We start from the raw sequence: 121,774 nt of genomic DNA on the forward strand, positions 1-121,774 counted from the left end.
TCCTGGCCACAGCTTAAGCTCCGCTTCAAACACAGACACCACCACCATCACCACCACCACCACCACCTGCAAGGGAGTCTCCCTGCAAGGCAGCGGTAGTTGAGGCTCTGCACCCGAAGCTGGGCACACAAGCAGCTGGTGGGAGTCTGGGCTGATGTCAGGAGTCTCCTCCAGCCGTTGTGACCCGCCAACCCAGACAGTTGAGCTCTGCCGCCGCCAGACTTTGTGCTTCGCAATCACTTTTCCGGGCCGCATTCACCAGAGCCTGTCCTCAGGTGGTGCACAGCGACTCAGCCCGGCTGCTGGAACTCCTAACAGGCCTGGGCTGAGTCTGGACAGATGAATGGGAGCTGATGGGTAGGAGTTGCTCAGCTGAAGGAAGTGGAGAAGGGTATCCCAGACTGCGGGAACGACATGTGCAAAGTCACAGAGGCGGAAAGCATCCTGGTGTACTTAGTACAGAGGGACCCGTGGAGTTGGGTAGCACTAGAGCAGAAAGAAATGCTGTACAAAATCGCCTCGCTCTTGTCATCCGAGGACAGGAAAGTAGCCCAGGATAGGACCAGAAGGGTAGATAAGCGCTGAGACCCAGGCCACCTGTTATGTCACAATTTAGAGAGACTGTGGGGTGTCTCACCTCTAAGCCTCCCGACCTGTACCTTTTTGAGTGGCAGGCGCATTTCTTCCTACCCATCCTTCAGATCTTCTTTGCAGACCCAATGAAACCTTATGCTGCCTCTGTCTACTAACCTAATCCCCTTCCCCGAAGAGGGACCATAAGAACTCAGGGTTCCCTAACCGAGGCTAGGCACCGAGGTGGGTCCAGCTCCAGTAGCACACACCCCACCCCCGCCCCTACCATCCCCCACCCCACCATCTCCCGATCCCACCTCCGCCAAGCTCGCTTCTGTTGAAGAGACGGCTGCCCCTGCGCCCTCTAGCGGATCAAATGCGCGACTGCAGAAAACTCCCTGTGGCTCGCGTGTGCTGAGGTGGGCGCTGGCAGAGGCCTACTAAATCCAGCCCTGGTCCAAGACATTGAGCACTGACTCTGGGAAGCACCAGGCATAGAATTGCAAAGTAACATCTCTGATTCATCTGTATGAGTGTCCCGGTCATCAGCCAGAGTGAGAGTCACACCTTGCCCCACCCCCACCCCCAGCCTCAGTTTCCCGCCTGTAAGAAATGGTTAAGGTCGCACTTCCTTACTGGTGCCTTCTCTTTTCTCCTGGGGCCTGCAAAGCTGGCTAGACTCACTCAGCGGTAGTTTTGAGCTTCCATGGTTCCCACATTCCAGCTTTGAAGGCTGGCCCTTGCAGGGTAGAGATAAGCTGTTGCCAGTTTCCCTCTCTGAGCTCCGTTGTTGCACCACACAGATGATGACATTGGCCGGGGCTGAGGTGGTGTCATTGTTGACTACACCATCTGGTTCCTTGATTGGGCCTTCTCTACACAAGCACTGTCCAATGTAACTTTCCACCACAGCGGAAATGATTTAAGGAGTCACTAACCTCTTGTGGCTATTGTGTGGTTAAAACCGTGGCTTCTACAACTGCCGGGTGCACTTATCTTTTTTATTTTGATTGATTTAGACTTAAGTGGCCACGTATGGCTTGTGGCTACCGTGTTAGCAAAAAACTTGGGTACATAGCAGCCTCCTGGTCAAAAAGACCCAGAGAAAGAGCTTGGTATGAGTGTGAACACCGGGACTTGACAGATTCAATGCAATTTCCATAACAATTCCAACACATTTCTTAACAGACCTTGTCAGAGCAAATTCTCAACTTCATGTGGAAAAACTAAAAACCCAGGATAGCTAAAAACAACCGAGAACAATAAAAGAACTCCTGGAGGTAGCACCATCCCTGACCTCCAGCTGGACTACAGAGCAGTAGTCATAAAAACTGCATGGTGTCAGTATGGGAACACAGGCTAATTAGAAATCCACACACCTCTGGATACTTGATTTTTTTCCACAAAGATAGCAAGACTATACAACAGAAAAAAAAAAAAGAAAAGAAAGAAAGTGTCTTCAACAAATGGTGCTGGTCTACCTGATGTCTGCATGCAGAATACTGCAAATAGATCCTTATCTATCACCCTGAACAAAACACAGGTCCCAGTGGATCAAGAACCTCAACATAAAACCAGACACAGTAAATCTAATAGAGAAGAAAGTGGGGAAGAGCCTTGAACTCACTGGTACAGGAGACAACTTCCTGAACAGAACACTAGTGGCTCGGGCTCTCAGATCAACAATTGATACATGGGACCTCATGAAACTGAAAAGCTTCTGTAAGGCAAAGGACAAAACGGCAGCCTGCAGACTGGGAAAGGATCTTCACCAACCCTACATCTAGCCCTACAAAGAGCTAATATCCAAAATTTATAAAGAACTCAAGAAGGTAGACACCAACAACACAAATAACCCTATTTAAAAATGGGGTACAGTGCTAAACAGAGAATTCGCAGCAGAGGAATCTCAAATGCCAGAGAAGCAAAAAGGAAATGTTCAAACTCCTTAGTCATCAGGGAAATTCAAATAAAAACGACTCCGAGATTCCATCTTACACCCGTCAGAACCGCTAAGATCAAAAACTCAAGGGATAGCACATGTTGTCGATAATGTGGAACAGGGGGGGGACCCTCCTCCATTGCTGGCTGGAGAGTAAACTTGTACAACCACTTTGGAAATTTCTCAGAAAACTGGGAATAGTTCAACCTCAAGACCCAGGCCAGGGGTGTGGGGTGAGGCAGAAGTGGGCATGAGCACATCCCAGGTACAGGCCAGGCCTTTCCATTTGTCACCTGGTCCCCTGTAACAGACTCCTCTTTCTCTCTCATCTGTTTAAGCCCTCCAGAGGTGGCCTGCAGCCCGGGCAAGGATGCAGATGTGGTCTTAGAAAGATGCCAAGTGACTGGCATCAGCTGCCTGAAGCACTCACAGGATCATCTGGGGACGTTTGTCTCTCTCTCCCTCTTTCCATAACACCCAATTTCTTCTCTCCGCACTGAATCAAAGTGCCCCTCCCTGAAGCTGAGCTAACAGCTCACAGGTGGACTGATGTGTGGGCCAAAGGAACAGCTGTATAGGAACCGTCCCAGAATCCCAATGTCCAAGGTAACATGGCGGGCACTTCCAACTGCCTGGAGCCCTGTATTACACTCCAGACCTTCACCCACCTTGGGGTCTTCTCACAGCACTGATGAGTGGTCCCCACAGCCCACCAACAAAGTGACCTCTGTTCCTGAGTTGAACAAATGTGACTCACACGCCAATGACCCCATATCATCAGGATGTTTCTCCCCAGAAGGTCTTCTGTCTGGAGCTTGGAGAGCAGCGTAGAGAGATGTATGGGGGTGCCGGGCACACACTCAGCTGAGTAGCCACCAGATGCATCCTTCACATACATGTTGATTTTCTTTCATTCGATCTGTGTGACATTTTGGGTTGGCGCTAGGAAATTAGGCTAAGCAATTCTCAAATCACAGATACATGCACAGAGCTATAAGGAGCCACACTCCTGTTGGGCCTCTGGGGCTGGGACAGACTGCTTGACCCACTGCAGGGGAGAGACAAAATGAGAGGCAGTCCAGAGGGCACACGTGAGTTTAGGAGAATACCCTGTCCTGTGCCCAAAATGGATATCCCAAGAGGCATGGAACAGGAGGAGGTAAGGACAGGGGACAGAAATGCCTTCTCAGCAAGGGGTCCTCAGGTGGCAGCCTTCTTGTTTTCCTGGACACTACAGTAGGTCCAGGAAGCAAGGCTGAAAGCCAGGTTCCTCTGCCTTCTCTGGGCCTTCTGCCTTGATCTGAGGTCAAATACTTCTGGGTCCTAAGAAGGATGAGAGACCTTGAAGGTGGGCTGAAGAGAGTCACTAGGAGGACAAGTGAGGAACTGTCAGGAGGAAGAGGATGGAGATGGAAGCCTCCCACTGGAGGCTAAGACCACCTCCCCTACTTTCTATGCCCTCCCTTCCTTCAGGAAACCCTGCCTCTGTTGCCACATCTGTCACCTGTTGTGTGATGGATTACCCCTCAACTCGGTAGCTAAAATCAGCAAAACCGAAAACAAGCTTGCTGCTCAGGTTCTGGGGTCCAGAATGGGAGGGAGGGGTGTGTTCTTATAAGACCGTCCCTGGCCTCACCTGCTTCATGATGAATGACAAGCGGGTGTAGGCTGAGGAGCTGGGGGTTCAGCCCTTGTCCCTACAGGACCATCTATACACCCTCATGATACCCTGTCCCTATAGGGCCACCTATATACCCTCATGACACAATGACAATTTCCCCTGCATCTGGCCAAAGGCAGAAGCCAGAAACCAGAATGGCTCTCATTATCTGTCCTCATTCATATGACACCAAGGTCAGGGCCACACTGGGTCTACGCGAGGTCTAGGAAGAAGGTCCCATCGGGCTGTCCCAAGATCTGTGGGATCCGATAGCAGATCCCAGAGGAACCTGGGGAAGTTCTAAGTTCTGTGTCCAGGCAGACAAGATGAAGACAGCGGGGGAGGGTGGGGGAGGGTAATGATGCCAAATCACCATTTACTTTCCATCATAGAAGAGGTAGATTCTGGGAATCTGTGGTCTCCATGGCTCAAGAGCAGCTGTGGTGCTGATGGGGAAGTAGGAATGATCACGAAGTTCCTTCTAAAGCTATATGGCCCCAGCGAGAAGTGCCTACAAAGGCAGGCGCCAATGCCACATTTGTATATGTCCTGGAGTGGGCCATCTGACCCCAAAAGCCTGTTACAGAGAGAGCCCCAACAGTACAGATGGACCCTGCTTGCCCGGATTAGGGACAATGTTACTCTATGTCCCCAGGACAGGGAGAGCACAGGCAGCAATATGAATGAACCTGACAGTAATATGGAGTGCAAGAGAGCCCATGTGACTGAGGGCAGTACCCTAGGCAGGCACAGAGGAGGCGCTGAGGGAAAGAGGGCCCTCACGAGCGGCCACCTGAGGGTGCACATGTCAGACTGTATGACATGGTGGTTGTATCCACCAGCCCTCCTCTGAACACTCCCACAGAAGGGCATCTTCAGGGTACTGAGAGCCCCCAAAGAGCTGTCTGAGGGGAACTGGAAGCTTGGTCCTGAAGTGCTCTGAGGTGTGCTACCTGAGAGCCAAAGCTGCCCAGCTCTGATGTCAGAGATTTCTCCCATGCCTGAGACCTGTGCACAGAGCTCTACAACACTGCTGCCCTGGGTCCCACAGGAACTCCATCCATTGAAGGAGGCACAGTGAGCCAGGTCACAGGTCCAGCCAGCCTGCATTATTAGGGCCATCTATCTAACTGCCTGGAGGGAAGCTGGAGGGTGGAGTGGCTCTCCCCCTTTTCTCTCTGGTCCAGAACTGGGGCAGCCGTGGTCTCCTGGGAACTGGAGGTCACTGGCTTTGCAGCCAGGCTTGTGACCACTGACCTGCTGCCTCCGGCTCCAGGTGCTACAGGGATCAGAAAGCTGCTGAGTGGCTGAGTTCTTCATGTTCTTTCTCAGCTGAAAAGTACCCAGCCCAGGGGCTGACAAGATGGCTCAGCAGGTAAGAGCGCTTGCAGCCAAGCCTGATGACCAGAGTTCAAGGCTCAGGACCCAGGTGGTAGACAGAGGGAACAAAGGACTCCCATGTTTGACCTCTGATCTCCACATTGCACACACTGGGACACACACATACACACACACACACACACACACACACACAAACTAAATAAAATGTAAACATTTAAATAAATAATTTTTAAACACCCTTCCAGGCCCTTAGTGAATCTTTACAATAAAGCACCCAGTCCTTACTTTGATCCCAGGAGCCTCCGAGAGCCTGGGCCGCACTCCACTGCAGCCAGGGGCACTAGCTGGTGATTGAGGCATTTTCTATTTTTTAAACTCTGGGCCAAGCGCTCAACAAGAATTAAAGTCTCTGAGGCAGAGATGCTAAGCAATCCCACCAGGGCCGCACAGGGAAGGATCAGCGTGATCCACAGTTTTCGTGTTTTGGTTTGATTTGGTTTGGGTTGGGTTTGCTGGCAGTCAGAGTAGAGCTCTGGCCCATGTTTCACCAGCGTGTCATTGCTAGCCCTACTCACACTAAGTCGTTTCCCAGGGCCTCGCCTGTCCAACATTGTCACCATCTCAAATGAGTGTCCCTGCGGGTGGGAGAGTAGCTAAGCTTCCTCCCACCAAGTTAAGATGAGCCTTTTGTGGCTGTCCCCAAGTTACTCCAGCTCCAAACCCAGTGTCCAGATGGATGTCCCCTGGGCTCCTGTCCCTGCCATCATTTAAAATTTCTACTCATACACCACCATTAGCCACACTCCCCAGTCGTTCTGGTCTACCTGCTACTCTTCCCGGCACACGTCACCGTTAGCCACACTCCCCACTTGTTCTGTTCCACCTGTTTCTCTCCCAGCGCTTGTTTTCTGATCCAGGTCTGACCCAGGACACCACACTGTGTTTTGTCACCCTGTTTCCTGGGGCCTGTGACAGTTTCTTGTCCTAGCCTTATTTTGTATGGCCTTGAAGTTGTGAGGGAGTGGCCAGGTCCTGTGTGGAATGTCCTTCCATCTGAGTTTGTCCATCCTCCATGTCATTGGCCTGGACTGCAGGGGAGAGTCGAGCTGGAGGGTCATGGTGGCCCCACAGTGCAGGTCTGGGGGTGAAGAGTGTTCCTCACTGGCGTCAACCTTGACAGCCTGGTCAGTTCTGTGGGAGCTTTTTTAACGGGGAAATTGGGGTGTAGAGAGGGGTAAGTTATTGGCTCTAGGGGAAGGGGAGGGGCCATTCTGGCCCCATCATGTCACAGTCCATTAAGTTTTAGATGGAGAAAATCTAGGAACAGGAGGTGACACGAGCTGTGCCACAGAGTGTCCATGAAGACCGAGCCCAAACTCAGAGGGCAAGACCCAGTGAGATTTGACCCCGGGGACTAGGAAGCCATAGAGGACATTGCCAAGCTTCACTAGGAGAGGAGGGCTCAGGATGAAGACTGGAGTAGAGTGAGGGCCTGAGCTGGACACAGAGCAGGGGCCATGAGGTCCCACAAGGACACAAAAGAGTCCAGTGTGGAAGAGCTCATGCTGCTGGGTGCCACAGCCTGGGGTCAAATCCCCAGGCTCCTGTTTCCTAACACAGTGGTCTTCATTATTCTAGTCCCCAAAACTCGTTGCAGGTTCTCCAGGTTCGGATTTGGACACTGTACACCCACCTGAAATACTCCATTCTGAGCCAGTGCCACCTCACACCCCTATAGTACCCCCTACAGCCAGTATCATCTGTACCCCTATAGACTCTGAGGCCAAGTGAGACCAAAGCCAGATCCTGTGTCCACAGCATTAAGAACTTAGGACAGCAGCAGCCAAGTACTCACCCAAGTGTGGAGTCTTCAGGCTGGGGTCTGCACGACTCTGCGCAGGGCACAGGGCTTCTCTATACCTCCTCACCCAGCCTTAGGGCACACCCACTCCTATGATCTGATGCTCTCCTCAGCCTCATTCCCACCCCACTGGCCTCCACCACCACATCCAGGCCTGCCAGGCTGCTCCAGCCACCCCCAGTGGCTGCCACTTTCATGTGGCTGCTCTCCATCCTGCCCCGGGTGGCAGGCGGCAAGAGAGCATCTCCAGGTGCCGCCTGCAGTTAAGCCGCAAGTCCTTTAAGTTTATGGCTCTAATATCTTTGCCCAGAAGCTCTGAGTACAGAGGCTCAAGATGTCAGGGGTCAGGCTCCCCCGAGGGCTCTCAAGCCTGCTGTCCGCCCACAGTTTGGAGGTTTTAGATGAAAGAAACCTCCTTAGAATTTCATTCACTGGTATTTTCTTTTTTTCAAACATAAAATGCAAAATTAGAGCCAGTGGGGGGAAGGGTTCTATTTTTTTCTTTTTTCTTTTTTTTTTCTTTTTTTTTTCTGTGTGCGTGCATGTGTGTGCGTGTGTGCATGTGTTAGGAAACGGAACCTCCAGGGCTCAGGTCTGGTGGGCAGGAGGCCTTCTGTGGAGCCACACATAATCTGGAACCCTTCAAATTTACATCTATTTACTTAGCCATTTATTTGTAATATTCTTTATCTTTTGGCTTTTTTGAAACAGGTCTTCATGTAACCCAGGTTGGCCTCAAAATCACCTTGTAAACAGGGATGAGCTTAAATTCCAAATCCTCCTGCCTCCACCTCCAGAGTTCTGAACTGCAGGCATGTGCTACCTCACCAGCATGTTGAACTATAAGAGTTGAGGTTTTCCACACTGGTTCCCTAAAAGTGGATTGTGGGCTGCAGAGGGAGCCGGCTTCCCTTTGCAGGGTGCAGTGGGTAAATGTCTTGTGCATTAGCCTTCCTCCCCCTTATCATTCCCAGAGGTGGAATGTAGGTGCCCGTCATCCCTCCTGGACTCTGTGTAAGCGTGTGCAGGTAGCCTCATCTCTCTAATAAACGGAAACTCAGAGAGTTCTCACCTTCCATATTCGCCATGAGACTCTAGTGCTTAGAAATGGATAGACGGACAATAGATGGATCGATAAATGATAAATGGATGATAGATGATTGATAGGTAGCTAGGTAAGTAGGTAGATTAGATAGATAGATAGATAGATAGATAGATAGATAGATAGATAGATAGATAGATAGATAATGAATGGATGGGTAGATGACTGACAAATAGATAGATAGATAGATAGATAGATAGATAGATAGATAGATAGATAGATAATAAATGGATGGGTAGATGACTGACAGACAGATAGATAGATAGACAAGACAGACAGACAGACAGACAGACAGATAGATAGATAGATAATAAATGGATGGGTAGATGACTGACAGATAGATAGATAGATAGATAGATAGATAGATAGATAGATAGACAGACAGACAGACAGACAGACAGATAGATAGATAGATAGATAGATAGATAGATAGATAATAGCTAATTGATGGTAGATAAGGAGGTAGATAGATAACAGTGATGATTAATAGTAGGTAGGTATATAGTTAGATGATAAGCAGAGCCAACCACTTGATAAGTACCACCCCCATTGGGCCTCCAGACTTCTGGAAAGCTTAGCTTGGTGATGCTCTTGTGTGTCATGTGGCCCCACACTGTCTTCTGGACTTGCCACCATCTGATAGGTCAGCTGGGTTGGGCATCCAAGAAGGCTGAGCCACACAGTAGCACTAGGTGCCCACTGCTGCTGACCAGTGGGTTTGCCAAAGCTGGCAACTTTTTCTACCCACAGGATGGCAGAGAGAGAAATGGGGTTTGCACAAGGCAGGGAGGGGCTTCCCTGGGCAAGCACCCCCCAGAGAGCTGGCCAAGAAGCATGGCTTTAGAGATCAGAAGACACTTCTGCTACACTCGTGGTTGTTTTGTTGGGACAAGTACTCAGCCTAGCCTCTAACTTAGGGCGATTCTCCTGCCTCAGACCCCTGCATCTTGCCTGACAGGTGTAAACAAACCACCATGCCTGAAACTTCCTCTGCTTCTTCCTGGCTATCTAGACAGAAGCCAAGGGACGGGACAGAGTCCTCATTCCCAGATTGGAACTTTATCTTTAAAATTGGGGGATTGGGACTAGGCATGCGGCCCAGGGGTAGAGCACAAGACTCTCAGGCATGTCCCAAGCATGGCTTTTTCCATACAAGTCTAATTTTACATGGGCAAAGAGAAAACACAAAGTAGAATGCAGTTATAAGCCACTGAGAAAAGAGCCAAGATGTATGTGGCTGGTTCAAGCCCCCATGCCCTGTGTCTGGAAGACTAGATTTAAAAACAACAATAACAACAATAACAAAAAATTGGTTCTTTGTGAATTTCCCATCATGCACTCCAATCCTATTCATCTCCCCATCCTCTCGTACCTGCCCTCCACCCTTGTAACCTCCCCCATCAGAGAAAAAAAATATGGTTGTGGAAGCTGTTGTGTTTCACAGAGTGTCTCGCAGTATACCCTTTTGTCCACTCTTAATGACTGGTTGGTCTGGTATGAGGCCTCTGGCTTCTGCTATGCCATCAATACTGGAATCTCATGGGGACTCCTCTCGGACATCCTGCTGCTGCCCTGTGTCATGGAGGTCCTGCAGCTTTGGATCCGCAGAACGGGCACCATTGTGTGCTCAGCAGTTCATCAATGGGGTAGATGTTGGATCAATTCAAAGTTCTGGATCTGGGCCTCCTCACTACCCATAAGTCTGCAGTTCTGCCTCTCTTCATTGTGCCCACATCCTTCTGTTTCTCATTCTCTTCCATTCCTTCACCACTTACTCACTCCTCTTAGTGGTACCCGGGGTCTCGGAGTGTCTGGGGTCATCTCAGGAGTAGCCTTGTGAGTGCTCTGTGCCACTCATGCATTATGGTGCCAGGCAGGGGTCATCTTGGGCATGGTCCGCCACACCCCCCAGGCCAGTGTGGCACCAGACACTTCCCTGTCCGGACCCAATGGCATGGTCTGGTGGTCCTCTGGGACTAGCTCCCGGTCCAGGCCCCATAGTGCTGGTCTAGTTGTCATCTTGGGCTAGCTCCTTGCCCAGCCTACTCACCCAAGTGGCCCTTTTCAATGCTCATCTGTCTTGGGGTTACTCCTGCCTGGGTCTCCAGCTTCCTCCCTGTCCTGCGAGCCTGTCTGGGTTTGCCTGGCACTGGACTAGTGGTCACTTCAAGCCTGTCAATTTTTGTCTTTTTTCCTATAGGGAGGGAAAAAAAATATGTCCCTTGGGGGAGGGGAGCACAGGAGACTTCTACAACGAGTATAGAATGAAGGCATCAGGTGTAAAACTGGTGACCCCTATGACTGATGGCAGAAAAGAAACCATAACTAGAGGTGTGCGTCCAAAGTGGCCGGCAGAGTAGAAAAGCCAGACACAGAAATCTACTGCAAGGACACTTAGGAAGCCAGTTAAACAGTAAGTGGCAAAATTATCTGTGTGTGAGTGAGTGTGTGTGTGTCCCTACATGCATGTGTGCTTGTGTGACAAAAGGACATCAGTGTCCTGCTCACAGGTGCACATGTGTGACAAAGGAATCAGCTGTCCAGCTCTTCCACTCTTTCCTTATCCCCTTGAGACAGTCTTTCATTGAATGTGGAGCTACACTGACAGCCAACCCAGCAATCCTCCTGTCTCCACCCCCACTCCCCACCACAGTGACAGGTGTTCACCACCATAATAGCTTTTTACCCGGGTGCTGGGCAGTGGAACTTAGGTCCTCTAGCTTGCACAACACAGTACTCTTACCACAGAGGCATCTCCCCAGCCCCAGCCTTTCCTTTTTTCTAAGTCAGAAGTCCTCATGGGTGAAACCACATTTCCCCCACATCATGTCATGGTGGTCCCCTCTGGCCAAGTGCTGAAGCCAGCGGCACAGCCACCTTGCCCCACTCTGCTTCTAGTTCCACTGACCCTGCATCCTGGGCAACAGACGAGCATGTAGAGGAGAAGCCACCTTGCCTTGTGGTAGCCAAAGAGCAGAAGGAAAAAAAAAGAGAGAGCGCGAGGAAGGGGCGGAGCCAAGATGCATCGTTCAAAGACACGCCCCAGTGACCTACTTCCTCCAACTAGGCCCCGCCTCCTATGCCCAATAATGCTGTCAAATCACGAAGACATTAGTGAACACCCGGAGATAAGGTCAGACCCTTTAGGACAGGCAGTTCTCCCCAAAGGTCCACCTTAGAACAGTGCTGCGCCCAGAACTGAGCCTTTGGGGGTGCTTCCTAATAAACTGAGCCGCCACAGAACCGCTGGATGATGGCGCCTTTGGAGATGAGGGAGAAACAGCTTTAAAAGCCCTTCTCTGTGACACAGTAATGCTATGGAAAGCCACTTTGATTTGGAACAGTGTGCCTCAGCACACCGATCTCTCAGCACCTTGAACAATCTGTTTGTCTCCTTGGATCCAGGATATAATCCTCACATTCCATAAAAAGATACCAAGATGTGGCGAAATCAGACCACGGGGCGAACTTCTTGATCCCCACGAGGCCCACTCTGAACCAGTCCTTGATGTTTCTCTCTGCTGCTTAGAGGGAGAAATCGATGACACGGTGACAAGCATATTAAAAACCACAGCTGAGTGCCAGCCACAGCCAACAGGCAGGCATCCTCTCCACTGTGAAATGCATCCGAAGTGAGGCGTCCCAGTGGCCTGCCACGTGCCAGCTCCTCAGGGCACGGCACACGATGAAGGAGGACACCCTGAGAAATCCCTTCTGTGTCATCCCAGGAGCTGTGTCCAGTCCCCAAAGCCCAGGATGCCAATCTCTACCAAGCACTTGCAGGCGCCCAGCCTTGTTAGCCCAGTCTGCAGTCCCTTGTCTTGGTAGAGGTGAAGGAAGGGGACTGGAGAGATGCTTCAGCCATGGCTGCTCTTCCAAAGGACCTGAGTTTGATTGCCAGAGCCTACATCCCCACAACCACCCAAAATTCCACTTCCCAGGGATTCAGTTCCTCCTCTGACCTCCACAGCCCCCAGGCACATGGATGCTACAGATACACACATGCAGGCAAACACTCAAATACCCAAAATTAAGTTAAATTAATACGAGTTTTGTTTCAGTCTTTTAAGAGGTAAAAGAAGAAAGCTGCCATGCTCAGATCTCAGTACTGATAATCCTGTAGAGCGTCCTGCAGAGGAAAGAGGGCCTCCCACTGGCTCCAGGAGGAACCATGGGCAACAGACAAAAAACAGGAAGATTAGAAGTGGATCCGCCCCTTTCAGGGCTGGGCACATGGTGCAGGTGGTGAGGGGCAAGCCTGAGAACCTGAGCGCAATCCTCAACACTCTGACAAAGAAAGCTAGGTGTGGTGCAACTCACTTATAGTCCCAGCCCTGGGAAGATGCAGACAGAAAGATCTGGGGCTCCATGACCAGCCAGCCTGGCCTATTTGGTGAGTTCCAGGCCAATGAGAGACCCTGCTTTAAAAACAACAAAAAGGAACAGCAGCTAAGGACATCCTCTGGCCTGCACACACATGTGCATCCATGAACAAGTGTATCAATATGAATGCAGGCACCACACATACACACATACACAAACACACACATGCACATACATACATACATACATACATACATACATATACATACACATACATACATGCATACATATGCACACACACATACACACATGCACACATGTACACATACACACATGCACACACATAAAACGAATCATCCCTATGAGTCCTACAAAACTATGTTGTATGTGGTTGTGTGTATGTGCACATCTGTGTGCACGTGTGTGCGTAGGACAACATAAAGAATCTTCTATGATCTCTCTCCATCTTAGTTTTCCAGGTAAGATCTCTTGCTGAAGGCGGAGCTCCCTACCTCAGCTAAACTGTCAGGACAGGGAGGCCACCTCTGTCTCCACCTCTCAGGGCTGGGTGACAGACATGCCAAGCAACATCAGTGCCAAGGATCTGAGCTTGGGTCTTCCTGCTTGTGTGTCTAGGCCCTTACTGTAGCACCGTTCCCTAGCCCCTGTAGAGCTATATGTGAAAATGTGGTTCAGTGTAAACAAGAGGAATCCACTGCTATCATCATCTCTAAGTGATCAGCTCGGCGTCAGGAAGCTGGCTCGCATCTCCACTGCTTTGCCTCAGCCCCAATGTAAACCCTGGGCCTATAATTTGAGAACTCCCAGGCTCTGCCTTGCAGGCCCCAGCCACAACCCTCTCCATCTGTGAATTTGACCTTCCCGGGGACCTTCTGTGAGTAGAAATACACATTTGTCCCTCCTGTGGCTCCTCTCATTCATTTGGTGTGTTTAAGGTTCGCTAGGGCTGCACATGTCGAGGCCGATGGCCACCCAGCTACCCTCCTGGGTTTGGCGGTTGTCATGAATGAGACAGGAATAGGTAGACCTCTGAGTCCTCTCAGCTCCCCAAGTACGGCCCAAGGACTGGAAGAGCTGGTTGCAGCCGCTGACTCTCCCTTCAACTTCTAAGGTTTGATTTATTTGGTTACATTTATTTAGTGTGTGTGTGTGTGTGTGTGTGTGTGTGTGTGTGCGTGCATGCATATGTGCACATGTGTGAATATATATGCCATAGTGTATATATTCTGACTGTATGTAGCAATCAGAAGATAATTTGTAGGAGTCAGTTCTCTTCTTCCACCATGTAAGTCCTGGGGAACAAACCCGGGTCTTCAGGCTTGGCAGCAAGCGCCTTTACCCACTGAGCCATCTCCACAGCCCTCTACATTCAGCTTCTTTTTATTTCCTAATTTCTCTTTTTCTTTCTGTGTGTATGTGTATTGCTTGCATCTATATATATATGTGTGTGTGCACCATGTGCTCACATAGTGCCTGCAGAGGTCAGAGAGGGCATCAGATCACCCTCTGAATCTGGAGTTACAGATGGCTGTGAGTCACCAGTGGCTCTGGGAACTGAACCAGAGTCCTCTCTCTGCAAGAGCAGCCAGTGCTCCTAACTGCTTAGTGGTCTCTGCAGGCCCAGCACTCATTGTCTTAAGGAACACCCAGCTGTCTCCTCTGCATCCATACATCTTATAGTCTATGACTCATTTTAAGCATTCAATTTTATGGGGTTTGTTTGTTTGTTTGGAACAAACAGGGCTTCTTGTGCCAAGCTGGTCTTGAACTCTCTGTGTTGCTTAGACAGGCTTTAAACATCTGATCCTCTGGCCTCCATCTCCCAGCTAGGACTGCAAGTGTGGCCCTGGATGATGTCAATTTATTTTACTTTATTTTTTTGCTATGCGAATCTCTTCCTACTCAATCCAAGGTTGGATGCTTATGAGGGTTCCCTGCATCTCCAGGCAACTGGAGCTGTCACAGGCTGCAGACACACTAACATGGATCCTGGTTCTAGGACACTTGAGTGAGCACTGAAGGGTCAGGGCAACTTTTACACCAAGACAGACTAACGGTGCTGTTTGTTGAAGTCCCCTCCATGTGAGTTCACATTGAAGCCTTTGGGGTAAGCTAGCTATGAACCACGGAAAACTAGGGAGGGTGTAGCAGGTGGGAGGGGCAGGGGTATGGTTAGGGCAGTAGAAATAGAGAGGAAGAAGATGTCAGGGGGTCAAAGGGAGGGGCCAAAAGGGAGGAGTCAAAGGGAGGGGTAAAGAGCAATGGCGGGGACCCATCAGCAGAAGATCATGAGTTCTAGGCCCCTACTTGAGTGTCTGGCTCTGAAAGAAAAAAAGAAACATCATTCATTCATTCATTCATTCAACAAACATCTCATGCAGTACACCAAGTCAGGGGCAGCCCCCAAGGCAGCAGGAAGTCCAGCTTTTTTGTGTTTGAGTCTCTGTGTGTCTGAGCAGAAGTGTGGGAGTACTGGGGCCAGCTCCCACCTTCCTTGCTTCTCCTAGCACTTGTCAAGTCACCTGGCTCTGGACAATACCTCAGACATGTGGGTCACCGGTGGAACAGCGCCGAGGTTGCTTCAGGCCTGGGAGGGAGGAAACCAACTAAAAGCCACTGAGCCTTCCCCTAGCCAAGTGTCCCCCAGGTGACCCTTCAATGCCAGAAGACCCAAGACTCCACCCTCAGAGCAAGACACCTCCACCGTTTTCTGAACACTTGTCTTCGGAAGAGAGACAGAAAGTTTAACAACGCAGGCACAGACCAGCCGTGGTGTCATTTTCCCCCACTCCACTTGCTTCCCCCATACTTCCCACCATAAAAAAACTATAAGCACCCCAACACTTGACCCTCAGGAAGATGATTTGTGCCTCTCACCTCCTTCAGCATGGTCAGCTCATGAGTAAACCCTCTCCTGCAAAAACTGTCCTTTTGATGATTGGCTTACTGCACAGTGGAAAAACGGGGTCCCCCCTAAAAGTCTTAACTGCCATGTACTAGCAGCCACTATTCACTAGGGAGACTCAAGGAACTCCTGCACACAGAGCTCTTTCCAAGGTTAGCAATAAATCATTACAGCACCTGCTCCTTTAAAGGTGAGATAAGTGTAGCCCAGAGAGGGTGAGCAGCTTCCTCGGGGACACACAGCTGGGAAGCAAAAGAAACTACACTCATGACCCCTAGCTGTGTCTTTAAATCCCAGACCCTTCCCTGAGGTCACTGAAGGAGACCTGGGAGAGGAGCTGACATCACACAGACGCAGGATCCGAGGTCCCTCCAAATCTCACAGTTATCTCTGGGGAGTTCCACAGTCAGTCTGCTCCCTGCCCTGCAAGAGACAAATCTCCCCTGTGTGGCAGTGGCTGGCGTCCCCAGTAGCTACAGAGAGCTGTGCCCAAGGATCGCAGCCCCGCCTTGTCGGAGCCCAGCGGCAGCTGAGAGCAAACATGTCTCCTCTCTGTCACAGAGTAATAGACTCTTGAAAAATCACATCCAGAGAGGAGGAGGATCACTGCTGAATCTGATACTCTGGGTCTCTCTGTCAGAGAACCTTGGAATCACAGACTAACGATCTCCATGCAGGGAGACTAGAGGAGCCCGGAGTGCCAGCTCTGTCCATCAGGGAGGCTGAGGGCTTGGTGTGACCAGGAAGCCTAGGGGGTGCAGAGAGAGGGGTGCGGGAGTGGGGGCTCAGCCTGTCATTGTGCTAGAGCGCTCGGTTGGTGGGTGAAGCCTGGCTCTGTTACTGATGGTTTTTAATTATGTAAATCAGCCCAGGGCCTGCGCCTGGCACAGGCTCGGCATCCATCAGCTGGCAGCAGAATTAATCAATAAATAACCAGCTGGATGGGGCCTGGGCATGAGAACCAGCCACGCCCCACCCCCACCCAGCTGGAGGGAGAGGAGGGAGCACAAAGGGCTCTCAACACAAGTCAACCCGCCCGCCCATATGCTGAGGAGCTCACGGTGCTTGCAATGGTGGTGGCTACTACAGACTTGGACAGTAGCACAGGCTAGATGCACTTGCTCATCACAGAGGCATGATACGCAACACACAATACACACACAGGCCTGCAGCCTCCTAGTGCCCTGGTGCATCCAGGATCACAATAGTAAGGAACAGGGGACCCCATTCCAACTTCACACTCCTCTCTTAACTCACAGCCAACCGTGTTCACAACACCCTGGGAAGCTGGCCCAGCCAGGGCCGAGGTGTGTATCTATCACTCAGAAAAGCCAAGAGAGGGAATTGGCTCAAGATCTAATCCAGGGATCCTCCCTTCTCCCTCCTCCCTCCTCTCTTCTCTCTTCTCTCTCTTCCCTTCTCCCTCCTCCCTCCTCTCTTCTCCCTCTTCCCTTCTCCCTCCTCCCTCCTCTCTTCTCCTTCTTCCCTCCTCTCTCCTCCTGCTCAGTAGTACCAAGAGGCTACAAGCCCAGGACACTGAAGAAGAGAAGGCAATTTCAGGTAGTCTGAAGAAAGCCCTCTCCCTGAGAGCAGGGAGCTGGCAGGGTGGTACCCTGGCAGGGGCACAGGCAGGGCAAGCAGAGAAACTGGCGCCACCTCCCTGCTCTCTCCAGTGAGTCCTGATGGATGACTTCTCCCACTGCTGTGCTGGCTCCTGGGCTCGGCCCATAAATCAGATACTCATCCCAGCCCTGGCCGCTCCTTTGATCACTCTCCAGTGTTTAGGGGATGGGGTTTGGCATCCCTGGTGGCAGGAGGGGTTGGCAGAGAGGACAGTTAAGTTGATGGACAGGTTTCCTCTCCCTCCATTCCTCCCCTCTGCGCCCAGCTGTCTGCCAGGCTCTGCTCCCGGCTGAAATCATTAAATATCGAGGGAGAAATGAGCTGAGATGTGGGTGTGTCCCCTACACTCCTCCACGGCTCCCCTGTCCCTGAGCCACTCAGCAGCAAGCCAGCTCCCAGGCCAGGCTCCCTGCATCAGCTCAGGGAGTTCCCAGCCATGCTCTGAAACAGCAGAGGGGAAGGTGCCCTTCACGGCCACTGAAAGTTTCACGGGGTCCTGGGCTTGTGACAAGGGAAAGTCTGAGATCCCTGGGCTTTAGGCAGCTGCCCACACCTTGGGAGCAGCTGACAGCCTTTGACGAGGACCAGAACATTCTGCCTGGGGACTTGGAAGCCATCCGGAGTAGCAATGGACAGTGACTCAGTCTCAAGTCCCAGCTGTGTCACCCTGAGCAAGCAGGTATATAGAGTAGGGTAACCAAGCCAATGTAGCAAAGCAGTGCGGGCATCAGGCTGAGTGGAAGAAGACTCTAGAACATATGTATCCACCATCGCCACCACAAAAGGCACAGGTCCTTGCAAGTCAGCCTCTATGAGAATCTCCAGAAGGCCTTTAAAACCCAAGTTGCTGCCCCTTCCCCAGCAAACCTCAGAGTCCCTGGTAGATACTGGTAATGGGGCCACAGTCTCGGGGCCTCCAGAGCCCACTCGGTGCCCACAGAGCCAGCTTAGCTCCCCACCCACTCTCAACCCAGAATAGGAAGCTGTGCCCAAGGCCATGTAGGGTGAGGGTGGTGCAGGCTGCAGCATCCCAGGGCAGGGTTTCTCGGAGGAAACCTGAGAGAGAGAGGAGATGGGGAGATTCGGGAGAGGGGATGAGGCTAGGGAGAGGAGGCCCTGAAGGGGGTGGGGCTCCATGCCCACCCCCCACCTCACCTCCACTGCCCCAGGAGCAAAAGGGCAGACTCTGCCTTCCCAGCCTGAGGTAATCTTTTAATCTCTTTGGCTTTAATCTTACAGCCCAGCATAAACCCAAATCCTCCAGGGGAAAGAAGGGTTTGGGGGGACAGTCCCCTGTCCTGGCTGGCTGCTAATCTAAGCCTTAGGCTCTCACTGCTATCCTGCCCCCTTCTCAGGACACACAGGATCAGGTGGATCCAGGAGAGAAGGCAGGGAATGCAGCCAGTGGGGTGATGGGGTGTCAGGATCATGGGGTCATGGGATCATGGATAATGGGGTGGTAGGGTAATTGGGTGGGGTGATAAGGTGAGGTCAGGTGGATTTACTCAGACCAGTATGGCAAGCAAAACCTTTTTAACCAGGACACCAAAAGCATTAGCAGTGAAAGAAAAAAGTATACATTAGGTTTAATTCAAACAAAGAATATAGGATTAGCCAAAAAGAAAGAAAGGCCAATTAATGGATGCCAAGACTATCTCAGTAAATATATGTACCTGGCAAGGGCTGGTATCACTACACATAGAGAACACCTAGGGCTAGGAAGATGGTTAGACAGCAAACTGTTTGCTATACAAGCTTAAGGACCTGAGTTCAAATCCCCAGCACCCACATGCGAAACAAATAGGATATGATTGATGCACCTGTAACCCATGACCGGGAAGGCAGAGAGACACAAGGATTCCTAGGGCCTTTGGCCAGTGTCTAGCCAAGTTGGTGAGTTTCAGGTTCAGTGAGGTGCACTGTCTCAAAAATAAAGTGGGGGTGATAAGGAAGACACCCAGTCTTGACCTCTTACCTGCACATACACACACTCACACACACACACACACACACACACACACACACACACTCTCTCTCTCTCTCTCTCTCACTCACACTCGCACACATACACATACATACACACACATACTCATACATGCATTTACTCACACACTCACATACACACGCTGGCATACAGTCACATACATTCACACACATACACACACTCACACACATACATTCATACATACTCACACACATACATATACACACATAGACTCACACACATGTATACACATACACTCACACACATACACTCACACATACTCACATACACACACTCACACACATATACATACTCTCACATACACTCACATACACACATACATACTCACACATACACACATACACATGCTCACACACTTGCATACATTCACACACACACATACAGACACATACATGCACACTCACACACATACACATGCTCACATATATACACTCCCACACATATACACACACATACATACTCACACATGCACATTCACACACATACATACTCACACACATTTACACACACACACACGTTCATGCATTCATCCACATGTATAGAAGTTTGAGACCAGGTTGGCCTGTGAAGCCAGATCTTATCTCCAAAAAATGGGGAGGTGCTGTCACTGGATCTGCCTGCTTCTTCTTGCTGCTGTGGTTGAATGTCTGTGTCCCCTTCCGAATTCACAGTGAAACTTGCCACAAGTGTGACAGGATTAAGAAGCAGAGTCCTCAATGAGTGTTTAAGTCTCCACCAACCAAATAAAACACATGGTGGGACTCATGGCTCTAGCTGTATATGTAGCAGAGGATAGCCTAGTCGCTCATCAATGGAAAAGCCTTTGGTCCTGAGATGGTTCTATGCCCCAGGATAGGGGAATACCAGGGCCAGGAAGCAGGAGTGGGTGGGTTGGTGAGAAGGGGGAGGGGAAGGGGATAGGGGGATTTTTAGAGGAGAAACTAGGAAAGGGGAAAACATTTGAAATGTAAATAAAGAAAATATCTAATTTAAAAAAAAAGGAGTGATTAAATCACAAAGGTAGGACCCTCCTCAATGGGATTATAGCCTATGAAAGAGTCTCCAGAGAGGTCTGTGCCTCTTGTGGAGGACGAGGCAAGAAGGCTCACAGGCTCACCAGTCTGAGGCCCTGGGATCTTGGGCTTCTCACTCCCCAAAATTGTGTGAGAGAGATTTCTATTACCCATCAGCTACAAGCCTCTGGTGTTTTGTTATAGTAACAGCAACAGACTCAGATACCTAGCTAAACGTACACCTGTTCTCCCACCGAGCCATCCTACTCCCAGGAAATTAGCACAAAAAGAACAGGCCTGCCAGTGCAGTTAGTGTGGATGCTCCGGAATTCATTCAGTTTATCTCCAAGCAGACTGAGCCAGTGGGGTGATTGGGCAAGTAAACACGCTTTCCAAGAAAGCCTGACCTCCCAAGTGTGCCCAAACATATGGGTTATACATATGCATACACAAAAGAATACTAATTAAAATAAAAAACATACTTTTGGGGTGTGTGTCTCGAGACCGGGTCTCATAAAAGTAGCCCTAACGGCTGTGGAACTCATCAGTGGAACTTTTCATGTAAACTGGGCTGGCCTTGAACTCACAGAAATCTGCATCCTCTGGGCTGGGATCAAAGGTGTACTCCACTAAGCCCAGCAAAAATAGATTCTTAGAAGCTTTAGCCTCTAAAAAAAAAAAAAAAAAAGAAAGAAAGAAAGAAAAGGAAAGGAAAGGAAAGGAAAGGAAAGGAAAGGAAAAAAGAAAAGAAGAGAAAAGAAAAGAGAAGAGAAGAGAAGAGAAGAGAAGAAAAGAAAAGAAAAGAAAAGAAAAGAAAAGAAAAGAAAAGAAAAGAAAAGAAAAGAAAAGAAAAGAAGACCCTGTCTCATAGAGGGAAAGAGAGTGGAGAGGGAAGAAAAAAAGGAGAAGGGAGACATCAGGTTGTGGTGTCCCTACCTCCCACCATGCTCTACATGAGAAATGTGGTCTACATTAGGCTTAAGCCACTGGTATCCCAGCCTCCGTCACTGACCCTGGACAGCAACCCCTCACCACACACCCTGCCTTTCACACCTCTCTTTGCACAAGCGCTGTCAGCCTCCCTCCAAGATGTCTGCGACACCCAAAAGACCTGCGTTCCGTTCCTCTCGTCCAGATGCTGTGACTCAGCCCTGACCAACTAAAGTGGCCTCATGGCTTCCTGTATAACTGACGCTCCTTGGGAGAGCGGTGTGTGGTCCCGTGCAGGCTAAGCAAGTGCTCCACTGCTGAGCCACACATCCCAGGCCAAATATCACGGTTTCTATTGCATCCTAAATTCTCAAGCTCGTGGTGAGTGGAATTCTAACGAGGCTTCTCTTTCCATCCAAAACCTCCAAAGTGTGGGTGGACAGCAGGCTTGAGAGCCCTCGGGGGAGCCCAACCCCTGACCTCCTGACGTCTTCCACCCCCATACTCCGAGCTTCCTGGCAAAGATATTAGACCCATAACTTAAAGGACATGCAACTTAACTGCAGACAGCACCTGGAGCAGGTGGAGCAGCCTGTGACCGGGGCAGGAAGTGACAGCCACTAGGCAAGGTGGATGGAGCAGTGGGGAGGTGTGGGAACAGTGATGGAGGCCTATGGGGCAAAGGTGGAACAGGGACTATAGACAGACATAGGTAGTAGCTGGGCCCTGAGACTGGGTTGGGGCTGCATAAAAACGTGCCCTGTGCCCTGGGCAGAGTTGCACAGTCCCTAGTCTGGAGGCCCCATACTTGGGTAAAGGCATGGTTACTGCTGTCCTGAGGACATTTGTTTTGTTTTGATATGATTTGATTTGATTTGATTTGATTTGATTTGATTTGATTTGATTTATTTTGGGTTTGTTATTTGGGGGGTGCACTTTGTGGTTTTTCAAGGCAGAGTTTCTCTGTGTAACCCAGGCTGTCCTGGAACTCACAAGGTAGACCAGGCTGAACACTCACAGAGATCTGCTTCCCAAGGGCTGAAATTAAAGACAGGCACTACCAGCGCCCAGCGTGCCCTGAGTTCTTAACGCTGTGGACCCAGGGTCCTACAGATTCTGTCTCCTTGAGCCCCGTGAAATCTCCTCCCTCTCCTCCTTTCTTCCTTCCCTAGACCCTTGGGCCAGCCCCTCTCTACCTTCCCATTCTGTAAAATGGGTACACATGGGCAGGGTGAGATTCTGGGAGCATCCCTGGCAGCAACCAGGTGTATGAGGGGTTGTAAGATATCAGCCATCCTTGCTGCTTCGTGGTGAGAACAAGCAAGACCAGGCTGGGAGGCAGAACTGGAGGTCTGCCTCCGGGTAGTAGGTAGAGCTCAGAATGGGATATTTCAGGCAGTTGCTGGGCAGTCAGGCCCAGGGCTGGACAACCCAAAATGAATGACAACCCAACATGCTGAGACTACCCCACCAGGAAGTGGGAACAGGAGGATTTGAACCCAGGCTGCAGGACTCCAAGTTCCGATGTTATCAACACCTGACTCTGCCATCCACTGTTGGACAGCACAGCTGAACAGTTCTTTGCTGTGGCCCTCCCTCTCCTCCTTTCTTCCTTCCCAGGACCCTTGGGCCAGCACCTCTCTACCTTCCCATTCTGTAAAATGGGCACACATGGGCAGGGTGGGATTCTGGGAGCATCTCTGGCAGCAACCAGGTGTATGAGGGGTTGTAGAGTATCAGCCATTCTTGCTGCTTCGTGGTGTGTTATGGTGTTTCTTGGAGGAAACCAAATTTTCTCCAGGGTGCTGGAACATTCCGAGCTGCCCTCTCCAGCTGCTCTCATAATGATTAACCCGTGCGTGGCTTGCTGACATCAAGGAGAGCAGCCCAAGGCCTTCCTATTGCTTAGTTTTGGAGGTGGAAATGTGTGTTTGTGATCAGCAATTTGTATGTCAAACACAGGGTCAAGAATTCTACCAATTTGTCTCATCCTGAAGCCTGCGTGAGGCAGCTCCTTGCATCCCATAATATCTCCCCTCTGACCCTGGCAGAAATTCCTCCATCCAATCCAGAGAGCCTGGGGAGGGGGGCAGCCATACAACATCCTACAGTACATGCACGTATCCAGGTCAGACTGGAGAGGAACCAGGGCAAGCAAAGGAAGGAGAGCTTTGAGCGCGCGCGCGCGCGCGCGCGTGTGTGTGTGTGTGTGTGTGTGTGTGTGTGTGTGTGTGTGTATCCTCTCCAGGTACTGGGGAATCTGAAGCCACCAAGGGCTGTGTGTGCAGTCAGACACACACACACACACACACACACACACACACACACACACACACACGGTGGGCGGGGGTGTAATCCCTTGGCCACCAGCACTAGGGACTTAAGCCTCTATCTAGGCTATAGCCAGGCTCATGCCTCCAGCTGCTCTAGCCACCTCTGTCCCCAAGTCTAGGCTCCCAAAGGCTCAGCAAGGAAACCCTATTGTGGCTGAAAGCCAAAGCCAGCAGAGCCAGCTGTTACCAGGGTCACACACCGAACACAGGTGTACACATGCACTCATGTACACAGATGCACAAAGAGTGGTGTATCAGACACAGGTGCACACCAATTTGTGTCCCCAAAGGCAAGGCAATCCCAGAGAGACACAGAGACATCTAAGGAGGATGCACACAGGCACACACATAGAAACTATCCCGGAGGGGAACTGCACACTTATTCTTGCCCCTAGCTATGCACACCATCCTGAGGCTCCCAGCTTTCTGCCTCCGTGAGATGAATCCAGCCACGTGCCCCCTCCTACTCTTGCTGCCTTCCACAAATATCCACCAAATCTCATCCCTTCATTCTATTCCCTGCCCTGAAGCCTGGACCATAAGGACTTGGGGTATCAGGACAGCCTGCCATTGTCCTGCAGCCTCCCAGCCCCAAGTAGGGGGACCACACACAGTAGGTGTCTGACTCCAAACCTCCCAGCCCTGGACTCTGGCGCCCCCCTCCTCCACCCTCACAGATGGAGGCAGAGCCTGCCCCCCCCCCACACACACACACACACACACACCAGTCCCAATTTCAGGAAGGCCCAGGCAGGCGCTCAAAGACTACAACTGCACCCAGACTCAAGTAGGAGGAGCCAGGCAAGCTTCCTTCTGGCTCCCCTCCACCCCCACTTTTGTCTAACCTCCTGCTTCCACGCCCTTCCAGAGGCAGGCAAGGTGGGCAAGGTTTCAGTCCCATCTCTCACCCAAGGCTAGGGGATGGTCACAAGTGGCTTGCAGAACCCCCAGTCTGCCCTGACTGGCCTCGAGATGGAACGGGATCAGGGTATCTCCAGGCCCCAAGGAGACACATCTTTTGAACTAGCCTGTGACCCTGTGTTCTGGCCTTTCCCTCTCCCTGAAAGAGAAGCTGAAAAGCTGGGGGTAGGTTCGGTATTGATCCGTGCTCACAGTCAGCTGTAACCACGGCACACGTGTCATCGTTACCCTTCACCAAGTGACAGAAAAGCACTTGCTTTCAATCTTCCTAGAATTCACTGCCTTTCAAGATAGTGAAGCTGTTGTCACTTCTAATTGATGGCTGTGTCCCTAGCTGGTCATACTTGTTGAGCCTTGTAGAGACACATAGTGTAATTCTCTTCCCTGGACTGGAAAGGACGTTCTAGAATTTGAGTAAAAGGGGCCCACTCTAATGCCAGTTATGTCTATTTAAGCCATAAGGCCCCTCCAAACCTCGGGCCCATCTTGCTTAAGCCCTAGATGAGAAGCCAGGCCTGTGGCACGAGTGCCCCCTGCTGGTGATACTCTGTACTGCACACTGAGACTCCAGCAGCGTGTGGATCCCACCAGCCGTCCATACATAAGGCTGAGACTTCCTGGAAGGGTGAGGGGACTCATGAAGTCCTGAGAAGGGGCTTCAATAGGTCATGAAGACTGTTGGGACAGCTACTTCAGCATCCAGGAGTGTGGCAATGGGCTATGGGTGGCAGACACCTGGCTAGCTGGTGGATGCCAGGTAGGCTCAAGCAAAAAGACAAAGGTAAGCAATCACTGCGGAGCGAGGACCATTGGAGGGACCAGGAGTGTAGGATGGGCAAGTGGAGGGAAAGCCACTGTTTTCCAGAGGTGGGATGGATGGCCTTGGAGGTACAGTGTGATCTTGGGAGAACAGTAATCTTGTTCTATGACTATATTAGACATACGTATCTGGCCAACCACGTCGCTGGCATTTAAAAGTACAGATTTTATGTACAAAGGGTCATTGTGATAATATAGCAAGCACACACACACACAACACCCAGAGAAATCCCATAAATGCTGTCAGTGAATGAATGAATGAATGAATGAACAAAGGAACAGGGAATGGATAAAGGTGTGCTGCAGAAGACTATTGATGTCTTTACAGAGCAGAGTGGTCCATGGCTGACTGACCTACAGAGTCACTTGGGAAAGTCTGTGTCCTTGATTCCCAGAAGGTTGCAGACGTGTGTCACATGAACCTCTGAGGACACAGATACCCAATTTAGAACAGCCCTGGTTTCAGTTTTAAAACAATGAAGCTGCTGTCACTGGAGGAGCCTTGATGACAAGAGACTCTAAAGCCTCTCGCAGAATCGGGGACATGAACTGACATTGATTCAGCTCCTGTGACAAATCATGGCTGGCCTTGAACTCATAGTTATCCTCCTGTCTCAGCCTTTCAAGTGCTGGGGCCCTAGGCATGTGCCCCACCTTATCCCTGGCTGGAATATGTCTTTTGTTATTAATTTATTTTATGTGCATGGGTGTATTGCCTGAATGTATTATGTCTGTGTAACCTGTGTGCATTGCTTGTAAAGGCCAGAATAGGGTGCTCTTTCTCCTAGAAATGGGGTCACAAATGGTTGCGAGCCAGCATGTGGGTGCTGGGAATCAAACCTGATCCTCTGAAAGAGCAGCCAATGTTCTTAACCACTGAGCCATCTCTCCAGCCCCTGGCATATGTCTTTATTACCAGCAGATATAAATATTACATCAGCTGCTGTGCAGAGCACAGAGGACCTGCCAGCCTAAGTTTATTTATAAGTTAGTTCATTCACAAGACTTTTCTCCCTGGGGGGAGAGAGAGAAAAAAACCTTCCAGGAGAGGCTAATTACAAACATGTATTAGTGTAATGTAGTTAAATGTGATTATAACCTGTGCATCTCTCGTAAGGGTGGTCCTGATTCACTCATAAGCATTTTCTTCCTTCCTTGATTAAAGTTGGAAGAGTGTGTAGTTTTGTGCAGGGTTGGGAGGAAGACTTCCTCTTGTATCTTTAAAGCCACAGGGAGGACAGAGCATGTGAGTCAGGACAGCAGGTAGCATGGGAGCTGATCTATTATCAAGTCAGTCACTTTTGATAAGAGAAAGGGACACTCCAGTCATGGAGTCTTGTGGCTGGACCTCGGGAGAGAACTGAGAACAAAATGAATTTATTTTATGTTAAATGTATTTATGTGTAGCTGTGTGTGCATGAATACATATGTGGCGTGTGTGCAAGAGTCCTTAGTGATCAGAAGGAGTTGGGTCCCCTGGAACTGAAATTACAGGGAGTTTGTGAGCCACCTGATGTGCATACTTGGGGCCCTTGGAAGAGCAGCAAATGTGCTTAACCACGGAGCCATCTCTCCAGCCTGAGTCTGCCTTTCTTTTTAAAGCTTTGAGGGGGTTTTAAAACAGAAATAGTTTTGCCGCAGCACCATATCAGAACTAAGTTCTGTTCATAGCAAGGTATTCGATAGCAATTATACTTTATGAACAAGTGTAATTGAGTGGCAAAGTCCCCTCACAGGATATGATGATAGTCCGGTTCTGATTGGTATTGGGAAATGTCAGATCTGTGTCCCCTGAGGGAGACAAAATCCTTGGCACTCTGTGGAGAACATATGTGCTTAGCTTTGAAGCTGGGCCTTGCTCTTACATGACCAGTGGGATTCAAAATCAGCACATTTGTGCCCGCGGGTGGCTGGACTGTGACCACCGAACCACAGACACAGATACGCTTTCTCATTGGTTCTCGGTCTCGCTCTTTGAACCTTACCCACTAGTGTGCTCACCTGAAATCCACAGTGCGGGAAAACTCACGGGAGCACGGTTTGAGAGGCACGTAATTGGAAATAACCCAACTGTCCTCAGAAGAGAACTGGCTACAGAGAACCAGGAACGATGATAGGGACACCATGGTGGTGTGTAAAAGAATGGGGCCTAGCCCCAAGACAGGTAAAGGAGTGGAAGAGATGGTGGAGGAATGGGTGTAATCATAGTGCCTGAAGGTAAAGGCAGGCAGATCTGGAGTTCAAGGCCAGCCTCAGCTACATACCAAGTCTCAGGGCAGCCTGAGCTATAGATGATTCTGGCTCAAAAACAACATCAAAAAATGGAAACCACCGTGCGTTGCTGGTGATAGTATAAATTGTGTGGCTGTTTTGGATAACAGTATGATGGTTTCTTTAAAATTTTCTTGGGTTCAATTCCCAGGGCTTACGTGGTGGAAGGAGAGGACCTACCCTGCAAGCTATCCCCTGACCTCTGCATTCATTTCATGGTGTGCTCACACACATAAAAAGTGTTATTTTTAGAAATTTAACACAAAACTATGAGAGGTCCCAGGTCCACTCTTGGAACCGAAAGAGGGGTGTCTTAGTCAAGGTTTCTATTCCTGCACAAACATCATGACCAAAAAACAAGTTGGGGAGGAAAGGGTTTATTCAGCTTACACTTCCATATTGCTGCTTATCACCAAGGAAGTCAGGACTGGAACACAAGCAGGTCAGGAAGCAGAAGTTGATGCAGAAGCCATGGAGGGATGTTCTTTACTGGCTTGCTTCCCCTGGCTTGCTCAGCCTGCTCTCTTATAGAACCAAGACTACCAGCCCAGAGATGGTCCCACCCACAAGGGGCCTTTCTCCCTTGATCACTAATTGAGAAAATACCCCACAGCTGGATCTCATGGAGGCATTTCCTCAACTGAAGCTCCTTTCTCTGTGATAACTCCAGCTGTGTCAAGTTGACACAAAACAAGCCAGTACAAGGGGTCTCAGATATTTGCTTATTCACCTTCATACTATCATTATCCATCATTATCCATAACAGTCAAAAGATGGGCCAGGCAGTGGTGGAGCATGCCTTTAATCCCAGCACTTGGGAGGCAGAGGCAGAGGCAGAGGCAGGTAGATTTCTGAGTTTGAGCCCAGCCTGGTCTACAGAGTGAGTTCCAGGACAGCCAGAGCTACATAGAGAAACCCTGTCTTGAAAAGCCAATATATATATACATATATATATATATATATATATATATATATATATATATATATGCAGGCAGATCTCTGAGTTCTAGGCCAGCCTGGTCTATGGGGGCCGGGGGTGGGGGGTTTCCAGGACAGCTCAGTGTGGGAAGCCACAAACGCCATTACAAGATGGCGCTGGTGGCAATAGCCAATGCCCATGAATATGGGTAAACAACCAATGTGCGCATGTGCCATAGAGTTTTTTGCTGAGTCACTACCTGGCACGAGGCATATTAATGAGGTACTGGTAGCATAACCAATCAAGTATGGACATGTCACTCCTAGGCCTATATAAGCAGCGCCATTTCTGGGGCTCTGGGTCTTTCGCCTACGCAGTCCATGCTCTCCCAATAAATGTGTTGCAGAAGGATCCTGTTATGGTGTCTAACTTGCTGGCAAGTCAGGCATCCCACAGCTCAGCAGTTAAGAGCACTGACTGCTCTTCCAGAGGTCCTGAGTTCAATTCCCAGCAACCACATGGTGGCTCACAGCCATCTGTAATGCGATCCGATGCCTCTTCTGGTGTGTCTGAAGACAGCAACAGGGTACTCATATAAATAAAAAGAAATAGAAATAAAATGAAAAAACTTTAAACAAACAAAACCCCTGCATGGTCTCTCTCTGAACCTGGAGCTCTGATTGGCTGGGCTGGTGGCAAGCGAGCCCCAGGGATTCTCCCGTCCCTGTTTCCCCTTAGCCTGGGGTTACGGGTGCATGCTGAAGTCTCAGCTCCTGAGCCATGGGTCTGAGAGATCAAGCTTGAGTCCTCACGCTTCCACAGCAAGCACGGGGACTCACTACCAGGCCACCACCACAGCCCTGGCTATGGATGTCTTAGTGAGGCTTTGAAGACTCTAAAAACAAGCCACACAGTGTGTCCACCCCAGCCCCTGCACCACCACGACGACGCTCCTGCTATCCACTTCCTTCCCCAGCCCCTTGCCCTCCAAACCACGGCTCAACTCAGCTCTGTGTTACCTGTCCCTTCAGTCCAGGCAACATCAAATGCCAAGTTCCTCCTGAGCCAGCTCAAACTAGCACAACCTCCTGTGCTCACAGTAGTTCAGAAGTTCAGAGTCAGCCTATTGGTGTTTGGTGAGCAAATCTCTTCTGAGGACCCTGCGAGAGCCACACCCACCTCCAAGCTCCACCCCACCACCACCACCCCCCCATCCTCTGGGCATGAAGACATGATGGAGCTGATGAGCCAGGCCTGTGACTGTCAGTGGCCTGCTGGAGGCCAGGAGAAAGAGAGGGAAAGGCCATGTCTGCCTTACATCTGGGGTAAAACTCACCCTTCCTTATTCATGGATGGCCTTTCAGGAAATGTAGGGTTCGTGGGTGAGGGCAAAGGGCTCTGGCAGGGTCCTAGGCTCTGGGCTGAGTGGACACTTTCCCCTTAGGTGCCCTGTGGGGACTGGGGGAGGGATGTCGTCACCTCCAGTTCTCAGATTAGGGGACTGAGGATTGATGCTGAGTCACATGTCCAAGGCCACATGGTCCATCAGGGAAGGTTCTCATCCTCGGTCTCAGAGTCCCTGCGGCAGAGTCCCTGCGGCAGAGTCCCTGCGTCTTCTCTTCCCCAGGTCGCCCCTCCTGCACAGACTTGTCAACTCTCAGCCTGGAGATCTTCAAGGCCACTCTCCTTTCTGGCAATGAATGAACCAAGCTTTGGCTCCCTCCAGGCACCATCTAAATCTCTCCCATCCCCCACCTCCATGGCCCTTGGCAACCAACACTATCATTGACCACAGTCGGTGTTCAAGTCTATCTGAGGGAATTAACTCATTAACACAGACTCGGGGAATCTCAATGTACTGTTTTCCCTGTATGGGGCTGTATACAAATTATAAAAGTGTCAAGGGAAGACACTTGTAATAGGGCCCCTCCTGTGTGGAGTTGGAGCCATCCCCATAGCAGGACTGGTAGCCTCTCTCAAGGTCACTTCTGAAGCAGAGACAACGGTGGAGTCACATGGCGGGGCCAGGACAACAGGCACAGCCTGGCCCCATTAGGCTGGTCTATGAATGTGTCTATCTCACACACATGGACTTGCCCAGATCCAGCCAGTCTGGAAACAGCCAGTCTGGAAACAGCCAGTCTGGAAACAGCCTATGATGGCAGCCAGAGCTGGGCTCTGTCCATAGTTCTGAACTCAGCGAAGCCTCTCTCACCGGTTCTCTAGTCCGGTCTGAACCTTGTGGAGATGTGGCTCCTGAGAGTCCACTGTGTTGTTTGTTTGTTTGCTTGTTTGTTTGTTTGTTTGTTTGAGACACACTCTCATGTAGCCCAGACTGCCTTGAATCTGCTGTGCTACCAAGGATGACCTAGCACTTCTGATATCCTGCCTCTACTTCCTGGAACCCCAGGTGTGGACTGCCACACCTGTTTGTATACAGTGTTGAGGATCAAACCCAGGGCCTTGTGCACCCAGGGTCAGCACACTACCAACGGGGTACGCCCAGGCACCTGAGGTTGACACTTGAACACCTGCTTCAAAAATCACTTGGTCTTTCACACCTGCTCTGAGCCTGGCACTGTGCCACCGAGAGATGCTGAGAGACATACACAGAGTTAGTCAGCACCTGGACCGGGTGGGCCTATCTACTGAGTGTGGACAAGCACCAGACACACCAGATTTGCTTTCTCTTTGATAAAATTAACATGACTAGGCGCAGCTAATGCTCATCTCTTCCCCTGGGCCTCTGCAGCCCTGTCTGTATGGTGCACCCCACTCCTTCAGACCTCCTCTTGGCTCAAGACCCAGATACGACAGCATATCCTACATCAGGGTCTGGGTTCCTGCTGTGCACACAACCCCTCCTCCGCATCACTACAGCTATGTTCTATTGCCACTTGATTATATGCCTTGTCCTCCCCAACACATGTTGTCCCCTCTGGGATTGGAGCTCCCTGTTCAGAGCAGGGCTTTGCACCTGGCTCCCCTGGGGTGGGGGTGGGGATCTAACACAGACCGAATCTGCCCGCCCCAGGAGGTGAGCAGTACAATTGCATTAGTGGAAGAGTGGTGGAGGGAGATTGGAGTGGGGTCAGACTATGCCCAGGGAAAATGCTACTGGGTAACAAGGCAACTGGGACCAGTACCCAGAACCCAAAGAAATCAGGGTGAGCCTTGGGGAGACCAGGCAAGAAGCCAAATGCAGAGCCAGAGAGGCTGGCTCCAGCAAGCCTGCCTCCCCAACGGTGGGTGCCATGCCAGCTGTGCCCAGGGAAAACAGATGCTCTCTGGGCCTGAATGTGGGGCAGGGGAGGGGGGAGGGAGGGCAGAGAGGAAGGGGAGATGTGGAAAGAGCTTCAGCTGGGATATGGAATGCCCATAGATGTTCTTTTATTATTTAGTATTCCTTTTATTGTAGAAAGTTTCCAATGAGAACAAAATGGGGTGGGGGGAGTAGTGACATAACAAATCCGGCGTGCCAATCCAGTTCCAGCCCCCACCCCCTACTCTGCCGTTCTTATTTTATGCCTCCCCTCAGGCCTCCTTGAAACAAAAATTCCAGACGTATTCCACCAATAAATATTTCAAAATGTATCTCTCACATATTAGAACATTTCTCAAAAAGCCCCCTCAGTACCACTGTCTCTTACAGAGACACTAATGCCATCTAACGCATCGCGGTCCCCGCTCAAATTTCCTCATTTTCCTGAAAAGCATCTTTTTTTAGGGACCATTGATTTGAATCAAGATCAAACCACTTCTGAAGGCCGAGCTTTCGCCTCTTTCTTCTTCCCTGGTGGTTACAGTTTCCCTTGCTGAAGACACTAGGTTCTCCCTCCTGTACAACTGTCCCCTCAGAGGACTTGATGGATCAGACCTTAGAATGTCATTTGACCCCCTGCACTGCCCCCAGTTCCTGTGAACCAGCCTCGGGCCAATCTGACAGAGGGCCAGCTGCCAAGGAAAGTGACATCTGAGCATCCCTGGGCCTCCCACCCGCTCACCTGTGAAAGGATGCCTGCGGTAATCCGTGGGGTCCATTCTAAAGCTCTGCCCCACCACATGCCTGCACCGGACCCTTCCATAGATCCTACGTCCTGGCCATCAGAGCCTCAAGGGACCGGAGTAACCCACCCCCCTCCTTTTTCTATCCATCCCTCAGATCTATCAAGCTATAGGGAGCAGGGCTGACAGGACCCCTGAATGCTGGGGCCACTTAAGGTCAAAGGACAGTGAAAGCACAAGTGAGGCAGAGCCAGTGGGAAACAAGAGGCAGGGGACACATTTTAGCCAGTAAACGCTTGCCTTGCAAGAATGAGGATCTGAAAGCCGGGCGTGGTGGCGCATGCCTTTAATCCCAGCACTTGGGAGGCAGAGACAGGCAGATTTCTGAGTTTGAGGACAGCCTGGTCTACAAAGTGAGTTCCAGGACACCCAGGGCTACACAGAGAAACCCTGTCTCGAAAAACCAAAAAACAAAAACAAAAAAACAAAAAAGAATGAGGACCTGAGACCAAACTCAGCTCCCTCTTAAAAAGTGGTGGTAGCATTTACTTTCCATGATGGTACCAGGAAGACAGAAACAGGAGGGTCACTGGGGCTTTAGTGGCCAGCATGTCTAGCCAAACAGTGATTTCCAGGTCAGTAAGGGACCTGTCACACAGACACATACAAGAAGTGAAAAGGATATGAAGAAAAACAATGAAGGCCATCCTGAAACACATACACACACATACACACATACATATACACACACATATACACACACATACATACACACATATACATACATACATACATACATACACACATACACACACATACACACATACATATACATACACACATATACACACACATACACACATATACAACACACACATACACGTATGCACACACACATACACCACACCTACTTACATACACACATATACACCACACACACATACTACACCCACATACACCATAAACACACACACACCACAGATACATAAAAAATACATACACCTCACAAAAATGCACATATACCACAGAGAGAGAGAGAGAGAGAGAGAGAGAGAGAGAGAGAGAGAGAGAGACTGAGCAGAGAACCCTGAAGGGAACAATAAGAACAGGCAGAGCCTTTGGATTGGCAGGGATGCTGAGTCCTGGACCCATGGAGAAAAGGGACCCATGAGGAGGAGGGACCCATGGGGAGGTAGGACCCATGGGGAGGAGGGACTCATGGGGAGGAGGGACCCATGGGGAGGAGGGACTCATGGGGAGGAGGGACCCATGGGGAGGAGGGACCCATGGGGAGGAGGGACCCATGGCCATCTCAGTCCTCTCCCAACCTTTACTACTGAGAAAATGAGCTGGAGGAGGGTAGGGAGGGGGAGGATAGGGAAGATGCCTGCTGAGCAACTGCCCATGAAGCAGCTTCCTGTGCAGGGTCCCCAACTTAGCTCATGTGACAGGGACAGCCATGACACCCAGGGAAGCCACTTGCCCAATGCACAGAGCCCAAGAAAGGCAAAAGAATGAAGCCCAGGCCTGCAGAGGCTCCTCCGCCCTTCAAAACCATCCCATAGTGAGAGGCAGTGACACAGGCCAGGCTACCTCTTACTTGGGCTATGACACCAACAAGGCTGAACCACGCCCCCATGCCTCAGAATGCCCTAATACGAATAGTAATGGTTCCTCTGCATCAAACAGAGAAACTTGAAGTAAGTTGGCTCATGTTAAAAACTTAGAATTGGGGCAGCAGGACTGGGGGTGTGGTTCTGTTGGTAGCACTTGCCTGGTGTGTGCAAGGCCCTGGGTTTGACACCCCTACACACACACCAGCTTCACATAAACTGGGCTTACTGACGCATGCTTAAAATCCTAGCAAGAGCAGAGGGACTGAAGGTTCAAGTCCACCCTCAACTGCAGAGTGAGCTTGCTGCAGGCTGTGACACATGAGACAAGAGGAAACCACAGAGCCTAGTGGACAGTGGCCTCCCAGTGACCTCTACTGTGTGGCTTGGGGACCTCTATGTCCACATGGAGACTCCATCACGAGCTCCCTAAATGTTGTCCATGTCACTGGGCTGACTCATGGAAGGGATGGTGTGGGTGGGAGGGGAGCTGGCTCACTTGGCCCCTTGCTGACTCCTGGCTAGGGATGGGGGCTGGTTGGAGAAACCCAGGCCCCTTCTAGCACTGTCTGTCCTCACTAGCTTTCTGTTGCTGAGATAAACACCAAAATCAAAGCACTATGTGGAGGGGAGGGATTATTTCAGCTTACAGTGCCACAAAACATTCTGGGGGCCATGAGCACAGGAATTCAAGACAGGAACGGAAGTGGAAGCAGAAGCAGAGGCCCTGGAGGACCCCCCCATCCACCCCCACCGCTGACAGGCCTGCTTCCTCCAGCTGGCTCAGCTACTTCCCTAATACAGCCCAGGACCACCTGCCCAGGGATGGCACTGCCCAGAGTAAGCTAGGTCCTCCTCTATCAATTAGTCACGATCAGGAAAGATGTACCACAGACGTGCCCACAGGCCAGTCTCAACTGAGGTTCCCTTTTCCAAGTATGCCAAGTTAACAACCAAGATTAGCCCTCAAGCTGCCTCAGGTCACGGCCTCCCCTCTGCCCCCCTTGTCATGGGCCACCTCAGCTGCCCATTCATAGCACTCAACTCTGCCCACCTATGACCACCCTACAGTGTGCAGCCTCGGCTCAGCAGTCCAGGCAGTAGATGAGGGGATGAGGCTACCACAGGTGGGGTATCTCACCTTGCCTACTCCTGTTCAAATGAATCCCTCTGCAGCCAAAGAGCGAGCCAAAGAGCTGGAAAACCATCCCCACAGATCCCAGGAGACTAAGCCCCATTCCCCACCCCATCCTAGCGCAGGCCCTGCTGACTCGGCGTCCCTCCCTCCCCAGCTATTCCGGGACAATGGAGGCAGCAGATGGTGGGAGCTTTCTTCTCTCCACCAAACCCTCAGGGTCTGAGAATAACCCGAAAGCCTGCTGCAGCTTCTAAGAGGGACCAGTGACAGTGGACAGAACTGTCCTCTCAACACACCTGGCTCCGGACTCAGGGCCCTCCCTCCCTCTGCCAGCCTCTTCCTCATGTGACGTCAGCTTTGGAGGGGCCCTTGCAGCTGGAGTCAGTACCAGGTCACCAGGAATACAGCAAGCCCTTTCAGAGACCAAGACCCAGGCATCTGGTGGTCCCCAACATGCCAAATACAGACAAGCTAGGAGCATTCTGGTCCTTCAAGAGCAAAGGACATGTCTAAAGGAATTGCAGGCCCTGGGAGCCTGAATCAGTACCACTCTAGCCACACAAGGGGCTCCAGCCACTGGCCTCTCCCTCTTGCCCTCTCTCTCAGAGCCCAGGCCTGGCCACCAGGGTCTACACAGAACAGAACTCCAGCCCCTCACCCTTACACTCTCGTGTGCTCTCTCCCTTCTCTGAAGGTCCCTGCCATCCTGGTCCTGTTTGTTCACACAGCCAGCCTCCCTGGATAACAGCCAGAGATGTTAAAGGCCACTGTAGTCACTTGGCCTCTTCCTTGGCTGCTCAATCCATCTTGTCACCCTTAACTGACACCCAAGGCAGATCCCTAGCTCAGGGTCATCCGGCCGACTTCCCAGATACAAGGGTGCCCCCCCCCCAGTCCATGCCCTGAGGGCAGAGAAAGGAAGGCTCCCAACACTACAACTGACATAATTACACAGGTACATGTCCCAGCCACAAATACATCCCCACATCCGAATCATACAGTGCAACACACACACACATACTCTCTCTCTCTCTCTCTCTCTCTCTCTCTCTCTCTCTCTCTCTCTCTTCCTCTCTCTCTCTTCATCTCCCCACACCAGGCTCTCTGAGCAACGCACCACATCCCACCACCAAATGTGGCCATCACCACAGCTCAGAAACCTTGCTCCAGACAGAAACACTCATAGCCGCCCATAGCAGGAAGCTGGACAGAGAGAGACTTAAATAAAGGTTTAATTTCTTACAGATGAGGTGTTAGGGAGAACAACTTTAGATTGTCTTGGCCTTTCCTTCATGGTGCCAAAGTAGTTTCCCCAGATTCAGCCGTCACACCCACATTCATAGTAGGAAGATGGGGTCTTGGGCTGGGAATGTATTCCAGAAACCCTTCTATTGGCTTTGCTCAGTTCCACTGGGTCACATGGCAGCTCCTCACAGCAGAGAAGGCTGGGACAGTGACCAAAGGTCGGTTGCAATTGGCACCTGAGCCTTCTGGGCTTCTAAAGTCTAGGTCCATTGGCCAGCTGAGCAGCGCCAGGAGCAGCTGAGACCAGTTCCACAGCCGCAGGTCACAGACCCTGGCCTTCTCCCAATGACTCTAGTCTCTAAGGAATGACTGAGGCCAAAGCCAGAGGCTAGATTCCATGCAGGGCACATGTCACCCTCAGGAGGGTGAGGACCCCTATCCCCTCCCACACACCAACTCAAGCGTTCCTGCCGCCTCTGTGGTATGACCAGCCCAAGACACCCTCAACACCAAGCAGTGTCCATATCGTAGCCTTTCCTGTCACCCAGAGGCCCTGCCAGGGACCATCTGCCAGTGTGCACTGGACTGAGAGCCCTCAGGACTGCTTGGGAGGTGAGGGAGTGGTCAGGCAGTAGCATCCATCATCCTTTGCGGCAGTTCAGAGCTCAGGGCGCTGCCAGCAGCGGACACCAGGGTGTGTCTGGGTAGAGGAGACAATGGAGGGAGCGGAATCTGCAGAGAGACCATCAAGGGGAGACAGTTACCCCAACCTCGCTGGTCCATGGGCCCTGTAAGTGCTCAGCCTGGGTAACTGTGTCATGTCGGCTACCCTGTGCCTGGCAGGTCGGTGGCAAGCACCTGATGCATGGAGCAATCAGAGCACTGGCAAACAACCCCTGATTTGAGACCCTCTCCTTCCAGACGCCTTGAAAGCCGGAGAAGACACCGAGAGCCCCCTGGCCGGGTTCTAGAATCTGCAGGCTCATGAAAAATCTAGCATCAACTAACAGTGAGGCTATGACTGGCATGTCCCCACTGATGGGCGGCTCACTCCATTGAAAGGCAATGCCTTTCCTCTGGGAACTTTGCATTTCTTCCCTACACTGAGCCAAGTTCAATCTCCTTGAAACAGGGCTGTGGCTACCGTAGCCCTGACTCCAGGGCTCTTGGAACAGCCCTGGGCCCTGGTGCTACAGATGGAGAATCTGAAGCCCAGAGAGGACAAGACACTTAACTAAGGTCACACAGAAAGTAGCGGATTAGGGAGTTATGCCTATTTTCTCTGCTTCCAGCTTCTGGCTCAGCCACAGTGACCCGTGGCACTCCGCTCCCTCAAAGCTCCTCATTCCCTGCCCTCATCCTACAGTCTCAACCCCACACCCACCTGGAGGGGTCCTCTTCATGGGAGAAGGGGCCCGGTAGCTTGATGACATTCAGTTTCCCCTCAAAGACACCGTAGCTGAGGGTGACCTGGGGAAGATGAAGGGTATTAGGGGATGTTCCACCAGGGAGGTCCCCCAGGGAGACCCTGGGCCTTTAGAGAGGCCTGGCAATTGAGCCTCCTGTACAGTGAAGCCCAGCCCCTCCCAGAGGCACTGCAGCCTGAAGGCATGCTCCTGCCTCAATCCATTTGTCCCCAGCATCGATGCTTACCCAGGAGGCTGGTGACTCCCTCTTCCTAAAGACTGGGACCCAAAGCATATTAAGAAGGAGTCATTCCCCTCAGCTGAGTGCCTGAGCTAGCTGGGAGGTTTCCACAGTCCTGCCTGGGCAGGCCTCTCAGCTAGTCCCTTCACCTGGTGCCTGGACTATACCACGTCAGGAAGACATGGGACAGAGCCATCAGCTAAGAAGCAGACACATGCCATGGCTAAAGATTGATGGTTTGGTGGCTACCAGGGCTCAGAATCCCCATTCTGGATACAGCAGATGTGTCACAATTGACTTAGTTTTCTGGGCCTCAGTTTTCCCATCTAATAGAATGGGATAATATCTGTGGTCAGCCTTCAGAGATTTTCTTTCTTTCCAGACAGGGTTTTGAACTTCTGAGCCTCCTGCTTCTACTTCCAAGGGGTCAGAGGTTTGCACCACCAGATCTGGTTTCTGAAGATCTAGGAATCAGAGTCAGGGCTTCATACACACTACGTAAGCGCTCTACCCACTAGACTACATCCTGGCCCTGTAGTTGGCCCCCTGTATCTGCAGCTCCACACCTGTGAATTCAACCAACCATGGTTGGAAATGACATGGGTCTCAGTGACATGGGTCTGTGCTGTGCACTTCTCGTTTGTTCCCTGAACACCACAGCGTGACATTTTACTGAGTCTTTCTATCCTGTTAGGAATGGAAAGTAACCCAGAGCTGATGTAAGGTGTGTGGAGGAGGGCGGTGGGCAGTGCCAAACACTGAGGCCTTCCCATAAGGGACTGCAGCTGAGGGTTTGGGGATCCCCAGGTCTTGGAAGCAGTCCCTGCAGACACCAATGGGGGCTTGCGTGGGCACCACGTGACAACTGGCAGAAACAGAGAGTGAAGAGGGTAAAACCCCTCACGCTGCCAGGTGTGTCAAAAAGCAAGGACAGTTAGCAACTCTGTTTCTGGCCATCCTAAATTTATCTACCTTTCCTGGCTCTCTAATGGATGGGCCCCATACCCTGGTTCCCTGCCTAGCCAATCAACTGATTCCAAGTGCTTACCCAAACTAGGCCATCAGACCCCAGGATCTGAGGGTCAGCTGGAGCTCAGAGGATCTATCTCCTGTCCTCCCAAGGTCTGAGTTCCCTGAAGAGAGTATAGATGGGACAGGAGATAGACCCTTCTGAACGCCAGGCCCTATCTATCCATGTTACTCAGTTCTATATGTGCTCCTCGTATGTGTACCTCAAAAATCTAACTCTGTGGAGGCAAAAAAGTCCCAGGTCTTCCAGCCAGGCAGGACTTAAAGGGAACTCCAGACAGAAGTTGGAAGGGCCACCTGGCTATGGGGGTGTAAGATTCAGAGCGGAAAGAGAAACTGGGGAGAAGGGGGGTGGGGGTGGGGGTGGAGGTGGGGTCCTGCAAGAAGCACCCATGACTGTAAAGTCCTCCTAGACCAGAGAGATAGGAGGCCTGAGCCACTGTCTGGAACGGGTGTGCCGCCTCCCGGGGCCTCTGTTTCCCCATCCGTACATGATAGTCAAGCCCCGTAAGCCTAATTTCCGGGTGGATTCCAAGTACCCCAACCTTCGTCTGGGAAGACGCTCTTTCCCCACCCCTGGCCCTCTGCTCTGTAGCTGGCTCACCTGCTCCGGAAGCTGGGCGGCCCCCAGCAGCTGCAGGGTTTCCAGGTGTGAGTGGAAGAGGGGGCTGGGCTGCAGGCGACCCCCCAGCTTGCACTCGATGATGTAGCCCACAGTGCAGTCATCGGGGAGCCGGATGAGAGCAGAAGTGTCCACAAAGTGGGAGCCGCTGAAGGACAGAGCTGGGTGGCGGACACTGATTGCACACACGCGCCCCCCCTCCCTCCTCCCAGCAGGGCCTGCGCTGGACCAGCACACTGCACTAGGGTGCTGGACAAGTCTGCAACCTGGGGGAGGAGGGGGTCTCAGTCTCCTCTCCTGAGAAATGGGCTGATAACAGCCCTGCCTCTCCAGGGTCTTGGAAGGATTGAGTGGAGGAATGGGGGAAAAGACAGCCCTTCTTCTCCCTGTTTCCTCTCATTCATTTGCTCATAGATTCACTGCTGAGCTTAACGCCCCCTGGCCCCTTGTGCCTGGCCCAAACATGATAGAGAGGCACTCCCTGCCTGCCACAGATTGGGGTATTGAGGCTGAGGCCAAATCAAGGGAAGCACATGGTGTGGGGGGGCTAGGGGGAGAAACATGGACTTCCCAGAGGTGACAGCAGGCTTTCAATGGCCTCGACCAGTGTCCCAGGGAACATCTGTCCAAAGCCATCAACATCATTTCCCAGGGTGCTTGGCCAGGGGTGGGCACAGAAATCCAGCCTGGGTACCTCTCAGCTGCACATTTAGATGGGGATGAGTACCACAGAGGTGGGCAGAGCACAAGGGGGCACCCTAGTCACAGAGACGACCTTGGGTCACGGTGTGTGCCTGCTCTGGGCTGGCCTTAGGGACGGCACCTCCTCTGAAACTCTGAACCCATCCTCGGGCAAGGAAGGGCAGACAGGGACAGTGGCCGAGCAGCTGTGCAACCTTGAACCTGGGTAACCTAAGGCTTGTCAACCTCTCCTGAGGGTTCTAAGCATGGCCCTGCCTTCCCTCTTGTTCTGGTCCTCCTGGCGAAGCAGCGCCTAAGATGGGGCAATGATCCATACAAGCTCATGGCCACTGATGCCAGCCTGGGAAAAAGCCAGGCTCTGCTTCTTCCAGAAGGGCAGTATCTACCCATACACACTCCCAGGTCCCTCTCCTGTGAGGGCCTACAGGGATGTCCCAGATAAAAATGCCACCTCTTCCAGGAAGCTTTCCCTCCTGCCCCCAGTCAATAGCCCCTCTCCAGCTCTGGGGTCTCCTATGCTTGACTTCCATGACATCGACTCTCAGAAGGTGAGGATGGGGCTGCCAGGGAGCCCTGCCCCACAGCAGGTGTCCACCTAGACATGTTGCCACTCAGCCCTTACAATGTCATTAGCCACCATATCTCCAGTTCTGTTTCAGACGGGGAAACTACGGCAGAGAGTCCTGAACCACATTCGTTAAAAGTCAACAGAAATGTCTCCCACAGACCTGCATTGCCCTAATGCAACTGAATAAGATGGAATTTCCCCTGGGTACCCTCTTGTTCCTCCCTGCCTCAGAGGCACCTTGTGCTCACCCTAGCCTCTCATGTTAACCATAGCCCCTCTCATCCACCACAGCCCCCCATGTTCACCACCCCTGGCCTCTGCTTACCTGGCCCATGGCACCATCTTCAAAGCCAGTTGGCGGTTGATGCAGAAACCAGCACCCCCTGTGGCAAACCAGAACCGCACCAGCTTCTGGAAAGAGGATGTCAGGGATGTGGCATGAACCTAGGGAACTAAGGGGCACCAGCCACATCAGCCAGACCACCCCTTACCCCAGTCACACCAGCTAGACCGTCCCTTACCCCAGCCATCATGCCCTGAAGCTCTGTACGTCACACGTCACTGAAGCCTGGACTTTGCATGCCCATTTTACAGATAGGGAGCCGAGGCCCAGTGTCCCACAGCTAATTATGAGTCCCAAGGCCTCAGGGGAGCCCCCAAACCCGGCCAGAGTCTGACTTCCTTGAGGAGAAGGCACTTGGTCTGAGGCATCCCAGTCTGTAGCCCCCACGGGAGAGGATGGGGTGGGAGGGAGAGGAGGAGGAGACAGATGCCATTTTACCCTCATCCTTTGAGGGAAGTCCTGGCACCTGATCCCCCAGCTCACAGAGGTGGTCCCACGCTTCTGGAGTGAAGCCCAGGGCTGGGCCCCTCGACCCAGAAATAGGCACGTGACTTAGGCCAGCCAATCTGAGGCTTTCCCAGAGTGCTCTAGGAAGACCGTAGAGGAGCTGCCTCTATAACGCCCGAGGAACGCTGTTCCCTGACGCTGACGCTCGCACCAAGCCTCCAGCTCGCTTTCCACTCCCAATTCCTGAGGCCGAGAAAGCTTTTCTACAGAAGAGCTTGACAATCTTGAGGAGACTCCAAAGAGGAGACAATCTTGGGAGCCCCAGTGGGCAGGCAGCCCGATGACATGGCCATCCCAGTAACCAGTAGCACCCCTTCCGCCATTCTCTGACCTTCCACCACCCTCACCTTAGCCCAGGCCTCTTCCTGGCTCCCCTGTAAGGACCCTGAATCCACCTGTGAGTTCTCCAACCCTTTTGGAGAATTTTTCCCTTCTGCTGTTTCATCTCTCAGTCTGACAATAATCAGACATACTCAAATTCCTTTCTGTGCATCTACATTGGTGCTTAATAAAAGCATCTTGCGTGGGGCTGAGATTTCTCCCAGGAAACTGCTGTAGAAAGACCCCAGGCAGACAATGGGGAGGCCCAAAGGACCCTCCTCCCCCAACCCCCATCCCCTCGAAGGATCCACCTCTGGGGCCTAGAATTAAACCTGGGAGCAAAGATGCCCCAGTTCTATCATCTGACGGCCTTCCTTTCTAATTTACTTCCGCAAATGTCCTTTAGAGAAAGTTTGGGGATCGAAGAGGCAGTGTGAATGTGTCTTGAGGACCTGGCATCCAGGAAGTGCTCAATAATTGCGTGCTTTATTAAAATTTACAAGTGTGTGGCTTCCCACTCCTGCGTAATTACAGTTACCGTCACCAAGAGCCTCAGCCTTGTGCCTGACCCTGTGCTAAAGGCCTTACCGCAAGCACAGCAACCGGAGCCCAGACTAAGGCCGCTCGCCTCAGAGTACAGAGCAGAAACAGATGCCAAGCTAGAGAGAGATCTTTTGCCTTTGCTGTCCTACCATGCAGAGCTCTAGGCTGGCCTGGGCACTCTGGAATTCTGGAACACTCCAAGACAGAACAGAGGGTAAGAGACGTTCCCTTAGGCAGTGCATATGAAGAAGAGCATTGCTAGTGTTGTGGGGGTGAGTTGGTTAGTTTGTGTCAGCTTGACACAAATTAGAGACACCTGGGAAGAGAGACCCTCAATTGAGACGATGTCTCTATCAGACTGGCTTGCAAGCAAGTGTGTGAGGCGTTTTCTTGATTGATGATTAAGGTGGGAAGGCCACATAGCCCACTCTCTTGGCCTCCAGGCCACTATGGGTGGAGCCACCCCTAGGCTGGTGGTCCTGGGTTGTATAAGAAAGCAGGCTGAGCAGTTCATGATGAGCAAGCCAGTAAGCATCAAGCTCGGTGGGTTCCTGCCTTCTGTTCCTGCCTGAATTCCTGCCTTGCCACCCCTCAATGATGGAATGGGATTGGGGTGCATAATTCAAATAAACCCTTTCTTCCCAGAGTTGATTTTGACCAAGCTATTTATGACAGCCAAAAAGAAAAAGAAGGAAAGAAAAGCAACCTAGACAGACCAGTGGGGTCTGGGGTCTGGATGTACCCAGTCAGGCATTGACCTGGCCCTGCAAGATATGGCTAAGAAATGAATCCCATAATAGTCATGCAGTCACCAGTCCAGGGATGCTGACAGATGGCCGCACCTGATTCTTATGCTCACAATCACCCTGTTGAGAGGCAGCTGTTATCACCTGCCCCACAGATGAGACATTGACAACCAAAGAGGTGGATCAGCTTCAGTCAGGGTCCCCCAGCAAGAGTGACAGGGCTGGCCTATGAACCCCAGGGGACATGCTCCAGCCTGAAATCCTCAGGCCTGGAGACGGGGGGGGGGGGGGGGGGGGGGGGGGGGGGGCTCAAGCTGGGTGGGAAGGCAGGGTGGAGGACGGGGATACCCCTCGGCTCACCTGGAGCGGCATGTGTGTACACACATCCTGAGGCCCGGGAGGATTTAATTAGGGCTCAGCGGCTGATGAGCTACTGATAATTAAGGCTCCAGTTTCCCCCAGAGCAGCAGATGGTGGCCTGGGAAGGGAGGGGGGAGTCTTAAGCAGCAACTACTGCTCCAAGCAGGGTCTCCTGACACGGGGGCCTCCTCCCTGTCTTCCCCCCTACCCCTACCCCGGCGTTACCACCCAAGCTCCAGAAACCAGGCGGTACTGAGGGCAGGGAATCATGCAATCTGGGGGCTCAGACAAAACCTCATTATTTATCTGGTCTAGTAGAGGCACGCCCCAGCTCCCCTGGGTTTTGCTTCTTTTCTAACCTGGCTATCCTATAACTGTCTATTGGGTCTGCAGTGAAGCTGGCTCTGGTCTTCCTAGTCCCTGGTGTCCACATTTCATTGGCTGGACAGTGAAGTTCAAGGGAGAGAGCCACAAGTCAGGATTGGTCTACAGCTCTGAGCAACCACGATCTAAACTTGGGAATACTTGGGAATTTTTCTGGCTTAGACACAGTATCCATCTACAGCCCAGGCTGACCTGGGAATCCACCATGTAACCCAGGCTGGCTTGGAACCAGTAACAGCTGCTTCAGCCTCCCGAAGTGGTAGGATTACAGGCATTATTGCATTACACCACGGACGCTTGAGCTCCGAGGTGTTGGAAATCAAACCTATGGCTTTGTGATGTTAGGCAAGCATTCTGCCAACTGAGCTCCAGCCCCAGCCCAGGACTGTGGTGTTTTAAGATCCTGTACAAATCCATGGTGATTCTAGGTGGCTAGGAGTTTGGTCATGGAGTGAGGAAAGCCCAGTGGTCAGAGACCCCCTTGCCAAGACAGGGCTCTCTGATGGCCCAGGCCTTACCCAAGCTCTGCCTCTGGGTTCTGCCCCTAGTATCAGTACACACACACACACACACACACACACACACACACACAAGAGCAACAACCAACTGTAAAAGGAGGAAGGGACAGACCGTGCGGTTTTTTGACTGCAGCTCAGAGGCGTGGATGGGCCGGTTCAGGCTGGGCTTGCCCACATAGACATCACGGTCCTGCGGGAATGTTTTCAACAGCTGCAGCAGAGCCTTGGGGTTCACATAGTTGTCATCATCCACGTGGCAGAACCACCTGTGGGGGATGGGGCCATAGTGAACTTGTGAAAATCCTCTGTTTCTGGGTCCCCGAGGTCAACAGCTAATAGCTGTGAGTCAGGGAGCTGCTGGGGACCCCGCAAACCTTGGGGCCCGAGGTAAGACACCCACACTACCTGAAGATAAAACTCCAAGTCAGTACCATCTTTTAGGCACTCGGTCAAAACTCCAGAGACTGCCTTCCTGATTTATTCTTCTTACACATTTAAGCACAGTAAAATGTTGGAGAAAGGTTACCACGTGACAATTGTTGCAACAAAGCTTTAAGCACAGCAACATAGAAACTCCCTAGCAAGGCAAGAAAGCTTTACAATAGCCGGGCGGGCGTGGTGGGGCGGGCATGGTGGGGCACGCCTTTAATCCCAGCACTTGGGAGGCAGAGGCAGGCAGATTTCTGAGTTCAAGGCCAGCCTGGTCTACAGAGCGAGTTCCAGGACAGCCAGGGCTACACAGAGAAACCCTGTCTCGAAAACCCAAAAAAAAAAAAGCTTTACAATAAGAATGAATTCTATTGGTTGATAAACAGAGCCCAGGGCCAGGGCCTGGAGGAAGGATCTGCGATAAGCATAAGGATTGGTTCTGTGAGTGGAGGATGCACAGGACCTGGGACCTCTTACACAGGGTTGAGTTCTGTTCACTGAGACACACGAGGCCCAGGATCAGGGCCTTCACAATTCTGAGGCTACTCAGGGGGAGGCTGGCTCCTAATAGAACAGCAGTCATGTTTGACCACTTTCACTGGCATCCCAGGCGACCGGGTGACCAGGTGACAAGATGTCTTTCATTCCTCCCATTGAAGAAAATAGGACCACGGGACCGACAATCCTGGTTTCGCCCATGCTAATTCTAAGCTGTTGTTCTCAACCTTCCTAACTCCACATGGTTTTTACAGCTCCTCATGTGATCCCGTCCCATAGAATTATTTTGTTGCTAATTTCTCACTGTAATGTTGCTACTGTTACAAATCGTAATGCAAATGGCTGTGTTTTCCCAATGGTCTTAGGTGACCCCTGTGAAAGGATTGTTTAAAGGGGTCACGAAGCTCTGCTCTAAGCTCTCTGTGCTCTCTGCTGGCAGCTACTGTTTTGAACCCCGAGTTTTGGGCCAGGCAGCATGCCATGTACCCTCACAGTTATCTACAGAACCGATGAAGACAAAGACTTTATGACCACACAGCCAGTGAGTGACAGGACTTGACTCCAGATGGCCCACCTCTCTGCCTGCTAGGTGGGGAAGGGTGAGTCCAGCCCAGAAGGCCCTAGGATCCCTTCACTGGCCCAGGTCCCTCCATTGTGTGTATGGGGGGAGGGTCCGGAGAGGGGTCCGGGGGGGTTGTCAGTGTATGTTTAGGTACAGATGTACATGCTTGCAGGCAAAAGCCGGAGGCAACCGTGGTGTTTCTCCTGTTACCATCCACCTTGCTCTTGGAGACAGGATCTCTCACCGGGACCAGGACATGATGGCTAGGCAGCAAGCCCCAGGAACCAGCCCATCTCTACCTCCAAGCACTAAGGTTAGAATCATGTGCACACGCTTTTGGAGTCGGTGTTGGGTATTGAACTCAGATCCTTACACTGCACAGCTAGGACTTTACCCACTGATCCATATATCCCCAGCCTCACCACTCCACTTTGGTGGTTGGTTGGTTGGTTTTGCTTTGTTTGTTTTGTTTTAGATTTATCTATTTTTCCCCCTTACATGCATTGGTGTTTTGCCTACATGTATGTCCGTGTGAGGCTATCAGATGTTGGAGTTACAGACAGTTGTGAGCTGCCATGTGGGTGCTGGGAATCGAACCTGGGTCCTCTGGAAGAGCAGCCAATGCTCTTAGCAGCTGAGCCATCTCTCCAGCCCATATCCCTACACACACACACACACACACACACACACACACACACTTTTGTTTGTTTGTGTGTTTTAATTTTTCTTTTTATACCCTCCACTTTTTTGACATAACACTCAATTCCAAAGCTGGTCCGAGGCTAGGGAGATGAAATACGATGGAAAGATATAACTCCCAGAAGTTGTCCTCCGACCTTCACACAGTACATGGCACACATATACCCACATGTATATACAGACACACACGAAAATGTAATTTAAAAAAAAAAAAAGTCAGGTGTTGGTGGCTCGTGCCTTTAGTTTCAGTAAGTGAGAGACAGAAACAAGCAGATCTCTGTGAGTTCAAGGCCAGCCTGGTCTACTGAGTAGTACCAGGACACTAACAGCTACATAATGAGACCCTGCCTTGGGGGAAGAGAGGAAGGGGTAAAGAGATAGCCTGAGGCAAAAGTCACTCCTGTCCCCAGGACCTAGCCACACTTACCTGAGGCCACTGACCAAGAAGGCATCGAACTCTGCAGCCATCTTGCAGGACAGAGCAGGATGACTGTGCTCTGCAGAACAGTTGGTGACCACGAGGTGCGGGCCTGGAAATGAGAAGCAGTCTGGTGACCTGACCAGACCCTCCCCCATAACACACACACACACACACACACACACACACACACACACGGAAGATAGAATGTATAAGATGAGGCTAGACCCCAGAGAGCCTGGAGGGCTCATCCCTCCCCAGGGAAACTGAGGCAGCAGACTGAACGGGAGCCCAGCTTTTCCTGCCACAGTGGAGCACCACTCAGGCAGTTACCTAGTCTCTCCTGGAGGCGTTCATCTGGGCTGTCAGTGAAGATGAATGTCTGTGGGAAGAAGGAGGCATCAGGCTAGGTTAATGGAGAGAGGCCCCCAATCCACAGCCCACCAAAGCCATGCCCTAGATTAACCCCCATGCAGGGAGGACATGGCAGACTTCTGTCCTCTACCCTCAGACATACCCTCCACATGCACACATACAACTAAGCTGTCAAGGACACACACAACTCCAAGGTGAAGGAGCCCAGTTGCATCTGCCCTCCAGGGCCGCACGCTCTTAACTGACTCACCCCGCTTCCGCACACAATGTCACAGTCACACTTTGCCCACTGTGCTGCTGGCTATGTTTTGTCAACTTGACACAAGCTAGAGTCATCTGGGAAGGGAGACCCTCAGTTGAGAAAAATGCCTTCAGCAGAAGGGCCTGTGGGCAAAACTGTAAGGCATATATTTATTAAAAATCCATGTGAGAGGGCCCAGCCCACTGTGGGCAGTGCCGCCCCCCTGGCGGTGGTCCTGGGTTGTGTTAGAAAGCAGACTGAGCAAACCATGGGGTGCAAGCCAGTAAAGTGCACCCCTCCATGGCCTCTGCTTCAGCACCTGCCTCTGGGTTCCTGCCCTGACTTCCTTCATGACGGACTGTAACCTGAGATCCCAAAGAAACCCATTACTTACCAAGTTTCTTTTGGTCCTTGTGTTTTTCACAGCATAGAAAGCAAAGCCCTTGAACCCTATCCACAGGCGTGTACAGACTGTAGGACTTGCCCCATCCAAACACTCAAATACCTTACCGTACAGCCGCAAAGCCCCATGCAGTGCAGAGCCGCCACCCCCAGCACATCAGAAACCTCACCCACTGGCACACAATGACCCTGCCTTCTCAGATTGGGCATGTGCCAGGACTGTCACTTACACCGACTCCCCAGAGACCTTCTAAAGATGAGGCTGAGCTGGGATTCTGACCCTCAGGTCTGTTTCTTATTTTGTGTTATTCAGTGAAAAGAGGTCTCACGCCCTAGATCAAGCGAGCCTGGAACTTGACTATGTAACCCCAAACAAGCCTGGAGCTGGTAGCAACCCTCTCGTGTTGGATTCTTGTGTGCTGGGGTTACAGGTGTGACCTGGCGTGACTGGGACATTTCTTGCTACCCGTAGGTGGGTGAGGAACAATCTCTTAGCCAACCACATACCACCTCTGTATCAGGCAACTTCAAAACTCCAGAATCTGCCTGGAGGCAAGACAGAGTCACAGCAGGAAGATAATATGTCACCCCGACCCAGAGCGAGCACAGTACATGCAGAACTCACCAACTGCCTGTGGTGGTTTGAATAGGAATGACCCTCAGAGACTTGTGTATTTCAATGGTTGGCCCATAGGGAGTATGTGGCCTTGCTGGAGGAAGTGTGTCACAATGCGGGCAGGCTTTGAGGTCTTATATACTTAAGCTACTCCCAGTGTGACAGTCTCCTTCCACCTGCGGATCAAGATGTAGAACTCTCGGCTCTGTGAACTCCTAGACCAGGGCTCTTGCCATAGTGATCCTTCTCGCTCACCCATAATGTCTTCCCTCCACAAACCAGCCGGCCCTCCCAGACCAAAACAGCCCTATCCCAAACCTCAGTTTACCCATCTGTAAAGTAGGAGAGAGCAGCAGCTATAATGTGTAAAACAAGGGAGAGTGGGCAGAGAGGAAGGGTTGATGGGAAGGGAAGAATAAACAGGGAAGGTGGCTGTACTTACCCTCAAAGGAGACCAGAGCAGGAGTGGGGCACAGGGAGGGCTGGGCCATGAGGGAACCAGCCCGCTCTCCCAAGGCCCACGACCACAAGCTTACTTCAGAGCCACTGTGGTTTGCCTGTAGATTGTTACTAGACCTGCCTTGATCCTACATAGATAGCACCTGCACCCACTTGTCAACACCGTCCCCATTTCCCTTAGGATACTTGTGGAGAGATGGCTCAGCACTTAAGAGCACTGGCTGCTCTTCCAGAGGACCCATGTGTGATTTCCAACACCCATATGGTGGCTCACAGCTATCTGAAACTCCAGTCTCAGTGGGGGAAAAAACACAAAAAAAAAAAAAAAAAAAATCCCACGCCCTCTTCTGGCCTCTATGGGTACTGCACCCACAGAGTACACAGCCACATTCACAGGCAAAAACACTCAAATGCATAAATACATTTTTTTTAAAAAGGTCAGTGTGATAAAGGAAGAGACGCCTGACCCTTGCCACTGGATGTGACTTTACCTCAGCCCTCCCTGCCCCACCTCTGGGACATCTCTACTCAGATTTCTTTCCGTTACCCCAAAACATTACAGGTACATCCTCTGCATATACCGAGCTCTTTAAACCTCAAGTTGCCACGTCTAGCGCCTCCCCCCAAGAGACCTTCCCTGACACCCATCAGCTACTTCAGGGACCCCCTGTGCTCTTCTCCCTCCCACCAGAAGGGAGCACCCTGTCTGTCTTCAGTGTCCCAGCACCTGGCTCTCCCAGAGAGACTGAGTGTTTCTTCCTCCGAGCCCTCCCCGCTGGGGTCCATCCCTGCCCATCACTAGGCTGGTGTCAGAGCCCTGGATGTTCCAGGGAGAGCAAATGGCCTGGGCCTGCCTAGTATCTTCCTCTGCACCCACAGGACCCAGGACCTGAACCCTGGGGGCCCTCTCCAGGCCTGCTATTGGGTCCTGCTGGGCCCCTGCCTCTCAAATTCCTGTCACCATAACACTTCCCTGGAGCATTAAGAGTGAACTCCTCACTCATCTATAGGATGGAACACAGGGCCCCCAGTGAAGGAGCTAGAGAAAGTACCCAAGGAGCTGAAGGGGTCTGCAACCCTATAAGTGGAACAACAATATGAACTAACCAGTCCCCCCAGAGCTTGTGTCTCTAGCTGCATATGTAGCAGAAGATGGCCTAGTTGGCCATCACTGGGAAGAGAGGCCCCTACCCAGTACAGGAGAACGCCAGGGCCAAGAAGTGGGAGTGGGTGGGTAGGGGAGCAGGGCAGGGGGAGGGTATAGGAAACTTTCAGGATAGCATTTGAAATGTAAATAAAGAAAATATCTAATAAAATTTTTAAAAAAATAAGAGTGAACTCCTAAAAAGCACAAGCAAGGGCCAGCATTGGGGGTGTGGTATAGCACTTGCCCAGCCTTGAGTTCAATCTCTAACACTGGGGTAAGTGGGGAGACAATCCCTGCAGCTTCTGCCTCCGACCCCACCCCACCACCACCACAAATAAAGAAGAAGAGCTGGCCAGTCGCTAGAGCAAGCCCTTGCACTTGCCTGTGTGAGGGCCTGGATTCCATGACCAGCATCAAAAGATGAACCCCCCACCCTCTTTCCCACACAGTGTGTCCTCTTCCCACACGCTGGGCCCAGAGCCTCAGAGTCACCGTGTCTGTCACCTCATGTGGCCTGTCCACTCACGTCACCATCCGAGTTATCCTGACTTCTGTCTTTCTCTGCTCCCAAGGCCCAGCCCTTTCTCCTAAGTCCCCAGGCTGTCTTCCTCTGCCTCTTGCTCCATTCTCACCCAGGCCTACTTACCACACAGCTCCAGAAGGAGCCAGCCAAGAAGTCGGGCCTTTCTTGTCTAAGACAGTCTGGCAAATTTTTGCCACCAAATGGCTGGCCATGGGGCAGCAGAAGTCACTAGAGCCCAGAGCATGGACACAAACAGACTGAGAGTGTTTGCTGAAGTGGCGTGGCAAGTGGGGCAGAGTTAGAGAAAGGACCAGGGACCAGGCTGAAGTCTGGGGTAGAGACAGACTCAGGAGTCCCACGGTTTTTAGCTCCTGAGAGCACAGGGGGTTGGGTACCAGCAGCAGGCTGCATATTTGATTTACTTAAGCAAAAGACCCAGACAATAGTTAGTTATAGCTTCACAGGCTGGGAGACAAAAGAGAAAGGCAGCCTGCTAGGGTAAGCGGGGGAGTGGCCAGGGACCATCTGCTGCTGTGAAGGGGAGAGTGGGTTGAGGCCATCTCCCCCTGCCCAACCCCCACCCAGGAGGGGACTAGAGGGAGAAAGGCTCCTTCAAGCTCAAAACACACAAAACAGCCTACCCCGCCCACCCCCTCTGCCACACAAAGGCCATACATGAGTCCATCCCAGCGCACTAAGCCGAGGCCACCTGTCACCCCATCACCTTTAACCAGCCGGGTACCCAGGACCACAGTTAACCAGCTAGGGCTGTTTCCAGACACACTTGTGCTGTACAAATGTGGGAACTGAGGGCCTGTAGCCAAGGTCACGAGAAGAAAGGAGCCTAGGAATAAGGAATGGACGTCCCTGTCTCCCACCTCCATTCCGCACCTGACCATCCTTCCAGAACCTTCTCCCTGGCTCTGGCTGGGGAATCCAACACCTCTCCTGCCTCACTGAGGATGGGGAGGCAGAACCTTCCACGCAGGTGGTCAGCAAGCTTAAGCCTCCTGGTGTAGCCTCTTAGAGAAGCTGGCACCTTGGACCTGGGTGCCTGATTGGCCGCTGGGAGAACCTAGGACACACATTTAGGCACCAGCCTCGCAGCCGGTGGCCCTGGACCGGCCGTACCCCAGTAACCCTGGCAGCTCTGATCTTGAGACCTGGTAGAGAAGGGGCCCAGCTGAGAAGCGGAGAGGGTGTACCTCTGTGCTATGCCCCATAGGCCTCCTGGGTGACTCTGGCCAGCCCTTCCTTTCAGGGCAAGGGCACCATCGCCGTGAGCAAGACGACAGGAAAGCGCCAGGGACCATGTGAGGCTTTACTCCCTGGTACACACAGACGCAGCTTCATAAACAGGAAGGTCTGTGCGGAGGGCCAGCCCTGCTGGCTTCCGTGGAGGAACCACGGTCTCCTCCAGACAAGAAGGGGGGAGGCTGGGGGGGAGGGGTTGGGGGCTACAGGGAGCTCTACCAGGGAAGAACTCATGCCTGTACCGGACATTATGCCAGGAAACGGGGAGGGGGAGGGCATCCTTTTCAGGTACCCCCACCTCTCCCTCACTAAACTACCTCCTCTCCTTGGCCTCCCCACCAAAGGCTCAGTCACTTCCGCTCACAGAGCCAGCAGCCACCATGGGGACATAGTGTGTGTGTGCACAAGTGCATGAGTTCTGCTACCTCCCCTGACGTGGTCCCCAATGCCCCCCATACCCACACCCATCCCTGGCTTTGCTTGATGGGGTCTTGAGTATGGGGAGAGAGACTCTGCTTTCAGGAAACACACTCATTACTCTCATGCCTTCTTATTACTGTATTTAGCATGCCTAGCCCTGTGTATGAGCACAGGTATACACACACACACACACACACACATTCCATATGCCTTGGCAGATCTCCCCTCACCTTGACCTCCAGCCCACACGACCTCACCCACTGCCTCCCATCCCAACCACAGCACAGGAAACGGAGAAGCTAGACAGGGCCCTCACACCCTGGGCAGCACAGCAGGGCAGGAACTGAGAGGAAGCCTCCCTCAAGCAGGCCCCACCTCCATGTCTCTCCAGCATCCACATCACACCCCTGCCTCACACAGCCCCATCCATGCCCAGAGCTGAGGTGCGCAGCTACTCGGTCCTGGTGGGTTTTCACCTTAACACCCACCAGAATCTTCAGGCAAGTTAGGGTCAAGAATCTAGGAGATGAGGGGGACCCAAGAGGAGCCTAGGACAGAGGTGCCACATGGAACCCAACAGAGATAGACCTGTGAGTCTAAGGAGGCCCTGGAGTGTGGCAGTGGGGATGGGGGTGGGCACGGAAGAAGTGGAGAGACCCCAGAAGGAACCACTCCCTGGTGGTCAGCTTTTCCCCAGACCACCAGGAAGACCCCTGGGAGCCCCCCAGCCAGGAGTGCTCTCTCAGACTTCAAGGCAGCCCCCGCCTGTCACCTGTTGCCTGATCCTGGAGACCCACGTGTCTAGTAGCAGGTCCAGGCGGGAGCGATGGAAGGCCCAGGTAGTCTTGACTGCGATGAAGATGTCGCCTAGCTGCAGCTCCAGGGGTCCTGGGTTCCGTTGGTTCAGCCTGAGCGCGCCCTGTATCATCCTCTGGGACAAACTTGAGTGGTATCGTAGAGACAGGAGCCCCACGCACAGGAGGGTAAAGAGGGCTCCCGCCATGCCCCGAAAAAGTCGGCAGTGCATTGGTAGCAGGCCCCCAGACAGTTCAGCCCCCGACTCCCCAATCAGTCTGGGGTGGGAGGCTGGTCAGGAGGGGGCCCTGGTACAGGCAAAAGTCTGGCAGGCATCGGGGGCACACACCAACGGGAAAGGAGGAAGCTGGGTCTCTGGACCCAGAGACTGAGCCACCACCGTCCTGCCAGCCGGCAGAGGCCACCAGCCCGCCACCTGCTCCTCAGCCCTCCCTCCGGGCCACTTAGCTCCTGGCCCCGCCCCTGCCTCAGCCCGAGGGGCGGGGCTAGGCCTGGGAAGCCCCAGAGGCAGCTGCTGGGAGCCACCCACTGGAAGAGGCACAGGGCCCTGCCAGCTGCTGCAGCCACACCAAACCCTCCACGAGGTGGGAAGAAGCCACTCCAGCCTTCCTATGCCTCACAGTCCTTTCTCTGGCTCCTAGAATAGCCAGGATCCTGTCCAGCCAGCCTCAGGTCCTGGCTCATTCTCCCTCCTGCTGGCCCTTCCCATCATCCACCATGCATCAGGCCTACATCTATCACAGGGCCATGCCCACCATAGCATGCTGCCTAGATTCTTGCTTTCTTTGAATCTTTACACAGACATTATTTCTGCCATGAGGCTTTTCCTGCCCATTTTAAACAGCCCTCCTTCCCAGCCCCCAAGCCTAGACCCTTCTAACTTCTTGCTGTATGGTGTATTTTACATATTTATTGTCTTACTTATGATACTACTGAGGCAGGGGGTATTCTCTTTTGTTGACTATCCAGAACCCAGTACGGTACCTGGTACATACTGGGCACTTGATCAATACTTGTTAATTATGTTAATTAAGCACAGGAAAGTGCTTGGTGGCTGTGAATGGATCTAAGCCTGCTAAAGGCTCCTGGAGCACTAGGACAATGAGGTGTCAGCCTCAGCCTGTCCCCTTCACAGCTCACCTCCTCAGAACAGTGCCACCAAGGAAAAGCCTAGGCTTGGGGCTGGGTTCAGATCCCAGCTAGGGCCACAACCTGGCTGTATGGCTGTCGACAAGATACCTCTATCATTTACGAAATGATGGTGAGGGACTCCAAGATGGCTCAGCAGGTGAAGGTGCTTGCCACCAAGCCTGTGGATGGACCTGAGTTCAATTCCCAGGGACATGCCCCCTCCAGCAAGTTGTTCCCTGGCCTTGTGTGTGTTGCCACAGCAAGTTGTGTGCATGCACATCTGACAGGTGTGCATCACCATAGCAAATTCCTTAAAGGGATCTCGGGGCAGGTGAGAGGTGAGAGGGCTCAGCAGAAAAGGCAGCTTGCTGACACGCTGACTGCCTGAGTTTGATTCCCAGGACCCACATGACAAAAAGGGAGAACGGCTCCTGAACCTTATATACACAGTGCACTCTTGCTATTGCATGCGCGCGCGCACACACACACACACACACACACACACACACACAGTGAACATTTTTGTAAGTGAAATTCTAACCTCAAAGCCCAAGGACACCTCTTCCAGTCTGTCTCTCTAGACTGCTCCCCCGGAGGTAACCATGCTCACTCTGGGGGCTGTCTCTTGGGGACAGCCACACACCCACAATTTGCCAGGCTCCTTAAGCCACTCCTGGCCTCCTGGCTTCAAGTGACCTGAGCAGAGGACACTCTGTTGATGAGGAAGGCCGGGCTGAGGGCCCCCCACCTGGCACTGGGGCAGGTAAGGTGACTCCAGCACAGATGGCGGGCGTCTCTGGGAGGAGCCAAGGAAATATGACCCTCCCCACAAACTGAACAAACTGGCAGGGACTTGAAAGGTGGGATCCGCTGGGGATGGGGATGGGGACAAAGGGGACAGGGCCCCCAGGCCAGGCATGGAAGCAAGCATAAGGTCACCAACTTCTATGACAAACTTTAATGACTCATTGTGTGCAGCTTGAATGAAAAGGCCCGGGGAATCACCCACAAGCCTAACATTGGGATGGCCTAGCAGCACCACCACCCTGGCCTCCTGGAGGCAGGCGGGGAACAGAAAGCCAGCCGAGAGAACATGTCCAGGTGTGCTGGGCAGAGCACACATTGCTTAGTGCCAGTGTCACAAGGATGGTGATATTTACACGGGATGAGGGACGACACACACAGAGATGTAAGGGTAGGAGCTGACCAGAACAGCCGTGGTATCTTCATGACAGCACACACAGGCAATGCCATTGGACTGTGGAGGTCCCGTGGTGCTGGGCACAGCTGGGGGCACAGACCCAGGTTGAGGACCCCTGAGACCTCGTGTGCCCAAGTGGAGGGACAAAACTGGGGATCCATGAGGACATATGTGCAAAATTGAACGGTGTGAGAACTCTATTCCAGGGTGTGTATGTAAGGAGAGGGCACACATACACGTATAAGACACACAAATGGAAACATGGGAACATTGGAGCTAGTGAGGAGACCAGAGCAGCAGGTCAGGGACAGGTGCGTGGGTTCATGCAGCCTGTGCAGAGCCAATGACAGACCCCGGTGAGAGCCCAGGACCGAGGTCCCACATTGGAGAGTCCACGGGGGGACAAGGAAGGCCCCAACTGAGGAAGATCTGATTCCACTGAAAACACAGGGTCTCCTCTGCTCACACGGGTGTGAGCCCATGTATAAACGGTGAATGTCCAGGCACCAGCTGGAGGAGGCCCAGACATCTGATGGAGGAGGCCCAGGCATCTGATGGAGGAGGCCCAGGCACCAGCTGGAGGAGGCCCAGGCATCTGATGGAGGAGGCCCAGACATCTGATGGAGGAGGCCCAGGCATCTGATGGAGGAGGCCCAGACATCTGATGGAGGAGGCCCAGGCATCTGATGGAGGAGGCCCAGACATCTGATGGAGGAGGCCCAGGCATCTGATGGAGGAGGCCCAGGCATCTGATGGAGGAGGCCCAGACATCTGATGGAGGAGGCCTAGGCATCTGATGGAGGAGGCCCAGGCATCTGATGGAGGAGGCCTAGACATCTGATGGAGGAGGCCCAGGCATCTGATGGAGGAGGCCCAGGCATCTGATGGAGGAGGCCCAGACATCTGATGGAGGAGGCCCAGGCATCTGATGGAGGAGGCCCAAGCATCTGATGGAGGAGGCCCAGACATCTGATGGAGGAGGCCCAGACATCTGATGGAGGAGGCCCAGGCATCTGATGGAGGAGGCCTAGGCATCTGATGGAGGAGGCCCAGACATCTGATGGAGGAGGCCTAGGCATCTGATGGAGGAGGCCCAGACATCTGATGGAGGAGGCCCAGGTATCTGATGGAGGAGGCCTAGGCATCTGATGGAGGAGGTCTAGACAGTGGCTGGAAGAGCCTGGGCATCAGATGGGTCCTCAGGCCTCACTACTGCTGCCACTGCCCCCTCTGCTGCTGCCTCGCTCCACCCACACAAGGCGAGCCTGTTCCTGCAAGATTCGGCCACGCACCACCTTGGCCAGCTCCTCTGCATGGCCCCACGCATGCGCAGGCACCTGCACCCAGGAACACGGCAGTCCCCAGAGCCACTGTTCTGAGCCCCGACACTGACGGAGCAGTTCTGAATCCCGCCAGCCCGGCCGGCCCAACAGGCCCCTGCAGAGGAAGAGGGTGATCAGAGCTGGCTGTGTATGTGCACGCACATGCATACATATATCATACATGCACGATACACATATGCACACACATACATGACAGACAACACACATAGCACATACCAATACATACTGATATACAATACACATACACGCATATAACCACAACATGCATGACACAACAAAAGCACAATATACATATGACATATAATACATACATAATACATAGTATGTATGATTTGTGGCATGCCTGATATATATATGGCATGAAAGCTATACATGTGATTCACACTATGCATGATACTCAAACAAGATACACTTATAATGAATTATACATACATGATACACCCACACAATACATATCCAGAACATACATACACACATGATATACATTATTCACATGATACATGTATGATACATGCATATCTATGAGACACATAGTACAAATGCCTATGATCCATACATATACATACACAGGACCTCCCTCTGTTACAGACCTAACCCTCTCTAGAGATAAATACCCACAATAAACATAAACAATACAAGCATGCACACAGATGGACAGGTGGACAGGTGGTGGCAGGTGCAGAGACAGAGGATTCCACAGAAGGCACCCACACGTGGCCACCACTCACCTGATCTCACGGACATTCTTCTCAGTCACCTCCACGTGGATGACAATGGGGTAGACCTCGCTGTGCACCAACTCCCGCACTCCCCGTGCACCCAGCTCCAACAGGCAGTGCTTCTTTTCAGACAGACAGACAGACAGTTTACTCCTGGGCCCACCCTTCCCTGCTGCATCCACCCCTGCCAACACCTCTCAGGGGACAGTCCTGCTTCATCAGCAAAGAACCAAAGGAAACTGGAGACGCAGACTCATGTGTGTGCTGGGAGACGGTCAGGTCTCTCCGGACCTCCGACTCTACTCTCATCCCCACCAGCCACCCCCCTGCAGCCCCAGCCAACAAACAGAACAATGGAAGTTCAGGAATAACAATGTTCAGGTAAGAGATACCAGCCCACTCCTCAAGTAACCCACAAGGTCATCATCTCAACCCAGCCCAAGGGGTGGCCCAGATGCTGGTTCTGGGTCCCAGAGGGCAGCCTTGCCCCCTCTGGCACTTACCTTCCCGACAGACTCCTGGATGGCACGGATCCTGCTGCCTAGCCCAGCAGTGGCCGGCCAGGCTTTGGGGGCTCCGGGAGCTGAGGACGTACACTGTTCCTCCCCAGAGAGGCTCTCTGTGGAGAACAAGGACGTGTATGACTCAGGACCACAGGCCTGGCTGCCCACTGCCACCCAGATGCATTGCCCCTCCAGCCCATACCAATACAGCCACCCACCCAGGCGGCAGGCAGGCTCACCTGCTGGGCACACTTGGAAATCCAGCCTGGAGCTTGGCAGATCCAGCAGGTTACGGATGAGGCGAGGCGCCAGGCACTCAGGCAGGAGGACCACAGGCCTCAAGGCAGACACCAACAGCGGTCGCACCAGGCTGTAGGGTTTTAGGCTTCGTTCTAGCTCTGCAGAGAAGGAGTATGGAAGAGGTGAGGAGTTCCCCAGCGTACTTAAGTCAACATCATCTTCTGCCACACACACACACACACTCCCTCTCCCTCTCCCTCACCCTCTCCCTCTCCCTCTCCCTCTCCCTCTCCCTCTCCCTCTCCCTCTCCCTCTCCCTCTCCCTCTCCCTCTCCCTCTCCCTCTCCCTCTCCCTCTCCCTCGCCCTGGTATTCTCGCAGAAGGCATCTTTCTGATCCTGTCTCAGGTCTGCCCCCTACAGGCCACTCTGCAGTCAGCACCTAGGCTCCCAGCCATCAACACGATCATGTGACTGACTCCCTGCTTTCAATGCTGGGCTGACTTCCCAACATCCCAGGGCAAAGGTCACATCCTCCCAGTGGTAACAAAGGCCCTGTCTGAAAGCCTGGGGTGAATTCAGCATCGGACCTGCTCTTGCTTTAGCTGCCTGCAATGTTAGGGCTTTTGCCTGCCGCTCAGAGCCATGCACCGTCAGCCCAGGTAACTTCCACTAGCCACCACAAACTCAAGTCTCACCTTCCTAGGTTCCCTGCACATGGGCACCTGGCTCTAACTACACTCATGGTCTCATCTGCTAGACAAGACGCCCCTAAGCAAGGGGTTGCTGATTGCCCTGGACTTCAAAGAGGCTCTCCCCACCTTCAAAGTCACCACCCACACCGAGCTCCTGTGACCGTGCATGAGCCTCACCTCCATCAGGAGTAGGCTCCTCTCCCTCTCTTCCCAAACCTTCCCTCACCTCCGCATCCCTGGTGCCCTTCAGAAGTACCATTTTCTCATCTGGCTCCTCCCCAGCCCCTTGCTCTCCTCAGTGTGGTGGATGTTACTGGTTGTCCACGCTCCTCAGAGCCACTTGCAAACACACACACCAGCACCTGCCAGTGGGCTCTCTTCAATCCATCCCACCATCAGGGAGCCTTGTCGCTCTGGATTGTTCCCACTGCTAAGCCAGGGGCCACCCAGAGGCACACTGGGCACTTGAGCAGAGGGCATGTCCCCTATGTCCTCAGACTTACCTGAGCAGGGCTCTGCAGGGAGCTGTTCTGCTGAGTCTCCTGCAGTGCCCCCTGCAGGCTTGGGCCTCACCAACCCTAGGGCTCGCTTCTTCAGCTAGGTGGACAAGGAAGGGAGATCGTTGTCACAATCCATCCCAGCAACGAGGGAATGCTGAGGGGGCATCCTGCCACTGCCGTCCAGATTCAACAGTTCCGCACATAGCCACCCTCCTCCCTGTCCCCACCCCCTCCTATCCCGTCGACACCCCCCCAAGTTATCGTTCCATCCCCACACTCCTCATCCCACATCCCCACCCTCAGGCTACTCCAGCACAGTCTCTCCACCAATGAACGAGCAGCAAGCCCTTGGGTAGGAAAACCTAGGACACTCACTCACACTACTTAGCCCAAGCCTGGCAGGCACGGAGCACGCACAGGAGCGGGCACTGGGCCCCAGGCATGCATGGACTCACAGACGCTGCTTGCTGTCCAGGAGGCAGGTGAGCAGCAGACAGGTGAACATGCACAGCTGCATGCTCTTCACAGCCCCCCTGAACACACATGCCCTGGCCACTCTCCAGCAATGGGATCCCCCAGGGGCCTTATCAAGGGCCCTCACTTTACCATGGGCACAATGGTGACCCACCCCAGGGACTGAAAAAGAGAGTATGACTGTTCTCTGGTGCCCACTGTGTACTAGACAAACACTAGACTAGAGCATGGGCCCGTTCCAGACATTTCATCTCTCAACTATCCTGCACAGGGAAACTAATGTTCTGTCTCCTGGGCACCTAGATCAAGGAGGCCTGCCCTCTTTTCTCTCCTCAGGGATGACCGAATACTCAGCCTGCCCATCATCCCTACTTACGTTGCTTCGAGGACTTCGGTGTCTGCTGGAGATCAAGTATTTTTCCTGGACTTCTAGGAGCTGCTGAGCTCTGCGGGAGGAAGGTTGGGTCACACATGGTACAAGAAAAGCAAGCCTCAACACCTTCTCCTCCAATCCATCCTGTCCCAGAAGGCAGGGAGGGACTCCTTGGGAAAGAGGGCTACATCCCCATACCAGGTCCCACGGGCCCCCCACCCCAGGCTTCCGGCATCACCTCTGATAATTGGGCACGGTGCCCCGGTCCAGGTCCCGTAAGGTGAGGGTGTCCACTCGAGTACAGAACCACTCCTGCCTCCGCTTGTGGGCTGGGTCCACCAACCGCAGGATCTCTTGGGCTTTCACACAAAGGGCATGGGGATCCGACCGCTCGGGCAGGGAGAAGTTGGCTCGAATGTAGAAGGGCTCGGCACCCGGTCCCTTTGCCCAGGCATCCAGGGCCTCATGGAAGGAATGACAGGCTGGGTTTGGCAGGGTAGGGAGGACACAGGAGGCTAGTGAGCCCAGAGATCAGCTTCAAGGGACCTCGGGGACTGATGAGACCCTCTACAGGCTTGGCCTGCAAGGACCTTCTTTGAGCAAGGAACTTAGGTACAGGAGTTACTGTTTCACCGTTGGTGCTTACTAGCTGCAGAAAGAGAACGCATGCGCACGTGCACACCTAAAGGATGCCACAGCCCTGCAGGGTACTGGGACATAGGCTTCTGTATCTACCTCTGGGCCCTTCTATTCCTACCCCACATCCCGGACTGAAGGAGCCCTGACTGGCTGGGTCTCATGAGTTCAACAGGTTCTCCCGTAGGCCAGGCTCACCCTTTGAGTCCAGCAGGAAGGGGAGGGTGGAGCTCTGGTTCCAGGGCAAGGTCCTCTGCTGGGCCTCCGCTTCCAGGCCTGCCCCCTCCAGACCAGTGCCTTCCGCCCTCGGCTGAGCCCAAGCAGACAGTGGATGATTTTAGGGATGTAGCTCTGTCAGGATGCTGTCACCATGCCCCCCCAAGGTTCCCCCCAACTCCTCATGCCACACCCCTACCCTCACCCCACCCCACCCCACCCCACCTCCCCACCCCCGTCTACCAAGTCAGATGTTAGTCACTGCAGGCTGAGGGCAGAGCAACTTCTACTTCAGGCAGTCCCCAGAAGCCCCACCCGTGGATGCTCCACCAACCAATGTCCACCCTTGCTGATGCAGAACCCCTGCCCCTAGAGGGATCTCACCTCTTTCTGTTCTGTCCTGGCTGACCCAGGCCCAGACAACACCCTTCGCACCACCGCCCCAGACCACCTGTCTCCAAGGCCCGGCATGCTATCTGGACTCTTATCCTGGGGATCCAGGCCTGCGGGGGGACTCCAGCCGGACACTCGGATGGCCAGAGACCTGAGAGAAAGGGAGGAAGGTGGGAATGAGAATCCAGTCAGTACTGTCACAGAGTCCCCGGAAGGCAACCATGATTCTGCTGCCTGAAGAGACCATGGATCTCACCCAGGGCCAGTGTTCCTGAAGTGCCCTCTGCAACACCCTCCCCCCTCTCCCCAGCCTGGTCATCATGCTGCTGCTTCAAAACTCAAGCCTCTCCCTCCCAGATCCGCCCTCCCACTAACCCCACCCCTACCCAGCAGCACCCCCTGCCAGGTTCTGTATTTTCTCTTCAGTTCTGCCCATTTCAAAGCCCTTCAGGTCCAGACATCTGCGGAAATCCAGCCTGCGCCCCTAACACCAAACCCAGCACCTGACACATTGAGAACAAAGGAACACAGCTTACTCACAGGACCCGTTAGCCTCTAATTTAGAAGCAGCTAAATTAGAGGGAGGGGTGCAGAGGGTAGGAAGGGGAGGATACAGCTGGGTGCCATCTCAGTATGGAACCCAAGTGCTTTGTGACACAGGGTGAGGAGTCAGGCTCTGGGGTGATGGGGAGGCTTGCGGCACAGAGACAGCTTTGCAGCAGGTTCAATATCAAGAGCAGCAGCGGACGCAGTAAGAAAGTCCAGGTGCTACATGTGTCCCCCAGCACCAACTTAAAAGCCTGAGGAACAGCCCCCAGAAAAGCCAGCTGGAACCTGTGTCTGAGTCACAGGAAGGAATCTGTCCACCCTATTCCTTCACACAAAGGGAGACGCTGGCTGTGGCCACTGAAGCCAAGGACACGCCATGATCCCCAGGAGAGCAGAATCCTGCCCATCCCTGGATAAGAACTGATAAGGCCCGAGGACCAGTCTCGGGCAAACTGACCCCAAAGTCTCTTCCATGAGCCAGCAGAGCCTCTCCCCTACCTCGAGGTACTCACACTGCCCCCTGCAGCTGGCACCTGTCCCTTCAGTCAAATCAAGAGCCAGGCCCCTGGGGCCTGTCCTGGTTCAGGGAGGCAGAATGGGGGAACTCTTGAAATTTGTCCAGTCAGCAGTTAGAGCAAAAATATCCTGGAGGGCACCATTCAGTGTATCTATCTATCCAAGCCATGGCTCACAGGTCACCCTGGACGGCACTCGGTGCAGCCCAACACAAAATCCTAAATTACTTAAAAGATGAGTTTTGTTTTGGTTTTTTTTTGGTTTGGTTTGGTTTTTTTGCCATTTTTGAGAATTCAGTTGCACAGAGCACCAACCGGGTAGATGACAACCTCGTGTTGAAATGTCAAAAGTCTGAGCCTGCCTGTGCTAAACTCTTCTTAAGCCATGACCCAGACTCCCTGCTTGTCCATGAGGGTGACAGTGACACCCCTCTGACCCTGTGGGCGTGAGGGTCAGAAGGTCGAAGCAAGGAGCTGCGAAGCCACTGTGGGCTGTGGAATTCCCCGGGCCCTGACTAATTCTGTTCTTGACAGAACAGGATACAAAACGCAATCACGCCTCCTCTCAAGTGAACTGGACCACACTCCATCTCTTAAACAGGGTCTTGAGTACTCCAGGCTAGCTCTCTATGTAGTTGAGAATGACCTTGAACTACTTCTTCTTCTTCTTTTTTTTTGGGGGGGGGGTGGTTTCTCGAGATAGGGTTTCTCTGTGTAGCCCTGGCTGTCCTGGAACTCACTCTGTAGACCAGGCTGGCCTCAAACTCAGAACTCCACCTGCCTCTGCCTCCTGAGTGCTGGGACTAAAGGTGTGCACTACCACGCCCGGCTGACCTTGAACTTCTGATGCATCTACCTCCCAAGTGCTGGGATTACAGATGTGTCTCACCATATGCAGTTTACACGGCGCTGGGCTCTGTGCATGCTAGGTAAGAAATCTGAGCCACATCCCCAAGCCTGGACCACTGTCTCATGAGCCTTTGATTGCAGGTTCTTCCAGGTTTTCCTTTCCTGGGAGCAAGGTCAGAAGCCACGGAGAGAGGAAAGTGCCACAGAGGGAACCAGCATCGTGGCCTGACGAACCCTGAATGTGCGTGCCCCACTCCTCACGACCGACTCACCCCAAACCGGCCGGTCATGAGTGGAAACGTAGCGAGCTCTCAGCATTGTGGGCTCAAGGGACATGCTTAAGAAACTCCTCTGGTCTGCCAAACAGTGATGGCGCATGCCTTTAATCCAGCACTTGGGAGGCAGAGGCAGGTGGAGTTCTGAGTTTGAGGCCAGCCTGGTCTACAGAGTGAGTTCTAGGACAGCCAGGGCTACATGGAGAAACTCTGTCTCGAAAAACCAAAAAAAAAAAAAAAAAAAAAAAAAGAAACTCCTCCCGTCACACTGGTGAGATGGCTCAGCAGGTAAAAGTGCCATCAAGCCTGGTGACTTGAGCCCCATCTCTGACCCACAGGATAGAAAGTGAGAATCAAACCCCACAGGTTGTCTTCTGACCTCCACATCTGTGGCATCCACAATACACACAACACAGACACACACATTAAATAAACAAAATATAATTAAAACAAGCAAAAAAAAAAAAAAAAGCTTTGGCTATTTCCTGTTGTCAGGTGGGACTGAGGACAATCCTGCTGGTCCAGTCTCCCCAACTGTTACAAACCCACAGACCGCTGCCATCACTCAGAACTGCTGATCTCGGATTCCTCTAACACCCCTGCACACCCAGTGACCTAAGGATTAATTTCTGGCACCCCTCCTCTGGAACGCTGTGGATAACCACCCTTCCCAGGGACCCCAAGGACTCTGTAAACTTCCCTGAGCCTCACAAGCAGGTAGCCCACTCTGGCACTTGTCAGTGTCTGAGAACAGCCTGGGGCTGGGTGGGAACGGTGTGCAGAGATCCCTTGTTTGGGACCTCAGTGGATGCAGAGGAGGGGAGAGAACAGGACATGTTAGCTGATCCTGACTATGTCTGAGACTGAGGCCCTGAAGCCCAGAAGGGACAGGGGTTGTCCAACTCCTAGAAGGGCTCCTAGCCCGACCCCTGTCTTGTCAGAGAAGCTGTCATTTCTGCCAACAGTGAGTGATAATGGGCCCTGTGGCTTGTGAGTGTCCCTGTCCCAGAACACGGTGGGAAGATCTCCAGGCTGCACACGTGACAGATTTGCACCAATCAGGGACCTGGATGCTGAGATCGAAGCCTGCTGCACAGACCAGAAACATGAATATTTCTAGCAATGATGCTGCCATGTTAGACGTGTGGGCAACAGAGGTAGAAAGCAGTTATCACTTCCCAAGGACAGTACAAATGCTGGGTAGTAGACCTGAACAAAGAGTCTAAGAACTTTCTCTGTGTGTGGTCAGAAGGTTCTAGAGACCTCTAGGACCACATGAGTATAGACAGTTACAGGATTCTGCGGACAGACAGCAGGCTAACTTTCTCTAATGCTCTCCCAGTACCCAGGGCCTCACATCATTCCTACCATCTCTTCCACACAGCCATCTGTCCAGTGACGTTCTAGCTTTACTCCACCTACCCCAGTGCCTGACTGACACTGCTCTGTGATGTCCCCTAACAGGAGTGAAGAGGCTGGAGGGGGTGACAGTTTGCAACTAAGAGGTCCAAGAGCTATGTATATGGCCCTCCAAAATGTACACAGCAGACGGAAGGCAGGTGTGCCCAAACTACACCAGCCTCCAGTGGCTTTGAACAATTCCTATACCGGTTCTGGGATGGAAAGATAGCTCAGTAAATAAAGCGCTTGGTGCATAAACACCAGGACCCGGGTTTGGATGCCCAGTACCCGCATGCAAGCCAGGCACTGCATCTGTAACATCAGTGTGCAGGAAGCAGAGACAGAAGGATCCCAAGAGTTTACTGGCCAGCAGGTCTAGCCAAACAGTGATGCATCCTACATCCCAGGATGCAGGGACTTAATGTGGACAGCCATACAAGGAAGTCACTAATGTCAACTCTGTCCTCCACACCTGCACACACATGCCAGCACACCTGTGCGTGCAGACATCCCCATATTCTACTACCTAGACCATGTCTCCTTGCACACGCACCCATATGGGCTCTGCACAGGCACCGTAGTAGCTAGAATATCCAAATTTGAGCCAGGTATTGTTTAATTCAGGACTACTGGTGGGGGTTGGGGGGAGGGCACCTGAGAGACAGCATTGTCATAGGTCTACAGCATACAGCGGAAATTAAGTGGCCTGCCCAAGCCCCCAGGGGAGCAATAAACAGCAAGATTTGAACTCTAGGCATTGGGTACAGAGCCAGATCTTCCAAACCTATAGCCATATCTTGAGACCCAAGTGGGTCACCCTGACCTGCAGTTAAATGAGTGCCTATCCCCCTTTCTCTTTCAGCCACCTGAGCCCACAGCCTGGTCTGTGGTCTTCCTCCAACTCCCTCTTCCCCAGAACTGCATGAGCGGGAGAGGTGACCCAGCCCAGGCCCAGGAGGATTGGGGCAGAGCCTCATTCCCGGTACTGCATCCTGGCGCCCCCTGGAAGACAGCCAGGATGCTGCCTCAAGCTCGGCTGGAGGAAGGGCCAGAGCAGGCAGGAAGGGAGGCACCTCCGCCCCTTCCCCCATAAGCATGTCCTGCACAGGCCTGAGACAATGTCACACTGGGCCCACTGCCTACACTGGGATTGCAACAGAAGCAGGGGGTGGGGGTTGGTGGGTGGGGTGCTAGACGCCTGGCCAAGCCGTCTCTAGGAGGCAGGAGGCCTCTGGTCCTGCTCTGCCCTGATCTGTTTAGCTTGAAATCCCCCTACCCCTAACCCCACCTCACACTGGCTGGCATTCAGTGCTTCCTAAGGCTTTCCTAAAACTCAAGTGTGGTCCGGTCCCTGAAGATGGTCCTAGTACTTTTCAGCCATGCGGTCTCAAGCGAATTCACTAAGAATTCTGAGCTTCGGTTCTGTAGTTTATGAAACAAGGACAATCAAAACAACACTTTGTCCCAGGAGTGAGGCAGCTGCCTTGGCACTGAATGACAGCAAGACATTCCCAGGCATCCAATTCACACAAGCCAAAATCCACATGTCCGTGCCTTAGTCATGGGCCCACGGGGACTCATCTGGCCTGAACTCGTCCCTTCCATCTCCCCTTCTCCCCTCCTCACTGGCTCTTCCCTGGCCAACCTTTCCTGCCTTTCCAAAGCAACTCTGAGTTCAAAGGTCTTGTGGCTTGGGAGGGCGGGGCGGGATGTGTGTGTGGGGAGTTGGGGGTAAGGAGTGCCCTTCCCTCATGGACCAAGTGGGCCATTTTCAGGGCATCCTGCCCTAATGTTTTGTAACTTCTGTTTTGGGTTTGTAGCCACAACAGCTACAGGGGCTCCCGTGGTGGCCCTGGCCATTGTTATGTGGTTCAGCGGCTTGGCTGAATCCTGCCCACCAAGAGCTCAGGGCAGAGAGGAGTAGCTAGAAAGATGCTGGAATGAGGGTGGCATGAGTGACACGGTCTGTACCTCTCAGGGCTGGATGCTCTATTCACATGAACCAGAAATGTCCAGACACCCACATGCAAAAGAGATCATGGTTGCCTTTAGCCGGTGAGGAAATGGAGGCCGAGGGACCAGACAGCAGCCCAGACAGCAGCCAGGGCTCACACAGCACAGACAACAGGATCTGAATCGTGGGGCTGCCGCTGTCTGAAAACTGTACTGTTCATGGAAGCCTGGAGCAGAGCCATGGCCTGCTGCCTCCCAGCTGAGACCTGGACCCTCTGCAGCTCCATGGGACACCCAAACCCTTCTCTACCATCCTGGAGAATTGCATACCTATTGAGGAAGTCCAGGCCACAGCCCCGAGCCAGGAGGCCTTCCGGCTTTCCCAAAGGCCACACACTGTCAGACGAGGATGATGAAGAGAGGCCAGGGGACCATGGCTTAAGGGTCACACTCCCTGGGGAGGAAGAGGGAAGTCAGAAGTTTGGACAACAGAGACAGCAGAAGGCAACAAAAGGGGGTTTGGCATGCTAGTGGCCCCGGGAGCACAGAGCTGGGATGGGCCGCAGGGTGAGGCTCCAGTTTCCTAGAGGAGGAGGAGATAGGCAGGAAGAGAAGGGCCCCACGTGGCACGCCCAGGAGCAGGTGTAAAAGCTGGACCCTATTTCTCAGAAGTCTCCCATACAGCTTCCAGGACTGGTCACGGGGCACAGACAGGCCATGGGGGAAGGAGCACAGGCCAGAAGAGCAGGCACACAGGATCTAGGCCAGTGGCAAGGAACTCCCCAAAGTGAGGCCCTCCCCGGGGGACCCTGAGAATTACCTGTGATATCCGACATGCTGCTAAAAGACCTGAACAGAGAGGAGACAGGGGTAGCAAATGAGACCCGTGACATTTTGCCCCACCTCGTATCTCAGTACCCCAGCAAACCACCAGGACCCAGGCCAGGGGGCACCCAGGCCACCCAGCCCCCTAAAAGCACAAAGCAAAGAGTTCTTGCTTTGATCCATAGCTGACTTATCCTTCAATGCTGCCTCCCTTACTGTGTATGTACCCTGCCATTACCCGCCCCTGCCACCTTGAGTTCTTGGCTCCTACCTGTACTTTCTGAACTAGCCCAGCCTCCTCACATCCACCCCTGTGAGTGCAAGTCACTTCACAGCAAGCCTGTGGTCACCACAGCCTACCCCCAGCCCAGCCTCCCATCAGGAGGCCACTTAGAGGGGAAGACAGTGATGGGAAGGACCAGGAGACAGGAAATCCCATATCCTGCTCTGGCCATTACGGATGTGGCTGGGTTTTCTGACCTGCCTGCCTCCTCCTGCTGCTGCTGCTGCTAATGGAAGCTGAGGCCTGGCTTTCTTGCCTTGCGTACCCTGCACATGGAATCCTCTCTATTCCCCAACCTGAGCCAACCCAGTCTCTAAGGTTAAGAACCTGAGATTTCAGGCTGCCTGCAACGAACTGCCCACCAGAGCACTGGGCTGCAGCTGAGCCCATTCTGCTATTTGGCTTTAACCTGACCCAACCTGGTTCCTTTTTGAACTTCACTGTTTCTAGGACTCTGACAGACTCGGGGCAGTCCAGTGAGGGGACTGCTAGTCCTGCCTGACTCTGGTAGCTGAACTCAGGGAATGTGTCAATCAAGACCCAGCCACCCTGCCTCATGGGGAGCTCCTGCTACCTCCAGCAAGTTACCTCTTAGGGGGCTCCGGGTCTTCCTCACGCTGCCGGCGGAGTATGGAACCAGCACTGGGTGGGAAAGGCAGGATAGAGAGCCGGTTGATCTCCTTCTCGCTGTCTGTGGCTTCCTCCTGTAAGCCCAGCATAAGTCCTGGTCATCTCCAGCCCCCCATCCCAGCCCTCAGCTCTCAGACAAGACCTGGGGCCCAGGACAAAGGAAAGGTAGGCAAGACTACAGTGTATGAGGGCTCCCCATACCTGCGAGTGCTGGGAGAGGCTTAACCAGTAAAGAGCCTACTGGGCAAGCAGGAGATTCTGAGTTGGCTCTCCAGCGTGCGCGCGCACGCGCACACACACACATACACATACACATACACACATACAAACACACACTCACATACACCTACATACAGACACACACACACAGAGGCATGGTTGTACACGCTTGTAATCCTAGTGATGGGGAGCATGGCCTAATCAGAGATCTTCAAGTCCCAGGGAGAGAGTGTCTCCAAAAATGACAAAGTAAAGGCCAAAGAGAGCGCTCAATGGTCAAGAGCCTGTGTTGCTCTTAGAAGATAAAGCCCCCATTCCTGGCATCAGACACCCACAACTACCTCTAATTCTAGCTCCAAGGGGACCAGACATCTCTGGATTCTGAGGCTATCCATATATATTCATGTGCACAAACCACACACAGATATGCACACACACGTATAATTAAAGATAAAAATAATCAAATATCTTAAAGGAAAAACTAAGTGAATGCCTCCTGGGAAAAAAAAAGATACCCAAGGCTGACCTCTGGTCTCCACATGCATACACACGTGTACTTACACACACATGAACATGCAGAAACACCTGCACATACAAGCACACAAATGGGAAAAAAGGCTCTCAGCCTCCCTGGGCTTTGCTGTGCGTGTCTGTGACATGCAATGGCTGGCAAAGTGGACACACTGTGTGTGGGGACAACATAGGGAAGTCCCAGGCTTCCCCGTGATTGGGGTAGGTGGCATCTTACCGAGGTGTGGGGCTCAGATCCCCCGGCTTCTCCTGTAGCTTCTGGGCCTCCCAGGGGCGATGGGAACTCGCTGAGGCTCCAGGTGCTGCTGAGGTTGGAGCACAGGGAGTGGGAGGAGGCACAGGCCTGCCAGAGGATGAGGGGAGGGAGGGGGTGAGCAGGGCCGAGCCCAGGCTGGCCTGCCCATACTGCGCACCTGCCACGCGTGCCAGGCACAGGGAAGATATAGACACGGGATGCCAGATCTGCGCTTTCATAGAGCCCATGCCACAAAACGGGGGAAGACTACAAGCCAGCTGAGGAAAAAAATCATCCCAAATGTGAGGGCAGCAGAAGAAGTGTGACCTGAACACAGAGCACAACAGAGGCCACACCCCGCCTGGCACATCGTTCCAGGCAAAGTGGAATTTGAGCTGCAGACTCAGGATATGGAGGTACAAAGTTGGGAAGAATAATCTAGGCAGATGCATATGCAAAAGTCCTGAGGCAGGACAGAGCCTAGGATTTGCAATACTAAGACCCCCACAGAACCAAGCTAAGTGGGTGGGAGAAGCCACACTTCCTGGGCCTAGGGGGCAGAACAGGTCAGTCTTTACCTCAGAGCGAAAGCCACCAAGGTTCTGACACATAAGAGATCATATACATATTCCTCCTCTTCTTCTTCCTCCTCTTCCTCCTCCTCCCCTCCTCCTTCTCCTCTCACCTCCTCCCCCACTCCTCCTCCTCCTCCTCCTCCTCCTCCTCCTCTTCCTCCTCCTCCTCCAGGCTCACAAGCTCATCACAAATGACCAAAAACAGGAAACAGCAGAGCTCCGGGCAGAGTCCGAGGACCACTGCCTGATCTCCCAGAGGTCCAGGCCCTGTGCCAGTACCACCTGACTGGGTGACCTCCAGCAGACCTCTGGCCCTCTCTGGGCCCCTGCACTCTGAAAGGACTGGAACAGCTGTTCTCTTGTGGGACTTCAAGACCCATGCTAGCCTAGCCTAGCCCTGCCTGAGAGTCCTGCTCATGAACCCTCCGGCATCCAGCCTTGCCAAGTGTTTACAGTCAGCTCAAACTATCCCATGTGCCCAGAGAAGTCGCAGAAACCCAAAGGCCAGCCCACAACCTCTCAGCTGCAACCTATTGTTAATGTCCACCACGGTCCCACCCAGCCGAGGTCCCCACTCAGGCCTCACACGTTCCCAGCCCTGGCCTAGAGCTCACTCACCACAGAGGCCCAGCCTTAAGCCAGCATAGATTTTTTTCCCCATGAAACAAGGTCCACAGCACACCAGTCCCAGAGCATTATACTTCTGGCCCCACTCACCTTGAGACAGGAACCCCCCTGTGTCCGCTGCAGCTGTGCCTCCAGCATGGCCTTGGTCCCCTCCAGGCTGGTGACTGTGGTGAGCAGCTCATCGCGCTCCGCCTCCAGCCCCCGCACCTGCTTGCGGTACTGGTCCTTCTCAATGAGGCTCTGAGAATACTGCAGCTGGATCCGGTCTCGGCTCTGGATTGCCTGGAGAGAACAGGGGAGTTGCGCTGCCTCAGTGGGCTGGATAGAACAAGACCGGTGCTGTCTGTTGCCTGAGGGACACTTCCTTTATGGAGGGCGGGGGGGGGGGGGGTATGTTTAGTGTCAGCTCGTTTTGTCTATACACAGACAGGCTAAGGCAGCAGTTCTCAACCTGTGGGTCTCTATCTCCAAAAAATATTTCCATTATGATTCATAACAGTAGCAAAAATTAGAGTTATGAAGTAGCAAAGAAAATAATTGTATAGCTTGAGGGTATGGGGGGGTCACACAACATAAGGAACTGCATTAAAGGGTCGCAGCCTTAGCAAGATAGAGAACCACTGGACTAAGAGGATGACGGATCACTGGTCTTACTGGTGGAACCAAAAACACCACCACCAGAGGGTACAGGCGTCTCTGGCTGGGAAGGCCAGGGTCCAGGTACACCACACCCCTAAACTTAAGACACTTTTTCCAGCCGGGTGGTAATGAAGTATGCCTTTAAAACCCAGCACTTGGGAGGCAGGGGCAGGCAGATCTCTAAATTTAGGGCCTGCCTGGTCTACAGAGCAATTTCCAGGACAGCTAGGGCTGCACAGAGAAACCCTGTCTCAAACAACAACAACAACGAGAACGATACTTTCAAGAGATCCACTGGGAAGCTAACTTTTCTCACAGCACTTGGGTCCCTACAGGTGCCAGGAGTCCAACCCAGCCCAGTGCAGCCAATGCTCTTTCCTCTCATGAAGTCCCTGAGAGCCAGGCCCAGGCCAGGACTTGCCCACACTGCTCCTGAGGGAGCCAGGATAAAAGCCCTGGCAGGCTGGGAAGACCCTGGTGGCCCCAAAGCACCAGAATCACAATGCCAGGGGTGACCCCCAAACCTACGTTCTAACGGCTCCCAGGGTCATTCTCACACATGTAGTAGCACAACAACCTCCTGCCCTGCCTACAGGAGGCGCCTTCCCACACAGTGGTCAGGGGCATAAAGGAACTGGTCTGAAGCCTCAGCTACCCTGGAGCCTTCACAGGACACAAGCCTGTGATGCCAGGAACATAAAGACCAAACCTTTGGGAATTTCTCCATCAGCAAATATTTGTAGGTGCCTCCTCCATGCAGAGAGCAGAGAGGCAGGACGGTCTGGGAGGGCATGGAAGCTCAGGGCCTAAGGAGGATCTCTCACGTGCTCCGTGGGACGAGGCTCTTAGCTGCCATCCGAGGAGCCCTGTGTGATTTACCAAGGGTCTGAACCCTGCTCCAATGCTGCCTGCCTGCCCATGTGATCATCTACAAGACTGACCCTCTCTGGGCCCTGTGCAATGAGAGGACTGTAGCAAAGACCCTGGGAAACTGTGAGGCCCATATTGGTTGGTGGGTATCTTCTGAGGCCCATGTTTCACACTCCAGCATCCTCACAGGCTTCCCTGGGCATATGTGAAGATGCTTACCGGTCTCCCTGACCTGACAGCCTCATCTCAATTCACCAGTGCACTTTTAATGTCTCTTCCTGCAATGCCAATCCTGCATCTTCCTCCCCCTCCTCCTCCTCTTCCTCCTCCTCCTCTTCTTCCTCCTCCTCCCCCTGCTCCTCCTTCCCCTCCCAAATCAGAGCTAGAGATGGGATGAGGGACACCCCTCAACAGGCTGCAGCTCACCTGGTCCCGCTCTTTCTCAATCTCCTCCAGCTGGGCCAACACAGTGGCCATGCGGTGCTTATAGAGGTCACAGTCCTTCAGCAGCGTTCGATGTTTGAGCCGCAGATCCTCCATCTCTTGCAGGTACTGTGGGGCAGGGCAGGTGGGCCAGGCTCAGAACCCCAAAAACCCAGGAACGAGTGCCCACCTCTCCAGCGGGATACCCTCAACCACTGTCTTTGTCGAGCTGACCCTCAACTGCCTAAGTCGTAAAAAAACGGGTTTGACAGTGCCAACAGCGCCCTCCACATCAACTCTGGTCACTCATGGAGACTTCAGCCTCCAATCCCCGACCTTCTCAGCTCCTTGTAGGCACTACAGCCCTTGGCTCTGTGAATTACCTTAGGGTCTCAGGTGTACGCCCTGTGCACCCGCCTGCTATAAACACCTCTCCAGGAATGGAAGCCTTGGATTGAAGATTTATGTGTTATTTACAAGTATGTGTATATGTGTGTGTTGGGGGCGGGGGATATACACACAAATGATGTCAACAGGTGACAGACAAAGCAGCTAACACTTACCAGCCCCTGGGAGCAACCTGACATGGGTGCTCAGAACGGGACTTGGGTACGAACCCAGGACCTTTTGCTTGCTAGGCAAGCACTCTTCCACTGAGCTAAATCCCCAAACCCTGTGGGTTTATTTGTTTTGGTTTGGTTTTGGTTTTGATTTAAGTTTTTTTTTTTCTCCTTTTAGGGAATCTTAGATGTGTTTACTATTGACTCTGCAAAACCTAAACAGGCCCTACTGACACACAAGGATTCATCAGTGGGGATGAAGGAGCTGAGTGCCTGCTGAAGGCACCAGTGGCCGGCTGCTGCCAGGGTATACCCTCCATGCCTGGCAGTATCCCCCTCCTAGACCAGGACATTCAGTAGATGTTGGTGGATCGGAACAGGGGGGTGGGGAGGCAGGCAGTGGCCCCTACCTTGTCCCGCAGCTCCTCTGCCCACTGTAGCTCGCCCTGCACAGCATGAAGCTTCTGACACAGCTCCTGCCTGCTGTCCTGCGCCTCCCTCCAGTCGTGCTCCAGTATGTCCAGTAGGATACGTTCAGAGCCTGCAGCTCCTGGCCGGCTCATCTCCTGCAGGGTAAAGTGGGAGGCCACCTCAACTCCTGGCCCTCCCACCCCACCTTCGGCACATGGAGGAAGGGAGAAACACACATCCCTCAACTCTCCAAATCAGGCAAGCGTCTACTATGCCAGGCTTGGCACTTGGACCTCGTTTTCCCTGTGTGAAGAGTGGTGTGGCCCCTCCAGCCCCACTGTCCTCTGGAAGACGTGCGCTGCTCAGAGAGAGTGGATGAAGGTGTGCTCTGAGCTCAGCCAGGACCCCAGTCACAAACAAACCCTAGCCCCCTCTCGTTTCTCCGGGCCCACACCAGAGCACTAATCCCCAAGGCCTATCCCTAACCCTCTGACACCACGTTTCCAAGAGACTGATCCTGAATCCAAGACCCTGTCCCTAGGCCCACGGCTAATCAAGCCACTCCAACACCACAAAATAAACCATGTTGTTTCCACTTTCTGTGTGGAACAATGGCAAGTCCACACTGCCACAGTCCTGAGGGAGGTCACCAAGCCGAGTCCTAGAGCCACCCGGACCTAGGCGCTGTCTCAACCACTTCAGGGTCAGAGACTCCATCACAGATTCCAGAAAAGCCAGGTGTGCGTGGCACGGGTCTACAAGGCAAGCACTCAGGAGACTGAGACAGGAAGATCAGGTGTTCAAGGCCAGACTTGTCTCAAAAAAAAAAAAAAAAAAAACCAAACAAACAAAACAACCCCTAACTACCAAGCATGGTGGCTCACACCTGTAACTGCAACACTCACAAGACTCACAAGACTCACAAGACAAAGGCAGGAGGACTGCTACAAATCTGAAGCCAGTCTGGTCTACATAACCAGTTCGAGATCAGGCGGGACTAGAGTGAGCCCAGGTCAAAGCAAACAATCACACAACAGGAAAATACTAGGGTTGCAGTAGCAGTCAGGGCCCCGGGCTTGATCTCTAGCGCCACATTTAAAAAGAGAAAGTGGGACTCTTCTTTCTAAGAAAATGCTCACATACACTCAGGGGTGCGATTTTATGGAGTTCAGAGACTTCTGGGGGTTGGCTACGGAGCCCAGACTGAACCCCCCGCCACCCCCCAGAGCAGTATGCTAAGGAATCTCCACCAAGAGCCCCCGCCTGCGTGGGCCAGGTCAGCCCTCAGCCTCTGGGGCTGATGTTCTCAGGCTCTGGTGTCAGTGAGCAGCCGAGGTCCAGCATCAGGGTCCTACCTGCTGAAGACCTTCCTGAAGCTCCTGCAGTGAAGCCGTCAGCCGCTGGTTCTCTGCACGAAGCTCAGAGAGAAGATCAGCGCCATCTGGCTCCCTCTCCTTCTCCTCAGCCCCAGGCGGTGGGCCCCTGGCCCTCCTCAGCAGCGCACACTCTTCCTCCAGCCGGCTGACCTTGAGCTTGAGCTGGTCCACCTGAGGCCCAAGACGTGAGTCAGCCTGGATGGGACCCACTGGAAACCACTCCAAGGTGTCCCCAGGTTCCTAAGGTTTGCTCAACTCACCAGGCTGAGCGAATACAGAATAAGGAGGAGGGAAGCAGGCAGAGCCAAGGCTATCCTCCCAGCGATCGCCATGAAAAGATGCCCTGCATGCAACACACCGTTTGGCCAAAGTCAATGTGACACAGGGAGTAGCTACTTGAGTATAGAAAAGGGGACAGGGCCTGAACCCAGCCCTGCCTGGACTGAGGGTAGCCTTGGCTGTGCCTCTCTGGGTCTCCTTATCTAGACCAGAAGGAGAAAGAAGTAATAGGCCTGAGGGCCTCATCCAGCCCAGGAGCCAAGACTTGCCCCTCCAGCCCAGCCCCCACCCACCCAGGCCTCAACCCACACAGGGGAGTGGGGACCCCTTCAGGAAATTCCTCACAAAGGAACGAGGTGCGTTGGCACATGCCCATCATCTCAACACTCAGGAGGCTTAAGCAGGAGGCTTGCCAAAGATTCAAGGTTAGCCTGGGCTAATATTAAACTCCAAATCAGCCTGGCCTACACTGGGAGATTCTGTCTTTAAACAAAGGAAAAAAGGGAAGACAATCCTTATGGAGAGGTTATTGACCACTATATTCTGACACCTTAAACGAGTCCCTCATCTCTTCACAGCCTCAGCTTTATCAGCACAAGCTCTCTCTCTCTCTCTCTCTCTCTCTCTCTCTCTCTCAGAACTGTTAACAACTGAAGAAGACAGGACGAAGCAGGCTATGAGGCACAACCAGTGAGACACAGCCATTGCAGGGCTTTAAAGAAAGCCCAGGGCCCTGGCCTGTCACCAACTCCGTGCGGGAAGCCAGAGCCTGGCTTGGGAGCTGGGTGGGGGTGGGCAGTTGATGATAGCAGCTTGGCCCAGGGACCGACACGCATGATCAGTTTGCTGGAGGACAGCGTTCTTGGCCAGGGATGTTTGCCAAACGCATGTGGGATCTGGGGCGGCCGGGTTGAGGGAAGAAGAGCAACAGGTGCCAGCCATCACTGAGGTCACTGTGGTGGGAAAAGCACAATGACCTCTGGGAACATCCACAAGAGAAACAAGGCCTGGTGTCCCACAAGTGTCCTGGTCTGGAGAGTGACGGCCAGTCCTCCAGGTCCCGGAGCCCAGAACAGCGCACGCATCCACACCCTCGTCTGAAGCTGGGGCAGCAGCTCTTCAAATTAACAGTCCACTCCTCCACAGACTCAGAGAGGCTTGACCCCCGCATTCCTTTTCCCTCACAAAACATGCTTTGTGACCCAGCAGAGAAAGACAGCTGGTTTCAAAGGCCAGGCTGGCCACACCCTTCGCAGCAAACCACAACTGCACACCCAGGATCCTGCCTGACCCTCAGGCCAGCCGGCTTCCCCAGGGAGCTCGGAAGACAAGTCGCCAGGAAACCCGGATGCCTTTAATCCCGGTATCCAAACTCCTGAGCTCCAAATTACACCGTTCGCTCCTTAAATTTATGTTGCTCAGAAATAACAGCTCATTAACTTTGCACCCTATAAAACACAGTATTAAATCAGCCACCACAGACACCTGTCCACAGTGGGAGGAAACCGAGCTGTGGAGCCAGGCCCCGAGGGCTGCGCTGAGAACTCCCACCTGCAAGGCCTCTTTAAACTTTAAGACAGGAACAGCTCCAAGAAGTGCAGGTGGGTTGGGGGGTGTTCTTTATTCATCTGATCTCACCCTCCACCCTCCAAACGCAAGCGCAAGCGCAACCACCGAAACAGCCGGTCCCAACTGTGAGCACCTCAGGTGACAAAGGGCCCTTCCTCTGCATCTTCTCCAACCATTCCCGCAGTAGCTCCTGCCCCAACGACTGGGCACACACAGGACATCTCCCAATCACACACGCACAGACCCAACTCACAAAGAGGATGCCAACCCAGCCTGCCACAGCCTCTAGCAGCTCCACTGGGGCAGCGTGACCGTCACACTGCTCTCCCTGAGTAGCGGCCTCCTCAGACTGACAAAACTCCATGTCTGTCTCTGGGAAAAGTGGATGAGCTGAAGAAAGAAGGAAGATCCCACCGCCCCTCAGCCAGGCAGGCAGCAAAGCCCCTTCAATCTCAGGGTGCTAGGAAAGAGCTCTAGACAACCATACTGTGCCTCAGTTCCCCCTCCAGCATTGAGAACCACAACCGCACCCAACCCCAGCGGGGAAGTAAAAGGTACGTGCAGAACAAACACCCAGCGCTCATGGGGGCTACTTCACAATGTTAGGCCATCCTCACAGTGACCTGTTGTTACTTTAAGGATAAGGAAACTGGGGCACAGAGAGTGAAGCCTGACCCTATGTGACACTGCTCATCAGCAACTGAGAGCAATTGGAGTCCCCACTTAGCACCAAATACGAAGCAGACGTTCAGACGATGGCTGTCCAATCCGCTTCCGGCTGCAAACACATCAGCTACACCTCAAGCAGGGCCAGCAGCCTTGGCAATCTGGGCTCCCCTCACCCAAACACAGAGCCAGCCAGCATGTATGAACCCAGAGTCCCACGAGCTGCTCAGGACCCTCAGAACCTACACCATGACCACCAACCTTCTCGGGGAAGGGCTCTAAATACCAACGTCAGAAGCCACTGTGAAACCATTGGCACAGGAAACCTCTGAGCCAGACAGCTTCTCAGAGCTTGGAACAGCACACGGAGGTCAACAGACATGGCAGAAACTCTATTTGGAGTCCCAAGAAGAATGGAGGAGGATGAGGGAGAGACTCTATCCCTCGGTCTTTGAGGGGGCCCTCCGTCCTTAAAAGGCAACCTGGGGATCCTCTGGAGAACGAGCGGGACTTCACTGGCCAGAGACAGGCAGAATGGTATCCCTCAGGAGGCCTACTTGGGTACCAGGCAGGTGTAATTCACCCCAAGGCTCTGAGACCTTGATCAAGCCCTGCATCTGTACTGGGGAATGGAACCTGAGTACCGTGCGTGCGCTGGTGAGGACGAGACGAGGCCGCCTGTGGAACCAGCGCTGGAGAACTACAATGGCTGACAGAATGCAGATGTGGAGCACAGCCTCTGCCAAGCGCTCTGCCGCTGACATTCCCAGCCTGGACCTCACTGAATCCCTAGAGCCCAAAGTTTCATCCTCTTGGGACAACTGACATTCAGTGCATCATAAATCTGTTGAAGGGGCTATCCTGGGCACGGGAGGAACCGTGGTAGCATCCTTGGCCTCTACTTACTGAACGCTAATGTCACCATCCTAGTTGTGACAACCAAAACTGTTCCCAGAGCTTAGGGGTATGCCTCAGTCGGTTACAGTGCTTGCGTAGCAGGCACAAAGCTCTGGGGTTCCTAGCAGAACAAGACAGCTGTAAGCCCAGCATTTGTAAGGTAGAAACAGGAGGATCAGAAGTTCAGGGCTATCCTCAGCTACATATCGAGCTTATGGACAACTTGGGATACCTGAGACCCTGTCTCAAAAAAAAAAAAAAAAAAAAAAGCAATAAAATAAAACTCTTCCCAGAACGGCCAGGAGCTTTGTGGGGGTGTCTCCCTGAGTAGAGGGATTGATTAGCAGTCACAACCGAGTGGATGGTAATTCTGACACATGTATTGATAATCATGTTAACATCCCCTCCCCCCCCCCCCCCCCACTTCTCCACCCCACCGTCTCTCCTGGGCCTACCGCCAGCTGCAGGTCTCGGCTGCGCAGCACAGCCGAATTCTTCTCCTCGCTGAGCTGAGCCAGGCGCATGGCGATCATGTAGTTCTCATCCTTGAGGCGCAGCAGCTCCAGGCTGCCAGCCTCCCAGTCCTCCCGCAGTCGCTGGCAGCGCTCCTGTGCCTGCTGCTGCTCCCGAAGCCTCTGCTCTAGCCCTGCCCGCTCCTCCTCCAGGGCCCGGCCCCGGGCCTGCAGTTGCTGCTCTCGGTGCAATTGGCTCTTCCGAGCTTCCCGAAGCCTCCGGACCTCAGTCATCAAGAACTGAGTCAGGCCCTCGGGACCCTCCTCATCTGCCAGGTCAGGGGAGGAAAAAAGAATATTCAGAAGGGTCAAATAAAATCCAGAGAGCCGCTGGACTACACAGAAAAACTCAAAAACAGTAATAGCACTGGAGGAAAATTCTGGAAGGTATTTTTGCCATTGTTGGACAGGGGAAGTCTTCTCACACAAGACATAAAATCTGGGAGTTATGAGAGAAAAAGGTGGACACATCTGTATTAAAATAAAGTTTAAAAAGTAAAAGAGAGGAGAGAGAGATGGAGAGATGGCTCAGTGGTTAAGAGCACCAACTGCTCTTCCAGAGGTCCTGAGTTCAAATCCCAGCAACCACATGGTAGTTCACATCTGGTATGTCTGAAGACAGTGACAATGTGTTCATATACATAAAATAAATAAATAAATCTTTTAAAAAATTTTTAAAAAGAAGGAGTAGAAGAAGGAAAGAAGAAGAAGAAGAAGAAGAAGAAGAAGAAGAAGAAGAAGAAGAAGAAGAACAACAACAACAACAACAACAACAACAACAACAACAACAACAACAACAAGAGAAACAAGCTGACCCAGCCAGGCAACAACAACAACAACAACAACAACAACAAGAGAAACAAGCTGACCCAGCCAGGCAGCAGTGGCGCACGCCCTCAAACCCAGCACTGAAGCAGAAGCAGGTAGACCTTTACATTTGAAGCCAACCTGCTCTACAGAGCAAGTTCCTGGGTAGCCAGGGCTTTACAGAGAAACCCTGTCTCAAAATCCAAAAGCAAAACAAAACTCTTGAAAAGTTTTATAGTAAAAGAGGTAACAATGTTAAGGGACAAGCAAACAATCAAAAACTATAGGAAAAAAAACTATAATGGGACTCAAAACCGTAATACATAAAGAGTTCCTACAAAACAACAAGAAAACCAAACTAATGTTTCATCGAACAGCAATGCCAGTAATACCAGTAACTAATGTTCCTTAGCTTCCTTCTTTATACTAGACACTGTATCAACTTATTTAAACTTCGTGACACTGGATAGTAAACACACTCTACCCATCTGTTTACCTACTGTTCACTAAGTAGTAAGCTATGAACTACATCACTTAGGAAGATACAGAGCTGGCTGGGCTGTGGTGACAAACACCTTTCACCCCATCACTTGGGAGGCAGATCTCTGAGTTTGAGGCCAGCCTGGTCTATGGAGGGGGTTCTAGGACAGCCAGGGCTACACAGAGAAACCTTGTTTCTAAAATAACAAAACAAAACAAAAAACAGACAAAAAAAAAAAAACCCAGAAGATGCAAACTTGAAACCTGATTTTTACAGAACTACCTGGCAAAAATGTTTCAAGATCAGGCTAGGGATTCATAAAGCAAAGCAGACCCACAGGCTCTGCTGGGGGGAGCTGTGGTCATAAGACACTTACAGTGTATACATTCCTTGAGAGTCTCCACTTCAGAAACTCCCAGCTCAGAGGAGAACAGAGCAGAGCTGCCCCCGGGGAGGAGAGAATGTCACAAAACCTGAAAGGATCTGCTTGTCCACCCTCAAGGGACTCCACCAATGAGTTATGAGACAGGTTCGCGACACATTACCTATGCTGTCTCTTCAAACAAGTGGAATCAGATCCCGAGTAACTGCTAGGGACAAGCAGCCTTGTCCACTGACCGCAAAAAACAAAACTCACAAGGTCTAGATATGTATCAAAACTGGCTTGCTTATCACTCTCTATGTAGCCTGGGCTGGCCTTAAACCTGGTCCTGCCTCTGCCTCCTGAGTGGTATTACAGGCGAGTACCACCACCCTGAACTTACATTTCTATTTATTTATTCATTTACTTATCTATCTATCTATCTATCTATCTATCTATCTATTTACTCGGGGGAAGGAAAGCATCTATGCACAACTTTCAGGAGTTGGTTCTCTCCTACTGTGTGGGTCCCGGGGAGTGAACTCAGGTGGCCAGGCTTGCTTCTTTATCCACTAAGCCATCTCATTTATTCTTGAACGTTTACATGAGAAACTAGCCATACCATTCATAAAGATGATTAGAGAGAGAGAGTCATGTTAAGCACATGGACTCTGAACTCTGGGGCCCTGGGTAAACTTCTGCAGTTGGTGCCTCAGTTTCTTCATCTGTCCAATGGGTATAGTGAAAACAGACACCACCACCCCCAGTGCAGTTGGGGTAAGAAAATTCTGCTCTGGTGGCAAGGATGGGGCACCCACTGAGATTGCTCACCAAGGATCATGGAGCAGCGTTGGGCAGGTTCCTGGCCAGTGAGCAGCGTGAAGTGTTCTGGGTAGTAGAATTCCAGGGCTTCCAGGAAGGCCTCGAAGCCCCTCTTGCCCCGGCAGCGTAAAATGTCTATGAGGCGCCCTGAGGGTAAAGGTTGTGACAGGGGTCAGGATGAGGTCTTCCCCCAGTGCCCCTGCTCTCCACCCCGACAATGCTCCAGGGCCTACGTTCCCCAGATTTTTGGGCTGTGACACACACCGGGGCCTGTCCCAACACATCAGGGAGCAAAGCTCAGTCTGCCCTGGCTAGGAACACCAGACCCTCCCCAGAGCACCTGCACTGGAGCAGGTCCCCAGCAACCCCTACACACACACACACACACACACACACACACACACACACACACACACACACACACACACGTTACGCATGCCCGGGGGCATCGGATGCCTGCGTTTCCCAGGCAAAATGCTCTCATTGACTTAAGTTCCCTGATACTTTTAGTCCCTCTGACAGTCCTGGTACAAAGACGCCCAGTGGGAGAGGAGCCTCGGAGAACTGAGCCCGGATTTGAGCTCTTGAGAAAAACTGATTCTTTAAGGGATACACAAATGGGACAGAGAGAACCAGAGAGGTCAAAGAGCACAGTAAAGATCCCACAGGGGTCGCCATCGGCACCGGCAACCACATCCAGCTGTCTGCTCTGGAGCGGGCCTAGGAAGGGAGAGGAAACCCCTGGCGGCGGGCTCACCGGTACGGTTAGCGCGGCACGGGAAACGGTAGGTGCTGAGCACCTCCTCCTCGTCCTGTTCGTCCAGGACGCGGCACTGGCGCAGATACGGCGTGAGCTTGGCCGGATTCAGGGCGCGCGTCAGTCGGTGCCGGACGCCCTCGATCCGCTCCCACAGCGCGTCCTCTTCGGCCTCCGACCCCGAACCCGCCCCAGCCTCCTCGTCAGCCTCGCCCGCGTCCGCCCGGCCCTGCATGGCCGCGTCCTCCGAGCCTGCGGGCGACAAGCACGGTGGGCACGGAGCCGCGGTCACCGCACCTGGGCGTCGCCCGCGGGTCCCGGCGCTGTCGGGCTCCGTCTTCCCGGGATCCCAAGCTGCTCTGCCTGCACCCTCCCGGGTCCCCGAGAGGTCACGCCCGCGTCCTCCCGGGCGTCCCGTCGGCGTCCTTTCACGTCCCCACGCTGCTGTCCCGCCCGTGTCCTCCCCGCACTCACCACGGGCGCTGCAGCTGCCCTGAGCTCCCGGCTCTGTGCTCGGCCGACGGCTCCGGAGGCGCGACGGGGCGGTGCCTTCGGGGTCATTGGCTCCGCCCCCAGCCCGGCGGCCTCCCGGGCCACCCAACATTGCCCGCGACCCGCTGCGCTCCGGTCGTCCTCCCGGCCGCTCTGCGGGCCAGCCGCGCCTCCCCACCCCCCACCCCCGCTTCCTGTTTCCCGCCGGCTCTCCGGGCCAGTCCTGGCGGGGTCCGCACGGCCCTCCCACACCTGCCCGGCCCCCGACGGGGCGGAGCCGCCACGCGCGCGCCCACACCCCGCGCGCCACCGCCAGGGCCACTGCCGCCGCTGCTGCTCACCTTGTCCCCCACCATGAGCACAACACCAGCCTGCACCCTCTACAAGCCCGACTCCCGGTGCAGCTGGCCACCCGGAACCCTGAACGCGACAAGTGTCCGCTCCACTAGCCACACACGCCCTGAAGTCAACAGGTCACACCAACTTAGCGAGCTCTGGGCTCGGACCTCATATACAGAGCCCCATCATTCCCACTTAAACTCGCATGGTAGGTATATTCACTCTGCTGAAAGTCACATAATACATATCTGTCTTTCAGGAAATATCTGCAAAGTGTGGGACAGGGCCTCAGAAGCTAGCAGAACTTTCACACGTGTCCATGTTCTGGGATAATGGCCTTACAAGTGTTGAGCAGGACTTCGACCGGAGACAGACTACTCACGTGCCTCTCCCTCCCACAAACACCCTGTGCCTAGGCACTTGAAAGCCCCGGTCAGCTGTGAGTCTCTCTCTGTGTGTGTCTCAGCTTTGCATTCATTTGCATCCTGTTCCCAGCTAGGCCTCTTATCTGCCGGTGACCTGGACAATTGCCCCTCCACAGTCTCAGTGTTCCCGAACACGCTGCCAAGAGCTCACATCTTTCACCAAGCCCAGGACAGCCTGTGTGGGCAGCAGAGGGGAGGGGTCATGGGCACCTTTCCAAAGAAGGGAGTCAGTCCCTGCAAGTGTCCAGACTGACTGCACTTTCATTCCTGAGTCAAGTTGATGGCACACGGGGACCAGGATGCTTGCATTTCTAAATGGCCGTTCCTGCGGGGTGGGAGGGAGTGTGGTTAAAATCAATTACATTTGAAAAGGCAGCGTCAAAACTCCCTTCTGCCTTGGAGACTAATACTCCCACAATAAGGTCCTGTAGTCACATGCTAGAAGCTCTCTGGGCACTGGAAAGTGCCCTCGGGGTGGCGAGAACAGGGTTAAGAGGACACAGAGGATCTGGAAAGATGTGTAGGTCCCCAAAGCCACCCATACTTTCCGAATTAGATGCATCACTCACCCAAGGAAACAAGGTTGACCACAACCCCTGAACAGCCCCTGCAGTAAAGAAACTAGTTTACCTACATAACCTAGTTCCTTTCCCAGCCTTGAAGAACCACAGACTTTTGCTGACTTGGTTTTGTTTGGAGTATCACCAGTTCACCTGCAGAAGCAGCTCTGTAGAAAGGACTGAATTCTAATGCAAACCTATCCCTTTACAAAGGAGGAAGCAGGGGCCCAGAGAGAGCAAGAACTTGCCACACACTGGATCCGCCCTGGCCTCTCTCCCCTCCCCAGGCTCGGTTCACACTAGGCTCCCTCCCAAGGATCGCCTCTCCTCTGCTGACCCTGATACCCTGACTCTGGCTCTCACAGGGAGCAGCTCCTCCCTCAAAGAGCCGCTCCACCCTACCGCAGCCCTGTGAATATTTTTTCTTGGCCGGGATAATGGGAAGGAAACCCTGGAAAATGAGTCTTTAGTTAATTATTCTCTCATCAGAGGCAAAACCAGGGCCAGGAATCTGGCACTGAAACTAGGAATTAGCTTGTAAGCTAACAGACTTTGGGGGGGGGGGGGGGGGGCGTGGTGTCACAGAGTCACAGCAGGTCCCAGAGCCTGCTCTTAAAGAAGCTATAGAGATCCTGAAACACCTCACATGTGCACACGTGGTCATACACTTACTCCCAGGCACACACTTGGTTTCACAGACACACTCACGTGGACACAGATGCATTACTAGTCACAGACACACCAAGATGCACACATATACAGGGCTACAAACACATCATACATGCTTACACACATGCCGTGTTTACTCACTCACAGGCGCACACACACAGGCACACACATTTATATGGACACACGTGGTTACACAGACACACTCAAAGGCACAAGCACAGTTTTACACACATACACAGACAACCTAACAGATACACTCATAGACACACACAGTTATACAGGTACACACCAACACATAGACATAATCATACATACACAATTACATAGCACTCTTACATGCACATACATGGTCCAAACACAGTTGCATTTATAAACACACTTACATGCACACACACACACACTTGCCTATGTGGCTATGGAGCCTGGCAGCAGGCAGTAATCAGCAGGACACCCACATCTCCATTGTCAACAAATGCCCCTGCCCGGTCTGCTGTCCCTAGGTGCTCCCAGCATGGAGGGCAGATGGTTATCATTGAGCATCCCTTCCAATACTGTCTTCTTGTGGCTTCTGCTCCATTATTCTTCTCCCTGTCACTGTGCCAAGAAAGCAAGGCAGAGAGAGACAGAGATCTGAGTCCCCAGGTACCTGGCCAGGAGTCCTAGACCTCCCAGGGGCTCCATTTCCCTGTCTGCAGGTGACAAGAGGTGAGCAGTGTCAGACACAACTGGGGAGGACAGTGGGAGAGTAGACCCGGGACCCTGGGGACTGATATTGGGCCTTAGCCATGTATGTCTTCTTGGACAAAGGTCTTCCCCTTGGAGAAATGGCCTGAGTGCTCCCTGTGCAGGAATGTACGGCCCATGTGAGCTGAGGAACCTCCATCTTCAAGGTCATTTCTCTTCCCAACTCATCAAGGAGCCCATCCCTAGGTCCAAACCCTTCTGTGCCCCATCACCTCAGGCTCCTCCACACCCCCAACTCTGAGGTACAGTGTCTTTACAACTGAGCAGACAGAGGGCTGTTTTGTTGTTGTTTTATTGTTGTTGTTGTTGCTGCTGCTGCTGCTGCCACCATAAGATCTCTCTAGATTGCACACATTAGCCTCAAATTCCCTGGCTCAAGTAATTCTCCTGTCTCAGCATCCCAAGTAGCTGGGATCACAAACTGATAGCAACATTGAGAGTCATTGCAAACCAGACTTCACTCAGGTTTAAACTTTAAACCTTCCCAGTTTTTCCACTAAAAATGGAAAATACAAAGATTAGAAACCGGCCAGCTGTGCGTGCTGCCCCCCCCTCCCCCGCATGCGCCCGCCCCTCCCACACACACACACAGAGCCTCTGCTCACCCACTGGCCCTCATCTGCCTCTTTCAGCCTCTTCCACCTCAAGGCCACTTCTAGGCTTTTCCCTCACCTAGAATGTGTGTCCCTCTGCTCTTAGCCTTTGCCTTCCTTCTGGCTCCACAGAGCGGAGATCAAAATCACCCTCTCTAAGGCAAAGACTTTGATCTACCTCTCTACAGCCACTGTTGCTTCCTCTGCTTCCCATCTCCCGGAACAACCCGGCTCACCTGCTAGTAGGAGTGGGCTAGAATGTTCAAATTCAAGGATGAGGAATGGGACAGAAGGGAAAGGAATTTAGACAGGAAAAGAGTTGGGGTCAGAGCAAGATATCAGCCTTCACTTTTGTCAGGCGTGAAGCTGTGATCAGGGTCTTCCCAGGCCAGCCACAGAGTGTGCAGAGCCTGGGACCTCTTTTTTTTTTTTTTTTTTTCCTTCCCATCTCTCAGGACTGCCTGGGCCCCAGCACCTTCTCCTTTCTTTAGGAAGACCTCTGATGGCATCCCAGGAATTTGAGTCTCCTGGAGAGCTGAGAAAGAGACAGACAGACAGATGGGAGGAGGAGTGTGGGTGTGTGTGAGGTGGCCTGGGTCCAACCACCACCACCACCACCACTCCCCCTCCCCCAACCCCGTTGGCCATCCCCAGAAGCTTGGCAGCAGGGAACAGAAATAGTGACTCATTCTAGTTTCAGCCAATGAGAGAGATCTGTGCCCACCTGGCCTTGGGTGGGGCATGAGACCAGAAGTAAGGCTGAACTGGGAGGGACAAATAAGGAAATGGATTGAGACTAGACAGTTGCCGGGAGACAACATACTGAGGCTGGGCTGGACATCCTTTCCCTAGGCTGTACCACCCAGCATCCTCGAGGGTCCTGTGTGTGCCTCCTCTTCTTCCAGGGTGGTTGGAAGAGATGCTTCATAATGCTCAATAGAACAAACCTGCAACAGAGAGGAGCTTGAAGACAGAGTTAGCTAGTGCAGCATCTCTATGGAGGGTGTGCCCTGCCTGCAAGAGAAGGTGACCAAGAGTGCTGCCTGGGGGCCGGAATTCCAGAGAAAGGTCCTGGACCTGGATGGTCTGGCTGAGTCAGCTAGAAAGGGAGGGGTGGAAGAAGGGATGTGGGGACCTGCCTGTGAGTCACTGCCCCCAGGGGCTGGCAGGGTTCCTGGTGCTGCCTGCCCTACCTGGTATCACGAAGGTCTGGATTTAAAGCCCAGCCCCCATCCCACCTCCTCTGTGACCTGGGCTAAACAGTAGGCAACAATGGTGACTCTGAGGTAGTGCTTAGCACAAAGTCCATGACCATTTATATACCAACGCATTATGTATGTGCACCGTGTAGGATCAACCAGCTCAGAGCCTCAGATCAGTGACACAAACCACAGGTCGGGGACCTCCTGTCATTTGCTAAGAACTCACAGGTTTCCTGAGGTTGCATGCACAGGTGCTTGGGCTCAAGTGCATGTTTGTAGGTATGTGACTGTGACCTCCCGTCCTGTCTCACCTCTCTGTACCCTGCCCCATCTGATGCCCTGAAGACCCTGAGAGAAAAGCCCTCCTCCGCACCCACTTCTGAAGAAACCCTCACCTCTGCCCAGGGGCATCAGAAAGCCCAGCTGAGGAGGAGGAGGAGGTGAGAGGGAAGGGTGGAGTGGGTAGAAGGAACAGCTGGTGCAGAAGAAGCCTGAGGCCTCACCTAATGCTCTGGAAAAGACCAGGCTTCCTGCTTGCTTCAACTTGCACCATCACAGGCCATGGGTCCTCCTTGCCTTCATTGCCGCCACCACCCCCACACCCTCCCCCCACATGATTCACAGCATCCCACCAACCCCTGGCCCTGGAGGAGATGATGAGCTGAGAGCCACCCCTGCCAGGAAGGCTGGGGAATAAGTCACTCCAGGTTGTGTGACACAGATGGGTTCAGCAGCTGACCCCGTGCCAAGTCCAGAACCCTCTGTCTCAGCAACCTGAATGCAAGCCTGGTGCTGCCCCAAGTAAGAAATCGTGCCTCGGGCAGAGCCACTATCTCAGCCAGGGCTCAGTGTTCACAGCGGTAGTTCCTGGTAGAAAGAGCTTCCTAGGCTGGACGAGACGGGCTGTCAGCGCTCTGTGTGCTCCTTGACTTTGGGGGATTCACTTCTCCTTTTTCGATCTCATCTTCTCTACCTGTTCATCAAAGCCCCTAGAGTTGTAGCTCCAAGCAACAGTGAGCCACCCAGTGCAGGAGCTGGGACCCTAACCAGCACCCCGTCCAATAGCAGCAAGCACTCTTAGCCAGTGAATCATCTTTCCAGTCCCTTGCTTTTGCTTTGTTTTTGTTGTGGGGGTCAGGGAATGGCTGGGTTACAGGCAAGACTGTAGTCCTGTTACCTCGGCCTACCAAGTGCTGGCATTACAATCAGGATGCCCAGAGGTTTGGCTTTTTGGAGATTCCCCCCCCCCCAATATTTCCAGTCGGAGGTTGATTGACTGCATGGATTAGAACCCGGAGAAAGAAAAGCTGGGTGGTAGTGGCTGACGTACGCCTTCGATCCCAACCACTCAGGAGGAAAAGGCCAGAAGAGGTCCTCTAAGTTCAAGACCAGCCTAGTTTACAGAGGGAGTTCCAGGACAGCCAGGGCTACACAGAGAAACACTGTCTCAAAAAAAAAAAAATAGAGAGAGGGAGAGAGAGAGAGAGGGAGGAAGGATGGATGGAAGGGAGAGAAAGGAAGGAAGGAAGGAAGGAAGGAAGGAAGGAAGGAAGGAAGGAAGAAAGAGAAAGAAAGAAAGAAAGAAAGAAAGAAAGAAAGAAAGAAAGAAAGAAAGAAAGAAAGAAAGAAAGAAAGAGAGAAAGAAAGAGAGAGAGAGAAAGAAGAGAAGGAAGGAAGAGAACCCTAAGATAGGAATGGCTCACAGTGTAGTTTTGTAATCTCCAAGCCTCTACCTGCTGCGAGCTCTCAGGAAATTGGCAATGCAAATGGCCTGAGGCCTTGCTCATCCACCCAGCTTGCCTGCGGAGCCCTCCAGCTACTCTGACTGTCTGCCACCTTCCTCCCAGCCTCCTCATCTCTGGCTCCCAAGCACCCCTTCTCAGTTCTCTTTGCACATCTGCCCCCCACACACACACCTCCCATTAGAAAGAAGGGTGGATACTCAACTTTCTCCATTTGCACTCCCATCACCTCATGGTGCTCCCGTCAAAGACTGCCAACCCTTTTCTGAGTCCATCTGATACAGTCCCCAGAGAACATAAGCCCTTGATGGTAAAGACGACAGGGGTGGGGGGCTCCCCCATCACTGCTTCCCTGTAGCCCGGCTCATCTGCAGAGACAATGTCAAAGCCAACGGACTGGATGAATGAATGTGGCAGACTCCTGCTGGCCTCCAGTTGAGCCTAGCTAACCGTGTGTGAAAAGAATGAACAAATGATTGGGTGGTATCATTAAGTCACCAGTAAATGGGACTCTGGAGATAGCAGGACAAGGCCCTTGAGACCTGGGACGACAATAGCTGCCAACATTCCAGAGAGTTCTTGCGGCTGGGACAGTTTGAGCATTTCCCGTAATGTGATCCTTTTAGTCCCCGTGTGAAATAGTCACTGTGACTACCTGGACTTTATATACGAGGAGTCTGAGGCTGAGTCACGTACCCTGCCCAAGAACACAACTGGGAAGTGGGTAGCCTGAGATTTGAACCTAGTCATGATCTGCCCCTGCCTCTGCTGAGCACGGCAAGCCGAAGGAGGCTCCCTGGAGGAGGTGTGGCAACATCTGGCCTGAAAGAATGAGCCGATTGCTGCAACCTGGAAGGGGGGCATTTATGCAATGGGGAAATGGGCACGTTGGTGTGGCTGGCAGAGTGGAGCAGAAAGGACCCTGAGGAAGAAGCCAGCCAGGTGTTTCTGTAACATGTCTCTGTGTAGCGGGGCCCACCTCAGGATGCAGAAGCTGGAGGCCAGCCAAGTGTTGAGTGAGCTCCGGGGTCTGTGTGGGGTAGAATCTGGCAGGAGAGCAGAGTCCTGCGGCTCATGGGTTGGTACAGCTGGGGCTGCTCACTCCGAGGTGCTGCTGCTTGGTCCCCATGGCATGGCGGCATCAGAACCATCAGCTTCCTATACCATGGTTTCAAGTACGTATGTCAGAGACATCCAGAGGAAGCCACCACCCCTTTTGTGATCTACCCGCTTGGAAGTCAGCCAGTGTCACTTCCACAATATGGGTCACAGCCGTCACAAGGGTGCCTGGACTTGGGGGAGGGGACAACAGGGTGTCCTCAACCTGGGGCTCGAGACCCCATCGGGGTTGCCTATCAGATATTTACATTAGGACTCATAACAGTAGCAATGTTACATCTATGAAGTAGCAACGAAAATAATCTCGTGGTTGAAGGTCACCGCAGTGTGAGAAGCTGTCTTAAAGTGTCACAGCATGCCAGGCGGTGGTGGCGCACGCCTTTAATCCCAGCACTTGGGAGGCAGAGGCAGGTGGAGTTCTGAGTTTGAGGCCAGCCTGGTCTACAGAGTGAGTTCCAGGACAGCCAGGGCTATACAGAGAAACCCTGTCTCGGGGGGGAAAAAAAGTGTCACCGCATTAGGAAGGTTGAGGAACGCTGTTGTAGGTGGTGGAGAGGGTCCTGGAGGGATAAGACCCTGGGTCCATTCAGGAAACTCATTCCATCCCGGGAGATAAACAGTACAAGTGTTGGCCAAGGATGCTCTGAGGGTAGGCTTTATGTCTGAGATCTTTTTCTCCTCCCTTTTATTTAGAAAAATACTGTAAAGGAGCCAATGAGATGTCCCTGCAGGTACAGACACTTGTCACTAAGCCTGAAGACCCAATTTCAATCCCCAGGACATGCATGATAAAAGGAGAGAACCAACCCCCAAACACACACACACACACACACACACACACACACACACACACAGCGCGCGCGTGTGTGCTATTACCAGCACTGAGACTGAAGGGTGAGGCAGGAGGACTGCCACCCTGAGCTACAGAATGAGTTCCAGGCCAGCCTGAGGCAGGAACCAGTCTTAAGCAAGGAAACAACACAATACCAGTCAGTAAACTCCACAGGTCTGGCGGTGTGTGTGTGTGTGTGTGTGTGTGTGTGTGTGTACCACCACAGCTCTGGGGGCAGGGGTGTAGCTCTGGAGAATTTTACCTAGAGCTCATAGCAAAGTCACCACCAGCCTGGGTCAGGTTCCAGTGACTTCAGCAGCTTCACACAGGGTCCCTCCCAGCCAAGCCCTCCCCTGGATGACTTATTCTCTCTCCAATGATCCATTTCCCCTGTTTGCTTCTTCCTGTAAGAGCACTGAGCACTCTGAGCTGGTGCGTCTGGGATCTTTGGCTATAGTGAGTGTGTGCGATTCCCCCTCGCAGGATATGCATTTGCAGACCAGCCGTTCTCGTTGCCGTGGAGGATGCGGTGTGCTAATAGACTACCTAAGAAGACTAAGAAACACCTCTAACGCACATTTGTTCCCTAGGATAACACAGGCCTGCCTGCTGCCTGATTTCACCTCCTAGACAGCAGGGCAGGTTTACAGTCCCTCTTCCTCCCTCCTTCCTTTCTCCCTTCCTCCCCTTTCCTTCCTCTCTCTCCTCTCCTCCCTCCCCTTTATTCCCTCCTTCCTTCCTCCTTCCACCCTCCCCTCGCTCTCTTCCTACTTTCCTCCTTCCTTGAGTTGCTCTTAAAGGGAATTTTGTTTTACCAAGAGGGAAAGCAACTAACACAGAAGTGACACCAGGTATTTGAAATCTCACGCACAAAAAAAGAATAAAATAAAATAAAATAATAAAATAAAATAAAAATAAAACCACCACGGCTAAGATCATAGGTGGAGTGCTATCAGATACAATAGATAGTGTGGATCCACAAAACGTCTTGTCAGTGCTTAATTTAATTCTGCTTTATTTTATATCTTTTCGACCATGTTGAAATGGTTTTTGGATTATTAAATTAAAAGTAATCAAGCCGGGCGTGGTGGCACACGCTTTTAATCCCAGCACTTGGGAGGCAGAGGCAGGCAGATTTCTGAGTTCGAGACCAGCCTGGTCTACAAAGTGAGTTCCAGGACAGCCAGGGCTATACAGAGAGACCCTGTCTCGAAAAAAACAAAAACAGGGCTGGTGAGATGGCTCAGTGGGTAAGAGCACCCGACTGCTCTTCCGAAGGTCCAGAGTTCAAATCCCAGCAACCACATGGTGGCTCACAACCATCCGCAACAGGGTCTGACTCCCTCTTCTGGAGTGTCTGAGGACAGCTACAGTGTACTTACATATATTAATAAAATAAATCTTTAAAAAAAAACAAACAAAACAAAAAAAACAGAAAAACCAATATAAAAGTAATCATGGGGGGAGTGGAGAGATGGCTCAGTGGTTCAGACCACCAGATGTTCTTCCAGAGGGCCTGGGCTTGATCCCCAGCACCCACATGGCAGCTCACAACCGTCTGTAACTCCAGTTCTCTGGAATCCAATGTCCTCTTCCGGACTCTGTGGATACAGACATATACACAAACACACAGGCAAAACACAGTACACATAAACTAGTAACCAAATAATTTTAGATAAAAGTAATAATGGGACGTATATAAAAGCTTTCCTGGAAAACAATAACAAAAAATACTCGATAGTGACAAGAATAGAGAGGCAGCTGTAATCGTGGACATCACGCTGGTTGTAGTGGCACTTAGAAGGCAGGGACCTGTAGATATCTGTGAGTTCGAGGCCAGTGTGATCCACACAGTGAGTTTCCGGCCAGCCATGGCTACACAGTGAGGCCCTTGTCTCACACACAAAAGTGGAGAATTGGGGCTGGAGAGACAGCTCGGTGGCTAAGATCACTTGTGGTTCGCAACACTCACAGCTGTCTATAGCACCAGTTCTGAGGGTGCGGACACACTCTGGCCTCCCTGGGCACCTGCATGCACCATGCGCACATGCATGCATGCATGTGCACATAAGCGGAAATAAATAAATAAACCCCCTTTCTAAAATCCCAAAATCCAAAACATCGACAACACCAAATGTCATCGAATGAGGACTGACAGGAAATGACAACATTGCTGGTGAAAACACAGGACAGCTGCTTTGCCAGGAGGGGTGTATTCCGGGCTTCATTTTTATTTATTTATTTTTTAAGTGGTTTGTTTGATTTTGGTCTTTTTGTTTTGTAATGTTTTGAGCAGGGTCTTGTCCTATAGCCCTGGATGACCTACTATTGGCTAGATTGCCCCCTGACCCCCATCCTTGAACTCGAGGCAATCCTCCTGCCTCAGCCTCTCAAGTGCTGGTATTACAGGCATGTGATACTTCACCCTATACTTTTATTTATTCATTACTTTTGTTTTTGTGAGACAGGGTCTCTGTACCTAGCTCTGGCTGTCTGAGCACTCAGGCTGACCTTGAACTAACTCACAGAGATCCTCCTGCCTCCGTCTCTCATGCTCTGGCATTAAAGGACACTCAGCCCAGGTAACTCCAAAGAGAAAGAAATGTCCTCTTACCATGCCACCCAGCAGCAGTGCTCAGTGGTATTTGCCCAGGACTGAAACAGCCACACAGAATTCTGCACTCATGTTGCTTTCAGTTTTATTCCTCATTGCCGACTCCTGGAGGCGAGCTCAATGTCCTTCGTAGATGAATGGATAACCAGGATGCCTCCAGACAATGAAATATTATTCAGTGCTAAAAATGGAGCAAGCCAGCCAGGCTTGGTGATACTCCCAGTACTTGGAAGGTGAAGGGTGAAGGAAAGATGATCAGGAGTTCAAGGCCAGCCTTGACTCCATAGAGAGTTAGAGACCAATGACACATGCCCCACCCCCCAACCCCCACCCCCACCCCCACCCCCGCCAAAAAGCAATCAAACAGAAAGAAATGAGCAGCCATGAGCCAGGAGTGGTGATGAGCTCCCATAAATCCAGCCCTTGGGAAGTGGAGGCAGGAAGGTCAAGGTGGTCTAAGCCAGCCTGTGCTAGGTAGTGAGACCTGGTCCTCAAAGACAGGAGAGAGGGAGAGAGGAAGAGAGGAGGAGGAGGAGGAGGAGGAGGAGGAGGAGGAGGAAGGACAGGAGGGAGTGAGGGAGAAGACAGGAAAGGTAAGAAAAGGGGACACCAAGCTAGAGCAAGCCGTGGAGGAGCTCTATGTGAAGCGAACTGAACTGCCTGCTGCTTTGAAGTTATTACAAGTTATTAGCATCCTGGCTCAAAACATCTGGAAGAGAAAAAACTCAAGGGACCATGCAGGTAAGGTAAGGGGGATGCCAGAGGTTCGAGGAAGGAGAATTGGCGGTCACAGGTGACTCCAGTGGGGACAAGCATCACTCATAATCAGCACATTCTTCTGTGTGGGAGTTTGATTCAGAGAGAAGTTATATTGGAAATTCTATCATTTTCACTCAATATTGCTGTAAATTTAGTATTTCTATTTTTAAAACAGTCTGGCTTTTTTTTTTTGGTTTGGTTGGGTTGGTTGGTTGGTTTGTTTGTTTGTTTTTAGAAAATAAGAAAAGCGCTTGGAGAGGCAGCTCGGTGGCTAAGCGCACTGGCCATCCATGCAGAAGACCTGAGTTCAGTTCTCAGCACCCACGTTGGATGGCTCACAAAAGCTCCGAGAGATCTGAACCCTCTCCTGGCCTCTGAAGTCACTGTCCTCCATGTGACAGACAGCCACACACATAAATTAAAACAATAATAAGTCTTTTTTTAAAAGAACTTTAGCCGAGCAGTGGTGGCACATACCTTTAATCCCAGCACTTGGGAGGCAGAGGCAGGCGGATTTCTAAGTTCAAGGCCAGCCTGGTCTACAGAGTGAGTTCCAGGACAGCCAGGGCTATACAAAGAAATCCTGTCTCAACCCCCCCCCCAAAATATATATACAAATAAATAAAATAAAATAAAAAGAACTTTAAAAAGAAAGAGTGAGATTGGAGATGCAACTCAGTGGTGGAGCAAGTCCCTAGGCTCCATCCAACACAGCAAAACTTAAAGAATCACAAAACAGAAACCTAGGCTTGGTGGCCCGTGCATTTCATCCCAGTACTTGTGAGGCAAAAGCAGGCAGATCTCTGTGAGTCTGAGGCTAGCCTGATCTGCTTGATGAGTTCTAGGCCAGCCAAGGCTATACAATGAGACCCTATCAGTTGTGAGAGCATTAAGAAAAACAAAAACTTCCTAAGATTAAATCAACAAAAGATTAGAAAACCCTCAACAGTGAGAAGGGCCAAGCAGTACAGTGTGTGAGTCATTAGGAAAGACACAGAACAACGCTGGGCACACACCCACCACGTGGCTCTGCTCCAAAAGATAAACAAAGCAGTCAGGAGGAGGAGTCAGAACGTCACCATTGCAGGTAGGAATGTGGGATGTGTGGCTGCTGTGGAAAAATTTGGCAGGTCCCCAAAAACTTAAACACAGAGTTACCTTATGTCTCTTCAGTTCCCTTCGAGGGCTAGCGGTGCGGTGTGGCTCAGTGGAGAGACCTCACTAGCATGCCCGAGGTCCCCCAGTACTAGGAGGGGGAAAAACAGCACCCAGGAGAACGGAGGATACCCACGCAAACACTTCCCCATTGTGCTGATTGTAAACATGACAAAAACTAGAGTCACCTAGCAAGAAAAAAACCTCAATTGAGGAATTGCCACTGTCCTGTGGGTGTGTCTAATCACTAACTGATAGGGAAAGCCCAGCCTGAGGAGGCTGATGCCATCCTGGGCAGGTGGATCTGGGTTGTATAAGAAAGCAAGCCAGTAAGCAGCTTCCTCCCCAGCCAGTGCTTCAGTTCCTGCCTCTAGGTTCCCGCTTTGCCTTTGACTTCCCTTGTTGATGACTGAAAGTGTAAGCGAGGCCAGCCCTTCCTCCCCAGGGTGATTTTAGCCAGTGTTTTATCTCAGCAACCGAGAGGAAAGGCGGACACCCGCAGGCTCAGCCATAAAGCCCTGGGTGTAAATGTTCCCAGGTCTGTAACTGATGAGCAGATCAGCATTATACAGCCATAAAAAAAAAAAAAAAAAAAAAAAAAAAAAAGAGGAGGAGCTAGGGATGTGGCTCAGATGGTGGAGTGCTTGCCTACTGTGCACAACACCTTGAGTTCGATCCCTAGTACTTCAAAATAGAAGTAGTTCTATGGTCACTGTGGTGCACGCCCATGGCCTCAGCACTAAGGACGTAGAAAGTTGAGAATGAGAAGCCCAAGGTCACCCTCAAGTGCAAGAGTCTGAAGCTGAGCTGGGTTACACTAGAGCCTGTCGCAAAAGCAAGTAGGTAAAACTGAAGTTCAAATTCAAGCTAGGGCATGGAGACCTAGGACTAACTTTACAAACCCTGCTAAGTGAGACGAGCCGAAAGGACAGACAGTGTGGGATTCCGTTTATATGAAGGTTCCAGAAGAGGCAGGGCCGTGCATATAGAAACTGACTAAGGCCAGGCAGTGGTGGTGCATGCCTTGAATCGTAGTGTTTGGGAGGCAGAGACTGGTGGATTTCTGAGTTTGAAGCCATCCTGGTCTACAGGGCTAGTTCTGAGACAGCTGGGGCTACACAGAGAACCCCTGTCTTATAAAATAAAACAAGAGGCTGGAAAGATGACTCGGCGGTTAAGAGCAATGGCTGCTCTTCCCAGAGGCCTTGATTTTAATTCCCAGCAACCACACGGTGGCTCACAACCATCTATAATAGGATCTGATGCCCTCTTCTGTTATGTCTAAAGATAGAGCACTCAAATACATAGAATACTTAAATAAATCTTTTCAAAAAAGGAAAACAAAACAATAAGAAAGAAATTGACTAAGGACTAGGAAGTGAAGGGAGAAAGGGGTGACAGCCAACAGGTTCCAGTTTGAGCAGCAGGTGTTATTTGGGTAAAGAAACGATTATTCAGGAATTGGACATTGGCAATGAGTGTAAATATACCAGAATCCACAGACATGTCCACTTAGTTTTTATTAATGCATTTATAAGGGTTTCATGTTACATAGACTGGTCTTGAATTTACCAAGCAGGTAAGGGTGAGCTTGAACTCTGGATCTTGCTGCCTCTGCCTCTAGAGCATTGAGAGGACAGATGCACACACCACATCAGGAACTCACGTACTTTATTTATTGTGGGGTAGCGGTGCCTGGGTGCCATATCAATGACCTGCGTGACCGAGGACAACTGGAGGAAGTCAGTTCTCTTCTTCCACCAGGTCATCAGGCCTGACAGAAAAAGCCTTCACATGCTGAACCATTCCACACACCCCCAACTGTACACTCTAAACTAGAAGATTTGGGGGACTGATGGTGTTACCCAAAGCAGAACGTTGCCTAGCTTATCAGATTGCCTGGGTTTAATCCCTATGGGGAAAGAAAAAGGTGTGGGGTTGAATTTCATGATAATGTTTATTACATCTCAATTTATTTTTTAAATGAATTTTTATCACAAGTTTTCTTTTTTAAGATTTATTTACTTATTATATACATATGAATACATTGTAGCTGTCTTCAGACACACCAGAAGAGGGCATCAGATCCCAGGACAGATGGTTGTGAGCCATCATGTGGTTGCTGGGAATTGAACTCAGGACCTCTGGAAGAGCAGTTAAGTGCTCTTAACTGCTGAGCCATCTCTCCAGCCCCCAAGGCAACTCTTATTAAAACAAACAAACAAACAAACAAACAAACAGTGTTTAATTGGGGCTGGCTTATAGTTTCAAAGGCTCAGTCCATTATCATCATGTTGGGAAAGTTGAGTTCTCTATTTTAATTTAAAGGCAACTGGGAGAAGACTCACTTCAATGTGGCCAGGAGGAGGGTCTCAAAGCCAAAGCTCTCACAGTGACATGCTTCCTCCAACAAGGCTACACCTCCTGATAGTGCTACTTTTAGGCCAAGCACATGCAAACCACCACATAGACCCTATCTCAAAACAACAAAAAGAGCGGGGCGTGGTGGTGCACGCCTTTAATCCCAGCACTTGGGAGGCAGAGGCAAGTGAATTTCTGAGTTCGAGGCCAGCCTGGTCTACAGAGTGAGTTCCAGGACAGCCAGTGCTACACAGAGAAACCCTGTCTCGAAAAAACCAAAAACCAAAAACAAAAAAAAAAAAAACAAAAAACAAAAAACAAAAAAAAAAACAAAAAGAAGTCAAACATTACCATTATGAAATTAAATGAGATCAAAGTTGATTTTAAAGTTTCCATAGAAAAAAACATTTGTATAAAATACGAACGCAAAGAACAAAAGCTGGGAGCCCCTGATGCCAGAAGCATGAACTGTGCGGACCACCAGAATATGATATAGGGTCTGCACTGACCGAATATGGGGGCACTCCAGCCACTTGACCCTTGACTCACCACAAAGGCCACAGGCCATGGCTCAGGAAGGTAGTCTCCGAGCCTAGGCAGTTGGGTAATTACCAAAAGAGTGTGTTGACTCCGTTAGCTTACCAGAGCTGAAGAAAAACCAATAGCACCCCTAGGCTGACACACACCGGAACAGTGAAGAAGAGAACTGATTCCAGATTCCAACCTCTATACGTGGGTGCTTCGTGGTCTACATACAACAGCTCCAGGCCAGCCAGGGCTACACAGTGGGATCCTATCCCAAGTAGATATGAATGCACTCACACAAATAAATAAATGTAAAATGTAATGTTTCTTTTGAAAAAATATGGGCTGGAGAGATGGGTCAATGGTTAAGAGCACTGACTGCTCTTCCATAGGTTCTGAATTCAATTCCCAGCAACCACATGGTGGCTCACAACCATCTGTAATGGGATCTGATGCCCTCTTCTGGTGTGTCTGAAGACAACTACAGTGTACTCATATACATAAAATAAATAAATCTTTAAAGGGAAAGAAAAATACAAAGTTGGTAGCTTCAAAACAATAGAATCCTCTTACCTCATCGTCTGGGGACCAAAATCTATATCTAGGCCCAAGTCAAGACATCTGCAGGGCCAAGTTCCCTCTACAGGCTCCTGGGAAGAACCCTGGGCCGGCTCAGCCATCTCTGGAAGTGACTGACCCCCGCTGGCTCAGCCCTGTCTTCACAGGCCAATGTCTTCAAACCCTCTAAAGACAAGAGTATTGAGCCAGGTGTGGCAGTGCACTCTGTAATCCTAGCACCAGAGATGTGGAGGCAGGAGGATCAGCGTTCCAGATCCTGTCTCAAAATAAATGAAAGAGAAAAAGAAAGAGGGGAAGAAACAAAGGTCTCTTCTAGGTAGCCCGAGTTACTCATTACGTAGCCCACCCTGGCCTTGAACTTGCAGCAGTTCCCTTGCCTCCACATCCAAGGTACTGGGATTACAAATATTTATCCAGTTTTCTTTATATACTTTATACTTCCTTTATATAGGCTCTCATGTAAATGTGAGCGTGCATGTGTATGTATGTGAGTGTGAGTTTATTGTGTATACGTGTACTTTCCCATATCTCTCTTACATGTGTGGTTGAACTTGAACCCATGTGGACAATCCAGGATCATGACAAGATCCTAAACTTAATCATACCTGCAAAGACTTTGCATGGAAGGTGACAGTCACAGGTTCCAGGGAATTGGGAGTGTATGCCTTGGTGGGTGGGGGGTGGCAGGTTTGCTAACGCAATCAAGAACAGAAATTCCAGATCTGGCCAGGCAGTGGTGGCGCACGCCTGTAATCCTAGCACTTGGGAGGCAGAGGCAGGTGAATTTCTGAGTTCGAGGCCAGCCTGGTGAGTTCCAGGACAGCCAAGGCTACACAGAGAAAACCTGTCTCAAAAAAAAAAAAAAAAAGAAAGAAAGAAAGAAAGAAAGAAAAAAAAAAACTTTAAATTAAAAAAAAAAAATCCAGGGCTGGAGAGATGGCTCAGTGGGTAAGAGCACCCGACTGCTTTTCCGAAGGTTCGGAGTTCAAATCCCAGCAACCACATGGTGGCTCACAACCACCGGTAATGAGATCTGACTCCCTCTTCTGGAGTGTCTCAAGACAGCTACAGTGTACTTACATGTAATAAGTAAATAAATCTTATTAAAAAAAATCCAGATCTAATTCTGAATGATTGAAGCAATAAAACCTTAGAATTCAAAGCAAGATGGCGCATGACCTTGGAAGAGGTAATGATTTCCTACAAAGTCTGAAAAACTAACCATTGTTGCTGAGTGACTATTCTCCAAGCCAAGCAATCACCATCATGGGGAATTGAGCTTTGCCTACTGCAAAAGGGTTAACCCAGCCAGGCTTTGTTGACTGTTTATGCCTGCTCATGGGAAGGAATTGAACTCAGTACCTCTGGAAGAGCAGCCAGTGCTCTTAACCACTGAGCCATATCTCCAGCCCCTCATAGGAACCTCACCTAAGTAGCTGGCTACTCTGTATTGTATGCTACTCTGCCTTTATTGCATGTGGCCTGGGAAGGTGCTAGATTATATATGGGAAGGGGAGCTTGTCTTAATTAGGGTCTCTATTCCTGTAATAAAACACCAAGTCCCAAAGCAACTTGGGGATAAGAGGGTTTATTTCAGCTTACAGTTCCACACCACAGGGTAGAAATCAGGGCAGAGGAGGCGGCGGGCCGCTGAGGCGGCAGAGGTGGCGGCGGCTCCGGAGGCCACAGTCCGCGTCCCGGCTTCGGCCGTCCCGCACCATGGTGACGCTCGCCGAGCTGCTGGCGCTGCTAGCCGCGCTGCTGGCCACGGCCTCGGGCTACTTTGTCAGCATCGACGGGCACGCCGAGGAGTGATTCTTCGAGCGGGTCACCTCCGGCACCAAGATGAGCCTCATCTTCGAGGTGGCGGAGGGCGGCTTCCTGGACATCGACGTGGAGATCACAGGAATAAAGGAATCTATAAAGGAGACCGAGAGTCCAGCGGGAAGTAGATATTTGCAGCCCACATGGATGGGACATACAAGTTCTGCTTTAGTAATAGGATGTCCACTATGACTCCAAAGATAGTAATGTTCACCATTGACATTGGGGAGGCTCCCAAAGGACAAGACATGGCGACAGAAGCTCATCAGAACAAGCTAGAAGAAATGATTAGTGAGCTGGCAGTGGCAATGACAGCCGTAAAGCACGAACAGGAGTCTATGGAAGTCCGGGAGAGAATACACAGAGCCATCAACGACAACACAAACAGCAGAGTGGTCCTTTGGTCCTTCTTCGAAGCTCTTGTTCTAGTTGCCATGACATTGGGACAGATCTACTACCTGAAGAGATTTTTTGAAGTCCGGAGGGTTGCTTAAAAGGCCTTTTCCTGTTGATCCCAAATTCATGATTTACTCGTTTACCAAACACCTTGGTCATAATAATGTCATTAGTTTATACATTTTTATTTTCTGAACGTTCATGACTTATGTTTCTTTTTTTTTAAGATTTATTTATTATTTATTATATGTAAGTACACTGTAGCTGTCTTCAGACACTCCAGAAGAGGGAGTCAGATCTCGTTACAGATGGTTGTGAGCCACCATGTGGTTGCTGGGATTTGAACTCCGGACCTTCGAAAGAGCAGTCGGGTGCTCTTACCTGCTGAGCCATCTCACCAGCCCCATGACTTATGTTTCTTTGTGATTAGTAGGTGTTGGGGAAAACCTGTTTAAGAGAGAGTGAAAATTTGACATTTGATTGACCTATAATTCTTACTTGAAAGGAGCCCCATTATATAGGCCCTTCCAAGAATCCAGAGGCTGTTAATGCTGTATGGGACTATGGTCTTTACTATGTTTTTACCTTTGGTTTTCATAATAAAATGCAGTTCATCCAGGAAGTAGCCCACAGCCTGACAATACTTGTTAACTAACTGCATTCTAGTAGTCCCTTGGCTGCGGTTCATTTTGTTATTACAGCAACAGCAATCTGAATCTTGACCCTGTGGCCCCGCCTCAGGGTGGAGAGTCCTGATGGGGCCTGTTACGAGGGTGGGCACTCATGCTTTCTCTTGAGCTCGATTTAAAGACTCATCAAAACGCTTACCCCTAAAGTTTTATATTGAACCTTAGAACTGAATCACCTCTAATTGAATTGAACAAGCAGCCAATAACTTAGCCGTTCGTCGAATCCAGTTTCGCAGGTGTTGGAACAGACTGCTGTCCTGTGTGCTGCAGAGTCTGTCCCTTGTTGGCACTTAGGAAGATCCAGTTCCTCCCTCACTGGAAGTCTGCGCTTCTCAAGCGGAAGGGTTAAGCCTCTGGGGTTGCTTGCAGTGATAGGCAGCCACTGATGTCTTTTTAGTCAGTGGCCTTTGGGCCCTGGTCTTCAGTGTCAGCACTAGGGTTTGTTTGTCGTCTTCGGGGGTCTTTTTTGGCACATGTCAATTTTGTTTATATAAAATGAAGAGACTGGAGCCGGGTGTGGTGGCGCACGCCTTTAAATCCCAGCACTCGGGAGGCAGAGGCAGATGGATTTCTGAGTTCGAGGCCAGCCTGGTCTACAAAGTGAGCTCCAGGACAGCCAGGGCTATACAGAGAAACCCTGTCTCGAAAAAACCAAAAAAAAAAAAAAAAGAGAGACTGTCTCTCTGATGATGGGTTTAATGAAAGGCACTCTGCTTTGGGTGTGGGCGGTCCAGGATTATGTGGTAACTAATGTCTGTTAGTTACCTGGATATTTTATTTTTCTTTTTGGATCTTGCAAGGGGAAAAACTACAAGTAACAAGTTTTATAAATTTAATTTAAATTTGTTACAGGTTTTCATGTTCAGGACAAATAATTTTTCAACCTTCGATGATATCCTTGCAACAGTTTGTTGGTAAGGTGGCTCTTTCACCTAGGGCAGCTGTTGCATGCCAATTTGTGTGTGTGTGTGTGTGTGTGTGTGTGTGTGTGTGTAAACACTTCAGAATTGAATTAAAAGATGTAAATTTAAAATTGGTTGTGTATCTAATATGCCCCAGGTTCAGTAAATAAACAATTCTTTAAAAAAAAGAAAAAGAAAAGAAAGAAATCAGGGCAGAAATTCAAACAGGGAAGGAACCTGGAGGCAGATGCTGATGCAGAGGCCTGGGGTGAGGATGCTATTTACAGTCTTGCTCCCCATGGCTTGCTCAGTGAAGGGACTCTAGCCATACCCAGGCATGACAAACGTGACCCTAGCAGGCCTTGCCCTTCTCCTCCACTCCCTCTGCCTTGCTAAAAACCATTAGATTGCGTCCTAAAGCTAGCCACCAGGGTCTGTCTATCTCTTTATTAGGCTGACTACCAAGTTCCAGCTACCAAAGTATTGAAGTTCAACAATCAAAAGCCCCCCTTGGCTCACCTAATCAATATGACCAATTAAAATTAAACACCTCATCCTAACATAGGATTTCTGGTTTGCCTTTATAAACCACCATTCGCCCATCCCGAGACAGCCCTTTATCCCACTCCAGAACAATTTCTCCTACCTTTCTCCCTTGCTCCATTCCTCTTCTCCCTCGTCCTCTGTCCCCTGTCTTTGTTTCCTCTTCCCTGTCCTTTGTCCCTCTGGGTCAAATAAATCTCATTTCTGCTGAGAACTTGATCTTGGGGGGCATCCTAAGCTGAACCTTGACCTTACACCAAGCCTACTTTCTTTTTTTTTTTTAAGATTTTTATTTATTATTATATCTAAGTACACTATAGCTGTCTTCAGATACACCAGAAGAGGACATCAGATTTCATTATGGATGGTTGTGAGCCACCATGTGGTTGCTGGGACTTGAACTCAGGACCTTCAGAAGCACAGTCTGTGCTCTTAACCACTGAGCCATCTCTCCAGCCCTCAGCCTACTTTCTTATACCATCCAGGACCACCTGCCTAATTGTGGTATCACCCACCATGAACTATGTTGTCACATACCAATCATCAATCAAGAAAATGTACCACAGGCCAATCTAGTAGGGCATTTTCTCAACTGAAGTTCCTTCTTCCAAAAATGACTCCAGCTCTCGTCAAGGTGACATCTAAGTATCTAGCACAGGGCTCCACCTATGCAGCTATGGGGTGGCTGGCACACACCCCTGGTGGGTAAAGGCTTTCCAAGCAAAGTCCTTTTGGGAAGGATCACCCACACCTCTGTAAATAACCATTCCGTAAGGAAGCCCAGTGAAGTCATTGACTCCCTGGAGTGAATTCGGGTGGAATTGTGCCTCAGTTTGTCACTGAGACCTGGAAAGAAGGGGTAGACTTTATTTCTCCCATTGGTATGAACTTTAGCAACAGTTACTCCTCTCGTGGCTGTGCGGAATGCTTGGCAAAAGTAAATTAAGGGTTAATCTTGTGAGTGCAAAACCAAAACCAAGCTGGGCAGTGGTGGCGCAAGCCTTTAAATCCCAGCACTTGGGAGGCAGAGGCAGGTGGATTTCTGAGTTTGAGGCCAGCCTGGTCTACAGAGTGAGTTCCAGGACAGCCAGGGCTACCCAGAGAAACCCTGTCTCAAAAAAAAAAAAAAAACAAAAACAAAAAACAAAACAAAAAAAAAACAACAAAAACAAAAAACCAAAATGAGAGACGTGGCTCAGTTGGTAGAGTCCTTACCTAGAATGTGTTCAAAACTCCAGAACAGGGGCTGGTGAGATGGCTCAGCGATTAAGAGCATCGACTGCTCTTGCTAAGGTCCTGAGTTCAAGTCCCAGCAACCACATGATGGCTCACAACCATCTGTAATGAGATCTGACGCCCTCTTCTGGAGTGTCTGAAGACAGCTACAGTGTACTTACATATAATAAATAAATAAATGAATAAATAAATAAATAAATAAATATTTAAAAAAAAAAAACTCTAGAACAGACTAAACCAGGTTTGGTTTTGAGAGACCAGACCAACTCCATCTTGGTCCAGCTCCAGACCAAACCCATCTTAGAGAATCTGATTTAAGGTTGAACTTGAGTTAACCGACAAGCCTGCACATAGCACTAGCTTCCAGGTTACTCCCTAACAAGCCTGCACCTTCAAGTCACTCCCTAACAACCACCAATCAGGAGGAAAGCAGAAGTTTAGTTCATGGCTTGGCTCCCAGGACTAGCCAATTATTTTAAAGGACAAGATTCCATAACCAGCCCTCTGCCTCAATCAGATGTGCACCAGGCTAGAAAACCCCTTACTTGTTTGCTTGCTTCTTCAAATGCTTACTTGAAACTGGGCTCGGGGTTTCACCCTCTGTCCTGCGTTGTCAGGGTCAGCGGTGAGCCCAAGCTAGACCTTGAATACAAAGACCCTAATGGGTTGCATCAGAATCGGCTCCTTGGTGGTTTTGGGGGGTTCACGGGTTCACAAACGGTTTGAATGGGCATAGTGGTTCCAAACCCTTGTAATGCCAGTACCAAGGGGGAGGCAAGAGGAAAAGTTCAACGTGACCCCCAGCTACACAGAGAGTTCAAAGCTAGCCTGGGCCACATGAACTCTGTCTCAAAGACACCAAAAACAAGGTTTGTTTTGTTTCGTTTTGTTTTGAAGAAGAAGAAAAGGAACAGAGAGATGGCTCAGTCAGTAAGGCGATTATTTTGCAAGCATAGGGATGAGTTCAATCCACAGAACTGATATTCTAAATAAAGCCAGGCATGGCGGTGTGCATTTGTAATCCCAGCTGTAGTCCTACGGAAGGCAGAAAGATGCAGACATGCCCCTTGCTCCACTGGCCAACTAATAGCCTATTTGTTGAAGAACAACAGGAGACCCTGTCTCAGACGAAGCTTGAACGGTGCCTAAGGAATGAAGCCTGAAGTTGTCTCCAGCCTCCACACACATGCACACACATGCAGCCAGACATGAACATGCACAGGCATGTGTGCATGTAAACACACACACACACACACAACATGAACCCAAGGAAAAACCTAATGTCTACATGGACAGTAAATTTCCATCTCAGGAGTGTGAATTACCCACAGTGCAATAGCCATTCTGCCCTAAAACAAAGAAAGGGGGGAGGGAGGGAGGAAAGGAGGGAGGGAGGGAGAGAGGGAGGGAGGGAGGGAGGAAGGAAGGAAGGAAGGAAGGAAGGAAGGAAGGAAGGAAGGAAGGAAGAAAGAAAATAAGAGAGTTGCCAAGAGTGTGGAGAACTGTTGGTGAGACCGGAAACCTAAGCAGCTCCCACGCCCTGATCCCCCCCGCCCCCCCCCCGCCCCGAGAAAACCGCAAGCAGGTAGCAGGTACCACAGGCCCAACAACCCCACTTCTCTGCAGAACCGCAGCAGATGTGTGCACATGGGTCCCCCCAAAGGATGCAGCACCTCGCCGCCACTCAAATACCCACTAAGAGCGAACCTGATGGAAAAAAAGGGGGAACTCTTACACAGTGAGCAAATACAGCTACGCCCGTCAATGCACACCTGTGGCAGCTCTGTGGATGAGCCCTTCTAGATGCCAAATGCAAGACACCAACCAGAACTAGAGCATCGTTCACATCCACAGAGAACAAAACCGGACTAAGGTCCAAGACGGTCAGGATTCTTGTTGGGAGAGTTGCTATAAGGCGGTGTGGGAGGGGGGCTTGTAGGGGTTACCCACATAATCTATATAAACACACACTCACATATGTGTATAAGCATGTGCAGAATAGATGCAAAGACTGAGAGCCGCCTTCTGCCATTCTCCAAGATAGACACACGGTGGCGCGCGCAGCCTATAGGCTGCTGCCTCCAGGTCCTAGCTTCCAGGCAGAGAGCGATGAATGGGCGGGCTAGTTAATTAATTTAACACTCCTCTGCCCCGAGAGCGTGGCCCACGTGCCTGAGGGCCACCCAGTTCACCACGAGGAGGAGAGGAACAGAGGAGAGCACTAGTTTGTGATAGTATTGCTCCCCAACACTTGGTCTGGAACCTGTGACTGTGACTTTAGCATCTGGATACCTCACATGTCCTTAGAACAAGAGAAGACCCAGGGAAGGCCACAAGGAAGCAGCCTGGAGACAGGGGAGAATCAATCCTCTTGGAGTCTTTGGGGCCCCACACACGTTGATCTCAGTCTCCTGCCCTGAAGAGGCAGAAGACACCCTTTCTGTTGCACTCAGCCACCAGCTCCCTGCTTTTTTGTTACGTAGCTGCAGGAAACCAGTACACATGTTGAAAATCTCCCCTCTCAGCCTACCTGCCAACCTGACCCCCAATTATCTGTGGAAAGATAACCAAGGCTTCCGATATTTGATTCCCCAATTATCCACCCCCCTAATTTAATGTTCACCATTCATACTTCCCACTGAGGCTTCCCCTCCTCTGTCTAGGGAGGCCTGCCTTTCCTCAGTGGGCCTCTGCACAGCTCCTACCCAGCCTTTGAGGCCTTCCTTAAATGTCCCCTACTAAATAACTTCCCATGTTCTGAGTTACCGACTCTCCATAAATCCACCCTCCTCCATCTCCCCTGCCACGGAACTCATTCACTCACTCATTCCCGTGTCAGCTAAGCACTGTGTGCTCCCGGAAGTCCCACTCCTGGACTTTCCACTCTAGAACCACTATCCTAGCTCAGGTGTCGCCATCTTTGTGTCTGTGTGCTGTGCGCTGGTGTCCCTGCGTGCACAGGTGGAGGCCAGAGGTTACGGGTTTGCTGCTTCGCTTGGCTTTTCTCATGGGCTCTGGGATCCAGAGCGCAGGTCCTCATGTTTGTGCACCAAGCGCTTTACCCACTGAGCCATCTCTCAGGCCCCCAGATCTCCCCATCTTCCACCAGGATCCCAGCGCTACTGTGTCACTAGTCCCCGAGCCTGGTCTGGCCCCTCCAGACAGCCACCATTCCATAATCCTAGCGTTCATAATACACCACAGAACCCTGCTCAAAAGTCTCTCACGGCTTCCTCAAAGAGATCACTGAAAGGGAAATGGCACCTTCAAATCCCCCTTCCCCATCATTCCCTTCTAGTGCTAGCCCCACGCTACACTCTCTTGGCCTTTGTACAGACTCTGTCCTTCACCTTTGCTGTTTCTAGCTAACACATTCAATATCTCAGTGTATGCTGAAGACAGTGCCCGCCATCTCGTGCAGCCGCTGAACGAGCTGACCAGGTGCCCGTCCAAGCACTTTCCATAATGACCGCAGCAAAAGAAGCAGTGGTCTCTCTCTCTCCCAGGAAGCTTCTGGAAAGCCCTGCTTGTCTCGGGCTCTGGCAACTGGCACAGCAGAGGGTGGATGGATAAGGGGTGGGCTGGTTTCCCAGGGAAATGGAATCCTGGGGATTTCTCACCCTCCTAAAAGAAAAGAACAAATTATGCAAATTCTTGAGACAGCCCCCTGGCCACCTCCTTAGCCTCTCCCTGAGCTTCTGGGAGGGTGTAGGGCTCAGCAGAAAGTGCCCTAGGCTCTCCAGCAGCCGTTTCCTGATTACACATGAAACTGGGGCTCAGAGGTGGTGAATCACAGCAGCCGCCAGCCAGGGCACGCTGGGTGTCAGGTGGGGCAAGCAGGATGCTGGCTGGCTGCTGGCTTTCCTCCCTCTGCCATCCTCAGGGTTGTCAGCAGCACAGCACGTCTCACTGACACCATCTAGAGGAGGGCTTACCCTGGGGATGGCACAGTTTCTCATGGCCTCACTTCTCCCACCCCAGGTCGAAGCCCACCTGTCCTCAAGGAGCCTACAGCCCAAGTGGTTCACAAACCACCTGCCTGCACCTTGTGTCGGCAGAAGCAGCCATCTCGGGTTCAAAGGGCGTTAACAGGCAAAGGAGTTGACAGGAATGGTGGGGAAACCTCAAACCAAGGTCCCACGTCCAGGCACAAACCCCAAATGAGGTACTCAGAGTTCATGGCGTTAGTTCCCCACATTTCTGAGCTTCTGTGGGCCTCAGTTTCCCCCACAGTACATAGGAGGGAATGAGCTTCTGTAGTATCATGGACTTAGTGAGAGGCAGGATACACAGAAGCAAAGATTCCAGGGCTTCTGGACAAAAGACCGCTTCATATAGAGGGCATTCGGGCTGGAGGGATGGCTCAGTGGGTAAGAGCACTGACTGCTCTTCCAGAGGTCCTGAGTTCAAATCCCCACAACCACAAGGTGGCTCACAACCATCTGTAATGGGATCTGACGCCCTCTTCTGGTGTGTATGCCCTCTTCTGGTGTGTCTGAATCATCTCTGTGAATTCGAGGGCTCCCTGGCTACACAGTGAGTTCAAGAAAGTCAAGGATACACAAAGAAACCCTGTCTCAAAAACAGAACAAAACAAAACAAGACAAAAAATTAAATAAAATAAATAAATAAATAAATAAATCTTTAAAAAAAAATAAAGAGGCTGGGCATGGTGGCGCACGCCTTTAATCCCAGCACTTGGGAGGCAGAGGCAGGTGAATTTCTGAGTTTGAGGCCAGCCTGGTCTATAGAGTGAGTTCCAGGACAGCCAGGGCTATACAGAGAAACCCTGTCTCGAAAAACCAAAAAAAAAAAAAAAAAGAAGAAGAAGAAGAGGCCATTTGCTGGGCTGGAGAGCTGGCTCAGGCAGTAAGGTGCTTACTGAAGAATATGAGGTCCAGAATTAGGTGATCTCCATCACCTGTGTCAGAAACCAGGCATTGTGTGACACAGGTTCCTCTTTCTCTCTTTCTTTCTTTCTTTCTTTCTTTCTTTCTTTCTTTCTTTCTTTCTTTCTTTTTCCTCTTTCCTTGAGTTTTCTTTGTTTCATTTTTTTAATTAGCTATTTTTTAAATTTTTAAAAAAAGATTTATTTATTTACTATGTATTCAGTGTCCTGCCTGCATGTATGCCTGCACACCAGAAGAGGGCACCAGATCCCATTGCAGATGGTTGTGAGCCACCATGTGAGTACTGGGACTTGAACTCAGGGCCTCTGAAAGAGTAGCCACCGTACTTAACATCTTTCTGGCCCTGGTTTTTTTTGTTTTGTTTTGTTTTGTTTTTTGGGGTTTTTTTTTTGTCTTGTTTTTGTTTTGTTTTTTGTTTTTTTGTTTTTTTGGTGGGTTTTGTTTTGTTTTGTTCTTTTTGAGACAGGGTTTCTTTTGTATCCTTGACTTTCTTGAACTCACTGTGTAGCCAGGGAGCCCTCGAATTCACAGAAATGATTCACCTACCACTACCACTGAGTGCTGGGGCTAAAGGCAACAACCACCACCACCGTCCATCTTACAACACACGTTCCTACAATCTCAGAGCTGGGGAGATGAAGGTACCAGGATTCCTACTCTAGCCAATCAGTGGGCTCCAGGCTCACTGAGAGACCCCGTCTCAAAATATAAGGTAGATGTGGGATGTAGTAATGTCCACCTTCAATTCACTGCTAAGGAGGCAGAGGCAGAGGCAGGTGGATCTCAGATCTCAGTAAGTTCAAGGCCAGCCTAGTCAGCACAGAGGGGTCCTATTGGGGGGGGGGGGAAGCAACTAAGGAAGGCATTCAGTGTTGGCCTCTATGCTTATGGGTTCAAGTGTATGAACCTGTGCACACACAATAAATACTCACATAAGTAAATATATAGCTAAAATAGGATACTTAAAAGAATAATCTCTGGCCGGGCGTGGTAGCACACCCTTTAATCCCAGCACTTGGGAGGCAGAGGCAGGTGGATTTCTGAGTTCGAGGCCAGCCTGGTCTACAAAGTGAGTTCCAGGACAGCCAGGACTATACAGAGAAACCCTGTCTCAAAACAAAACAAAAAAAAAAAAACAAACAAACAAAAAAAAAGAATAATTTCACAAGTAGATACATCAGAAGAGGTCCTTGCTGTCATCAGAGGAGAATGTGTCCTATGCCTGTCAGACAGCACTATCTTATGGCCTCTGCCTGTCCCCAGCCTGTCCATCAGAGGTGGGGAAAAGGACGTTGGGGGGTTAGGGGGTGTTTCTGGAGGTTCCTTGGCTCAGTAAGCCTGGGAGCCCTCCGCTTCCCCTGGTTAATCACCTCCCACCCACCTGTTGCAGTCTTTGGACCAGAACCAACTTTCCCTCCCTTAACACTACTCATAAACTAGAACAAACTAAGACTGCAGCGCAAGCTCCAGGCAAGCCATGCTAAACGGTTGGTTAATTGGCCTTGGAGGTAATTACTTTCGGCTCCATCTTACTGGGGGAAAGACTCAAGCCAGGAAGGCTAATGACTTGGCCAGAGTCACACAGCTGGCTGGCCTGTGGGCAGAGCCAGAAGTCCCTTCAGCCACAGCACAACCTTTACAAACAGTCCCGGCACGTGGACCAAGCTCTTGGCCATAGCTGGCATAGGGAGGCTGCAGTTCCTCTCAGGGCAAGTCCCAGGTTAAAGGCCCCTCTGTTGCCACCAAACAACCACCGGCATGCACTACCACCACCACCAACAAATCCCTGACCTTTTTCTTTATCAGGCTCCGCACTGCATTCCTGAGGGGCCAAAGAGGGCATTCTACAGCACTGGAAGCCCCAAGGTAGAGGACTTCAACCCCTGCACCATCCCCCTCCCCCACCTTTTTCCTTCTCCTGAGCCTGTGCAACCCCCATCACACTGCTAAATTTCTCTAGAAATGTCATTCCCTTTGGCCAGGCTGTGGCGCCATCTCAGGAATGTGTGGTGAGAAGTTGCTGTCTCTTGTGAGAAGCCCTCTGTGATTGCCTCCTGCTACTGTAACCCACTCCTTCCAACATGATGGCTTCAAAGGCCTGCAAAGGTGTGCTCTAAGGGCTGGTCTCTGGGTACTCTGAGCTAGGGGACGGTGGAAAGGAACTGAAATAAACGGGAGGGGGATGTGGGGGAGCACTGACTTTTTTTCCCAGTTAGGTGAGGCATAGTGACAGCAAATCTTGGGCGGTGACAGCTGCTCTTTTCTCACCAGGTCATGAACCCTCGGGCCCTGGATCAATACCTGTTGGGTAACCGCAGGGAGAGCTGACTGGGACAACCTGCAGGGGAGGTGGACGAATTGTTCACGCTATGAAGTGTATCTGGCTGCTGTGGTCCAGCCATTCCTGGGCCATAGAAAGCTTATCCTGCTGTGAGGATGAGTATGGAAGCCTTGAAGAAGGTGAGGCAGTCTGAGCTAGCCAGGAACTGGCCTTCAGCCACCCTGGGAATGAAAGTACTGGTTCCCAACTCCTGGGGACATAGAGCTGGCCCAGCCTCACCTGACTCTGTAGCCTCTGAAGGCAGAAAGTATCCATCCTTCTTCCTGGTTCTCTCAGCTGGCCCGTAAAGAACTGTGAGGGAGAATACTTGGAGAGCCCTACCTACCAGCCTGGGGCCCCAGATGTTACCCCAGATGTTACCTCCGATGCTTTCCCACTCAACCCCTCCAGCCGGCCACCGTTCCAAAGGCTCCTCACTTCCCTACTATACGGGGGTACGGGAGTATGGTCCGAGCCCAGCTGGCTGATGTGCTGGAGGCCCCTCCCTGGCAGTCAGAGCGGAGGGGCTCCCCCCAGGCCTGTCTTAAGCACCACCCCTGAAGGTCCTTGGGAGTCTTGTAAACAGGAAGCACCCCCCCCCCAGACAGCTCCATGCTGCATGGACACTGGGCTCTGAAGGCCCCGGACTCTTGACCTCTTCGGCTCTGTTTCCTGTCCGCTGGGCTAGAGGAGAGAGGGAGACTGAAATGGTCTGGGGGGGGGGGCATGCGGGGGAGGGTGACAGCTGAGGAGAGCCAGACCCCGAAAGATCCAGAGCAGCCCTGCACGTAGTAGGTATTCAGTAGAGCTTGGTAAGGAGCCCAGAGCCTGCCCCCACATTTCCCCATAGAAGAGCAATACCACTGTAGAGGGGGACTCTGGGCCACCCTGGCCTGGCAGCCCTGGTGGCCAGTCCCAAGGCTCAGCATCCCCCCATTGTCCCCGTCTGGCCCCGCCCCAGCTCCGGCAGCCTGAGCCAGGCCACCGTCTCAAGGCCCTTTATTTTTAAAATCCCTGTGGTGTTAGTGCCTGAGCCGAAGGAGCAATGCCAGCCACAGCGAGCCTGTGGCCTGGGCTTGGGCCCAGAGGCGCCGGGCGGGGCATCCGGCCACCCTGCAGCTGCTGGGCAATTCTGGGAGGACTTCGAGGCCAGCTGGCCGGCTGGGCTGCCGAGGAAGCCCTGGAATGCCCAGGCTGCAGGCCCGAGGCACTAGCGCTTGTCCTTCGTGGAGGAACTGGGGCCCACCAGGGTGGTAACTGGGCTATGCATCGAACCCAGTGGCACACTCTGTTGCAGTATGAGTTACTGTCTCTCCATATCCAACCCAACAAACTGGGACCCTGCATCTACTGAGAGAAGAAAGGGGGCACATGTCAGTCGTGTGGGGGAGACAGCACTCACACATACCCTCTTTTCCGGGGAGCAGAGGGGCCTACAGAGGAGATGGCTTTTTGGTGGTGGTGGTGGTGGTGGTGGTGGTGGTACAGTTCTAGAAGGATAGTCTGACTAGGATCCAAGAAGTCCAGCCCGGCCCCAGCTCCATCTTTCCCCATCTGTTTGGTGTTGGGGAAATCACTGAACCTCTGCAAGAACAAGATAGTCACAGACCCTTCCCTCATGGGGCTGGAGGGAGATGGTGTAGTTTACTAAGGACAGAGCAAGGCATAAGTGAGAGGTGGCTGGTGGGTCATGGAGGGAGGTCACTTGAGCTCCAGTGTCTCACAGGGTTCTGAGTGAGCTGATGGCCTTCCTGGTGTTGGCAAGGAGCAATGTAAGCAGGAAGAATGAATGGCAGTGCAAAGGCCCTGAGACAGAAAGATATGGGCGTGGCCTAAGCTGAGGAGGCGGAGCAAAGGCCCTGAGCCAGAAGAACATGGGTGTGGCCTAAGCTGAGGAGGCGGAGCAAAGGTCCTGAGAAGAAGGGCATGGGTATGGCCTAAACTGAGGAGGTAGAAGGAGCTGTTGTTATGGTTGAAGAGAAGCCTGAGCAGGCTGAGTGTCACACAGACCCATGTACACTCTCTGGGCTACCCCTGTGTCCCTTCTTTTGCTGGCCAGATGGCCAGTGTGTGGTGATCCCATGATCTGCCCAGGGGGCTCACTCTGACCCAACTTGTTCATGCCTTTGATCCTCCCTGAAGTGAGTGAGGTAGGGAGCTTATTACCACGTGCTCATTTGCTAAGTGGGGAAACTGAGGCAGGAGGGGCCAAACAGTGATGGTGGCCTAACCAGATCTACTCTCTTCATTGCCAAGCTCAGCCTCAGTCTTGGGAGCAACCAGCCCCTGACTAATCCATCCAGGCCAGGCCAGCCCACTCACTCTGTGATAGCCCCTCAGGTACCTAGCCTTGGCTTCCCTGAAAAGCATTTCCCGCCTCGTCCCACCCTTCACCCCAGCATCTCCTCTCCTCTCCAGCACACAGGCTCCACCAGGATGTACCAGCCACTTCCCCCACCCTAGTCTCCAGCAGGCAAAGAATGTGGCCTGAGCCTCCCCCGGGGGCTCCTCTGGTCAGCAAGCCTTGGCAGGAGACCTCGCTGAGTCAACACAAGGCTGTGGCTGCAGTTCACACTGCCCACCAGGGCTGCATTAGAGACCCAGGAGGAAGAACTGCCTGCTCCCACCCTCCCTCCCCTTAAGAGTCCCCAACCCCCCCCCCCACCCCCACCCGCCCTGGGCTCAAGCCAAAGCGCTTAACCCCTCCAGGGCCTGCTGATAACCAACTCCATTCCCAGCAGAGCCTTGCTGTGGGACCTCAGGCAAGTCACAGCAACTCTTCTGGGCTGTTCTCCTCACCGGTGAGAGAGACATCCTCCTCAGGTCCTTATGACCTTACAAAGGGTTCTCTACATATAAAATAGAAGCTGCGCGTCCCCCTCTGACAGATGGGAGTGTAAATTCCTGAGTTCAAAGGCAATGGCTTTGCTCCCTTGCCCTCTCCTGACCTGGTGCTTAATGAGTCTGTTGTGATGTGACATGAAGTCCATGACAGAACTGTAAGCCAGCCAGGGAGAGGGGTTGCGGGGGGTGGGGGGAGCTGTGATTCCTATGATGCACACCCCCAGCCTGTGTTTGTAAAACAGCTTCCTCAGGTTGCCACTTTGATGGTATGCATTACTCTTCCCATTTTACAGACAGATAAACTGAGGCAAGGGAGGGTGAGAAGCTTGCCCAAGAATCCCAGTTGGGACTAGCTGGAGCCAGGCCTTCTAACACTTGACAGGGGGAACTTTAGGGCCCTTTCTCTGTGTGTGGCAGCTGAGGTGGGAGGGAGGGACAATGAGCAGAAGACAGAGGGGTGGGGCTGAATTCTGCTGTTGCAGGGAGACATCTTGCCTGGTGGAGTTGCCCTCTCAGATAAGCGGTGAGCTCCCTGCCACTCAAAGGATGTGTGACAGCGGGACTGTCAGACACACTCAGTGTTGCAGGAGGATGTGGCTAACACATGTGGGAGTCTTTCTGACACTTGAGGATTAGAGAGAGCAGCAGTGAGCTTGGAGCTTTTCATGTGCTGTGAGAGGCCACAGACCAATTTCCCAGGGCGATGTCCACACTGCCCAGTTATGTGAAGCCGCGGAGGAAGTGGCCCCATCCCCTTGGCCCTGTGTCCTCGCTGGACAATGGGCCGTGAGGATGGGAAAGAAAGAATTCAGCCAGCCTGCCAGGCAGCGCCATGCAGCAGGGTCCGGCTGGGCCTCTGACCATCTTCCTCTCATCCCCAGCCTAGCCATCTGAGCAGGAAGCTAGGAGCCAGCAAGCCTGGTGGGGGTGGGGGACGAGGACAGGGGTGTCACTGGCTGAACTGGGGGCTGTGCCAGGTGTGCTGCTGAGTTCTGGCCCTGAACCTGTCAGTCCCCTGGGCAACAGCCCACAGGGAGGGTGAGGAAGGAGAAGCCTGCTGCACACTTGCTCATCTTGGGGCCAGGCTGGGGTGGCAGGGGGGCGGTCAGGGGGCCTGGGGGGGCAGTGATGGTGATGATTCTGGCCCAAGCCTGGCCCACAGCCCAAGGGCCTATCTCTCCAGCCAGGCTGGACCATGGAGAATAGGCTATTGTTTGTTCTACTCTTAACGTGTTTCCTGTCCCCCCCAGCCCCTCCCCTCTCACCCACCCCCCTCAAGTGAAGAACAAAGGTCTCCTGGATGTGGACCCCTCCCCACCCTTCCATCCTGGGCCTGGCCAGCTTGGAAGAATTCAGTCCCATCACCCAGGGGACAATGGGTCACCTGGGCCTGACCCTTTCTGATGTCCTCGCCACCATCTGCAACTGCAAGTGCCTCAGCACCCCACCCCCCATGTCCCCATGTCCATCCATCTATCTGTCCTCCTCAGGGTGGGGCCAAGGAACCAGCCCCACATCCTTCCTGTGCTCCCCACCCCCACACACCGCCCAGTGTCTTGCTCTCCTGGAGACAAGAGTGGCAATGAGGTGGGGGAGGTCTTTCCCCACCTCCATTTCCCTGTGGACCAGGGAGTTAGGAGCCAGAGCTGAGCCGCCCAGAAGGATCCTCAGGAGAAAAAGTCACCCGAGCTCTCGCCCTTTTCCCAGAGCCTGGAATTCCAGAGGCGTTTCCGGCTGGCCAGCTGTCTCTGAGCTGTGCTCTGTGGGCCTCCAGCTCATGCCAAGAAACCCTTCGGATTAGCTCCTGTCTTGGCCTAGTGGCTTTCAAGAAATCCTTCACACCCAGGCTTGAGAAGTAGCAGGGACAGATAGGCTGGCACTCATCTGTGGTCACCAGGCCCTTAGGCCAGGCCCAACTCTGAGGTTCCAGTCCTCCTCGTGGCTACGGCCTCATACACACATGCCACACGTATGTGCACACATGCCACCCCTATGCATGGTGTACTCAGCCTGGCTTTCAAGCCTTCCAGTTTGCACAGCCTCTGGGAACTGTATCCTAAAGTCTCTTCCTCTTCCAGGAAGCATCCAGGAAGGAAGGAAGGAAGGAAGGAAGGAAGAAAGAAAGAAAGAAAGAAAGAAAGAAAGAAAGAAAGAAAGAAAGAAAGAAAGAAAGAAATGTGTTCCATCCAGGCCAGGGGCTGGAGAGATGACTCAGCAGCTAAGAGCACCGGCTGCTCTTCCAGAGGACCCAGGTTTGATTCCCAGCACCTCATGGTGGCTCACAACCATCTGCAACTCCAGTTCCAAGGGATCCGACGCCCCCATGGACCTGACAGGTCCCAGGCACACAGATGGTGCACAGATGATCATGGAGGCAAAGCATACATAGACATAAGATGAAAAAAATTTAAAGTGTTAGCATTTTGTCTAAGCTCCGCCCCACAGTTGTCTCTCTTACTCTTGCCTTCCTGTCCCCTTGCCCCTTCACCCCTCTCCCCATTCCCTTCCCCCTCTTTCATGGCTGGTCTCTCCCCTCCTCCTCCTCCTCCTCCTCCTCCTCCTCCTCCTCCTCCTCCCCTCCTCCTCCTCCTCCTCCTCCTCCTCCTCCTCCTCCTCCTCCTCCTCCTCCTCCTCCTCTTCTTCTTCTTCTTCTTCTTCTTCTTCTTCTTCTTTTTCTTCTTCTTCTCTCTCTGTCTCTCTGTCTCTGTCTTTCTCTCTCTCTCTCTCATCTCCTACCCTCTTGACTCCCCTCCCATGCCCTGAATAAACCGCGGTGGGTGGTGCTGGTTCTTCTGGTTCTTTAGCGGGAAGGGATGCCTCAGCATGGGCCCACCAAGGCACCCCCTCCCCCATACCTCACCACACATTCACCAAAACATATCCCCCCTCTCTTTATCTTTTTATAAACACATCATATGGTTCTGTAACTTGGATTCGAAAGGAGGTTGCTGCAGCCACAACACAGACTACTAACCTCTATAGGATCACAGCAAGCCACATGCCCATCCTGGGGTTCGATTCCCTGTCAGAGAACCAGCTACTAGATGGTTTGATTAGTCTTTGGCCCCATACCCAGGTCGGATGACCAATTTGCTTCTATGGAGCTCCACCAGAGTTTTCTCTGACTGTAACCTGCCCAGACATAGTCCCAGGACCAATAACCCTACATAAGAGTTAAAAAAACTAATAAATAAATAAAAATAAAAGAGGCAGGTGGTGGTGGTATGTGCCTTTAGGCCCAGTACTTGGGAGGCAAAGGCAGGCAGATTTCTGTTTGAGGCCAGCCTGGTTTACAAAATGAGTTCCAAGACAGCCAGGGCTACAGAAAAACCCTGTCTCAAAAACCAAACCACACCAAAACAAAGAAAACCCCAACAACAACAATAAATAAATAAATAAATGATAAAGGAGAGAGAGGGCTGGAGAGATGGCTCAGTGGTTAAGAGCACTTCCAGAGGTCCTGAGTTCAAATCTCAGCAACCACATGGTGGTTCCCAACCGTCTGTAATAGGATCTGATGTCCTCTTCTGGTGTGTCTGAAGATAGTGTACTCCTGTACATAAATAAATAAACCTTTAAAAAAAAAAAAAAGGAGGGGCTGGTGAGATGGCTCAGTGGGTAAGAGCACCCGACTGCTCTTCCGAAGGTCCAGAGTTCAAATCCCAGCAACCACATGGTGGCTCACAACCATCTGTAATGAGATCTGACTCCCTCTTCTGGAGTGTCTGAAGACAGCTACAGTGTACTTACATATAATAAATAAATCTTTAAAAAAAAAAAAAAAAAAAAAGGAGCTGGGCAGTGGTGGTATGTGCCTTTAATCCCAGCACTTGGGAGGCAGAGGCAGGCGGATTTCTGAGTTCGAGGCCAGCCTGGTCTACAGAGTGAGTTCCAGGACAGCCAGGGCTACACAGAGAAACCCTGTCTCGGAAAAAAAAAAGGAGGGAGAGAGAGAGAGGTGTAGCTACTCCAGTGCCCCCATGCCAACATTCCCCTATGTGTAAAGAGATGTCACAGCACTAAAGTCTTCGGGGCCCCAGTGCTGTCTCCTCCCGCTGGGATGCCCATGAACTCCTGTGGGAGTCTAGTTCCTGAGAAGATGCAGGCCTTCCTGAGGTTGGGTCCAGGTGAAGGGATGAGGATCATTCCTCAAACAGGCCAGGAGTGCAAATGCCAAGAAAGCATCTCGCTGAACCCTCCCTGGCAAACAGATGCCCCCATGGAGGCCAGACCAGCTTGAGAGATGGCTTCTGGAGGGCCTCAGAGTGGCCCGTCAGTGGGCATGACTCACGTGTATGTGTGTGTGTGCATGTGTGTGTGTGTGTGTGTGCATATGTGTGTATGTGTGCATGTGTGTGTGTGTGTGTGCCCGCGTGTGTGCGTGTGAGTGTACGAGCACATGCATGTGTGTGTGTACAGGCTCAGAGGTTTGGGCCCCTGCAGAAAGCCAAGAGTGAGTCTGTGCAAGGGGATCACTGAATGGAGTGTAAAAGGAGTAACTGAACGAGATGATGATGCACAGCCGGTGGTCAGATGGGGTAGTGGTTAGGGCTGCTGGAGGAAAGAGAGAGCATGGACGCCCAAGGAGCAGAAGTGTCCATGGGTGGGTGGGTGGAGGGCAGAGTGGAAGAGTAGGTAAGCAGTTGGGTGAGTGGATGGGTATATAGGTTGTGGATCAAAAGATGAGTGTGTGAGCAGTGTGTAAATGGACGAAGGGTGAAGAGATAGGTGGGAAGGGATAGGCAGCTAGGTATCTGGATAAATCAGCCTCTGCAACTGTGGGTGGATGGACCCCTGGGCATATAAGACACAGAAGACTAGGAACCCTGGGCCAGTGAGAAATAAACTGGACATCAATCCAGCCAGACTTTGAAGTCCAAGGAAGCATGCTGCCCAGGAAGGGCTGATAGACTAGATATAGCCAAGCCAACTCACCTAGCCCCAAAGTTCTCTGCTCTCTACAAAAGGGTGCCCCAGGTGGGAAGTACCCCATCTTAGCCTGTGTCCCCCTCCCCACCTTCCTAGACAGCTCTACTTTCCTAGAGAGCTCCCTGCTCAGACATATTTTCTTCCCATAAATCCCCATCCCAGTCTATAAGGGTGAAGTCAGGGCAGCTGAGCCCTGGGAGTACAGAGCCCTAGGGCTTGGTGCTTTTAGTACCGGAGAATCCCAGGCGTCTCTTGTCAGCAGAGCTCCCCTTTCCTTCCCCAGCTGGGAGCCATTTGTTCTGCATCCTGCATGGTAATTAGGGCTCTGGTAGAGTTAACTCCTGCACTCCTGGCACACCACAGCCTTGGAGGCAGACAGGGGACTTCAGAAACTCAGAAGAGGAGAAAGATGCAAGAAGAGGGGGGGTGCTCACCCCTGATTCCTGGATCCCAAGACTCTTCTTTTCCTACCATTTTCCAGAGGAAACTGAGTCAGAGCCTTCAATCTGGAGTGGGACCAGGAGCAGGGAATGCAGCCTACATGGAGATAGACTTACCTAGAGACAACCTACAACTGTGAGCAAGGGTCCCTCTCACCCTCAGTTCCCCCATCTGTACAATGGGAAGACAATGTCGGTCCACAAGATTGCCACACCACCAGCTGGGAGAGAGGGAGTCCCTGGAATCTGGTCCAGAGGTTAGGAGGTTCTGAACCACTGAGCCAGGGTACAGAGGATGGCGCAAGAGTGGAGGAGAGTAAACACTTGCATCCAGACAGCTTTCTCCCATCAGCTTCTGTGATGATGCAAGCTTTTGCTCCCGGCACACCAGAGGCAGGGGCAGACAGAGCTCTGTGAGTTTAAGGCCAGCCTGGTCTATATAATGAACTCCAGGCTGCTGGGATGCTCCATCCATAGTAAGATGTTGTCTCAACAAACAAAGCAAAGACTGCAAACACACCCTCAGGTATGGTAAATGCCTGCCCTGGAGCTAGGCCCATTTTAAAGAGATGTCTACCCTGTGCTCACAGCTAGCCTGGCACTCTGGGTCTTTGACACAGAGCCAATTATTCTGAGTTGCTCCAGGAACCCTGACTGGAGGGATAAGTCGTTTTCCAGCCAGCCAGAACACCTTTGAGAGGGAAAGTAAGGGCTATTGCTAATCACACTGGGGCACTGGTGCTCCCTACAAACAGGAAATGCGGCCATCCTGCCAAAGGAGGAGGCCATGGACAAGTCACTTCACTCTTTCTGCAAAACAGACCCGATGACAGGATTGTCCCCATGGAGCTGTCACGGAGATTAAATGTGATTACACGTGGTATGCGTTAGGTGCGCAATAAAAGCTGAGCGATTTTTAATTGCACCTATGCACGCACATATGCACGCACAGACACCTGACCATAGTTAAATACCCAGGCCCTGCCCGGCCCAGTTCTCT

General features: G+C 51.9%; 2 protein-coding genes and 1 pseudogene across 8 annotated transcripts; 1 reads left to right on the forward strand and 2 right to left on the reverse strand.

Moving 5' to 3' along the window:
* Nucleotides 1-36,532: 36,532 nt before the first annotated feature.
* Mfng (MFNG O-fucosylpeptide 3-beta-N-acetylglucosaminyltransferase) lies at nt 36,533-54,167 on the reverse strand. Of its 6 annotated transcripts, none has more exons than XR_875250.2 (8): nt 53,669-54,167; nt 47,793-47,841; nt 47,469-47,571; nt 44,966-45,119; nt 41,457-41,542; nt 39,844-40,022; nt 37,948-38,033; nt 36,533-37,295 (listed from the first exon to the last, which is right to left on the reverse strand). XR_875250.2 is itself a non-coding variant. In XM_017316492.2 (8 exons), the coding sequence occupies exons 1-8, from the start codon at nt 52,533-52,535 to the stop codon at nt 37,229-37,231; spliced, it is 819 nt and encodes a 272-aa protein (XP_017171981.1). In that variant the 5' UTR covers nt 52,536-52,597; the 3' UTR covers nt 36,533-37,228. The 6 variants fall into 6 exon arrangements, 4 of the variants coding, with proteins under 4 accessions (XP_017171981.1, XP_006520614.1, XP_006520615.1 ...); XR_003951359.1 differs by lacking the exon at nt 53,669-54,167 and adding an exon at nt 52,428-52,619; XM_017316492.2 differs by lacking the exon at nt 53,669-54,167 and adding an exon at nt 52,428-52,597 and having other exon boundaries at nt 39,844-40,009.
* A 1,606-nt stretch (nt 54,168-55,773) lies between these two features.
* On the reverse strand, nt 55,774-83,723 carry Card10 (caspase recruitment domain family, member 10). Of its 2 annotated transcripts, none has more exons than XM_006520253.4 (21): nt 83,506-83,723; nt 83,032-83,283; nt 82,284-82,421; nt 79,747-80,072; nt 75,860-76,051; nt 74,504-74,659; nt 73,537-73,662; nt 71,692-71,883; nt 70,382-70,507; nt 69,373-69,488; nt 68,497-68,525; nt 68,007-68,130; nt 62,126-62,285; nt 61,724-61,835; nt 61,128-61,371; nt 60,893-60,962; nt 60,046-60,139; nt 58,849-59,007; nt 58,610-58,725; nt 58,116-58,225; nt 55,774-57,481 (listed from the first exon to the last, which is right to left on the reverse strand). In XM_006520253.4, the coding sequence occupies exons 1-21, from the start codon at nt 83,633-83,635 to the stop codon at nt 57,244-57,246; spliced, it is 3,210 nt and encodes a 1,069-aa protein (XP_006520316.1). In that variant the 5' UTR covers nt 83,636-83,723; the 3' UTR covers nt 55,774-57,243. The 2 variants fall into 2 exon arrangements, with proteins under 2 accessions (XP_006520316.1, NP_570929.2); NM_130859.2 differs by having other exon boundaries at nt 55,787-57,481; nt 58,116-58,228; nt 83,506-83,693.
* On the forward strand, nt 101,460-102,180 carry Gm7318 (predicted gene 7318; annotated as a pseudogene).

Source organism: Mus musculus, chromosome 15 (genome assembly GCF_000001635.26).
Source record: "Mus musculus strain C57BL/6J chromosome 15, GRCm38.p6 C57BL/6J".
In the NCBI taxonomy this organism is placed as follows: Eukaryota; Metazoa; Chordata; class Mammalia; order Rodentia; family Muridae; genus Mus; species Mus musculus.

Excerpts from the sequence above, each read along its gene's own strand:
- Mfng (NM_008595.2), bottom strand. The coding sequence starts at position 53,923 with ATGCACTGCCGACTTTTTCGGGGCATGGCGGGAGCCCTCTTTACCCTC. Across the intron at positions 45,120-47,468 it reads TTCTTGGTCAGTGGCCTCAG|GTGGTTCTGCCACGTGGATG; the intron begins GTAAGTGTGGCT and ends CATCCCCCACAG. Across the intron at positions 40,010-41,456 it reads AAGATGGTGCCATGGGCCAG|CGGCTCCCACTTTGTGGACA; the intron begins GTAAGCAGAGGC and ends TCTGTCCTTCAG.
- Card10 (NM_130859.2), bottom strand. The coding sequence starts at position 83,635 with ATGTTGGGTGGCCCGGGAGGCCGCCGGGCTGGGGGCGGAGCCAATGAC. Across the intron at positions 82,422-83,031 it reads GTGCCGCGCTAACCGTACCG|GGCGCCTCATAGACATTTTA; the intron begins GTGAGCCCGCCG and ends CTTTACCCTCAG. Across the intron at positions 80,073-82,283 it reads ACGCTGCTCCATGATCCTTG|ATGAGGAGGGTCCCGAGGGC; the intron begins GTGAGCAATCTC and ends CTGACCTGGCAG.